The 140,220-nt window shown below is 48.2% G+C and overlaps 5 protein-coding genes and 2 long non-coding RNA genes across 23 annotated transcripts; 3 read left to right on the top strand and 4 right to left on the bottom strand.

Moving 5' to 3' along the window:
• Positions 1-4,002: 4,002 nt before the first annotated feature.
• SMUG1 (single-strand-selective monofunctional uracil-DNA glycosylase 1) lies at positions 4,003-10,366 on the bottom strand. 7 transcript variants are annotated; one of them, XM_073788558.1, is made up of 4 exons: positions 10,335-10,366; positions 9,599-9,674; positions 6,478-9,020; positions 4,003-5,444 (listed from the first exon to the last, which is right to left on the bottom strand). In XM_073788558.1, the coding sequence occupies exons 3-4, from the start codon at positions 6,763-6,765 to the stop codon at positions 4,917-4,919; spliced, it is 816 nt and encodes a 271-aa protein (XP_073644659.1). In that variant the 5' UTR covers positions 6,766-9,020; positions 9,599-9,674; positions 10,335-10,366; the 3' UTR covers positions 4,003-4,916. The 7 variants fall into 7 exon arrangements, with proteins under 7 accessions (XP_073644659.1, XP_033722445.1, XP_073644660.1 ...); XM_033866554.2 differs by lacking the exon at positions 10,335-10,366 and adding an exon at positions 9,878-10,328 and having other exon boundaries at positions 6,478-6,776; XM_073788559.1 differs by lacking the exon at positions 9,599-9,674 and having other exon boundaries at positions 10,335-10,352.
• A 34,979-nt stretch (positions 10,367-45,345) lies between these two features.
• Positions 45,346-80,573, bottom strand: CBX5 (chromobox 5). Of its 5 annotated transcripts, XM_019947217.3 has the most exons (7): positions 80,420-80,570; positions 76,820-76,929; positions 76,418-76,519; positions 63,671-63,849; positions 58,838-59,024; positions 55,708-55,808; positions 45,346-54,050 (listed from the first exon to the last, which is right to left on the bottom strand). In XM_019947217.3, the coding sequence occupies exons 4-7, from the start codon at positions 63,805-63,807 to the stop codon at positions 53,900-53,902; spliced, it is 576 nt and encodes a 191-aa protein (XP_019802776.1). In that variant the 5' UTR covers positions 63,808-63,849; positions 76,418-76,519; positions 76,820-76,929; positions 80,420-80,570; the 3' UTR covers positions 45,346-53,899. The 5 variants fall into 5 exon arrangements, with proteins under 5 accessions (XP_019802776.1, XP_019802778.1, XP_004310841.1 ...); XM_019947219.3 differs by lacking the exon at positions 76,820-76,929 and having other exon boundaries at positions 80,420-80,549; XM_004310793.4 differs by lacking the exons at positions 76,418-76,519; positions 76,820-76,929 and having other exon boundaries at positions 80,420-80,573.
• Positions 80,574-81,111: 538 nt separating this feature from the next.
• On the top strand, positions 81,112-87,596 carry HNRNPA1 (heterogeneous nuclear ribonucleoprotein A1). 6 transcript variants are annotated; one of them, XR_002178827.3, is made up of 12 exons: positions 81,112-81,249; positions 81,807-81,923; positions 82,191-82,337; positions 82,484-82,694; positions 82,792-82,884; positions 82,971-83,063; positions 83,318-83,392; positions 83,594-83,743; positions 84,284-84,439; positions 84,710-84,775; positions 87,174-87,241; positions 87,454-87,596. XR_002178827.3 is itself a non-coding variant. In XM_019947226.3 (11 exons), exons 1-10 carry the CDS (start codon positions 81,235-81,237, stop codon positions 84,763-84,765), a joined length of 1,113 nt encoding a protein of 370 aa, XP_019802785.1. In that variant the 5' UTR covers positions 81,112-81,234; the 3' UTR covers positions 84,766-84,775; positions 87,454-87,596. The 6 variants fall into 6 exon arrangements, 5 of the variants coding, with proteins under 5 accessions (XP_019802785.1, XP_033722439.1, XP_019802784.1 ...); XM_019947226.3 differs by lacking the exon at positions 87,174-87,241; XM_033866548.2 differs by lacking the exon at positions 87,454-87,596 and having other exon boundaries at positions 87,174-87,343.
• LOC141275869 (uncharacterized) lies at positions 86,730-88,543 on the bottom strand. The gene is made up of 2 exons (XR_012324369.1): positions 88,302-88,543; positions 86,730-88,015 (listed from the first exon to the last, which is right to left on the bottom strand). It is a non-coding gene; the product is annotated as an uncharacterized lncRNA (long non-coding RNA).
• Positions 88,544-89,689: 1,146 nt separating this feature from the next.
• Positions 89,690-97,082, bottom strand: NFE2 (nuclear factor, erythroid 2). Of its 2 annotated transcripts, none has more exons than XM_033866547.2 (3): positions 96,888-97,082; positions 92,151-92,319; positions 89,690-90,968 (listed from the first exon to the last, which is right to left on the bottom strand). In XM_033866547.2, exons 2-3 carry the CDS (start codon positions 92,262-92,264, stop codon positions 89,967-89,969), a joined length of 1,116 nt encoding a protein of 371 aa, XP_033722438.1. In that variant the 5' UTR covers positions 92,265-92,319; positions 96,888-97,082; the 3' UTR covers positions 89,690-89,966. The 2 variants fall into 2 exon arrangements, with proteins under 2 accessions (XP_033722438.1, XP_004310846.3); XM_004310798.4 differs by lacking the exon at positions 96,888-97,082 and adding an exon at positions 92,529-96,239.
• Positions 97,083-97,191: 109 nt separating this feature from the next.
• Positions 97,192-102,109, top strand: LOC117314229 (uncharacterized). The gene is made up of 3 exons (XR_004528939.2): positions 97,192-97,513; positions 97,797-97,904; positions 101,747-102,109. It is a non-coding gene; the product is annotated as an uncharacterized lncRNA (long non-coding RNA).
• Positions 102,110-111,189: 9,080 nt separating this feature from the next.
• Positions 111,190-131,311, top strand: COPZ1 (COPI coat complex subunit zeta 1). The gene is made up of 9 exons (XM_033866546.2): positions 111,190-111,274; positions 122,379-122,447; positions 123,738-123,819; positions 124,447-124,538; positions 125,732-125,787; positions 127,284-127,361; positions 127,518-127,569; positions 129,032-129,070; positions 129,884-131,311. Exons 1-9 carry the CDS (start codon positions 111,257-111,259, stop codon positions 129,929-129,931), a joined length of 534 nt encoding a protein of 177 aa, XP_033722437.1. The 5' UTR covers positions 111,190-111,256; the 3' UTR covers positions 129,932-131,311.
• Positions 131,312-140,220: the final 8,909 nt, after the last annotated feature.

Raw genomic sequence — 140,220 nt, 5'->3', positions numbered from 1 at the left:
AAACTCAAGACTCAATCTTGGGTCTTCCCTGGTGGCTCAGTGGTTGAGAATCCGCCTGCCAGTGCAGGGGACATGGGTTCAATCCCTGGTCTGGGAAGATCCCACATGCCGCCGAGCAACTAAACCCGTGTGCCACAACTACTGAGCCTGCGCTCTAGAGCCCACGAGCCACAACTACTGAAGCCCACACGCCTAGAGCCCGGCTCCGCGACAAGAGAAGCCACCGCAATGAGAAGCCCGTGCACCACAACGAAGAGTAGCCCCCGCTCGCCGCAACTAGAGAAAGCCCGCGTGCAGCAACGAAGACCCAACACAGCCAAAAATAAATAAATAAATAAATTTATTTTTAAAAAGAGACTCAATCTTGCTTTAGGCCATCCTGTTTCAGTAAGAAAAAAAAACAGGAAGAGCCCCTTTCCTCCCCAACACACTCCATCCTGCAGGTCTCAGAAGCACTCCCACCCCAAGCACAGCTTGGTTTCTATCAAGTTGAGTGTGTGTAATTGTGTGTGCGTGTGCGCGCATACATACATGTTGGAGTGGGACCTTGAAGACCCCATCACTTCTCTGAACCGGAATTCGCGTCACCATCACTGGGCAAACACAACAAACTCTGGAGATACTCATGTTACTGGATGGGCACCCTGGGGTAGATCTCCAAACCCAGATGCGGGCACCCAGATGTGCATTCGTCCTGGACACCAACTTTGTGCCAGGTGTGGGGTTACATACGGGGAAGGGAATATGAGGCCCTCTCCTTGCCTTCAGGGCATCCAGGGCAATCCTGTCTTCACCTTGGCTGCATATCCACAGCACAAAGAGAAAAATAGATGCGAGGCTATACTTCAGACCTCCCTAATTAACATCTCTTAAAGTGGAGCTGGGATGCTTGCCTTTTTTAAAACCTCTACAGGTGAACTGATTCACAGTTCTATCCAACAGAACCTTCCAAGAGGATGGAATGTTCTGCATCTGCATCGTCCAGTCAGTAGCCACTAGCCACGTGTGGTTACTGAGCACTTGAAATACGGCAAGTGACTAGAGTTGAATTTTTTATTTTGCTTAATTTTAATTAAACAGCCACACATGGCTAGTGGCCAACATATCAGACTGCAAAACTCCTGATGATCCCAAATCACTTCAATTTGGCTTTAAAATACTTCTCACAACATTGTGTGTGTGTGTGGCGGGGGTGGGGGGTGTTGCCACGCCGTGCGGCTTGCAGGATCTTAGTTCCCTGACAAGGGATTGAACCCCGGCCCGGGCAGTGAAAGCACCTGAGTCCTAACCACTGGTCAGCCAGGGAATTCCCTTACAATATTGTTTGGTAGCAGCTGACATCACCATGCCCTTTGGCCCAGGAGAAAACAATGAGCTTCCCCTCCCTAAGGACACTCTCACATGTACTGAAGAAACTGTTCTAAAATGGATTGGGGGGTAGGGGCCAGTCTGGTATTTTAAGGCCTATTAGCCAGCTAAGCCACCACACCAGCCTCCATGCCCAGACTGGAGGAAAGGCATGGAGTACCCATTCGTTAGAGGTTGACATTGGTCAGGGAAGAAAAAGCGGTGACATGATTTTAGGTGCCTGTTATGGACTGATTTGTGACTCCCCCAAACTCCTACTGAAGCCAAGTTAAACGAGGTCATAAGGGTGGGTGGCACCTTAATGCAATATGACTGGTGTCCTTCTAAGAAGAGAGATATCAGGCAGGTGCACACAGAGAAAAGGCCATGAAGGGCACAGCGAGAAGGCAGCCACCTGCACACCCAGGAGAGAGGCCTCAGGGGAAATCAAACCTGCTGACATCTACATCTTGGACTTCTAGCCTCCAGCACTGTGAGAAAATAAATTGTTCAAGCCCCCCAGTCTGTGGCATTTTGTTATGGAAGCCCTAGCAGACTAACATGGTGCCCTTGGGAAAAAGCAGGCCCAGGACCCTATTCAGCCTCTCCCTGAAAAGATGCACCCCAAGAATTGAGGGCAACAACCCTCTAGAAGCCAGATCCAGCAGTGACTCTGACACACCTAAGCCTTCAAGTCATCATCTTGGTCACTACTATTCAAGAGCCTCTACGCACTGCCCAACCCTACCTCCACGACCTCGTGATTCTCACCCCAATGCTAGGCTTTCACCCCAACCAACTCTATCCCCCTGAGACATCTTCCCTACACACTAATCCCCTCCCTTCCCATTCCTGACCCCACTGCACCTACACTGCCTCCTGTATGGCTTGCCCCTTCATCCCCCATCTGTTGGGTGTTTTAAGTGCATGTTCTGTGCATCTCACTTCCTTCACTGGACTGCAAATTCTCAAAGATTAGTCTAGCATTCAAGACCTTTCACAAGCTGGCCCCAACTTAGCTCTCCACCTTGTTCTCCCAACTGGGCCAAGTCAACATTAATCTACTCGCCAGCCCTTGAACAATGCTCTTCACTAAGCTCTCCAAAACTTTCCCAGTCTCTAAAGCCATCTGAAATGCCACCTCCTCCAGAAAGCTCTCCCTGACTACCTTGGCTAAATACATAAGAGAACAATGGCTCTTATCTCTGTGCAATTATTCCAGTGCCCAGTTCTAGTGCTCTAACTGGGGCAATAACTACTTAGAAAGAGAGGAAAGGAGTCTAAGGAACATGGGGGTGCAAAGCTGTAATGTAATTCTGATGCCAACCACCCGGAGTTAGCACAGACCCCTCAGGTTTAAGGGCAGAGCCCCCAACAAGACTGCCCTCACTGTAGATGCCAACTTCAAGTTTGGAGGTCCCCAGGCCACCTGCACTGCTGCCTAACTGGCTACAAATTCAAGGGTTCCCACACCCTCCTCAGGCTCGATAACTTGCTAGAATGACACAGAACTTAGGAAAGCACTCCACTTACAATTACAGTTTTATTATAAAGGATACAAATCAGGACCAGCCAAATGAAGAGACACATAATGCAAGATCTGGCAGGCTCCCAGTTTCCACGTCCTTTCTCCCAGAGTCAGGACACATCACCCTCCCGACACATCCATGTGTTCACCAACCAGGAAGCTCACTGAAGCTTCCATGTCCAGAGTCTTTATTAGGGTTTCATTATGCAGGCATAAGTGATTGAAATCATTGACCATGCGGCTGAGCTCAGCCTCAGTCCTGCCTCCTCTCTCTGGAGGGCAGGCTGATATCACCTGGCTTGAAGCCCCAGCCCTCTAATCACACTGTTGGTCTTTCGGGAATGGTCAGCCCTCCTGAGTCAAATTTCAGCATAACCTCAAGTGTGGTCTGAGGGTCCCACCATGGATGACAAACTCCCAGCACTTGGGAAATTCTGAGGATCTAGAGGCTCCCTCCCAAGAACCAAGAATGGAGGCCACTCAAATTACTTATTATACAATGGGGGGGACACGTATTAAAAATCTGATTTATTGGGCTTCCCTGGTGGCACAGTGGTTGAGAGTCCGCCTGCCGATGCAGGGGACACGGGTTCGTGCCCCAGTCCGGGAAGATCCCACATGCCGCGGAGCGGCTGGGCCCGTGAGCCACGGCCGCTGAGCCCGCGCGTCCGGAGCCTGTGCTCCGCAACGGGAGAGGACACAACAGTGAGAGGCCCACGTACCGCAAAAATAAATAAATAAATAATCTTATTTGAGAGCTGGAGATGACCTGTCCTAGGAGCTAGAGTCCAACCATGTGTTCCTTATTAAGCTGGTCTCTGCCCCCAACTGAATTCACTCTCCCAGCCCTTACTAAAGGGGCAGCCATTCAGCAGACGTAAGAAATGAGTCAGCTGGAGATACCAGGCTCCCATCCACCCATCACAGTGCCCCAAGTAGCAGACAAACCACTGGACAGGGCCCTAACAGAGACCCTACAGCTTTGGCAAGGCAATTAGAGACTGTTCATACCACCCCCCGGTACCCAAGAGAACCCTTTGCAAACAGGAAGAGGTAAGAGATGGGAAAACATAAACCACCACCTTCTACACCTGACACGCAGGAGGGAAAAAGAGCCAACACAAAAGTGTTTAGGAGCTTTTAATGCTTAGACGGAAAAATCACAGGCTGGGTTTGTCATAACTCATTAGTCCATCTCTGGTGGGGCAAGAATCTGCCCATCACTCAGGCTACAGGTGGAGGCCCAGCCCCTACCTCCACCCGGGTCTTTGTGTCAGAGGGGCTTCCTGTGTAGTGCAGTGCAGTGCCTCCCCAACCTGGGGGCAAGAAAGCTAGAAAAGGTGTAAGGAGCACCCACGTGCCAGGCATTACACAAGGCACTTTTAAGGGTTACCTCAGTTAATCCCCACACCAGCCCCATGAGGCAGGGACCCCATTTTATAGATGAGGATCCCGAGGCTTGGAGAGGTCAAGCAACTTGTCCAAAGTCATAAAGTTCACAAGTCTCAAAGCTGGGATGGAAATCCAGGTCTTCTGGCCGTTCCCACGCTGCCACACTGAACTGTCTCTCTCTGACGCAGCCTCAGTCTCCCATCAGAAGCTCACTCTCAGCAGCCATGACCCACGCTTTGTCCTGGTCCCTGTGAGGCAAGGGGTGAGCTGAAGGAAGCCGTTCTAGGACGGGTGGGGATCCTGGCAGAAGCTTTTCTCTAAAACGGCAAATATGACCTCGGAAGTCACTGTTCAGGTCACTCTCCGCCGAAGAGAGGCTCCAGGGAAACACTGAGGTGGAGCAGTTTGCAGGTGCTGGCTCTCTGTGGAGCTGGGTACCACAGACCAAAGAAGCAACGCTCAAAGGAAGGTGAGGCGGGCAGGAATCGGGAGGGCAAGCAGGAGTAGTGTCCAAACTGCCGCGGCAGGTCCCAGCAACCAGGGAGCCGAGGGGGACCTTTTCGCTCCAGTCCAGGAGGCGCGCGGCCATCTGCTTGCCCCGAAGGACCCAGGGGACCTTGAACACATCCTGTGCAGGCCGCAGGGGCACTCACTTCGTTAACAGCGGCAGCAGCCCCAGCTCGTTCAGTCTCTCCTTGGCCACCACCTCCCAGCCCTTGTTGGCCTGCGGGTTGCGAGGGGACGGGTGCAGGAGCCCCTCCACCTGGACCTCGGGCATCAGGCTGGCCAGAGCTCGCCGCGCCCGCTGCTCGGCCAGGCGGCCCACGCCCACCACCAGCCTCACCCCCAGCAGCTGCACCTGCCGGCACAGGGCCGCATCACAGACCCCAAGGAGCTGTTCTCGCTGCTTGGCCGGCAGCTCGGCGGGGGTGAGGTTGCGGCCGCTGGGAGCCAGGAGGAGCAGAGGACACAGGTTGTGGACGAAACAGTGACGAAAGAAGACCTCGGGCTGTCCACAGAGGTTCCGGAAAAAGCCCCAGAACCGGGCACCACTCACCTCGGACTGAGGGCACTCCAGTCCCAGCACTGGTCGCTTGGGGTGCTCTTGGGGAGGGGTCTGCACAGGCCCCCCAATGCCCAACCAGTCCCGGACTACACTCACTTCCCCAAAGGGCACCTGTGGGGAAGGAGAGACACACCAGGGCTTCAGACTGGAGAACTGACGCCTGGGCTCTGAACCAACCAGCCCCTCTCCACCCTCCAAGAGGATCTAGCTGCACCCCACTCACCCCCCACTCCAACCACCTTCACCCAAGGGCCTGAGACAAGGATTCCTGGCCCTTGGTTTGAGCCTGTCCCTCTTTCTCCAATTGTTCGTGTGGCTTGCGGTCCAGGAGGATCTATTTGTTTGCCTCTACCCCACGAGCCTTTGGGACCAGGTACAGGAAGCACATGGGGGATATGTGGTCCCACACAGGGCGTGATGGGTAGCAGGGGGGACAGACAGATGGCCCGAGACAGAAAGGCGGCCAGAGCTAGAGGAGGCACAAGGACAGGGCTGACCACTGCTCTCTGGGTGCCCTCTCAGCCCAAGCCTCAAGCTGTCGTTTCCATCGATCATCATGGATCACCTTTCAGCCCCCAGTTGGGATCAATAAAAGCGATTGAGCCTCCTGCCCTGAAGCCTCTTCCCCTCCCCCACCTGCCGAGCACCCGCACGGAGGGGCAGTCACTCATCTGGAGGTCTGCAAGGGAAGCAGGCAGGCCCTGGAGTCTGCTCTGTTCCGAAGCTCTCCTCAAGATGAGAAGCAGAACCCGGGTTGCCGGAAAGTCCTGCATCTCTTTCCTACCCACCCCGGTCAACCCGTCTCCCCACGGACCCCATAAGTCCTGGTCCCTCTCCTGAACTCAAGCACGCTCTAGGGAGAGGGGAGATCCGGCAGGGTAAGGAAAGGATGGGGCTGGCGGAAGGAAGGGCTCTCAGAGGCAATTAGTGGACAGCTCACAGGGGAAGCGGAACTACCATTAATGTGCTTGGTTAACTAGGGGCAGCGAGGCCGGGAGAGTGTCTGAGACCACAGGAGCCAGTGTGTGGGGCGGGGGGGCCCACACACGTCCACAGCCGCGCACAGGCTCCCCACAGCCCGCGCAGCCAAGCATCCACCCTGAAGCCTCCCCCTCCACCCAACAGAGGAAGCCGACCTCTTTACCCCAGTCTGGGCCATGCCAAAGGGTCCTGGGTTCATGCCCAAGAAGAGCACTTGCTTGGGCCCCTGGCAGTAGCGGGTCACGTAGCTGCGATGCGGCTCCCACGCATACTCCACAGGATTGTAGATGACGCCCACGGGCTCAGAAAACTGCAGCTGCTTCAGCTCAGCATTAAGCCGGAGCTCCTCCTCCAAGAAGCCCTCAGCCGAGCTTCGAGGGGAGGGCTGGGGCTCCACCAGAGCACCTCCCTCACGGAGGGGCCCTGGCGGGAAAGCCTGGGGCACAGCCATGACACTGTCACCTGGAAAAGAGATGGACAGAGGCCCCAACAGCCCCAGTCATAGCGTGGGAGGGATCCAGGCTGGCCAGGACCCCTACTACCACTTCCTGGGCTCAGAAGAGACTGTCGGGCTTCCCTGGTGGCGCAGTGGTTGAGAGTCCGCCTGCCGATGCAGGGGACACGGGTTCGTGCCCCAGTATGGGAAGATCCCACGTGCCGCGGAGCGGCTGGGCCCGTGAGCCATGGCCGCTGAGCCTGCGCGTCTGGAGCCTGTGCTCCACAATGGGAGAGGCCACAGCAGTGAGAGGCCCGCGTACGGAAAAAAAAAAAAAAAAAAAAAGTAAAAAAAGAAGAGACTGTCAGTCACCCCCAGCCTCCAGGCAAGCTCTCGCTCATCTCAGCTCCTGGTAATGAAGGGCCCTTCCTCTTCTGGATTCAAGTATCCTCCTTATATATTACCTGGTGAGCACAACCCATAACCACCAACCATCCCCCACTCCAAACCTCCTTTCCATCAGGCACAGGTTTTGAGTCACTGGTTCCTAGGCCACGCCTAGGTTTTCAATAAATATTTACATGGCAAACTTGCAGCACCTAAAACAAGCCCAGCCAGGAGGGACTGTGTCCTGGAAACCAATGTGCTAAAGGGTGGGATGCAGGTGCACAGCCACAGCCCAGAGACTAATTACAGAGCGGATTACAGTAGCTTCCAGGTGGTGAGCAACTGCTCCGTGCCAGGTACCCCTCACTGATGTGCACGACAACCCCACGAGGTGGGTATTACTGTTCCCACGTTACAGGGGAGAGAACTGAGGCTTAGCAAGATCAAGCAACGTGCCCAGGGTCACGCACTTGGCAAATAACGAAGCTGGGATTTGAACCCAAACCATCTGACTCAAGGCTGTGCGCATCACCACCCACACCCATCTCGCTTTAGACGGTTCCATCGGCCACCCTAATTCTACAACCCCGCAACCACAGCCCAGCTTCTTGCCCACGTTCAAGAATCCTCAGTGGTGAGTGAGACGATTACCAGACTCACACTAGACTCCTACAAGCTAGGTAACCCTGGCCAGAGCCTCAGGTCTCCTCACCCAAATACTAAGAAAAACAATATCCACCTAACAATATTGATATAAGAAATGGAATGAGATATTGTGTGTAAAGGGCGGCCCGGGGGAGGTAAAGGGGGAAGGGAAGAGGATGAGGAAGAGGGAAGGGGGGAAGCAGGAAGAGGGAGCACCCCAGCGAGCTCTGTAACCCACAGAGGCCATTCCTTCCAATCTTCCTTCTAATCACTCCCATGCAAACCCAGTGGTCCAAACTGACCTTTCCATTCACACTTTCAAAACGCCCTTCCTACCTCAGCTCCCCAAACCTTGCACATGCTATTTCTACAAACCCAATTTTTCACAGACTCCTTGACTGAAGCAGGACTGTGAGTCCCTTACCCCTCCACACATCCAAATCATACGTCCCCTTCCAGATGCAGCTCCAACTATCCCTTTGGTAAAGCCGTCCCTCTTCAGGATGCTGCACCATTTGCTGTACCTTCCCAGCCTCGCCCAACCCAAGTACGGCTGGCGTGAGGCCTGGGAATCTGTATTTTAAACAGGCTTCTTCAAGTGATGCTGATTGTTGGTGACGGCTGAGAACCACTGCACGTCACCATGGTTAGCTGCTTCTTCATGAATTCACACCTGGCCTCTCAGACTAGACTTCAGGCAGATCAGAGAGGAGACCCTGTTTAATTTTCCTCCATAGCTCCAAGGTCCTAGCTTTTATTAGGCAGTCAACAAACACCTGCTCAGCTGTATCCATACCATCTTTTTTCAATCCTGTTTAAAACTACCTTCTGGGAGTTCCTGGTGGCCTAGTGGTTAGGATTCCGGGCTTTCATTGCCATGGACCAGGTTCAATCCCTGATTGGGGAACTGAGATCCTGCAAGCTGTGCAACACGGCCAAAATAAATTTAAAAATAAATAAAACTACCTTCTACCCAGGAGCCTTTCCTGATGGACTCCTCTCCACTTCTACATCCTGAGTCCACTCAAGGCTCAGCTGCCTGCTTTGCCCTCTGCTTGCTTCTGAGGGCTTGCCAGGCTCTGGCATGTTTCCATCACATCTGGGCCTCCCACAGGGCAGGGACCATGGTTCTTCTCCCTCTCAACCCCTTGCCCAGGTCAAGAGTAACCTCTTCCCCGAGATGGGACCTCAAGGTTGACACAACAGCTTGATCCATCAACCTGTTCTCTGACCCTAGCCTAGAGAAAGTGGGAGAGAGAGAGAGAAAAAATCTTAAATCAACTATACCCCAATATAAAATAAAAATTTAAAAAAAAATCAGGGCCAAACTTAGGAAATCCTTCCCTAGACTGATCTCAGAAGTCTTTAACTGATCTGTCTGGGTGGCTACCCACGGCCAACTGAACTCAAACAAAAGCTGAGAAGGGAGCTGCGGAGAACTCAATAGTCTCAGGGGCCCTTGATTTGCATCTCCCCACACAGTGCCAACATTAGTAGGTTGGCTGCTCCAAGTCTGGAACCTCTCTCAGGCCTTAAGTTGAGCCTACCTTTGATCTTTAGGGACCCATGCTGAAGACAGCAAGGCTGGGGGTACACAAAACAGTGACAAGGTCTTATTTTCAGTGTTCCAGAATTTCAAAGCCTGACCGGATGGCAAGAGCTGCAGGCTATGTGTCAACTGACTCAAATTCTAGTCCTGGTTTTATCTCTAGGGTTCTCTTAAGTCATTTACCTCTCTTCTCTATGAAATAATTCCATCCAACCTACCACCAGCTGTTAACTCATTTATACTTTTCAATATTTATGAGTCTCTTACATGAGAGGCACTGTGGTAGTCTCCTGGTGGGGAAGAAGTCCAAAATGAATAAAATGTAAGCCAGGTTCATAAATGACTGTGACAAGACAGATAAACAATTGTTATACACTGTGATTCCAGCTTTAATGTCCTGAACAAAACACCATGAAAGCCCACCAAAGGAGAAACTTGGATGTCCTATCGAAAGTCACCCAGGGCCACAGACTTAAGAAAGGCAGATACTTTCTAAATGACAGTGCCATATTACATTAAGTGCGAAGGAAATGGAGGGTGACCCACCGATAAGTCTGGCCACCCAGGCTCTCTGACACTAAACACAGCAAGTGCAGAAGGAATCCAAGACACTATCCACTCCCCTGTCCCTTGGGGGCACTCCAGGAATCCACAGGGACAATCAACAAATCCTTAAACCAATAATGATAACAATAATAATAATGGAGCATGGACCCCGAAACAACATTTCAGCTCTCCTCCTAGTTCCGAGGGGGCTGACGGCTAAGCTCCACAAGAAAGCTCGACCTCCGCCCGCGGGCTCCGCCCGACGGGAAAGCCTCGTCTCCGCAGGCCTTCCGGGCGGCTCCATGGGCTCGGCTCTCCCTGCGCCGGGCGAGCCCCTGACGGAGCGAGGGGCCCCGAAACACAGACACCCCGACTCCCCGCCTGCCACCCACGGGGAGCCCGTGGAGCTCCCAGCCCGCCCCCAAAGCCCCAAGTTCCCAGACTCCCACTTCCCTACCTGGTCCAGCGCCCCATCCGGTTTCCGGTTCCTTTCCCCCGCCCCTGGGCGCGGAGGGCTGTGGGAATTGTAGTCTACTTTGTTTAGGGAAGGCGATTGGCGTAGCTACGGCCACTTCCGCCGGAAATACTAAAATTCCCGGAAGGTGTGCTAAATTAGCCCTAAGTGACGCTGGGGATTGTAGTTTATTCTTTACAGCGGGGCTAAATTCTGCAGACTTGAGAAGTGAGAAGCCAAGCTCTGTAAGGATCTTGGAGATCCTTTCTAGCCGTAAAGGGCATCACCTTTCCAAAAGTTCATCCACAACACTTTTCCCAAAGGAATTGTCAATCAAGGAGCTTCAACTATCCGCAGTCTCTCAACTCACCTGAGGGTATTAACAACGGCTACAGACCATTTCTAGCCCTCCTTCTGCCCCAGGTATAAGAGACCTCTCCTTTGCAGCTCTCCAAGGACTGTATATAGAACATCCACGGAGGCACTTCTGGCATCTCTAACAACTCCTTAGTAATGACTTTGAGACTCTTGCATCCCCCATTACTGTCCAAACCCCTGTCTCCATGGCTTTACCATTTCAGTTCTCTCCCTACTCTGCTCTGCTGTCTACCCAGCTCTATGACCTCCCATCCTTCCCAATCCTCCCCCTCGAATACTCTGTCCAGCACACCTTCCTAGACCAATATCATGGCCTCATCTAACAGTTCATTCCCTCCCACCTCCCCAACCCAATACTAATATCCAAAGCTGTCCCACTCCTAGCTTTGTTCTTGTCCTGTCTCTGGATCTGTTTCTGTGTCTTGACTATAATATTTTCATTAGACTGTAAACACCATAAGGCCTGTTATCTTGTAGATTCCTCCCATCCCCCTGCCCTGAATACTCCAGCACAGCCATGACTGAGACCAGGGAAAGCAGTCTCCCTGCAGGTGGAGACCAATGAATCCCAGAACAGGAAGAGGTGAGAGAACAAGGATGCTACCCCCTTCCCTAGCCTCCCCTGCTCTCCTACCAGCAGACAAAAACTTAAAGGATGCAGGAGGAGCTTCAGGGAACTGTGAGCAGTGAGCCTCTGAACCACAGGTGAGAAACCACCCCTACCCTGGCAAGACTTCGGAAACTGAATTAATCATCCACCTCAACAAATTCCATTATTTCCTGAGCTCTCATTTGTGCTAGATTCTCTCCCTCTCTGTGTCTTTGACTCTCTCTGCCTATGTAAATGTATCTCTATCGCTAGTCTCTCGTATAGCTGTGTATCTGTGTGTCTCTCTCTCCCTCTGTGTACATCTACCTCCCTATCTCTGCTTTTTTCTCTGGAATGAGTGAAATAAGAATATCCTGGGGACTTCCCTCGTGGCGCAGAGGTTAAGAATCTGCCTGCCAATGCAGGGGACACAGGTTCGATCCCTGGTCTGGGAAGATCCCACATGCCACGGAGGAGCCAAGCCCATGCGCCACAACAACTGAAGCCTGCGCTCTGGAGCCTGCACGCCGCAACTCCTGAGCCCGTGTGCTGCAACTACTGAAGCCCGCGCGCCTAGAGCCCGTGCTCTGCAACAAGAGAAGTCACCGCAATGAGAAGCCCGTGCACTGCAACGAAGAGTAGCCCCCCGCTCGCTCGCGCAACTAGAGAAAGCACGCGCGCAGCAATGAAGACCCAACGCAGAAAAAAAATAAAAGAATATCCTGAACTAGCCAGGTCCCTGCTCAGGCTCCTCTATCTCCATAGATCTATGCATTTGTGTGTTTCTAAACAAAAATTAGGAGGGAAGGGGAACCACACCGGTGGTGTTATCTCATTGCTTAGGAATTCTAGGAGGGAATTCCCTAGTGGTCCAATGGTTAGGACTTGGCGCTTTCACTGCTGTGGTCCCAGGTTCAATCCCTGGTCAGGGAACTAAGTTCCCTCAAGCTGCGTGGTGCAGCCAAAAAAAAAAAAAAAAAATTCTAGGAGCCTCACCAACCCTTTGACAACCCTCCCGCCACCCCAGCCTTTGTCCCTTGCTGCCAAGCACTATCAGGTTATCATCATGGCAGCCCCTCCACACTCCAAGTCTGTTTACAGGACAGTAATGAGTGAAGTGAGTGACAGGCAAGCAGAGATCCCCAGGACCCCCACCCCCAATTCCCACTTCCTGGAAGTGTTGGATACATGTTTCTGTCCCTGTAAGACAGGGACCCCAGAGATAGGGAGTCCCAACATGGGAGAAACTGAATCTTGGGCAACCCCCAGTGAGTGGCTGTAGCTGATCCCGTAGGGGCCTGGAGGCCTTCTCTGCCTCTAGTCCATGCTACTCCTCCCCGCTTGGTGAGTCCCTCTCAGGGAAGATGGAGGTGACCTGGACAGAGCCTAGAGAGTTGGGTCACTCCCTAGGGGCCAGCCAGGTCTGCGGCAGCGCCCTCAGCTGCCCACCAGCCTGCTTCTGGGGCTGGAGCCCAGGCGGGAAGGGGTTAACCTGCTGGCTTGTTTTCCTTTGGTTTCCTTGGGCTGCCTGGGCTGTATTGGGCCACGAGTGCCATCTATCGGCCTCTGGAGGTCCTAGCCCAGACTCCCAGATCACTTGGGCTTCTAGGCTGATCTCTAGCCCTTCCCCTGCCTCCAGGCTCCTAGGGGAGGGAAGGGGAGCTGTCTAGCACAGGGCTCCAGTGCAGAAAATAGATATGTGGATTGGAGAAGGTGAAGGCCATGTTTCCCACTCCCCAAGTAACAGGTATCACCCTATTGGCTCCTGCCACCTTTGGGAACCCCAAAGGGCTTCAGGTGTTTGTCTGTCAGTGTAGCCGTGTCCCTCTGCTCCACCACAGTGGGCGCTGTCTCACTTGTCCTCTCTCAGTCAGCCCAATAAACATTCAAAGAGCATTGGAGAGGAGAGGCGATGTAGCAGAGGCCTTTAGAGTGTGATCTCTGGACTCTGACCACCTGCTTTGAATCCCAGCTCTGCCATTTACTAGTGGTGACCTGAGGCAAGTTATTCAACTTCTCTGTGCCTCAGTTAACTCAACTGTAAAATGGGATAATCATTGTAATCCAAGTCTTCTTTTGTGATAATTAAGTGACTTAATTACATAAGGTGCTTAGTACCGTGGGCGGCCCAGGATTGGTGCTCCATAAAGGTTAATTGTGTTGCTCTTATGGCCATGTGCCAGGGTCTCAGGCAGACGCTAGTCTGAGGACCCCAGATCCAGGCCATAGAGCCACATCAGACACACAAGCATGAGGACAAGACCGGGCAACTCGTCCCTGGAGATTTCCACAAAAACAGTGACCCATGTGAGCTAGGTTTGGGGGCTGGAAGCTCAGGATTGCGAGGAAAGTGGTTTCAGGCCTCCAAGGTCAGCAGGAGATGGGACGAGGGGAAGCTGTAGGAAGGAAGGGCATTAAGGAAGAGACATTAACAAGCTCTTAAAAGGACCTTGAATTAGGGAAGTGGCAGGGAGTCCCCAATGCACGGGGCAAGCAAGCATCCCAAAGACACGTCCTCCTTGGTAAAGTCTCAGAAGTCTCAGGATTTGATCAGGCTCCCCACGCCTCCAAAGATACATCATATCACAGCCGCAGCCCAGAGCTCCGCGGGGACTTCACCCTCGATGTCTCTCCCCTAGGCTGGTGGGGAGGGGATTCATAAATGGAGAAAGCTATCTGTAAGTCCTGCAGGTCCCGCTCCCACCTCCTTCCTACACCTGGAGAACCAGGGGAGGTAGGCTGTGAATTCATGCATTTGTTTCTTTCTTTTTTAAAAAAAATTAATTTATTTATTTATCTATTTTTGGCTGCATTGGGTCTTCGTTACTGCGCGCGGGCTTTTCTCTAGTTGTGGCGAACGGGGGCTACTCTTTGTTGCGGTGCGCGGGCTTCCCACTGCGGTGGCTTCTCTTGTTGTGGAGCACAGGCTCTAGGCGTGTGGGCTTCAGTAGTTGTGGCACGTGGGCTCCAGAGCACAGGCTCAGTAGTTGTGGTGCACGGGCTTAGTTGCTCCGCAGCATGTGGGATCTTCTCTGACCAGGGCTTGAACCCGTGTCCCCTGCGTTGGCAGGCGGATTCTCAACCACTGCGCCACCAGGGAAGCCCCATTCCATTTACTTCTTAACAGGTTCAGGCATCTCCCTGTCTCTGTCTTCTCTATCTCTGCCTTCATCTACCTTACCGGGAAATGGGTACGTAGGATTCTTCTCCAAGGGGCGAGAGTGAGGTGCAGAATGACGCCTTCTCAGGTAAGACAGAAATGCAGAGCCAGTGGGGCCCCCGTCCCAGCCTTCCCACCCCACTGCCCCCTCCTCAGCCCAGAGGCAGCACAGACCAGCTTTATGGATTGGTGTTCTTTACTTAGCTGGAGGCAGGCGACGGCTTCCAAAGTCTCTCCAACTCAGGTGTTCTCCCTCTCCTGGGGCCTGGACGCCTGGGTCCTCAGGAGAGGAGCGGGGACTGGCTGGATGGGCTTATTTGCATCGCTTGCTTGGGAAGCAATTATCGGAGAAGCTGTCAGCTCAGCGAAGCGCTCTCCTCGCTAATCGGATTTCACCAGAGCCTGGGGCTTGGGGGGGCTGAGTACTTTGGCTTGATGCAGTGGTGGGAGATGTCGGGGCCAGGAGGCCGGACAATCTGTCTGAGTGGTGTTAGAGTTGTCCAGAGCAATTATCCTGAAGGGACCACACAGATAGCAGACAGACAGACAGCCAAGTGGACTCGTCTGATAGCTAGATCCTGCAGCAGGAGGATGAAAGTTACACTTCGGGCAGAGTGGGAGGTGCATCTCCCACACATTGAGCCAAATTAAGCAACTGAGAAGTCAAGATGAGTCTGAAAGAGGGTCCAAGTAGCCAAGTGGGAAGAGGACCCAAGAACCCCAGCCTCCAGCCTACCCACCACCCAGGCCCTCCCCTGCCCTGCCCCGCTCTGCCAGCAAACTGGCCCCAGAGCAGGGACCTGACCAAGGCTGAGTCTTCCCAGCCCAGCTCCTCCCCCTACAGTGTTTCCAGACCACACTTTCCCTGCCCCTGCCTCTGGCTCTGTCACTTGTCTTCTCTGGCCCCTGCAGCCTTCTACCTGCCCCCTCCTTCCCACCCACACTGCCACACTCCATCTCTCCCCACATTTTGCAGTGGACAGCTGACCCCTCTCCCTGCCTCTGTCCTCCATCCCATACCTTTCAGAGTAGTGACAAGGCTGAAAACAAGAACGAACCTTTACTGAGCGTTCCTTCTAGGTGAGACAGCACCCTAAGAACCTTATGTGGAGTCTCCCATCTAATCTTCACACTAACACCGTGAGGGACATGCTCTCGTATCTGCATGTACTGATGAGGACACTGCCGCTGACCCAACTTCCTAAAGGAGGGACCTCACCTGAGCTTGGCATCCCAAGCTACCAGGGCAGCCCTGGCATATGGTTCATGTACAATAAATCTCTATTTACTGAATTCATGATTGAATGAATGATTTACCCTCTCCTCTACTTCCGGCTGACCTCCAGCTGGGTAACATCCACATCCCAGGAGTGGCCTCCCAGCTCTCTTGTGTCCTGACCCCCCCTTCCCTCACCATCACAGCTTAACCTCCCTCACACCTCTCCACACATTCCGTGCTCCCACACGTCAGAGAGCTTGACTCCCTCATCCTCTCCTGCCTTTGCGCCACGGCCCATCTTGGCCCCCTCACCTGGAACATTCTTCCCTCCCCATCTCTGTCACTGAATACATTCTACCCATTCCCCAAGGCTCACATCAGATGCCACCTCCCCCTTCAAGCATTCCCTGATCCTCCCTTTGCTTGTACCTCCCTGGTGACCCTTGTCACCAACTGTTCAGTTTCACTTATTGCTAAAATGCTTATGAACCTTGCTAGACTGTATATTTTGAGAGATCAATTTTTAGTCTTCTCTCTTCTGAGCACAGGCCCACTGCCTTGGACCAAGTAAGTACTCAATAAACACCTGCTGAAAAGATGACTATCTGTTCTCTAGTTTTATCTCATTCAGAGATGCTCTTATGGTGGACTGAAAGCATCACCAAGCTTTCAAGGAACCTCGGAGCTGAGGGTCAGGCACTTACCAGCAGTGTGACCTTAGGAAGTTCAGCACCTCTCTGAACCTTGGGCCGGCCATTTCGTTCTTCACCTAGAAGAGAGGATGCCAATGCCTTACCTCGCAGGACATGTGAGGCATCCTCATCTTATCCGCGTACCTGTCTCTGAGCTGTGGGGATCTGTCTCTTTCCATCTTTCTGCCTCACTGCTGAGCCTCTGCCTCTCAGACTCCCATCAATTCGGGTGCATAGCCCAGGAGTCCTACCACAAAGCTCCCTCACTGTCACTCAGGCGTGTCGATTTTCCTGATGCTACCATTCCCAACGGGGGAGAGGGAGTGGTCTCGCCCTTTCCCAGGGAGCCCAGAGGGACCAGCCTCACCTTGGCTTCCTCTCCCGCTTAGCAAGTGAGACCTTGTGTTCTCCCTCTGAAAATATTAATAATAAAGAAACAAGGCACTGGGCATGGAACTGGATGCAAATTGGCCCCAATTCTCAGTCCAAGGAAGAGAATGCCTGAGCTATGGACGCAGAGAAATCCTGTGCTCATTTGCATGTCATTTGCATTGTATTTACATGTGATCAATTTCATGTTCAAATGCGCAATCCTCCCTCCCCAGTTTTCCCCACCCAGGGTCCCCTCAGCCGCTGCCCGCATCATTCCCCCCAGCCCCTGGCCCCTACCACAAACTTCTCCATCCTTTTCCTCCTTCCTACCAGGGTCCCCGGCTCCCCCACCTTTACCCTCAAGGACCCACTTGCCCAACACCCAAAATAGATTCCTCGGGTCTTATCCCTCAGTTCAGGATGGGCATCCCTGCCTGTCCCCTCCCGCCCTGAGCCGGGCGGGCACAACAGACAGCAAGCGCGCCTCTCAGCAAATCCCAGCCCCATTCAGCCTCATGATTAATGGTGCTGCCCTCCCCATGAACCTGCCTTTAATACTGAGGAAGTTATGAAACCGCTATACATCAGCAGCTCCGGCCCCGCTGCCCCCGCCCGCCTCCTCCTCTCCTCCACCCCCCACCCTCCAGCTCCCTCTTCAAAATCTCATTTGGGCTCCTGCTGCCTGGGCCCACCCCTCCTCCGGCCTTTGCTGGGAGGAGGGGGTGTCTGCCCCTGCCGCCATCCTGGTGAAGACCCACATCTCATTTTCCCTTCCTCTCTCCCCCCTGCTCCGCCCTCTCTCCCTCCCCGCCCCCCAACCGCCCCCCACCCCCACCCCATGGCTGCATCTCCGGACCCATTTAGAATTGCTGACATTTTATCTGCATTACATACATCACTCCGTCCCCAGCAGCCATCTCTCATGGATTGTGGGGGGGGGGGGGGGGGCGGGGTGGTCCTGAGCTTGGGAAGATGGTGGGGAAACAGGGTAGAGGTGGGGAGATGGATAGATAGCACTTCCTCTTTGCCACTTTCCCCTCGGGCTCTCTCCCCCGGCCACCTGGGAAGTTGCGCAGGTGGGACCCTAGGGTAAGTTGGTACCCTAGCCTCCTCATGTGAGTGCCTGCTACGTCACAACAGCAGAAGACCTTTTCTTAGACTGCACAGACTAGGGAAGGCCATGTTGCCCAACACCCCCTCCCATGGGGCTCCTCCACAGGAGATTATGAAGGTGGTTGTTTAATCTCTTTTAGCTGACCTGTCATAATATTTCCCATACCTGTCTATTGGGAAGTCCCTCTGAATGTCTAACCACTGTGCCTCATGCTGCAATCGTTATTTTCTTCTTGCTTTGTCCTTAGAAGTTTGAAAAGCAGTATTACATCTCAAGTGAATTAAACCTTTTGTTCCAGTGCCTGAGCAATCATAAATACAGTCACTGGTCCACACCTCTGAGTCTTATAAGCAAAATAAGAGGCAGAGGGTGGGGCCACCCTAGAAAGGAGGAAATTGAAACCCAAATTCAAGAAGAGGAAAGGCGAGAACCTGTCTGAGACCAGAAGGCAAGGACCCAGGGGTCCCACAGTCCCAGTGAGCAGTTTTCTCTCCATAGAGAGATGGACGAGGCAGAGGGCAGCAACAGATAGAGAGACAGACAGACCGACAGACAGACAGCAGAGGGGAAAAAAGGGGGAGCTGGGAGAGAGACAGGTAAAAAAAGAGACAAACAAACAAAGAGCTAGACAGACAAAGGGACCATCCGCCTGGAACAGGCAGACAGGTGAGAGGAAGCCAACAGAGGCACTGGTGCAGCGTGTCCCAGGCTGGATACATGAGAAGGGCTCTCTCCGTCTGCCTCTGTCAGTCAGGGTCTCTGGGGCTTTTCGCCCACTGGGTCCGCATCTATCCATTTTCCTGGGAATGTGTGTTCTCCTCAGGCCTCTCCACGCCCTGTCCCTTACCCTTCAGTCTCCCCAGCCGTGCTCCATCCCTGTCGCTCCTTCTGTCCCAGGTCATCTCTCTGACCTGCCCTTCACTCGCCCTCTCAGAGAGATTCAGACACTTCCTGTGGGCTTTGGAAGGCTCCCAGGAACCAGGCCAATCCTCCAGGGATGGACAGGATGGGCAAGGGCTCCAGCTTGGCGGGGGACAGCTCCCAGGCCTGCAGAAGGGAAAGAACAGCATAGCATGTGTCCCCATGTCTGGCCAGGCTTAGCCAGTGAGGCAGGAGGAGCCCTGGCAGGGAAGGTGAAAAGACCCTCTGCCCCCACCTCCTCCCGTGACTCAACCTCAGACCAAACAGACCTAAGGCAGTGGGTCTAGGGGAGAGCGGCTGATTTACATGCTGTTTGCGTCGCATTTGCGTGTCCCTGATTCCCAGTCATCCCGCAGACCCTGTCTCTCCAATTCAAGGCTGCCTCCAGCTCAGTCTGGTCCCTAGGAGGGCCGGGGGCAGAGAGAGTGTGGGCAGGAGTGAGGGTAGGGCTCACACGCTGGTGCCCGTGAGTCTTTCTCCAACACCCCCTGCCAGCACAAGTCACATTCCTGCCCTGCCAACAGGCAACTTCCCTCCTACCTTAGAGCTAGCCTCTCAACCCCATTCGCCAGCCACACATTGTCTTCCAGACATGACTTTCACTGTCCTGCCTCTGACCTTTGTCCCCACGTTTCCCCCAGCCTTCCCACTCCTGTCTGTTTAGCTCAATATTAGCATCCTTTAAGAGCAGGCACTAAGCCCTCCTCTTCCATGAATCCCTCCCTGGTCACACAGCCCAGAGTGATCATAATACTACAGTTCTCAGTGCTGGAAGGCACCTCAAGAAACCCCACTGATTGTCTTACCCGTCTTCAGGTAGATGATGAATCACTATCCCCATTTTATAGATGAGGCAACTGAGGCCCAGAATCAGTTAAGTAATTTCCCCAGGGTCGTATAGGCAGCAAGTAGGGAGGAAGTTCAAGCCCAGGACACTCTTCTCAATGTCCCTTGTGCTACCCTCTCCTTGTCATTCATTTATCGGGGAGCAACACCCTGCTCTGGAAGAACCCTCCTGTCTGGCCGGTGAGCAAACCATTAGATCTTGTTGCTTAACTTCTCCTGGATTGGGATTTTAGTCTCCCAAAAGCTCCCTGAGAGCTACTACAGCAGTCTCCTGAATTCTCCTTTCCCCTTCCTAGCAACATGTCTTTGCCCATGGTGGATCCCTCTGAAAGGTCTTTCTTCCCACCCCCTTATGAATCAGGAAGACTCCAGCTCATCCCTCAAAACCCAGCTCAACTATCACCTCCTCGGTGAAGCCTTCCCTGATTTTCCTCCATGGCTCCCCAGCACCACATTTAAGCCTTTGAGGAAACACTTGTCACCTGCTGCTGACGCCCCAGCCTCACTCCTTAACTGAGAGTCCTTCAAGGGCAGGGATCACCACACCCGTTCAGCTCTTTCCTCAGAGCACACATTGTTTAACGGATTTCATTACCACCTTCCTTCCCCAGCCCAGCCCATGAACAGAAGCATCAACCTCTTGGGGAGGTCAAGAAAAAAACCCAAGAAGTCGGAACCATATGCAAGAGAAGTCCCAGGAGATGGTCCAGGGGCACAGGATGTGCACTTCTTGGTTTTCTAAATAATCCCTTTCACCTAATCTAATGCTGCATGGAGAGATGAAGTGGGAAGAACAGAGGAATAGAGCTGAGGGGAAAAGGGGGAACAGGAAGAAAAGAGGTGGGACAAGGGACAGAGGGAAGAAGGGTCAGAGAAGGGCAGTGAGGAAAGTGGGGAAGAGCCTCAGGCACATCCAGCAGAGACCCCGAGCTTTGGGCCCTAGTATCATTTTGGGTCCCTTTCCCCCATCCGGGCACTTCTCTCCTTCTCCAAGAACAAGTGAGCCTGGAGTGGGGGTGCGGGTGGGGGACAGAAGCACCTGCTGTGCTGTGAGCCCTGAGGCCCTTCACACACAGTCTCACACATCTCGCCTGAGAGGCAGGAGTGCTTATTCTCACCCTACAGATGGAGGCACTGAGGCAAAGAGGTATGCCATTTGCCTCCATGCTCTGGGGTCAGACTCCAAAACTCTGCTTTCCCCACAACCCCAGGGCCCTCTTGGCATTGAAGACACACAAGAAAGAGGGGCAGGGCTTCTCTGGTGGCACAGTGGTTGAGTGTCCGCCTGCCAATACAGGGGACACAGTTTCGATCCCTGGTCCGGGAAGATCCCACATGCTGCAGAGCAACTAAGCCCGTGCTCTAAAGCCCGTGAGCCACAACTACTGAGCCCGTGTGCCGCAACTGTTGAAGCCTGTGCACCTAGAGCCCATGCTCCACAGCAAGAGAAGCCCCCACAATGAGAAGCCCGCACACTGCAACAAAGAGTAGGCCCTGCTCGCCACAACTAGAGAAAGCCCACGCGCAGCAACAAAGACCCAACACAGCCAAAAATAAATAAATAAAATAAATAAATTTTTTAAAAAATAAGAAAGAAAGAGGGGCAGATGACATTTCATACCCCATTCGGAAAGTCGAGGTGCTGAGGACAGAAGGGTACCAGTCACCTCCACACCCCACGGAGGAGTGTGAAGTGCGGGCCGTCTCCCACTCCAGGAAGGGCCCCCCCATCCCACATCAATGGAGTCTTTGCCTAGTAGGCTGATGACGTTCAATCTGCTCTGTCATTTTATCCTTCCCTCTGCCAGTGATCACCAGCCAGTGGAAGGAGTGAGTCAGGTGTTTTCCTTTGAATGACCCCTCACAGGCCTCTTCCCATCCCCAAAGCCCAAGGATCCGGCAACATCCATGGTTCTCTGAGGCTCGGAGATGCCCAGGGGCAAGCCATTGTACCCAGCGATCCTCTCTAACCCACACTAGGGAAGTAGAGCTGGGAATGTTGGATCACAGAGGACTCTCCCCAACCCCACAGAACCAGAGCCTCACCCCAGATGAACAGGCAACTTCCCTGTGTTTAGCCTCCCTCAGATACCAAGCCCAGTGGCTCATGCCCCTCTTGGTTGGGAAGTCCCTCCTGATGTCTAGCTTACGTATTTCCTGCTGCTGCCTAGCCTGTCCTTGGCTGTGACAGAGCAGAATCTGCACTCTAATGGTCAGGCGTTGTGGAAGAAAATAACTTCTTTACTTTAAGCCTGGCAAAGGGAAGAGTAGTAATGCAAAAAAAAGGAGAAGGAGGGGGGAAGGGTAGCTCACTCAGCCCCATCTCTTCTCCCTAGTAGCAATAGAAATGGAGGGTAGACAGCTGAAGACTTCCTGACAGAATAGGATTATGAAGGCAAAGGCAGTGTCCCCCTCCGGTGGCCTCCCAGCCTGGCAGAGACCCTTTAGTGGCAGCTGCAGGAGGATGGCCCGCACTCCCAGAAAAGCTCGGGGTGCCTGCCCTGCTGGGAATCGCTGCAGCTCCAGAGGAAAGGAGGAAAACTTGGTCCCAGAGCCCCCTTGTGGCCACATGCAGGCAGGACAGGCAGCTCTGCCTCCCGCTGCCCCAAAGGAGGGCGGGGTTGGAGACCCCGGAGCCCTGATCCAGGGAAGCAGCCCCCAGTGCCCCACCTTTGGAGAGAGGCCCAATCTGCAGCCCTGAGCTCATCACACCCACCAGCTAACCCCAGGGACAAGGTGGGGACAGAGACCAAAGGGTCTCCACAGCTCTGGGGCAAGGGCTGATGCAAAACCACAGGGGGACAGCCAGGCATACACACACATCCACGCACGGCCATGCACACCCCTGGCTTCACAGATGTAACAACACACACATACACAGATCTCCTGAGAGGCAGCTCCTGCAGACTCTCCGTTGCTCCCATCCTGAGAAGGTGAGGGAGGCTGCAGTGGGTGGTGAGAGCACAGGTCCCAGAGCAGGGACGATGGCCAAGGCCAGGGTGGAAGTGTGCCCCAGCCCATCCTTCAGAATCAGTGGAGCCCTGAGGAGCACATGACCACTTACCCCCCGACACACACCAGTGTCCATTAAGAGGTCAGAGGATGGGTACACAGCCACCCCAACAGGGGCTTGGGGGGTGTGGAGAAGAGGGAGTGGGGAGAGGGAGAGGGTCATAAGCCCGGATAGAGACCAGGCTTCCCCCAGGGATCCACGGCCTCCTTTCAGGACTGTTCCCTTTAGCTAGTTGGAAGTCCTTCCAAGCATCTAACCTCGATCTTTCCTTCTGGGATCAGAGAGGATTCCTTCCTGAGGATTACTCTGGCTTTTTGGCCCTGTTATGAACCAAACAAACACTTCTGAAACCTGAAGAGGAAGCGGGGCGGGGGGCGGGGGGCACTGGCAATGGACGAGAGGGAGGGCGCAGGAGGCCAGGGGGAGTCAGGTGGGGCAGGTGACGGTCAGGACGGTGATGTTTAGGACTCTCTCTCCTCCCCATTCGTGAGGAAGGAATGGGGATTATGAACTCCCCTTGGAGGGGGGACTCGGGGCAGATGACAGGGAGGACTTCCGAGAAAAGGACTGATGAGTCTGAAGTTATTTTAGATTATTACAAACTGGAGATGACAGGGAGAGAGAGGAAAGATAGAGGAAAGGAAGAGGTGAGGAGATGGAAAAGGAAAGCATCTCTTCCATAAAAAAGAAGAGAAACCAACACGGAGTGGAGACGAGTGCCACAGCCCTGCAGTGATGAGGACCTATGATAGGACTGTTGCCCTTAACCACTCTAGGCTTCCGTCTACTCCCCTCTCACCAAGATGGGAGCAACAGTACCTGCCTGTGCTCTAAATGAACGCAGCCCAGTGCCTGGCACGGTGGCTTCCTCCCAAGTGCAGGCCGGCGACTGGATCAGAGCAGGAGACAGGAGGGGCCCTGGGAGGCCCCGCCACCTTCCAGCTCCACTCCCATCACCTGACCATCAAACCATGGCGAGCTCAGGGGAACAATGTAGGTCCTGACCCAGAGCTCCTGGGTCAGAGGGACTCAGGAGTGTGAATTCTAACCAGCCCACAGGTGATTCTGAGTTGGCACCTGAGAACCATTGACTTAGCCTCATGCTGTCATTTTTCAGGGGAGCGAAATGAAGCCCGGAGAGGCCGAGCAAACTGTCCAGGTCGCCATCTGTACACCGGTCCCCACACGTGCAGGCAGGGAGAGCTTCTCTCTTCTGTTCAGGCTGCAGACTCCAGGAAAGGTCTTCCTGGCCTTGCCTCTCAGTCCTGTTGCATGGGGGCCTCTGTCCCTCTCTCTGGTCCGTGTCCAGGGCCTCTTGCTTCACCAGGACCTGAGCTGGGCCCAAGTCTCTGATGTCCACCCCAGCACCTAACACATGGGAAGTGTTCAGTAGACATCTGTAGAATGAATGACTCCATCAGTTAGCCCCTCCCGGCCTCCACCCAGGGGTCAGGAACTTCCTTGGAGTCCCTGGGAAAAGGCCAAGAAGAAAGCTGCTGGCATCTCCTGCCTCCAGTCTAAGTCCTGGAGGGAGGTGGGACCAGCTCCCTTGACCCCCAGTCCTTTCTCAGCCAGCCCCACCTGGGGCAGGGAGCAGCTGGTCTACTCATCCTCTAGCTAAACACGTGAGGTCAGGAGACCGCTCGGGAGACCAGGCAGGGCTGGTGGCATGAAAAGACCAAGGGTTATGCGTGCTCCACCACCCCCCGAGCCAGAGGCCAAGAGAGAGACCAACCTGAACGCCACCGCTCGGGGCAGGGGTGAGGCGCTGGCGGCCCTGTCCAGCCAGCTTCTGCAGGAGGTCCACCCGTAGCCAGGAGGGTACCACCTTCTTGTTCTAGCCCCCGCCTCAGATAGGCAGGTCCCGCACTGTCAACCTCAGGGGGTCTGTCCACCCCAAAAGTCTCCTGCTGCAGAAGGCCAGGCGGGCAAAGACCGTGGGAAGATCCGACTGAGCAGGAGAAACAGAGAGTGGGGCGGTCCAGGCCAACTGGTCAGAGCCATTCACAGTCACCCCTGTAACCACGTGCTGGCAGGCTGGGAACAGGCGGGAGAGAGTCAACTAGAGATAGGGTGAGCTTAGGGACACCCAGGGCTTAGCAACAGCAAAAACAACAAGGGACAGAGATGGGGAGAGAGGAGAGAAAAAGCAAAACAGACATGACGGCACCAATGCAAGGAGGGCAATCTGCTTCCAGCTGCCTCAGTTTCCCCTTTGACGCCATTACCCGTAACAAGGACTCATCACGCAGCCTTGCAAGGGACCCCCCAGCCCTGCCAGTGTCCAGTGGCTGGGCCTCCCTGTGGATTCCTAGAGCACCCAAGACCCTTTGCAGGAAGAGTACAGGCCACCTGACAGAGGCAGGAATATGGGTTCTAGTTCAGGATCTGCCATGAATGTGCTTTGTGACTTTGAGAAAGAACCCACCCCCACAAGGGCCTTAGTTTTCCCAGCTGTTAAAAACCAGGGAGGGACTTCCCTGGTGGCGCAGTGGTTAAGAATCCGCTTGCCAATGCAGGGGACGTGGGTTCGAGGCCTGGTCCAGGAAGATCCCACATGCCGCGGAGCAACTAAGCCCGTGCGCCACAACTACCGAGCCTGCGCTCTAGAGCCCGCGAGCCACAGCTACTGAGCCCAGGTGCCACAACTACGGAAGCCCGCGTGCCTAGAGCCCGTGCTCCGCAACGAGAGAAGCCACTGCAGTGAGAAGCCCACGCACCACAACGAAGAGTAGGCCCCGCTCAACGCAACTAGAGAAAGCCTGTGTGCAGCAACGAAGACCCTATGCACCCAAAATTAATAATAAATTAATAAATAAATATTTTTAAAAAAAGACTGGGCTTCCCTGGTAGTGCAGTGGCTAAGAATCCACCTGCCAATGCAGGGGACACGGGTTTGAGCCCTGGTCCGGGAAGATCCCACATGCCGCGGAGCAACTGAGCCCGTGCGCCACAACTACTGAGCCCACGTGCCACAACTACTGAAGCCTGCGTGCCTAGAGCCCGTGCTCCGCAACAAGAGAAGCCACTGCAATTAGAAGCCCGCGCACAGCAACAAAGAGTGGCCCCCACTCGCCGCAACTAGAGAAAGCCCATGTGCATCAACAAAGACCCAACACAGCCCAAAATAACTAAATTAATTAATTAAATAATTTTTTTTAAAAAAAGACTGATTTAGGGCTTCCCTGGTGGCGCAGTGGTTGAGAGTCTGCCTGCCAATGCAGGGGACATGGGTTCGAGCCCTGGTCTGGGAAGATCCCACGTGCCACGGAGCAACTGGGCCCGTGAGCCACAAATACTGAGCTCTGTGCGTCTGGAGCCTGTGCTCCACAGCAAGAGAGACCGCGACAGTGAGAGACCCGCGCACCGCGATGAAGAGTGGCCCCCGCTTGCTACAATTAGAGAAAGCCCTCGCACAGAAACGAAGACCCAACACAGCCAAAAATAAATAAATGAATAAATAAATTTATAAAAAAAAATTAAAAAATATAAAAAGACTGATTTAAAAAAAAATAGCGGGCACACCAGGAGGTCTTTAAGATCACCTCCACCGCCACTCCAAGAGACGGTGATGCCAAGTGCTTAGAGATGGTATAATGCAGTGGTGAGGGAGAGAAAGAGCCTGAACTGAGAATCCAGATTCCTACAAGCCTCTTCTTCTTCTCAGATGGCGACACTGAGGTCCAGAGAAAGTCCATTATGCCAGGACCAGGCCTAGCCATAGACCCTTAGTGATCGACGTACGATCTGTGCACCACTGTAAAGAGCTTATAAACTTGCAGCATCTCAGGCCTGACCCCAGACCGACTGGACCAGAATCTGCTGTTTTTTTTTTTTTGGCCGTGCCAAGTGGCTTGTGGGATCTTTTGTTCCCCAACCAGGGATTGAACCTGGGCCCTCGGCAGTGAAAGTGTGGGGTCCTAACCACTGGACAGCCAGGGAATTCCCGAGAATCTGCATTTTAACAAGATCCCCAGGTGATATAAAGTTTGAGAGCACTGCACCACCAGTGGATGGCCAAGTGCATGGGTTTCATGGACCCACACAGGCCTGGCTCCTCTGCTTACTGACTGAGCTTCCATTCCCTCCTCTGCAAAGTGATGATAAAACCTACTTCGCAAGGTCATCATGAGGATTGGAGTCCACTTGGAATGAGAAGTGTTTGGTACAGTGCTTGGCCTGTGGTGAGCCCTCAGTAAGCAGTCAGGTTACTGGAACTTGGGCTCGCACCATCATATGATACATTATCCTGAGCGCTTGGAGCTTCCTTGGGACAGCCTGGTTACCCGCTGGCTGTGTCATCTCAGGCAAGGCACTCAACCTTTCTGTGCCTCCGTTGCCTCACGTGTAGATTGAAAGCAGTCAGAGTGCTTCCCTTGTAAAGTTATTGAAAGATTAAGTAATTGAATGATCTGATGCATGTGACAATAACTACTTGACAATTTTTTTTCATTTTTTTATTCGACAATTCTTTTTTTGGGCACTGTACGGCATGCAGGATCTTAGTTCCCCAACCAGGAATCGAACCCGTGGCCCCTGCACTGAGAGCACAATGTCTTAACCACTGGACCGCTAGGAAAGTCCCTTGACATATTTTTACTGTTATTATTGCGAGAGCTCTGATGTCCAGAAACCTAGCTTTCTTCACCCAGCTGAGTCATGAGGAAGAGGCTGGGGCAGAACCTCTTGGAAGGGGAGCCAGGAAGGGGAGGACAGGACCACTTCCAGCAGGCAGCCACCGTGCCTGGGGACCGAGCAGGCACTTGTTCTGAAGCCCCGTTTCTGAATGAGACTGTGTGTGCCCCTAGATCACGCTGGTACACCCACTAGTAATAGCAACGGGGTAAGAGTCTGAAAGCTCTGCAGCAAACTTGCTGCGCAAACCTTAACAAGCAGCTTGCTCTCTCTGTGCCTTAAGCCTCCTCATCTGAAGAAGAGGATTGGACCATTACACAATCTCTGAGTCCCTTTTGATTGTAACATTCTGATTCGGTGGTTCTGGTACATTGAGAAACATACACCTGCCCCCAGGGAATGTCACAACATGGGTAACCACAGAGCAGGACACTGCCCTCCCCACCTCACTCTCACACACACACAGAGGACCAGGGGCACGAAGGAGACACTCTGGAATCAGCCTGGCGGTGCCACAGACACACAACCTCTGGGCTCTCCTCATGGCCCTCCTTGGCCCCTGCCCTCAGCAGGGCCAGGTGAGCTGGGCACACCCCTTCCCAGGCAGCACAGTCAAGCGTCTGCTGCCCCCTGCTGGCTAGAGAAGGTATGGCTGCCTGGCCCGCAGAGCCGCCCTGGGGGCCTGCCGGAAGGGGAGATAGAACGTCCAGCAGGCACCCTTCCTTTAGAGTCAACTCCCCCTCAGTTGCTTCCATTCCAGGATCCAGATGAAGGCTGTGAGAAAAGATGAGGACAAGAAACCCACTGGCTAATTCAGATCCCTCGGCAGGGAACAGAAATAGGAAACAGAAATAAATGCCAGACACACTAATATTTATTATATTAACAGACAATTAGATAACACTTCATATGGGCCAGGCACTGTCCTAAGTGTTTACAGATATTACCTCATCTAGCTTCTGAGATAGGCACTAGCGTGATTCCCCATTTTACAGATGGGGATCAAGGCAAAGGAGTCACATGGTTACCCAGCCAACAGGCTCACACAGAGGTTGAACCACCCTCAGAGGAAGGAGCTGAGAAGGAGCAAGTCGAGGGAAAGACACATGGACACAGCTACAGAAACGTAGGAGAGGAGGCGGGGAGGAGAAAGGAAAGAGCAGCAGGATGGCCGAGAGAGGGAGGGGAGGGAGGCGGGCTCCCCTTTGACCCCAGGGCCCCAAAGATGCTATCAGGTCAGACCAGGCCGGAAAATCCTTCCTGGATCCCTCCACATTCCAGCCTCTGCGGGCTGGTTTTACAGCCTTGCGGTGCTGCCGGACACTGTTTATGGCAGCCCCATTCTCCAGCCCTTGTCTCCAGGCCCCAAAGGCATCTGGCCAGGCTGAGGGAGGCTCGTGGGGGCAAGGATCCCCCCCGCCCCCGCCCAGCCTCCCAACCCCTCCTTTGAACCCTGCTGGGCGCCGGAAGGAGGGAACTGGGTGGGCGCCACAAGGGCCCCTTCCAGGCCCCTTCCAAGCTCCTTACTGAGTGTCTGGGGGGAGGATGCAGACTCCCAGGCATGGGCCACCCCACAGGGACCGAATCCCAGGACCGAATCCCAGCTCTGCCAGTTCCTCCCTGTGTGACCTTGGGCACATGATTTAACCTTCCCCAGCCTCAGTTTACCATTATGTAAAATGAAAATAATAGTACCTCACGGTTATTTTGAGAATTTGACATATTATATACAAAGTGTCTGCCCCAAATTGTAGCTATTATTAGGTATTACAGAATTTGTAAATAAGGCAAAGAACTAGAGATTCCCACCCCATTTAGTGGTCCTAGAAATTTTCCACTAATTCCACCCTCAAGCCAGTCCCTATGCTACAAGCTGCCTCTGTCCCACCTCTCACCGCGGTGGGCCCCACCCCAGACCCTTCAGCCTCCACACCCTCTGCCTGGGCTTGGGTGTGTTGCCCTTGCCCTCTGCTGGCAGTGGGCAGAACTGCAGCCTCCTCTCCCCTCTGGGGCCTAGAAACCTGAGGCTTAGGAACGAAAGAGCCAGGGAGGTGCAGAGGTTCTCCCCAGCGCTCCAAGTATCAGGGAAAACCTCTGTGGAACCCAGAAAAGGACCAAGAGCAATAGGGCTCAGAGAGGTTTCGCAGTACGAGTCAAGGACTAGAACGTCTGTGTTCTAGGGAAAAGTTTGGGCAGATGAAACTGAATGGAAGAGGAGGGAGGAAGGAAAGTTTTCTAGAAGGGCTTCCCAGTGATGCAGGGAGAGAGGGTTTAGGGGAAGGGAATGAAAGAAAATGTAAGACAGCTCCTTTCCAGCGACGTGCCCACCTGACAAAGACAGGGCCGGTGGGGGGGGACATGGATTGGGAGGGATGGATGATGCCCCCAGAGACGCTGGGAAAGGCGGGCACTAGGGTTGGGAGGAGGACGCCCTCGCGCACTCTCCAAGGATGGGAAGAGGTTAATTGAGTCTGTCTGCAGACAAGATAAAGACACTGGCAGAGCTGGAGCTGGTTCCCTGGAGTGTCTTCCAGATAACGCTCAGAACCTGGCTGAAGATGAACAACTCCCGGGGAGGGTTGGGAGAGAAGAGCCAGGAACTTGGCCTCCTCCACTCTCCCTCCCCCCTCGCCACGCCCCCAGTCCCTTACCGAGGGAAACGAGGAAGTCGGACAAGAGGAAAAACTTGTAACCTCGGCTGATTGCGCTGCATTTCCCTTCCTGGCCCCCAGGCACTGCGAATCCACGGATCTCCCCATCCTCTGCTCACCCACCCATGCCCACCACTGGGCAATTTCATAAGAAGGGAGGTCAACCTTCGGGGACTCTAGGTGTTAGACCTTTCCTCAAAGTCATCAGCAACGAATCCTTGAGCAATGTCAAGGGCTGCAGGGCCGCAGTCCCTTTTGTCTGCATCCCCAGACCCTCCAGGAGGTCTGCTCTCCCCCCTCCAGTTCCTTTCCCGCCAACTAGCCCCTCCCCACCCCACCACCATCCCAGCTGTCAAGAATTCCAAACAAGAGGCTGGGTTCCAGGCCCTGTGTTTGTGTTTATCTCAGGACAGGCTCTGTCTTGTCAGAAGCTGCCCCTGCGCCTGACCTCCTGCCCTGCCCCCACGGCTCTGCTAAGAGGATACACTGAACAGGGATGCCCCGCAGGCAGGCCCTCCCCGGGCCGGGGCCTCAAGAGTGTGGGGTTCATATCCTCACAGCAGCCTGAGCCCCAAACAGGTGGAGCTGGGCCTGCGAGAGCCCCCGCCTCACCCCTTTCAGAGGAGGGTCTTGAGGAAGGGCCTACAAAGAGGGCGGGCGTCAAGAACAGGAATAAACACAGTGCATGGGAGAGAAACTGGAGATACAGAACCGAAACTGACCCTAAGCAGGTCATAAACAAAGCAGGACTATGGCAAATAAAGAGTGAAATTCACCATAAATAGAAGGTGAAATGGGCAATGACAGAGGGGCCTGGGGTAGCTAAAAACACGATCACTGACCCCTTCCCAAGTGAGCCATGACGGGAAGGGGACCCGAGAGCACCTGGCCCAGGGAGAAGGAGGCCCAGAGAAGGGACAGCACGAGGGACAAAAGCTTACTGCTACCTGACGGGGCACCACACAAGGATGTGAGATGATGGAGCAAGAAGGATGGAGGTGAGATTTACAGAATGATTTCCTGGTGTCAACGGCCAGAGTCATCTGCCACCACTTCACCTTTTCTGTTTGTCCTCACATCTCCCCTCCCTCCAACCCCACAGGGCAGTGGGCAGAGTCCCAGGAAGTAGCCAAGGGGAAAGATTCAGAAGCTGAGGCCTCCTCCAAACCTCAGGAGACACCAGGTCCTGAGTAGGGTGGGTGGTATGGAAAGGAAGGTACAAAGGGAATCATCAGACACCCCGGCAAGAGCAAAACACGGACTGCTGGAGCCAGCAGAGTTCCAAAGCCAAAGGTAAAGAACCAGCCATTCACCTTCCCCTCCTCCCTCCTCCCTTCTCCTGACTGTCTCACCTTCCCTTCCTCCCTCCTCTGGTCTCTACCTCCTCTACTTCTCCTCCTCTCCGGTGGCATCCACCCCGTTCCAAAGCATCAGGTTCAAAGGCAAAACTCTGAGTCCATCCCAGCATCGTTCTTCTATATCAACTGACCAGTCAGACTGAGATTGTGGGGACACCTGGCACATTTAGGACTTGCCTCTGTCTCTCTGTCTCTCCACACCAGGTCCCTCTCTCTTTTCTCCCTGTCCCCCCTCCACACACACACACACACACACACACACACACACACACTCATAAGTGCAAGTTGTCTTCATTTTCCTTTCACCTCTGTGTGCATATCCCCAGCAGCCAAGTCCTGCATCCATCTGAACTCTGGAAATCAGGAAGAGAAGGATGAAGTTGGTACCTGCCCTTGGAAAGGCATCCAGGTAGACCCCATTCGGTTCCTAATCTCTAAGCATGAGTCTGAGGGTGGGGGGAATGATGGGGCCTTATGAACCTTCCCAAATCTTCCTAGGACCAGTAGAAGGTCCAGACACTGGCAGACCTTAGAGCCATAACCTGCTCCACTGCTGCTCCCACCACCACCGCACAATTACTATTCATAGTGCACAGCTGGGTGATGAATGACCTGATTAATAATTACTCAGGCTAATAAAATAATTAATTAATTTGGCAAGCCATTATTTATCTGTTCATCCTCAACCTGAAACTCTGCAACTAGGAGTTTGGGAATCTCCCCTCCAGGCTCTTTCAGAAATGTGATCATTAATGTGAGTAAGGAAGGATGGGGGATGGGACATCTCCATCCTGAGACCCTCCCAAGGTAGAAGAGAAGAGAGCCTGAGGGCTTTCTGAGAATGCAGATGGGAAGGGCTGAAACAAACTGACCAGGCAACTTCAAGCCCTGGAAGGAGCTGATGGGGTAGGGGGGAGCACATTTTTTGCGGGGAGGAAAGGAAACCATAACCGGGAATTGGGGGTGGGTAGCTGAACACCCAGCTTTGGGGAAATCTTGGATGTGTTCTCTCCAGCACATGACTGATGACACCATTTTCAACAAATGATCTTTATCTCGCCTCTTGTCTCCCAAATTTATGATTTTGCCTCCAAGCCCCAGGCTAAACAAGCAAGGACCAGGTGAGTCCTGGGGTGCGGAGGGGGCTGACTTGGGGTGGGGTCCAAGAATCAGTGGGGTGGGCTTCCCTGGTGGCGCAGTGGTTGAGAGTCCGCCTGCCGATGCAGGGGACGCGGGTTCGTGCCCCGGTCCAGGAAGATCCCACATGCCGCGGAGCAGCTAGGCCCGTGAGCCATGGCCGCTGAGCCTGCGCGTCCGGAGCCTGTGCTCCGCAACGGGAGAAGCCACAACAGTGAGAGGCCTGCGTACAGCAAAAAAAAAAAAAAAGAATCAGTGGGGTGTCTCCAGGACTCTGCAGAGGGGAGAAGCCTCCCCCTATCATCTGTTTCTGGGCTCTTGAGAAATAAATCTCTGCACAGGACTTAGAATTGAGTTTCTAGAACCTACAGGGTCTGCACCACACCCCTCCCAATAGGGAGGGGAGCAAATAACAGAGAGAAAAGGGGGACAACTGATCTCCTAGGGGCTGGGAAGGGAGGCAGAATCCAGCCCCAGGGCTGAGGGAGGGAGACGATTGGCATATCCAGCCAGTCTTTAAACAGGCAGGGTACCTCTGCTACATTCAGGCAGCGGGGCAGACACAAGACAGGGATTCTCCATGTCTGGGGCTGAGCTACGGGTCAGCCGTTCACTGTAAGTTCAGACCTATATTAGACTGCCAGTATGTGCAAGGACAAATAACCAAACCTTGCCCTAGAGGAGCTCAAGTTCCTGTTGGGGGGAAAACAGGCTTGTAAATAGATAATTCCCCCCCATAAGTGCCATAAAAAAGAGGTGTCTATAAAATCCACAGGAGCACAGAAACTTCCCACCTGGGGGTATCAGAGAAAAACAATCCAAAGAGGGGACATTTGAGCTGGGCCTTGAGGAATGAGTAGGAGTTTGCCAAGTGTAGATGGAAAGTATGTGCAAAGACATGGAAGACCAATATGTGCTTGGAGAGTTATGAGCAGGGAGGCAAGGAGGCAACCTATGATAAGACTGGAGGCCAGATCATCAAGGATGGAGGTGGCTTGAGCAGGAGTCTGGACCTTTTCTTGCAGGCAGTGGGGAGCTACTAGAGTTTAGGAGAGTGACCTGCCCTGATTTGTGTTTTGGAAAGAGAAAATGGAAGGTGCAGAGGAGAGACGGTAGGCAGGGGGGTCCAGTTAGAAGGCTGAAGCATGTCCCGGCTGAGAGATCCCGAAGGTCTGGCCGGTTAGGACCAGGCAGTGGCCCGGGAGCTGGGAGCAGGCAGGTTAGATTTCAAGCCTCCATGAGTCTGGATATAGATACTCTTAAGCCTCGAGCTGCGGCGATTTTCCTCACCACCCACAGCCATCGGACCAGCATGGGAGCGGAGATGGGCAGGAAACCTGGGCTGAGGGGTGAGGATGAACCGGACCCTCCTCCACAGAGCTGGGGAACAGGGGGATTTAGAGCCAGGCCTGGCTGAAGGGTCGGACTTCTGAGTTCAGTCCGGCTTCAGCAGGGGGCGTGGCCATGAGAACAGAGATAAGCAGAAACCCGCCCAATGGGTGGGCACAGGGGAGGGGCCGCGTGGCGGTGCCCCCCGTCGCCAGCAGAGGGCGCACGGGAGGCAGGCCGGATCTGGAGAGGACAGTATTGAGGTGGCCGCGCGGGCCGGGGCGCCCTCTGCTGGGGGCCTGTCCCGGAGGCCCGGACTCGCGGCTCCCACGGTGGGGTCTCCCATCTCTGGTTTCCAGGGCCGCGCCCGCTGGGTTACACCCAGAATCCCTCAGGGAACTGGGGTCCTGCCCTAGAATATTGGATCCTAGATCTGAGACAGCCAGTTCTGGCTTGAACTCCCATAGCTCACAATTTACGTAAAATAATACTTTCTCATCCATTCTTCTTTCCAACCGCCTGGAAAGTGAACAAGACAGGGGGTACATCGCCATTTCACAGATGGGGAAATGGAGGCTTCAAACCAAGGTCACACAGTAAGAACAAAATTTTAAAACCAGGCCTCCACCCCAAGGCTATATTTGCTGTCCCTACTATGTGCTTATCAAGGTGTGGTCACTGTTCGCAGATGAAGGGTCACAAGGCAAACAAACGAGAGTGCCAAGCGGAATACCGGCCCGGCTGGCGCTAGCAGGGCAAGCTTCCCGAAGGAGCCCTTTCCCAAGGGTACAGAGAGAACATTTAAGGAAGTGCTCTGAACGCGCCAAAGGAGGGGGTGGGGGGGGCCGAGGTGCAGCGGGAGCCAGTGTGCAGACCTTCGTGGAGATCTGTGCGGCCAGCGTGCGGTCCGAGACTCGAAACCTGAGCTCATCCAGACACAGCTCGCCGCATCCGGCTGGGGATGGGCCCCCAGCAAGCCCCAGGTGGGGACGGGTCGCAGGACCACCCTGAGTCTGTCCCAGTGGGTAGTCAGAGTGAGAGCACCTGGTCGGACGCCGCCTACCCTTCGGATCCTGCAGCCTCTTCCGTCGGGGAAGGTTGGCCGCCTCCACCGAGGCTTCTGCCAACTGTGTCTCTTAAACTATATTACCTCTCGCATGCCAACAACCCCTGACGGGCTTCCATGATTTCGGGTAACTTGCCTCCAGCCCCTGGGTACGGGGTATCATCATCCCCTTACACCATACAGCGCAGGTCTGACTCCAACAGGGAAGTCCTTCCTGGTGTCTGACCACCATTCCTCCTGCTGCAGCTAAACCTAACAAGTTAAAGTGGGTGCTTTAACTTTCCTTCTTTTAGCTAAACAATCCAAGCCTCCAGCCCCTTTTCCACATCCTATTTCCCCATCCTGACAAGGCCTCCCTTTAGCGGTCGTCGCGATCTTCGTTTCTCCTGCCTTTCGTGGTCAAAGTAATCCAAGGTGTTTTCTGATTGGTTGCCCCTCCCTTCTAATATCCCCTCTCAGTACAGGACCTCCCCAGCTGTACTGATATCCAAGTCCCACCCGCCAGGGTCCATAGATGGCCTCAGTTTCCCCGGTAGGGAGTTGCGCTGCCTCTGTGGCGCCCTCGTGTTTTGTGAGGGTCCCTCCGCCAGCTTCTGAACAGGACACCGCCACGCTCTTTCGTTCATCTCGAAAGCATTTATTGAGCGCCTACTCTGTGTCCGGCCCGAGTTCCTCGCCTCGACTCGCTTGCAGCCCTCCGCTGCTCCTTAGGCTTAGAGGAAGGAGCGGGAGATCCAAGAGTGCCCATCTCCAGTCTGGAGCTCGAGGTGAGAGAGCTGAAGGGTATCTTCAGCCGAGTGAAGCCACCGGGGTAGGGCGGGTCTGGTCGGACGCCTGCGGGTCTGAGTGCTCCGGGACCGCAGAGAAGACACTGCGCCAGGCGCCCCAGCCTCCCAGCGCTCTGGCCTTGCGCTGGATTTCCCATTCTTAGCGCAAGGAAGACCCCATGTGGCTGCTGTGGGAAGAGCGGCTGTTCCCAGCAATCCTTCATCCCATTTCCACACCGTAAAAACTCAACAACTGGGACTTCGGGAATAGTTTTCTTACCAAATCACAGGAAAGATAAGACAGAAACTGTAGCACGTGTGACCGTGGTTAGACTTCTGGAAGGACTTCTCTAGAAGCGGTTGGGAGGACATCGCAATGAAAGGATGAAAGGAAACATGCCTTCCGACCTTCCCCTTCCCAGGCGGCGAGGACAAAAACATTTAGGAGGCGGGTGTGGGATTATCAGCCCCTGCCCCGCGGCTGCTTCCGCACTAAAGAAGCTCTCTCCAGCAAGGATGCTCTGGTGGCGTCGCCTCCGGGGACGGTCCCTCTGCCCACGCCCTAGGGGTGGGGGGGCACAAGGTCGTCGAGGACAGGGAGGGGACTCCACGTTCGTCACAATAGATTGTCACGGTCTTGAGGGGGGACCGTCAGGCAGGGAAGATGCACCCCGCACACACCCTCTCTGAATTCCTTTAGAGAGCGGAAGAGCACTCACAAGGCTGCGCCCCTCCCCCCCCCACGGACGCTGCTGGCGACCAAACCCGGGTCCGGGCAGTGTTAATTTGCATACATTTGCATACCCAGCTGCGCACAGCTGCATCCGGTTTTGGGCCATAAATTCGTGGCGGGTGGCTCCGGTTGAGCGGGCTCCACGCTGGGCGGGCGCTCCCTCCGTGCATCTCGGCCGTGCCTGTTCACGCCTCGGGCGCTAGCGGGTTCTCACGCCTCCCTGAGCCACCTCCCCCAGTTCGCGCCACCTTCCGGGCATCTGTCTGCCTCCCCCAGGCGCAGGCCAGGCCTAAAACCCCAAATCCCCGTTCTCCGTCTCTCTGTGACGCGACCCGGTCAAGCAACGAATTCACGTTGCTCTGATGCCTCGGGCCAGGGGCTTCTGGGCGGATTTTCCTGCCAGGACTAGTGCGTAGCCTCCTAGGTGGTAGTCCGGCCTCCCGAGGCACCTTGCCAAAAAACAGGTCTAATTATGGTCGGCAGCTTAAAACTCTGTGGACTCCCTAGGCTGCAAAATAAAGCTTATATTGTTTACTCTCACCAAGGAAAGCCCCTCACATCCTACCGGCATCTCTCTTCTTTACCTTTAGCCTTGTCTTCTGCATCGTAGCCAGACCCAGGCACACAACAGCGTGTGCTTCAGTTACACAAAACTGCAGGAGAGTCATTAAACTCCTCAGAAGCTCTCCTCCTCTGCCTGGCCTTTACCTGCTCCTCGTTTCCACCTAGACTGCCCCTCCCTCTTGTCTGCTTGACTAACACATCCTTAAATCGGTGCTAAAACGTCCCCTCCTCCGGGAGAAATTAGTTCCCTCCCTCATTTCTCTCACCTTTGGCAATTTGTGATGACATCTGTTAACACTTACAGTATAAACGTTTGGTCAGTTGCACCCACCAGATTGCTAAGACAGGGACTATGTTCGTTGCTGTGTCCCAGTTCCCAAGTTCCTGGCCCTCCTGCCCAGGAGATGTTCAGAAATACTGAATGAATGAATGAATGAAGCTGCCCCAGGCACTCGGAGTAGGACACAGCTGAGACACTGTGCTGGTCCCAAGCATCCTTTACATGACATCTGTGAGCCCACAGGAGAGTTCCTGCTCCCACCCCATTCCCTTTTGGTCCAAGCACCTCTCCAAGCAACAGAAAGATTGTGGGGAGTGAGAAACCAGGATTCTGAGAGGAGAGCCAGTGGAGTGAAAGAGCAGTGGACTCAGAGTCATGGGGCCTAGGGTCAAACTCTAGGGCTGCAAGGCCTCAGCAAGTAACTTCCTCCCACTGAGGCTGTTTCCTTAACTGGGAATAATAGGAATAATATTGACCACTTAATAGAGACTTCATAATGATTGAATGAAGTCGTTCATGAAATGCTTACTCTGTGTTAAAAAGTGTTGGATTCCTTGATATTCCAGGCAGATGACGCGAGGATCCATCTTGTCCCTTCCCTGGGGAAGAGAGCACATCCACTAACAATCTAAGCCAAGAAGCTTAAGGGATGGAGGTTTCCAGAGCCTCTGATTTCACCAGTGTGCGTTCTGCAGGAACGCTTGGGACAGCAAGACCTTCGGCGAAGTAGGGTGGAGGTCATACCAGCCTGTCTGATGAGGGCCGTCCTCACTGCTGTTCCCCTAATGGCTACCAGGGGGCAGCACAAACCCCCAAATCACATCAGGCTGCCTGACCGCTAGAAGCAAGTACCCTCCGGGGCTAACCTCAGAACTGAGTCCTGGTCCCTGACTCTCTTGTCTGTTCTTACCATCCCCTCTCCTGTCTCCCCCGCCCCTCTCCCGGTGCCTCCTGTCTTTTTTGGTGGTTTCATGCTCTCTTGGTCAACTTACAGCAGGCTCCCAGGCCCCCTAATTGCCCGGCCTCCCCTTGATCATGGCCAATCTTGCCCTAAGTAGGCATCCCAGGACTGAGGAGGGCACAACTAAAAGCTCTGGGAACAAAACACAGCATGAAGTTCTGGGGAAGACAGACCTGGGTTCCAGGCCTGACCCTATCACTAATCAACTGCGACACCTCAGGCAATTCACAAAGGGCTTGGTCTCCTCTCAGAGTTGTGAGGTGTCAATGCATTCATTGCATGGAAAGCTCTACTTTGCTCTGTGGGTATCTTGTTCAACAGCCCCTGGGCAGAGTCAGAAGGATCCCTCATACCAGCCCTATTTCCTGTCTGGTCTCAACTTCCTTGAACTGGTGACAAGACCCATCATCTTTCTGACATCGTCTTGCATACACATACCCCTCCCCCGCCCCATTCCACAGACAGGACATTTGGTGAAGTTGTCCCCATCAAGACTCTCATCAACTTTCTTTTATGGCGATGGTGTCCAGGAGGTGCTGGACACAACTCATGTGCCCCTCCCTCATGTGGTGCCTTTCCTTCGCTCTCCACCATACCTCATCCTTCTCACCTTTCTTTTTACTCTTTTCTTTTCCTCTCCTTTTATACACCCACTTTTCTATTTCCTCTCTCCTCTTTCCTCTGGGACTTAGTTTCGACTTAGTTTCTTCCCATCCTCTAGAAAGCCTATCCTCTCTCCATCCCAGTGTTTCCCCTGCTCTCCTAGGGGAGCTCTCCGTCGTCTCCCTCCAATACCCACCTCTGTCCTCTGTGCTTCCCTCCCAGGCCTGAGACACCACCAGGACACTAAGGATTTAGGAGCCATTTTTGGAGATCCCAAACTCAGAAACCAACATTTTCTGGTGCTTCAAGGGACATAATGTGCAACCTCACTGCTGGGATAGCCTCACTGATAAGGGTATTGAGACCGAGACAGTCCCATGCAGAAAGCAGCAGGGCAGGAAGGAGGACTGGAGCTGGGGCCAGACAGTCCAGGCAGTGAGGGTCTTGCAAACCACGCTGGTGTTCTTGGTGAGTTTCACACTTGCTGGTGACGATGGAGACAAATCCAACCCACCTCGATGTCATATCATGTCATTCGTTAAATTATGTTCACATCCTGTTCACTGTCCATCTTTCAGAAAGTCAGTGTGTGATGACCGTCCTCCAGCACCAGCCGTGTCCTGGACTGTGAAGTCAGAAGGCAGGGACGACATGTACTCCACCCGTTGAGCTCTTTGCTTTGAGAAGCCTCCGGGATACTCAGGAGGAGGCAGCAGGAGGCACGTGGACACAGAGGGGACAGAGAAACAGTTGAGGCCCAGACTTATAGGTCTGGGGCTCACGAGCCTTATCAAAAGTAATGGTTGAAGTAATGAGAGTGCTTGAGCTATCTCAGGAGGAGGAAACAGATGAGAACAAGTGTTGAGGGTGGAACACGGGAACCACCACTAGTTCGAAGGTACGAAGCTGAGTTGAAGCAGCCAGAGAGGTAGAAAGGGGCCTTCCAGACCCCAGGTCCTGATAGAATTCATATGTAATACATTCATAATCATTTTATTTTTATTTATTTATTTTTAATTAATTTATTTATTTTTGGCTGAGTTGGGTCTTCATTGCTGCATGTGGGCTTTCCCTAGTTGCGGCCAGTGGGGGCTACTCTTTGTTGCAGTGCGCGGGCTTCTCATTGTGCTGGTTTCTCTTGTTGCAGAGCACGGGCTCTAGGTGCACGGGATTCAGTAGTTGTGGCATGTGGGCTTCAGTAGTTGTGGCTCGCAGGCTCAGTAGTTGTGGCGCACGGGCTTAGTTTCTCTCATAATAATTTTAAACAATAATTGTTAAGAATACATAGTGCTATTTGCATCCCACCTGGGCTACCAAAAACAAAAAAGAAAAAGAAAGAATACATAGTGCTATGGAACTATTTTATGATAAGTGAAAACATACAAAATGGTACACAATGTAAAAATAGGAATTTGTCTCCTATGGACAAAGATCTGATCAAGCGCACAAACATAGAAATATGTATTGTATTAATGTGATAGGATTATGCTTTTTCCACTTTTTTCTTTTATCAACTTTCTGTTATGATTATAAGATAAACTATTTAGTGAAAAATGAAATAATTATTCAACATTTCAGCTGACTCTTCTCAGGAAACTGACACCTAGAAGGGAAAATTAACTTAACCAATATCACACAGCCTGTGAAAGACAAAGCCTGATAGAACTCTCACCTAATGATTTTTTTCCAGTGCCCGGGCTGTTCCTAGGCTGGTGCTTTGGCCCCAGAGCAAGGTCAGTTGTGAGCTTCTATTGCTTCCTAACCTCTCTCAATCCACACTTTATCCTGCCACTCTCTGTGCCCTTGACCTTCCCACATGCTTACTAGCCTTGCACTAGCATGCTGCCCCTGAGGCCCTTACTGGCCTCCTTGCCTTTCCACCTGAACAGACTCAGTGCCTGCCATTTTCTGCCTCTGATCTGTATGGCTGTCCTGGTGCAGAGCTAAGAGCAGCTTTCCTTTGCCGCGATTAATGACTTCCTCCTCTTGGCCCACAAGGCACCTTCCAAAGCCCGTCCCTAGCACAGTCCAAAGCACATCTCAATCATATTCATAAATGGTTTGGGGGTTATCTGCTGCCTGGAATTACCTAGGCCATTGCTTCCCCGCCGTTAGAGTGACTGAAGTTGGACGCCATGGAATCTAACACCTTCAGATGAGCGAAAACATATATTCAGAGAGTTATACTCAAATTAACACATCCCTCCAACTCTCATACACACACAAACCCGCCATTTCCTTGGGGGCAAAATTGGAGCTGTTTGCCCCATCCCTTCTTTGGAGGTGATAGCAATAGCTATTCAGTTCTGAATCTCTAATGAACATTAGTACACCCCTATCTGCAGCCAATGGGGCCCCTGTATGGCCAACCCCCGCCCCCCCACCAGCGCACTCTCCTCTCAGACCCTTCCTGGGACCGCCTGAAGCAGGATCGGGGATTGAAGGGAGGAATACCAGGATTGCAGGCCCTCCACCTCCCATGCCAGTGTGGAAACAGAAGTCATTCGGGGTGCAGAAGGGCCTTCCGAAGTAACTGAAAACATTTCCTAGATTTTCAGGGTGGTCATCCAGTCTAGAGCAAAGACTGTTCTAACTCAGAACACATGAGGGTAAACACTACATTGATTCACTGCCCAGAGCTCTTCAGAAGTGAAGTTCCAGCCAGCTGCGTCAGAGCGAAGAAGACGATACGCCTGGACACAGGAGATGCAGCTTCGGAGGGCCTTGCAGGCCCCTCTGTGAGCATCCACATTCCTCGCATCTGTTCTGGCACATGGCACATGCGCCCCCTGCACATCATGTTCTTCCAAGCCTCTCATCTCCCATCCTTCCTCATTTCATTCCAGTCTCCCAGTTTTTCACAAGGACAGCCTTGTACGCGCTTCTCTCCCTCCCTCCCTCTCTCTCTCTCTCTCTCCCACCTCCTCCATCCAAGCTTGCAATTTCACCCCCAACCATCCCTCCTAGCCCAGCTCCTTAATCCAAACCAGAAACCCTCTTCTCTGATCCAAACCCTCAAATTCTCAATGACTGAAAATAAGCGTGGGGTGAAGTAAAGGGAGGGGATGAGAGATCAGATCACTGTTCCTCACCGCCCTCTACAGGCAGACTGGGCTGCCTTTTAGGGTGAGGAAGGGAAACTGGGACCCGATCTGGGTTTGACCTGCCCCATGATCCCCTAGGGGGCAACGGGAGTCCCCCAGGAAGAAAGTTTTTACTCCCATGCTGAAAGGCTGCAACCAATTCACACAGAAATAAGGATCCAATTGGCTTAGCTGGACACTAAAAATCAGTGACTTCCTGCCTCGTTACAACACCCCAGACTCCAGTCATCTCAACAGGGTTATGAAATTCTCAAAAGTGATCATCTTAAACATTCTAACGGAAACATATCACACGGGGAACTGACTTTGTAAGGATGGCAAGGTTTTCGCTCATCTACAAAATCATAAAGAAACAAATAAAAATAGAGACTGTTTTTCAAGGTTAGGAATCCCTGTTTTAGACATCATTGCTGAGAAAATCAGAAGGGCTGAGGGTGGAGAGATGCTTCAATCCCCAGAAAGAGAAAAACGGGCGATATTCTTCATCCCCACACCTCCAAAGGGGAAGTGGAAAAAAAACCCCTGTGTCCTTTTCTTTCCCTCTCAACCCCTTTCCTCAAGCCCCCTTACTTACTTCTACTCTTAGTAACATGGAAGTAAAAAAGAGAAAAAAGGGAAAAGGAACTGATGATAAAAAAGGGAAAAACAGGAACAGAGAAAGGATGAACAGGAGAAAAAGTCAGAGAGAGGCAGGTAGTTGGGGAGAAGAGAGAAGGGTAGAGAACACATGGAAAGAGAGCATCCTGTGTCCTGGTCTAGGAGCCGATGTGCCTGCACCCTCCCCATCCCCTCTGAGGAACAGGTAGCCCCAGCCCTGCTCTCTCCCAGGGCTCAAAGCAGCAGCTCCATCCCCTCTACCACCCAGCTTCTCCTGCAGACGGGACTGGAGTGGTAAGGCAGGAACTAGAGAAAGGGTGTATGTGACAGAGGACAAAGGAGCACAGTCAGGCTCAGGTCTCTGAGAGCTGGCTCTCCAGGCTTTTGCCCGGAAGAGTGGAAACAGAAAGGAGCAGAGGGTTACAGCAGGGGTGAGAAGTTAGGGCGGAAACAGGCTGCATAGAGAGGTGCTGCATGGTATTGGAAGTAGCAGGAAGGAAGGGTCCATGCCGTTCCCACACAGCACAGGCAAGGGGCTTGGCGCCCCTGCCCTCCTCCCCTTCCCTACAGAGCTCACCTGCTCCCACTCCCACCCTTGCTGCAGATGTAGAAGCAGAATTTCATAAGCTGCAGCAGCTGTGGCCAATACCTCGGCTCCCCACCAGCTTCCTTCCCCAGAAGACAGCAGTGGCAGGAAGGGGGAGGGAGAGGAAAGGGTGCAATAATAACCCCAAAAACCTTTTCATCTCAGCAGCCCCCACATTTACCAGCAAGCTCAATTCTCGGCAGCTCTTTCTCTCTCCTTGGCTCATAACCAAATGATCGCACAAGGCTCTGCTGAGAAGGGGCATGAGGCCGCTGAGCCGGCCTCACCTCCCCCAGTCTGGGAGGGGGCATCACATTATACGGAGAGAGAGATGCACCTGTTTCCAGAGGCGGTGTGGGGTAGAAAGAGCTCGTAAAGAGTCCCAGGTTGTTGCAAGAAAGATAATAATTTGATGGGGTTGAAATTAAATGTCCAAATTGAGGCTGCTTATGGACTTTGAAAGGGGTGGAGAGAACATGGGGTGCGGAGACCAGAAATGAGAAGAAAAAAAAGACAAAGAGAAAAACACACACGATGGGGACAAAGGGGAGGAACCGTAAAAAGAATACAGACGCACAAATAAAGACAGAAGCTGAGAGAGGAGGGAGCTGGCACCTGGAAAGCAAGATGTTACAGCTGCAGAGGCGGTGGGGGAAGCAGGAGAGCAAGGGGGAGGATAAAACAAAGGCTGAGGAGCCACGGAGCTGAAAGCCAGACCCTTCCATTCACGTGTCTTCACCGTATCCACGACTTTAAGCAGGGGAGTCCGTGAGGGTTCTCACTCATCCTTTACCCCCCGCTCTGCTGGAGTAGCAGAGGGCACCGTACCGTGTGGCACGCTCGAACACCAGTTGGCCCAGCTTTGCTTTGTTTATCCCCCATCCACCCCGCAGGTCACACCCCAGGCTCGGGGATCAGCTCGGGCGTATCCACAGGCTGTAATGGGCTCCCCTCTGTGTAGCCGCTCTCAACAGTGGGGCTCTCAGCCCCCAGCTCACACTTCCTTCCAAAGGGCGGAGGCTGCCTGGGGGGCTGCTTCCTCCTAGCAGGGCGATTTCAAGCCGTGCGCTAAGCGCAGACTCCCACACTGCAGCCCTCCATTTAGGCTGTCTGGGCCTGCCTGGACTTCCATGAGCTCTGCGGCCCTTTAGCGGAGACAAAAGGGAAGGCACAACTGGCCGGCGGGGGCCCGGCCCAGCACACAGAGGCAGGGTTCCCGGGAGAAGAGGAGCGGTGCGGAGCTCATCTGAGTGACGGCCAGGCAGGCATACCCCCTGACACGTCAGAGGGAAACAAAAACCGAGACACAGTTGCTTAGGAGTGGGAGTGGGTGTCAAAACCCGAGTCGTGCTTCCTGATGAGCCCAACGCAAAGTGGCACAATGGTGAGAGGACTAGAAAAAGATGGAAAGGGAAGCGGGTGAGCAGTCCCAGGCTTCAGAGTTAGGAAATAAATAACGTTCAGAAAGGTCTGGCTCTGAAGTGGACCAAATGGCTCTCCTGTCCCATGTTTATGGGGTCATGGACCATTAAACTAGCCAACCTACAGATGTCTTCATAAGACTTTACGAGATTAGACTGGGGAGACCCTATAACTCAGCAGCAAGAAGGGAAAACAAGAGGGAGAATTGCAGATAAGAGATGGTGGAAAACGAGCAGAGGTGCCTCCCGGGAGGATGTCTGGGTTCTGGGATCCCTCCGTCTTCACTTCTCACTCCTCTGTGAGTTTTTGCCCACGTATCCATTAGATTCAGAACGGCATCAGGCTTGTATCACCCAATAAATGCTTGACTATCCACACACTCTTTTTCCTTCCTAATCCAACCTCCAACTGCCCCCACCATGACCCACAGTCACTAGATCCTCCGTTTCTTTGGTATTTGTGAAATCAAAATCAAATCAAAAGCGTAACAGCTCATAAACATAATTCACATGTATTGGGATTTTCAAACCTGATTCAGATTGTTTGTCCATGTGGTTTTCCACAAATTCTAATAACCAGGGGCTGACTTTTCTAGGGGTCCCCTGGGTTCCTAAGGGTTAATGTTTATTCTCTGAGCCATTTCGAGGACACACCAGCTCCAAGACCAGGAAGGCATACAGTCTGAAGGGGTTACCGGAAGGAGCAGGGAACAGGATACACGTTCTCTTATTCCCTCAGGCTTGCGCCACCCTGTGGCTATCTGCGCAAAGTCAGAGACCGACAATCCTTAGAAAAAAGCCCTTGCTCTCCAAGCCTCCCAGCTCCGTCACAAACGCATGCGCAGCCACTGGATGACATTTGGGGCCCAGATTAACGAAAGAGTGTAAGATCCAGACTTTGGAAACCACCACTCAGTATCCGTATTTGAAAAGCAACCATTTATTAGAACCAATACAAGAGTATGAAAAGAGGGAAAAGAGGAGAGTGGAAGAGGGGGAGAGAATGAGGTCTGCATCAGATGTCAGTTGTGGAAACACATAAATTGCCTACTTTTAAACATTTACATTTAAAAGGCGAACATATATATATATATATATATATCACTTATCCTAAAAAAAAAAATCAAAAGAAGACATGTTTGGCTGAAATAAAACCCAGAAACACAACCAAAACTCCCCCACAAACCAAAAAGGTCCATAGAGAATTCAATTTCCCATTTTTCCATTCAGAAATCTGGCTACAAAGTGTGATCTGTTTTGCTACTCAGGATGGCACCGAGTGCTGAAAGAAACCCAGCCTCTGGAATCTCTCAGATCCCATCCTGTGGGAAGGGGTGAGAAGGCCTGTGGCCGTGGGCAAATCAACTCCTGGCTACTTGGCAGGATGGCAGACCGTGCTCTCTCCATCCTCCAGGACTCCACAGAACCGCCTGGTGCCGCCAGTGCAGTCAACAGAGGAGCAGAGTCCACTAAACACTGAGAACCAGAATGTGACCGCAGCAAGGGGCCAGGACCTTGTGCTTTTTCAGGGGTTACACATCTAGGGCCAAGGAGAGGGAAAGGAGAAAGAGCCCTGTTGGGGAGAGGAGCCAGCCGAGCCCCTGAACTGAGACGGAGAGCAAGGCTCTTGGGCCCACACCTGGGCAAATACAAAGTGTCCAAAGCTTTCCCAAACCAGAGGGAAGAAAGGTCAAAGTCAGGTTCAGACAGTGGACACCGAGAAAGAGATGACAGATGCTGAATACAGTGAACTGGATGAAGCTTTCAGGAGCATCACTGCCCAATTCTGAGTGTTAAGCTTATCTCTAGAAAAAAAGTCTTCCAAGATGTGGCTCTTTTTTGGTGGGGGATGGAAGAAGTGGTTATGCTTATTGAACCAGCTGGTTCCTACGGGGAGGCAAAGGCTCGGGTACAGATACCACGAAGGGGTGAAGTGACCCAGCCGTCCTGGGATCGGTTCAGGGAGCAGCAAGCCAAGATATAAATAAAACCCACTGTGTGTGCTCTGCTCCCGAGACAACCCAAGTCTGTCCCAAGCCCATGGGGTATGGGACCTTAATTCCCAACCAGCAGAGAAAGCAGCAGCAGCATCCCTGATTCCCTAATCCAATGCTCTTGGGTCTCAAACAGCCTCTCTTTGTGGATGCAAGACATAAAATAGACTAAGTGCTTTCCCCCGTAACATCCTAAGTCTGCACTATTAGGACTTCAACATTCATGGAAACACTGTCAACATCTGAACTAGCAGCTTTGATGAGGGGTGGGGGGCAGAGAATTTGCCAAGGTCACTAAGTAGTTCCAACCTTGGGACAGCTCAGTGAGGACAAAAGCCTATGGCAGGCCTAGACCTCGGCTCAGGGCATCCTCCATTGAGGACCCTAAAGTATTCTAGCAACTTTGATTTACAATGCCTCACAACACCCCTGTGAGGTAGGTCAGTATTATTATCCCCATTTGACAGATGGGGAACTGAGGCATTGAAAGGAGTGACTTGCCCAAGGTCAGCCATTATGAATCAGTTGAGGAGGTTGGCACCATAGTCAGCATCCACTCAATTCTTGTCCATCCCCGGAGCATTTTACATCTTAAGAGTGCACTTGGGAGCAAAAGGAAGCCAGTAGCACACCTCACCCTGCAAACCAGATGAACTCAATCAACCCACAAGTATTAACTGATGGCCCATTATTTATCTAGCACAACGCAAGGAACCTTGAAGAAAGAAGTTGCTTCTGAAAGCCATGTGTTAATGGGTGTCTTGAAAATAAAATTACAGTTTAAACATTAAGGGCATGAATTCTTTTTTTTTTTTTTTTTTTTTGTGGTACGCGGGCCTCTCACTGCTGCGGCCCCTCCCGTCGCAGAGCACAGGCTCCAGACGCGCAGGCTCAGCAGCCATGGCTCACGGGCCCAGCCGCTCCGCGGCATGTGGGATCCTCCCGGGCCGGGGCACGAACCCGCGTCCCCTGCATCGGCAGGCAGACTCCCAACCACTGCGCCACCACGGAAGCCCAGGGCATGAATTCTTTTGTAAAGAAATACTCACTTTACCTTAAGAGGTGAAGGACTAAGTCACACCAATTTCTCAAAGTTCTATACCGAGTAACCCAAATTCCTAAAATTCAGAGTGAAGCAAGACCACACTCAAGCAGAAAGCTAAGAACAGCTTCCTCAGAGGTGGTCTGGGTAGTGCTCTGAGCTCCAAGGTTGGCGGGGAAAGGCCAGCCACTGCGGTGGCAGCAGCAACATTCTCTACAGGCTAAGCTAGGAACCCTAGCACCACCAAACACCCCCTGCTGCTACTCATCCCTCCCCACAATACCCAGGGCCAGCATCTTTCCAATCTTTCTGCCTCAGCTCAACCTCAGGAATTGCAGTATCTTCAAAAACAGTTAAGAATATAGATGGTGACACTTATTCTTCCATTCAGGGAGAGGGTATAAAGTGATCTCTATAACTAGTCAGAAGACACTTGTCATATTCTTACCTCCTGCCAGAGGCATAAATCTTTAACAAAAGAAAGGCAAAAGAAAAAACATGTTCCCCCCTCCTTTGGATTTACACTGGATTCTGGGAGAAATCACTATGACCCTTACCCTAAAACGAAGGGGAAAAAAACTTAAAACCACAGACAGTCCTGGTTTAGAATCAAATCCTAAAGCTCCTGGAAACTGCAAAACAGTGACTCGAGCCTTAAAAGGGCCGTGACATGATGAAACTCTATCTTCTAAGGTCTTCTGGAAGGATCTCCAGGCAGGAAGCCCCTCCTTTCCTCCATACCTACTTGCAGTAGCCAGAGCAACAGGACCCTACGTACCTCAGGAGCTCGAAGAATGATTAATCAACACACACAGTATAATGTTCACCAGGGATGCTCTAGTTCCAGGAAGGACCAACCGTTCCAAGACCTAAATATAAACCTTTTTTCATTGATGGCTGATCACATTGGGTGAGACCAGGTGATGAGAAAGTTCAAGACTGATTAAAGCAGCAGTGACAGTTCAGGTTCAGTCTGTGTTGGAATTTCTCAGAAATCATGACAAACTGGCCACTGGGGCCTGAGTCAACTGTGAGGGTCACACCTGCCAATGCCAGGGGACATCGCCAAATTAAAAAAAAAAGAAAAAAGAAAAAAAGGAGAGGAGAGAGAATGGCAAGAACTTCATTGCATTCAATTTGGCCTAATTTCTTGATAATAGTTTCCTATTAGATTTTCTGATTAATACTGATGGCTCTTACCTAGGCAGTGATAATTAGGTTTTGATCTATTGTGACATTAATGATCACAATCAGTTGACTTTGAAATTGTTTTAATTAATGGTTCTTCCCCTGTCGGCTGCCTCCAGTGCAGGTTCTGTCCCTTCCCCCACCACCTTGTTTTAACTCCTTCTCTCACTGACCTCAGAGACAAATATAGCATTGGAGGGTCTCTTTCTTCCCATGAACCAAGATTTTAAACTATCTTAAAATATTTCTCTGACAGAGGAGCAACATGTGATGATGTTAGGTGAAATGAGGACCAGGATAAAAAGCAAGAAAACACGCTCTCAACGAATAGGAAACATTCCATCTTAGAAAACCACCACAGTCAAGCATGATGTTAAAGTGGCAACGACAAGCCTGAAGTAACTCTAAAAAGACGAGATGAGGTAGTTTAAAATCCAAGAAATCCAGCGCAAGCAAAAAGAAACTAGAATTTTTATGAAGCTGTCCAAGGAACCTTCACACTTGAGTCAACTTTCAATTATCCAACTCTCAATTATGCAGGCAAAGTAGCATTTTTCCTGTGATCACATGTTCAGAACTAGGACATTTCTTAAGGCCAGACTGTTTCTTCACAGGCCTCACCCTGGACCTCCCTAGGCTGATTAAATCTGAAACTCTGGGTCATGTGTATTTCTGGGAGAGGTTTCCACATAAGTGCCACAAGTCTCTGCTTAGAAATCCCCATCTTGAGGTGTTAAATAAAACTACACTGCCCAGAATAGATGCCCAGGTGTTACCAGATGTGCCCCAAGCCTTTTTTTTTTTTCTTCTTGGCAAATCTTCTGTCATTGGAAAGCATGTCCCTGTTTTAGGCTTCAAGCCAGCCTCATGTTAATTCCTTCAAAAGGGATGAGAAACTGAAAAAGGTGTGAGCAACACTGATGAAGTATCCATAAGGAATACATTTTACAGAACCCACAATACAGCAACAACACGTAACTGGATCTGCAACATAGTTAATACCTTCCACAAGCAAGGATTAACTACCTTTAAATACTTTGGCAAAGAGCCTCAAATAGGGACTGAAGCCAGGGGTTCTCAACCTCCACTCACCTTTCTCTTGTAGTAGCATTTCTAACCAAACCTGTTATCTTTATTTTCTGGAATAAAACCACCCTTTGTTGTGATCCATCTATGGCCAGTTAGTTCAATTCACCCAAGATCACGTCTTTTCTACACACGAACCAGTTGTCACCCTCCTACTTTAGGGCCACAAACTATACCAACCAGTCAGTTGTCTCTGCCCTCAAATATAAAATGTGTGCCCATTTGTAGCATTTACTACAATGAACTGGTAGTAATTCATCCCACACCTGTATGAAGATTCTTTGCGGTCAGGGACGCATCTGTTTGAACTTGTTATCCCCAGGGCCAAAAAACGTCCGTTGAATGAAATGCATGTTGATGTACACTAAGGTGGCCGGAATGTGGATGGCTCAACAGAAATCCACCATGATTAATTGGGGGGCAGGCAATTCCGAGCATGTGCTCTTGGGGGCAAGGCTGGTAACATCTCTATTTTTGAAAACTTTTACGATTAGTGGTAAAGCCAAAATGAAACAAATACACTGGGTCCAGACCTTTCCTCTCTCTGACCTGACACAGGTATGCTTGCTTGGTGGTCTAATTACAAAGGTACAGATCTCAACACTCTAAAAACCTAAACCAAAAGGATGGAGCCATGGGTGCAAAATGAGCTTTTCCTTTGACCTAATTTGTGAGAAACCATTTCCACATTTCAAATCTAATGATATAACCCTTCCTGAAGTTCTCAGGTCACTGCGAACTTATTTTAGGCCCTCAAATTTGAACCCTAAAGGCAAAAACAATCACTCCCCAGCCCAAACACGGATCCCTCACTGTACCTTAGGTAAGCTGGGCTACACACAGATCAGACAAAACCACAAGATGAAAATCACAGGCACCTTCCCTGAGGCCAAAGGATTTGGCCTGAAGATAAGGAAATTGGATTGCAGGGAGGCTACAGCACAAGTACGAAGAGTTAAGAAGAATCTAAAACTGCAGGAACTACAGGAAAAAGACCAACTTTTCTTCAACAAAAAAAAGTAGTACGGATATACGGCTGGGGGCCAGCCGAGGACCATAGACTTTCGAGCATTAAGGAACACCACAGGTCCAAATGCTCCCTTGAGCAGATGAAAACCGGACTGCAGGAGGAAAAATGATACGGCTCTCTCCAGGTTAAAAATGGGTGCTTCCATCAGGGCTGACGTTCTCTAACAGCTGATCTTAATGTGAGGGGATCCGCCCAGCCCAGGGCTCAGAAAAGCAGCTATGCTGACCTTGGTAGACTCTGCTGGTCAAAGCTCTGCTACATTCTCTGGAAAGAGAAATCCTTGAATGCTGATTTCAAGAAAAAATTCAGCATTAGAAAGATGTTTTGAAAGAGGACTTAACATAAGAAAAATATACTTTGAGCACCTGAGACCTAGATGTTTAAGAGCGCTTAGCCCAGGGCCACTGACTCTTCTGAGAGGAGAAAGCCCCATGAAAGCAGGTTTCTCTTTGAGGCTGCAATCCTCCAAGGGCCTGGACAGCTACTCAGCACTAACAAATGCCAGAAGAACAGGCAAGCATCCGTCTCCTTTCTGCTGAGGGCTGAGATCAGTATTGGCCTTTGGCTCCCTCTGTTCCTACAGAAGTAGCAGTGGGTAGGCAGGGAGAGAACAAGTTGTTTGGGCAGCACTCAGTACAAGACCATGATTCAGTAAACTGTGGACAGAAAAAGATGAATGGAGCAAAGACTGAAGTATTAAAGGGGTGATGAGTAGTAGACGATACTGGGGGTTTTTGTTAAAAGAAATCTGATTTTGATGAATGCCTTACGTATTACCTACAACCCTGGCAACTATGTGTCCCACGTTTCTCAAGACCAGTCTTAGTACCAAATAATTCGGTTGTGTTCTTTGTCCACAGGCTAGATTTGGGCTCTAAAAATATGGTCACTGTACTTTGCTTACATACCCACTGCTCCTGGGAGACACACTCTGGCTACATGGATAAGCTGTCATTTTCTCCACCTGCCAACTTAAGAGACCCGGATTACCTCCTCAGTGGCTCTGGCCTACTTCTGTCCTATTCTGGTATACCCTAATTGATATCCTTAGTTACTTGTATGAAAAATCTCCTTTCTGACTATCCTTTCTTTCAGATGCCCATCAGATTAAGTACTAACAACTGTCAACTATCCAGCACTTGACCGAGGCCTTTAATTCCTTCAGAGTTAAGGAAGATGGAGATGAAACCCCTACCCACCTGAGGTGTGGGTTATGCGTTCTCACCCAATCACATTACCATTCAGAAGGATTTTCCTGGATGGCTGAAACCAAAAGCTTCATTGTTCCAGTCTGTCATGTCACTGCAGCAACAGCTGTCTTCTCAACCGTGCAGTATAATTTTTGACATAATTTATACAACCACACAGAATTCAATCAGCAGCTGAGCAGGGAAGCAATGTTAACAAATGCTATGAATGGGTATATGATTTGCATATTATTCGGCTCATCTGTGGACTGGAGCAATCTCTCCATTCCCCTCGTTACTCTGAATAATCTAGAAATGGTTGAATGCTCCTGGCCAGACAGCTATGTATGTTTTAAAAATCAAAAGCAACCACAAAAACCTCAATGGCTGGTGAACTCCAGAGTTAAGGCTATTTCAAGCATTTATTCTTATCTCCTCAGCTTTGGGCTGGGACAAGGATGCTCAAAACCCTGCTATTTCTTTACTTTTAGTCTTGATTCTCTAGCCCCCTTCAACTACAAGAAAAAAAGGGTAACGAGAAGCAGGGTGTTTCTTGGGGAACAAAGGCAGAGGATATAATCAGAAAAATAATCTCTCAATATAATGGTAAAGCAGGAAGAAGCCAAAAGGGAAGTATTTTGCTGAGTAGGAAGAGGTCGTGTCAACATGCTACTGCCGGGGCCTGTCACTCTCTGAGGTTGATAGTCTTCCATGGAAATGCATTTAAAAAAAAAAAAAGATACAACTAAGAGTTTGAGGGTGGAGAAAGGGAAGAGCGTTAATACTTTGGGGACTCTTGGTGGCAAATCCAGGAGTCATCAAAGCAGGACATTTATGATTATAAACACTATGAATACTTAAAATTGATACTGTGGCCAATGGCTCCCCTCTAAGAATTCCCCACTGAAAATAATGGCATGGAGGGAAACTTGGGTCCACTGAGAAGTGAGGGTCAGGTTTGAAGCCTCTTTGGTAACAGGAATGCTTTGGGAGGCCACAAAAGTTGGCAGGGCTGGAGGGTGCCTAGCACCTTGGCACAAGCAAGCACCAGGCAGTCACTCACACCTACATAAATAGATAATCCAAATGGGAGGGATGGAAGGAAATAATACATATATACCATATGTGATCATAAAGACAATTGTACCCTACCCTGTCATCCTCATGTACTAATAGCTACAAGTCTCCACAGTCAATAATCTTGTCATTTTATGACAGCCTACACCAACTTGCAGAAGCAGAAACAGGGATCGCTGAGAGACAAGGCCAAAAGTCCTGGGGCTAAAAGGAGTGCCTTGACAAATCTGAATGTAAAATTTCAAGCCCTCCAAAGGATGGAGCTATTCTGGGAGGATGGGTGAGGATGAACAACAGAGGGTGGCCCAGAAGACCACACGAGGAACCCTGTATTCTCCTGGGTACAGCTGAATGAGGCTGGGGAAGCCCCAACACGTAGGCAGTTGCTACTGGCTTTTTAAAAAGATGGGCAACATCTTTTCCAACCCAACATCTCAAAACAAAGCCTAGCTGGTCATCAACATGTTCCAACAGCCAAAGAAAGAAACCAAAATTCATCATCATTATAGCAAAATCCCCCACTAAAAAGCGACCAACCCTGAAAAGATCAAGACTCTAAGGTGATTAAAAAGTTATAACTCATCTTGAGGTCACAGGGGAGCAGAAGGAAGAGAGCAGGGCAAAGGAAAAACTGGTGAGAATTACACACAGTATGTAAATGCCTGGTCTTCACAGAGAGACACCTATCATGAATCAGACCGTCAGTTATGTTACAAGAGAACCAATACCGACATTTCTCCTGTGGAGCACAGTGATAAGCACATTTTTTATGGATGTGTTTAGGATAGAAGGGGGTGGGTAGAGGGAGAGGAGGCAGGGAGGTGAATGTATTATGTACAAAGAGAAATGGCAGAGACCACCCCCTCCTTTAGCTCTTTGCTGTTTCTTTCTCTTTGTTTTCCGCATCCTCAGGATATGCATGCCACGTCAGTCTCTCTTCATAAAATGCTATCACAATTTGTGGACATTTAACATTAGCTTCTTTTGCAAGAACCAGGTCTGCTTCATCTGTGTCTTTCCTGGAGAGAAAGAATATGAGACTTCAGAACGAGAGGAAGAGCGAGAGTCTGTCCAAACATAGATTTATGTTATTAAATTATGATTTAGCTGACTTGATTTCCTCTCCATCTTGATTTCAAAGGGAAAAGGATCCTAACAGTTCCACACTTTCAAGGAGAAATTTAAGTAAATGAATCAAACTGTCAGTAAATATCATTTAACCACTACATCAGAAAGAAACAGAAGTCTGCAGCTAGAATAGATCGAAAACAGCAGGCTTCAACAAAAGGCTGAAGACTAAACTACTATATAAATTCTGCTCCCATAATTTTTATTTGTGTGTACGAGCATGTGAATGCACACACGATCAAGCCTACATTCAGCCCTATTGATTATGCACAAATTGCTCAATCCAGTTTCTGCATCATCTGGATCGTGAAACGGTCCTAACCCCCATCTTGTGGCCTTTTTAAACACTCATCCTTTTGGTCAGAACTGTGGATTGGAACAATAAGAAAACAGAAATTTAAGTCATCAAAGAATGTAAAATCTAGTCACTAAAATGAAATGTAGGAATTAGCTGCAAATTTCAAGTACCCAAGTTACACATGCTCTACTCTCCGGTATAACAAAAAAATCTAGCAAGTTCCTTAACTAACCAGGATTCCAAAACAAGAAAAAAAATATTTTAAATTAAAATTCCACTGAGATGTGAGCAAAGACAACTAACTCCTTCTCTAGAAGACAGAGATGTTGAATTCATAGAGGTGAGCATTATGGATGAGAAGAGATGGGGGAAAACACACAGCTCAGAGCAGCTACCCAAATTTGGACAGTGGTCGAAAAAGCTACTTAATATGTGAATGTAAGTCATAAGTCCCATATATGGCTGAGTGGGAAAAGCAGTCAATACAGCTCCTTACTTCAGAGAGAGTATAGTGATTCTTTAAATATAGACTTCTGGGTAATTTACCAGCAAAATTTCGATCAGATAAAATATTAAACCTCTTGACTATACAACTTTTAATGTAATTAGCTTCCTTTGTGGCACTGTAGCACGAACCCTCTATTTAGAGACCAAACTTAAATCACAAGCCCAGAACACTTGGAAACAGAGAGGTAGTGAGGGCCACACCATAAATCACTTAGTCTTTAAGAAACCAAACTGAAGGGAAGTAACCACACTTTCCTTTAAGAGCCATTCCCTCTACCGGATGAAATAACTTGTGCTTTGGCTAGTGTTATTTTTAATGCTTTTCTTTAAGATTATTTTTCTCTTTTAGACATTATTCAGTGGTCTTGGTCTTCAACGATGGCAGAAAGCCTCACTCAACTCCTATCCCATGGCCACAGGCTCATGGTGTGACGGTAAATGATTCAGAACTGTGTAAATAAACGGTTAGGTCACATTTATATTGCTTCCTACCTCAATTCTACCATTCTCTGGTATGTGGGCTAATATAATTAGGCTTCATACCAAAGCTTTACAATGTCTTAAATCCATTCTGAACCATAATTCCCATTTAATACTGACAGTTGGTATCAGTTAACAATTTAGATCACTGACGATCAAAATTCTTAGTTGGGGAATACTCAGTCTTCCCTCCCTATCTTCCATACGAACTCAAGCCACTGGTAAGGAAACACAATCGCAGAGTGAGGCCCAATGTCTCTCACCATTTCATTAGGAACATTAAATCGCCACAGGAATCTGTCGCCCCAATGATCTTTTCTGGTTCCAATCCTCTCTCAAAGCCCCGAGCGATATCATTGCTCTGCTATAAACAGAAGATGAAGAAAGGTTACAGCTTGGAGATAAGAGTAAAAAACCTCCCCATTTCTCAGCTCAACAAAGCACAACCTAAGTTAATATCACCGGACACCATTTTTGTCACCCAATTCATAAAGTTCTTAGAACTTAAATACAATACTGGGTCAGCCAGTGACAATGATGCTAAAAGATATTTTTGCAGGAAGATGCAGTTGTCCTTCAAGTATTCCTTCAAAGGGTTAGGAGTGGTCCCTAAAACTGCGTAATATCCCTTAAAATATTCTGGAGTCATCATCTAGTAACTTCTCTAATCCCCTAATCTAATCTTGATATGATAAACAGACTACTCCTAAACTGTTGCTTCTCAGATGATAAACAAGCCCACCTGAACTAAGTCCTTTTTCATTTTATAAACTTCAAATATAGCACCTCTCAATCTTTATTTTCTAGACATTTAGTTCACCTAACACTGACCAATATTTTTAATACTTCTTTTCACATAGTCATCTATATTTATGAAAGAACAGAGATAAGAATGATTCAAGGCACTACCATAAAATAGAAAACTTCTTTCAGAGCTCACATACTGTAATACCCACACACTTGGGGAAGAGGCCCTGATCTGTGCCTGTCCCCTCCTGATGGAGATAGGTCATCAGCTTTAGAGAGCAGAACTGGACAGTGATTTAAAACAAACTGATAATTCCGTAGGGGATTATCCAAACTTGGTCAAACTGCAATCTAGATAAGGAGCATAGGGTCTGATTCAGGTGTGATGGCACTGGTGAGAGCAAAATGGTGAAATTTTATACAAACCAGGTAATTTTAAAAACCTCATTATGGAGGATAATGCCACTTATCTAGTGGCAACACAAAAAAAGATTCAGAAAGACTGCCTAAGTGAACGAAATCTCTGTCTGATTTTCATGATAAAATCTCTTTGATCTGACATTCACCTTGCTTTCTTCTGAGAGATACATTCAGCATCCAGGTGGTCCCCAAAGATACCAGAACCCACACTGGGAAGGAAATTCCATGCATGAATCAGGGGACATACAGACTCAAAAGCATAGCCTCTTTTGGGGGGTGCTGAAAGGGAGGAGGTTCCCAGATGTGCACACAGCTGCTCACAGCTGGAATGCTGGTGCACAAACCAAGTCGTAAATCGTAGCTGGCGGCTGAAAACAGTTTGCCACATAGGGAGGGAAGGGAAGAAAACTGTTCAAGCTGCTGAAAAGGAGCGAGGTGAGGAAAATGCTAAAATCATTACACAGGCAGTAATCTTACATCAGGCATAACGCCGGCTAACAAAGTTCTTCTGCAGTGGTCTAAAGAAAGAAACGAAATCCCCTCCTGCACCTTTAAGATACACAATCACCTATCTTCCCAGCTGCCTACCTGACAGCCGCCAGCACTGCTGAGAATGCTATGGGCCCCCAGATGAACATTACAATGTAAGGGACACGTGGGGTGGTTCTCAAGGTCAGCAGCAACAGAACCTGGCCTAGAAAAAAAACTCTCTGCACTGGCCAGCGTCTCAAAGCCAGGTCGCTTCTTTTGAAAAGGGCAGAAGCCTTAGGTTGAGCCAATACACACTATATGTCACAAATAGCTACAGAAGTCTTATGCTGCGTTATTTTTTGGTCTTTTTACTTAGCTAGAAAATGAATCAAATGACAAGAGCCAGAAAACAAAGGGCTAAAAAAAAAGGAAGGAAAGAAACAAGTCCTAGCTCCTTAGAGAAGGGAAGGCATTCTCAAATTATTTACCAGTACACTGTATCACAATGATATACACACCTCACCAGAATAGGGCAGTTTTGAAAATAAGACTGTAAAACATAAAATTAACTAGGGAAACAAATAAGGAGACAAACAAAAACCTAGAGTCCACTTCCACTGGCAGCCTCCAATCTTTCACTCTTATTTCAATTCTTTTTGGAAAGCTGGTCTCCCATTTTCTTTCCTCGGGAGACCAGGAATCACTTGTGTTAAGTCTCTAGAAAATACTGATGCCTAGGTCTGACCCACAGAAATCTGAATTTAATTGGTCTGGGGTGCATCTTGGGCACTGGAGATTTTTGAAGCAACCCCCCAGTCCCCTGCCATGATCCTAATGTGCAGCCAGGGCTGAGAACTGATGCTCTAGAAAGATGGGTATCCAAGGAGAATGAAGATAAATAAGGATGCTTATGGCAGTGATGCTAGAAGATTCAGAAGCAGACTTACGCTTTTATTTTATTAAACTTTAAGGGTACAGTACATCCTTCACCACAAAAGGCTTCACAACCTTGAAATAAATGAAAGGAGTGGAAGCTGAGGGGTGGGGTATGTGTATATGTGTGCCCAGAGGGAAAAGATATAGACGAAAAGAGGAGAGAGGCAATAACTGCTTATGGCTAGTTACTTGAGAGCTAAAATTCAGAAGAATTAAGGCAACTGAATCAAACCAAAATTTCATAAACACACTTTTCCAAACTGAACAATAAAAGGATTCAAAAGGAAGATGAAAATTTATTTGGAGTATGTAAAAATATAATAGGATAAAAAGAGAATATACATGCCACTGAACTGTTCACTTTAAAATGGTTAATTGTATTTTATGTGGATTTCACCTTAATTAAAAAAAGAAAGAATATAAAGGGTTGAAAGTAAGTGCTACCTTTGGAACAAAAGAAAAGTGAAGCTTTTTAAAAGCTTCTTTATATCCTTAAAAAAATTCACCAAAGACTCTCCCTCTCTAAGATAATTAGCCACTTATTCTTGGATAAGGCACAGAGTAGCTGAACGTTTTATGGGATTTATTTTTGCCACCCTAACGCAATTCAGCGAACACATATTACGTTTCTCACTCATCCAGGAGGGGGCGCTGTGGTCGATCAACATGTCTCCCTGGAAGCTCTTTTGTTCAACGATTTACCTTGCAGGCCATCCTTAGAACAGAAATAACCAAAATAATGCCCTTGTTTTGGAAGGAGGGGGATTGGGGGAGGCAGAATAATAGTTTGCGGGGGGGAAAAGGAGAAATAAAGCTTACCTCTCTCTTTTTTTTGGATTTGATATCATCAGCACTGTTTGAGAAATTGGATTTCCTCTTGTTACCTTCTGACTTCTCCCTGGGTTTGTTATTTTCACCCTCCTTCATCTTCTTATACTTTTTCATAAACTCAGAAATTAGCTCAGGGCAATCCAAGTTTTTCTCGGGTTCCCAAGTATTGTGCTCCCTGGGCAAAAAGAATGGAGAAAAAAGGAAAGAAATGAGGGGGGCGGGGAGGGGAGGGAATCCAATGCCTTTATTTTAAAGACGACAAGTAGGCAAAAAGGAAAGAACCTTGGCTTAAAGGAGATAACAAATTTGATCCTAGGAATCTAACCAAGAGAAAAAATATATCCACAAAAAAAACTTGCACACAATTACTTATAGCAGCATTTTAACAGCCAAAGACAGAAAACAATTCAAATGTCTATCAATTGGTGAATAGATAAACAAAATGTGGTATATCCAGACAATGGAATACTATTTAGCAACAAAAAGAAACACAATATTAATATATGCTACAACATGGAAGAACCTCAAGAACATGCTAAGTGGGCTTCCCTGGTGGCGCAGTGGTTAGGAATATGCCTGCCAATGCAGGGGACACAGGCTAGAGCCCTGGTCTGGGAAGATCCCACAGGCTGTGGAGCAACTAAGCTCGTGCGCCACAACTACTGAGCCCGCACTCTACAGCCCGTGAGCCACAACTACTGAGCCTGCGTGCTACAACTACTGAAGCCTGCACGCCTATGCTCCGCAACAAGAGAAGCCACCGCAATGAAAGGCCTGCGCACCACAAGGAAGAGTAGCCCCCCCTCACCGCAACTAGAGAAAGCCTGCGCATAGCAACGAAGATCCAACGCAGCCAAAAATAAATAAATTTATATATATATATGTATATATATAAAGAACATGCTAAGTGAAAGGAAACAGATGCAAAAGACTATACATTGTCTGATTCCATTTACATGAAACCTCTAGGAAAAAGACAAATTTAAAAACAGAAAGCAGAACAGTGGTTCCCTGTGGCTAGGGCTTGGGATTACATACAAATATTTAGGTTCAAGGGAATTCTGGGAGGTTACAGAAATGTTCTAAAACTGGAGCATGCTGATGGTTGCATACTCTGTAAATTTACTAAAAATCACTGAATTTTATACTTTCAATAAATAAATCCTATGGTATGTAACTTATACCTCAATAAAGCTGTTAAACACTCAAATATAAGTTCTGCTTTGTAAGTGGCAAAATAATGTGATTTCATACATATAATCATCTATGCAAATGCTGAAGAGAAGACAACCTAATTCTAAATGCACTCCAGTTTATACTGTCTTAAATATGTTACTTATATTTTGAAGAAATTCCAACAAGTTATTAGAAGATTAAAATAATTAGAAAAGAGGTAGTAAGGGCTTAAATCATTAGAATACAGACGAATCATAAAAAGGAAAAGACTCAAAACTGGAATTTGGAGTGCATTAATTCAATGCTCTGGATTCAACCTATCGTTACTAGGTATACATTTTTCAAAATACATTTTTATATTAATAAGCAAAAACAATCCAAATTAAAAAAATTGTGTCTAATTAAACTTGGATCAAGGGAGTCCTACTATGAGGAAAACAAATAGTTGGTATTCACAAAGTTGTTCTCTGTATCCCCAGCATAGGTTTTAGAAAAGCAAACCAACTACCATCTGCAGTTTATGGAATCAAAGCAAGAAATGTCTCTACACAGGAAAAACTAGACCAGGCATCCTCTTCACTCCTAGCCAGTGGCAGAGGTTCTTTTGGTTATATAGTAAGAATTAGCTACATTAAGATATATCTGTAAATATATCATAGCAGTTTCTATAATCCCTTCATTGACTGAGGAAAATTTTTTTACGTTTATGCACCATTCATTTTAGATCCTTCATTGTTTTTGTTTTTTGAATAAGGTAGCTTTAAATTGGAATGGTTTGAACACATGCCATAATAACTAAGTAGCAGAATGATGGGAAAATCTGAGATATTTACTCTAGACTTCAACTTTCTGCAAAAACAGCTTAAGAATGAAACAAAATTTATTTCTAAAACATTTGAGCCAAAACCGGAAAAGCCTCTTCCTCATAGCTCTTCTTTCAGCAAAAAAAAAAAAAAAAAAAAAAAAACCAAAACAATTTCCTCATACAATAACTTTCTCCTAAATCCACAGTATATGTAAGTTTACTATCCCAGGAGAAATTAAGGCACGAAAATCAAGAGACATGCCAACACTGTAGCATAATAAGTAAGCAGATGCAGAGGTAGGAGAGAATCTCTGTTGCTAGCAAGGAAAGCCAGTCTTCTAATGAGATTATCCCTTTTCCTACCATATTGGTATTGTTGTTTCTACATCAATCAATTTTCACCCAAAAGATAGCACGGTATAATTTATAAAGAATCTGGGTTTTAGCGCCAAAGAAATCTGATGCTGGGTCCTTGTTTCAGCACGTACCAGTTCTGTTATCTTTGGCAAACAACTAATTTCCTCCTATGTAAACTGAAAATACCTCTAAAGGCTGTTATGAGAATTAAAGAGAACACATGAGGTAGAATATGACCACTGCCTAGTAAACAGTAGGTACTTAGTTGTAGACAGTGCTGAAGGGGCACAATCTGTTCCGGTCTTTAATGATAAACTCTGGATATTTCTGACAAAGTAAGGACAAATGTTTAATCTGGGACTTCCTTGGTGGTCCAGTGGTAAAGAATCCGCCTTCTAATGCAGGGACGCGTGTTCGACCCGTGGTGGTCGGGGAACTAAGATCCCACATGCTGCGGGGCAACTAAGCCCGTGCGCCACAACTACTGAGCTCGCACGCCTCAACAAGAGAGCCCGCGTGCCACAAACTACAGAGCCCACATGCTCTGGAGCCCACGCGCCACAGCTACAGAGAAGCGCACGCACCCCAATGAAAGACCCGCATGCCCCAACTAAGACCCGACACAGCCAAAAAAAATAAATACTAAAAAAAAAGGTTTAATCCATCTACCCTAAACCTTTTCTTTTCCTCTTTTATGTATGTAAGGTACCAGTAGCTGAATTATATAGTCTTGAAATTCTTCAAAATGCCCAACAATTTCCAGTGGTGACGCACTGGGCCAAATAAACACCCTCAAAGTCTTTAGGTGTATTTTAATTCCTTTCTCATGGTGCTCTAGGCCTCTCAAATTTATAGTTCACGTCTCTAGAAGATGTTGTGATACCACTCCTCTTTAGAAATATGGAGGGAACATTCTGATTGCTGTGCTACCCACATTTAGTGCTGTGTATGTGTGCTACAGATGCTAAGCATCGTGCAGTGCGTAAACTGCCCCACCTAAAACACCAGCAGTGCTCCAGATGAGAAACTTGATTCACACAATAAAATAACCTTAAATATATTCTGAAGGCTCCTGTTCATAACTTTCTCCAAAGGTACTGGCAAAACATTCAATCTTTTATCATATTTAAGTCCCACACTTCAAAGTTGTGATGTTCAGTATGGTAACTACTAGCCACATGTGGCTAATGAGCATTTGAAATGTGGCTGCTATGAACTGAGACGTGCTACAAAATGTAAGATATACATCAGATTTTGAATTCTTAAGCATGAAAAATAATGTAAAATTTTATCAATAACTTTTGTATTCATTAATTTTGAAATAGCATTTTGATGTAGTGTGCTTAATAAAATATATTATTAAAATTAATTCCACTTTTCCTTAATGTAGCCACCATAAAATATGAAATTACATATGTGGCTTGCATTACATTTTTATTGGACAGCACCACTCTGAGGAGCCTAAACCAGTTCCTAAAAGCTCACTGGGATCACAGAAACCCATTCTTTGTTATCAGGCATCCTGAGAACAGAATTAGTGAGAAATTGAGGCAAAATGCCTAATGATTACACAGCTTCATGTATTTCACTTTTCAAGCTACCTCTCCTATGCTTGTGTGTCTAGTTCTACTTATTCCAAAGGAAAGAATAACCTACTTTAGCACTTCAACATAAAGTCAGTTACTGCCTAATTCTGAATAGTCAACACTTCAGTACCATTCTTAAAGCTCACTGACCTAAAAAGAGGGTTTTATAATAATAAAAGATAAATTGAGAGATAAAGGGATAGATTATATTAAAATGTTAACTGTAGAAACTAGGTGGTGTGTATCTGAGTGTTCACTCAATTTCTTTTGCCTTAGCTGTATGTATATTTGAAATTTTTAAAAATAAATATTGGGGGAAAACTGAGGTCTCAGATTTAAGTCTCTCATTAAGATGAGTGTTTCATCCTAGGACAATCTTGAGGTCCAAGGATCATTATCGAAAGCTATGGGCTATGGGATCAACTACGACTTCTTCTGCTTAAATGTATGTGCTTTAGCTTAGTTACATCCAAAGGAATAGTAACAGCAGCAGTTTATACTTACATTGAGCTTATGTGTCAGGCTCTACACATCTCCCCAATGTCTCTATGATATAGACTATTTCTAATCCCTATTTTATTGAGGAAGAAAAAAGATTAAGGAACTTCACCAATGTCACCCAGCTCGTATCATAAGTGGTAGAGCAAGAATCTAGACCCAGGCAATCTGGTCCCCAGTCTATGCTCCTAACCAGTTCATTATACTGCCTCTCAAAAGCATTCTCATTAGAACATCAGCTCCAAGAAGCAGGAGATTTTGCTTAGTTTATTGCTGTGTCTTCTGACTCTTAGAAAGGAGTGCAGGTGGTGAAAGAAAAAGATGGTGATGGTTCACAGGGAAATGCCTGTGTCTGTGTCCACCTGCGCAGAGTCCCAAAGCCTGAGAGAAGGCACTTACTCGGAAAAGCCTTTCCACTTCAGTAGATACTCCACTTGCCCCTTAACCACACGCCTGTCTAGCACCTTCTCCACGACATACTCCTCCTCATCCTCTGAAGAAGAACTGTCAGCTGTCCGCTTGGTTTTCTTTCCCATGTCTCACGCTGTTCCACCTGAAGGACTAAGGCCACCGGGTTCCTGCAAATGGGAAGGACAGAAATGGTCAGAATCCATGTGAGCAGTTAAAACTGTCTGTTCTGGATGGGATGCAGGGGGTATAACACAAAGTTGCCATGTACCTTTTTCTTGCATCTTAAAGCATCCTACAGATGAGGCCTAAGAGTTTAATCAAAAATGGGCAGATCCCCACTTTCTCTTCAGCTGACAAGATCAAAATTATTAGATGGCACAATTATCTAACTCCTCTAATTTCAGATTCCATAAGACAAGTAATGTGTGGGATTTTACTCCTAGCTAATTCTATAACTGTTTACAAGTCATAAACTCAAAGACAAGTATGGAAAACCTTCAGTTAAAAGAACCGTGATAGAATTAACACATTTCCCTCCAAGGTTAATAAGGTTTTTTATAAAAATGGAAAAAAAAAAAAAGTAATAAGAAAAGCCACCAAAATCTAACTTTCCTCTGCTCTGAGCATCCTGAACAGTCTCTTAGCAGCACAAAAAAAGTCCTGCTCAGGCATCTTTCGCCACATTTTCAGTGACTCAGTACATTTCCCTTAAACAAACTGAGCTTGTCCCTTCTGAGCATCCATCAGCTCACAAAAGCAAGGCTGACATCTCAAACACATTAAGCCTCCCCTTTCATTTGGGGATGGGAGGGAGGCAGGAAGGAGAAAAAGATTTTTGAGTCCTAAAAATCAAAATTAGTCATTGAGTTGTTCAATAATTCTTAAGGCTCAACTAATCCAATTATTAAGGAGGTACACCTCTCCTCTTAACTGGAGTTGACTTTGGGCCAAAGGAAGAAGAGGAGGAAAAAGAAGTCTGGTCCCAGACTCACATCAACATGAAGCCTCAAAACACAGAGGAACCATTCATAGGCCCAAGGAAAGCTGAAGCAAGGCAACACAAATGGAAATTGAGTTAAGCTCAGAAATATGCACAACCAGGGGTACTCAACAGAGAGTCTAGTTTTTTAAATTCCCACAATCATTTTTAAGAATTCTTCCTTAACCATGTTAAATGGTGCCTAGAGTCTGGATTACAGAGTAGCAGGAATTGTTTTCTTAGCTGAACTCTATTTTTATTTTGCTGTAACCTTTAAAGCTTTTTTTCAGCACTAAAAATATTTCCATCCTGATCAGAAGACCACCCCAGGAATAGGGAAGGTCGCTACTGATCTCGGAATTTTGTTCGAGTAGCATAAAAAGTTGCATTTATCAATTTACTTCAAATTAGCAAATTTTAGGGAATTATTCCCAGAATATATAGTTGGAAACCATATCTCCAAAACTTACTAGCAATAGGTCTGCCCACCCAAAAAACTGTTTGTACCCATTACTGCCTCGTAATAAAACTATGTCTTCATTAACATACTTTATTTGGAAGAGGGGGTGGGAGGATGGGGTAATGTAGGTGAGGGGTTTCAAAATAATTTTTCCATGAATTCAGGGGAAAGTCCTAAGCTTCAAGAAAAAAAATCTGATTTATTTAAAATAAAAGCAGCCTCCAACCTCACTAGAGACAGGAAATGTCATATTCCAAGGAGAGTAACCCACCCCCGCCCCCACTCACCTTGGAATTTCCGGGAGCTGAGCAGCTTAGGTCAGAGCGCCAGGGTTAAAACCAGCCCCGGGTTAGATGCATGCAGTGAAGCATTGTGGCTATGGCCTCCCCTGCCTCACAAGGAAAAACAAGGATTTACATATGTGCTCTTCAGTTTGAGGGAGAAAAGAGGAAAATCTACCTTTACACCTTCATGCAAAAGAGGAGCCCCAGAGGCAGCAGATGAATGGGGGTTCCCTCCTTTACCTACCGGATCGCCCCAGTTCTTTCTTTCCCTCTGGGCTAACAGAAGGGGCCTCCCCTCCCAGGTCTGGGGCTTGGCGGGCTGGCAGCTCCCCCGCCCCCACCCAGCTGCCTAGGCGCCACTGCGCAGCTGTCCCAGTCCGTTGCCATGGCAACTGGCAGCCTTACTAGACTAAGGGAGGGGCGGGGGGGAGAGGCAAACGGAAAAGTTAAAAGGCTTAACTTTTCTTTTCAGTGAAGACTGGGTGGAGAAGTTGGAAGGTACCTCCCTTGGCCTCAAGGCTAAGGCATTCAGAGCTCTAGGGAATTGGCGCTTGGATTTTAAACCCAAAACTTGTGCTTATTCCTCTAAGAGCACTGGGAATTAATCAATAGCATTTTAAGATCTAACAGGATTATAGCTCAACTGGGGGGGGGGGGCGGGAGGCGGGGAAAGGCTAGCTCCTTCTTCAAGATCAGTACAAACTACCCACCCCCTAATCCAGCCCACCAGAAGCACTTTAGACAAGGCCTTTTCTACCATCTGTCACTGAACAGTTAATTAAGATTGCTGGGGTGGGGGTGGGGTGCAGGGACTAACCGGAGAGGGGGAAGGGAAGGATTTCAAAGATGCTATACAACTTCCCCTTTGGGGGGAATTACTGGATACAGAAACAGAATGTAGCGACTTGAAGCACTACCAAAGAACCTTTCAGCTGAAATTATAGGTAGAAAAAAATTTAATTCTTAAGTAGTTTTAAAAAAGAGAAGGGAGGAAGCAGTCCAGTCACAACCATTACTATTAAAACCACTTCTCATTAGTTGTTCTTGTAATGTTATAAAACAAATTTTCAAATAATTACCCACCTGGAACATTAATTATACAGTATAATAATCTAAAACTTTGTATATTAAGAATCCCTAATACTTGAAAAAAGGAAGACTGAAATAAAGAAAAGAGAATTAAGACTTGCAGTCCCATGAATTCCTTTCTCCTGGCCCTAAGAACATTTCAGAGAGCTCCAAAACTCTGCTCTCTGCTTTACAGATACGGGTCTTTTAGAGATAGAGGCTGCTGCCATAGGAGATTAAGAAAAAGGGACAATCAAAAGCAAAGAACCCGACTGAGGAAAAAAAAGAATGGTGGTTCTTTTACAGTTTAAGGGCTAGAGCCTGGGCCAGATAAAGCATCAAGACTGGTTATTATTTTGGTTATCAAACAGAAGAAACTGTAGGGTGTGAGGGCAAAGTGGACAGTTTTCAACTACGAGGATTTCTTCAACCTTGAATAGACCCATCAGGAAATCTGAGTAAAAACTGCCTTTCTCGATTCTTCCTAACTTTTTAAAACTTTTTGTAGTTAAGGGATATGAAAACAATGCCAAAGGAATTAGATCAGGGTTGTGATTCTGTGATTAACTTGCCATGTGTGATCTTGAGTAAATAAATTTTAGCTCTAACCCCAGAATCACTAAAGTGGGCCAAATAAATCCCCACTGCCTACCACCTAGGGGAAGAGTGAGTTTATGTTGAAACCAAAGGGCTGTTAAGTCCCCCAACGAGAAGCTTTTGTAAAAATATTACAGGGCCTAATACAACAGCAGCAGGAAATATGTGACCTTCCAAATTCCTAAGCCATTAAACCATATCACATGCAGTAACTCCTGCAGTTCAACATGTTAGAGAGCAAGAAAGGAGGAACTGTGTCTTTGTTAACCAGGTGCTGGTAAACTAATAAACCTTCAGAGAAAATGCAGGTAACCCTTTCTCTCAAGGGCAAAATTCTTACTCCTTAAAATTCAGGAAAGCATTGGAGATGGCAGAATGAAAAGACTTAACAGCAATTCTGTAAAGGGATAAAGGACATTTTAGCGAAACCTTTCAGGCGAAACAAGGGAATTCAAGGAGGAAAGGGACAAAAACATTCAGGTGTCCATCCTTCTCCTTAAAACATCAGGAAATAAAGAGCCAGATCAATTCCCTCCTTCCCACTCTTTTAAGAACTGCCTAAAAGGCACATGGCTAAGATCCCTTTCTCTTTGGGAAATGGGTTTTGTAACAGCTGACAAATCAAATTGGGCCTTATGCCAGGAGTCAGAGTCCAACCATAATATTCTGTAAAGAATGGCATGCAATTGTCTTGTAAATCTCCTGGACAGTCACAGACCAGAAGCTGGCAAGGATGACGACATAGTTCTGATGGAATGTGTCTTATCTTAACCTTGAAGTTACAGATCTGCTCAGGAGCAGCAGTAAATGAGAAATGCACTCAGACACCGGAGGGGACGTAATTCTCTTTTAGACAGTGCGACCCAGTGTATTAGGGTCAAATGAAACACAGAGTCAGACGGACAATTTAAGGGCTAGAGCCTGGACCAGATAAAGCATCAAGACTGGTGGTTCACACTGAGCTTGGACGGGAGCATTCCAGTGTGAGAAATGAGACATGGCTGGCAGGATGATGGCTTGATTAAGGTAGAATCCCGATACCATGACAGAGAAAGAGAGGCTGAGCCTCTGAGCACAACCTTATTATCCTTATGGAAATCTCCATGGGAAGGGGTGAGCTTCTCAAGTTTCTAGAGTCTTTCAGACATAACAGCTCTCAGCCTTTTCTTGAACATACACAGGAACTCTCTGGTAAAGGCATCAACAACCACAGAATCCAGCAATTTAATGGCCCATCAGATCACGAGAAAGAGCAGGCCCACCAACTCTTCATATCAACGATACAAGGCAAATTCACCTTACAGGCCTCTGAGTGCTGGGGGAAAAACACCTAAACCAGGGATCTGGTGAAAATTCAGCCTTGGACAAACATCAAAGAGCTTTGCGGTCAGGCACAGTCAGAACCCACATTCCAAGTCGATGACAGGAAACTTCTTTAACACATGAATCTTCCAGAAAAAAAAAGGGGGGGGGGAAGAGGTGAGGAGGTGAAGCAGAAAGAGAGGGACAAAAAAAGCCCCACACATTATACGGGTAAAAGAAAAAAAAAAAGGTAAAAACTGCCAGTGCCCAGAAATTACAGAGAAGGCATTACTGAGAGCCGGAGCAATCCAGAAGAACAAGAGACATAAAGATTAGCTGTTTGCATCAACCAGTCAATTCTGGAAACAGAGAACCACCCACATGAGATCCCTGGTATCTGTCTACTCTGTCTAGTTCAGGCTCTGCTCTAGTTCCTCCAGTCACTACTTTTCAATGTCAACTGTCCTGGTGGCTTTTCTTAGATCTCGGTGTAGCACACTGTATTTTCATCACGACTTACGAGCAAAAGCATATATATATATATTATATATATTCTAAGTTTTTCTCTAAGTTTTCTTTGTATTGTTTAAAAAGTAATGAAACCGACGGCTAAGCTGCCTCACTGAACTACCTACTAAACTGTCAAAATGCATAATCAATGAGCTCTTTATTTTAGAGTTTCAATATAAATTTTATAAGCCCACTAAAAAGGCAAAATCTTCTATAAAGAAAGTCATTCTAAAGAGTAGGAAAGGGCGAGGGCATATGCAAAGGTCCCTATCACATATATTAATATGCCACTGATGGGTGACTTCAGTTGGTCTAGGCTTGAGAAACTCCCATTTCTCCCCTAAGGCCCTTGGGGAAAGCTGGTGGCTTATGCGAAGATTAAACTGTCAGCTACAACATTGTCTTCAAGGCATCCTCTTTATAGCTTTATTGCAGCAAATAAAACAGATGAAAAGCAACCAAATTTACAGAACCATTTTAATCTGGTTTGTGTTCTTTGCTCTTTATAGATCTAGAAGTACCAATGGTTTTAGGTTTGTAATACATACAGCATAAAACTAAAATACCCTCTATAAAGATGTTTTCTTCCACTAGATTTATGATTTCCAAAGTATAAGCCATGTGACATTTTAACAAAAACACAGCATAGGGACGGCACATTACAGCTGTCCCGGCTGTCTCAGGTTTTGTTAAATGGGCTGCTAACTATCACTCCACCTCCACCAAAAGCCTATGGGCACCCAACTCAAGAGGAGTTAAAAGCTTTCTAAATGTCTATTTAAGAGACTGGATTAGGAAAGAGTTGAGGAGGAAGATTAACTGTGGTCGTTAACACCCCTGTCATTAACAAGCCACATACTGAGAACACAAACTTTATTAATAGAGAGGAGTGTGGAAAGAGGAAATGGTTCTCCCTTGGCTAGCAGAAGCTCCAGTTCATGATCCTTCAAAAATCAGGCCAAGGCACTGCTTCAACCAGTCACAGAATTATTCTGGGGGCAAAGTATCCTATTTGTTGATTATCTAAGCCTCCCACTCCAGCGAGCAAGGGAGTAAAGAGCCTTTTGTTCTTTTAGATTAAAACATCTACATTATAAATGGAGATAAAGGGTGCCTTATAAATTTCATTTGACTGTACTGTCCTCCAAGCTCTGAATGCCATTAAAAAATATAAATGAATGTGTGCTATAGCAATTCTCAGAACTGCTCAAAGCGTTAAGTCTGGTTCATTGGTATATTTACCACTAACACACAAATTCTTGATAACTCATTACCAGATCACAATTCCACAAAATAATAATTTTACATGAGATTTTTCTTTTTCCTTTATTCAAATCTACTGAATTTCTTCTCCCAAGTGTCCATCTTCTCTAAATTTAGTTAGGGCACACCTAAACCCATCGCTGGGCAAGAGGTTAGATAGTCAATTGTTCCAAGATTCATGAGAAAGTAGAATTTGTATCACTATGGGCAAATGTCTTCCAGATGGTGCTTCCAACAACTCTATCCTTGGAATGTACTGAATTCATCTCAAAGCACCACAGTCTCTAGTGAGTGTTAATCTCACACCCATTCCTCTCTATTAATTAAATGTGATGAAGCATGAACTAGTAGATCTTGTCACCTTTCATGAAGAACCTAGCAATTTCATCATAAATCTTAAGAAAAATGACTAAGAGCAACGTTTGAGTAGATTACCACGAATCTTAGATTTTTACATACCACTTTGGCAATTCATGTTCACAAAATATGGAAGGGTTAAAAGAGAACTGAAGTATCCACACCAAATAAAATTATGGCCATAGAGCAGTTTCTAAACAGCCATAAAATTAAGACTCACACTTATCTAGCTTGTACAGATTTTGGCCATCAGCAGTTTAAGGGTTACAAGGGCCCCTTCAGGTCATTTCAACAAAACCTCTATTTGAAGGAAGAGCTTCTACTATGGCAAACAATTTACATTCTAACGTAGTCTTAGTTTTGCAAAGACATTCAAGAGTCATAAAAATTAATTTGCATAACCAAACTAAAATCTCTTAACTGTTGAGATGGTATTAGACTTTAAATCAATATGCTAAAACCTGATTAATACATCCTGACAAAAAAAGGAGTTTTTATATAATTGGAATAAGAAAGATATCTCAGATTGTAAAACTTCAGGAGTAAAAGAGAGCATTCCTTCAACATATGGCATAGTTTTGTGCTCTGCCATTACCTTGGTGTATTAGCAACATGAATTATATTGAAGTCATAGCCTACAATTTAGATAAATAAAATCAAGCCAGTATTGAACTTTTTCCCATCCCATACAACGGTATCCTTGGCAGCTCCTTGGCCATCTATTATGATCCTGACCAATTTCTCTCTGTGGCAATTTAAAAGCTGTAAAAAAAATACATAATGGGTGGTGACAGGAGAAACAAACCTACACCAGAAATTATTGAACCTTGTACGTCTCTGCAAGCGTCTCTATTGACATTTAAGTGTGAGTTACTATGCCACAATATCATAAAAGTGTGCTCTACACTTCAGATATCTTGATAGTTAAATGCAAAGAAAGGCCATCAGATAAACAGCTAAAGGGATGGCCAATCTCAGACCACCCAGCTCTTCCACTGAGCACTCTGACACATTGCTTATGCCAAATAAGATGTTTCTCTCTTTTTGTCTAGCTTCCAACCATCATCCCAATTTAGATCCGATGCCAAAAGGATGATACAGTAATACTGATCCTTGCTCTAAAATTGGTTATGGGACATTTATTGAGGGCCAAATAGGTGTCAAGCATTGCATAAGCAGTGAGCCTAGCCCAGTCTTCAACTTAAGGACTAAGGATTTTAAGATTCTCCTTAGTTAAGTCAGCACTGGTTAGCACCATCCCCAAAGGTTATTACAAAAAAGCTACTAAAGGGGTAACTAGTTAACAGTGGCAATATCAGGACTAGGAATAAGGAGATGTGGGTCCTATCCCAACTAGATCACTGAAAGGTTGAACTGGACAGTTCACTTAACTTTAAGGGTGCTAGCTATTTGCCCTACTTATCTCATAGGTCTGCTGTGGGGGTAAAAAAACTACATACTTTTAAAAATATAAAGCAGGGGCTTCCCTGGTGGTGCAGTGGTTAAGAATCCGCCTGCCAATGCAGGGGACACAGGTTCGAGCCCTGCTCCGGGAAGATCCCACATGCCGCGGAGCAACTAAGCCCATGCACCACAACTACTGAGCCTGCGCTCTAGAGCCTGTGAGCCACAACTACTGAATCCCGTGCACCCTAGAACCCATGCTCTGCAGCAAGAGAAGCCACCGCAATGAGAAGCCCGTGCACCGCAACGAAGAGTAGTCCCCGCTCGCCGCAACTAGAGAGAAAAGCCCGCGCGCAGCAACGAAGACCCAACACAGCCATAAATAAATAAATAAATTTATTTAAAAAATATATATAAAAAGCAGGGAAGTTAATAGTAGATGAAGTTAAAAATAATGAACACGTTGGTGTTTCCTCCTCTTCTATTTTCTGGAACAGTTTGTGTAGAATTTGATATTATTTCTTCCGTAGAAGTTGGGAAATTCAACTGTGAAGCCATCTAGACCTGGAGTTTTCTTTGTGGGGAGGGTGTTAACTACAAATTCCATTATCCTTGATACACATAGGGCTAGTGAGGTTCTGAATTTTCTCTGAAGTGAGCTTTGGTAGTTTGTCTTTCAAGGAAGCCATTCATTTTACCTTAGACATTGAATGTATTGGCATAGTTGTTCATAATACTCCCTTATTACCCTTCCACTGTCTGCAGGATCAGTAGTGATAGCCCTTCTCTTATTCCTGATATTAGTAATTTGTGACGTTTTCCCCTGATCAGACTTGCTCGTTAATTTTATTTATCATCTCAAAAAACCAACTTTCAGTTTCATTGATTTTTCTCTACTGGTTTTTCTTATACTTCATCAACTACTTACTGCTTTTACCTTCACTACTTCCTTTCTTCTGCTTACTTTGGGCTTAATTTGCTTCTTCTTTTTTTAATTCAATAAATTTGACATGTAACACTGTAAGTTTAAGGTATAGAGTATGTTACTTTGATACATTTGTGTATTGTAATATGGTGGAAAATGTAGTGATATTTATGTTACATAACTGCAGTACAACATTATTGTCCATATTCACTATACCATGCATTAGGTCTTTAGGGTTATTTACTACTTGTTACAAGTTTGTACCCTTAAACACCATCACTCTTATCCCTTCTTTTTCTAGGTTCTTAAGATAGAAACAGACTCTAGATCTTTCTGCCTTTTTAATTAAAGCATTTAATACTATAAATTTTCATCTAAGCACTGCCTTGGCTATATCCACAAATTTTGATGTTATCATTTTTTTTTGACGTTATCATTTTTATTCAGTTCAAAGTATTTTCTAATTTTCTGTGTGTGATCTCTTCTTTGATCCATGGTTTACTTAGAAGTGTGTTTAGTTCAAATATCTGGGGATCTTCCAGATGTCTTTCAGTTACTGATTTCTAATTTAATTCCATTATGGCCAGAAAACATACTTGTATGATCAAATCCTTTTAATTTTGAGATTTGTTTTATGACAGAAGATGGTCTGTCTTGGTAAATGTTCCCGTGCACTTGAAAAAAAATGTGTATTCTGCTACTGTTGGATGGAATATCCTATGAATGTCAATTACATCAGCCTGGTTGATAGTGTTGTTCAAGTCTATTCCGTACTGACTTTCTGTCTACTTGTTCTATTAATTACTGAAAAGGAGTGTTGAAATCTTCAATATAATTGCAGATATCTACTATTTCCGTTCTATTGTTTTTTTAATTAAAAGAGGGTGTTGAAGTCTCCAGCATAATTGCAGATGTCTATTATTTAGTTCTATTGTTTTTTTCTTTCTTGTACTTTGACACTTATTATTAGTTGTGTAGAATTATTGTGTCCTCTTTTTTTTTTTTTATTGTGTCCTCTTGATGAGTTGATCCTTTTATCATCTAACCTAGTGTTAGCTATTTGCCCTACCTACCTCATGTCTATTACGGAAAAAGAACAAGAAAACACTCGAGAATATACAGGAAACAGAAGGTAAAATGTTGGATGTTAAAAATAACTTTAATGAATTTGCTTACTATCTGTAAGTTTCACCTATGCTTGTCTCTAACTACACATATGAGGTTTGCCTATGTTTCATCAGATTCCTAGACATAATTTATTGTGAAATACTGAACAAATTAGCAGTATATTACCCTCCACAACTCCCTGTGAGGTAGTAAGTGAGTTTTACTAATTTAGGGATGAGAAACACGGCACAAGGATTTGCCTCAGAAACCAAACTTAAGATAGATTTCCCAGCCTATTGGCTGATCTCTTTAGCAGAGGGCATTTTATTCCAACATAATTATGCCTGCTGGCTCAGATATGAACTTGCTTTATTCTAAGAATTGTAGATTACAATCAGAGAAATACTTGAATTCAATTTGATTCCTCCTCTCCATGGAAGAAATAAATAATGAGTGTGTTATGAAACTTGATCTTAAAGTAGTCCTTTCAGTGACACCATCTCAATCCTATGCTTTCTGGTGTCCTTCCTAGCAATGAAACACAATGGAACAGGCACTTAGTAAGTCTGAAGAATAAGACTGCATGTTGGGACTTCCCTGGTGGTCCAGTGGTTAAGAATCCGCACTTCCACTGCAGGGGGCACGGGTTCGATCCCTGGTCAGGAAACTAAGATCCGGCATGCCAATTGGTTTAAAAAAAAAAAAAGGACTGCATGTGAAAAATTTTAAAACTAGGTCCATGACCTATTTTCAGTTAGAAAAATCTGTCAGTGCTATTTTCTTTTCTTAAAATTCTGCTTACTCCCCTCTCTTTAAAAATAATTTTAAATTGAGGTATAATTGATTGTAAGTGTTTAAATTTGATGAACTATTCTTACTGGATAGGAAATCCAGACTACACAGTCCACAGCCTCATTAGAAAGAGTGAAAAGTGGCCCAGCTAGTCCATTACATTCTTTTTAGAAAATCACACACAATTAACAAGTACAGTTTGTCATCCTGTGTTAACATCCTGAGAAGTTGACAAGCAGCCAACGAAGTCTTCTGTCCCTCAAGTCCTAGGCAAAACCACCAGTGGACTACATTGGCCCAAAATATAAGAATGAGTTCTTGATTTGCATTTAAAATTAACTTCAAAAATAAACTCCAAGACAATTTAGGAGTCACTTCATAAAAGTCCTAGGTCCAGAAGGCTATTAGTTCTCACCTATCCAATTTCTTCCATATAAGAAACTAAGGACTGGGACTTCCCTGGTGGCACAGTGGTTAAGAATCCACCTGCCAATGCAGGGGACTCGGGTTTGAGCCCTGGTCCGGGAAGATCCCACATGCCACAGAGCGTCTAAGCCCATGCGCCACAACTACTGAGCCTGCGCTCTAGAGCCTGCGAGCCACAAGTACTGAAGCCTGCACACCGGAACGAGAAGCCACCGCAATGAGAAGCCCACGCACCGCAACAGAGTAGCCCCCGCTCACAACTAGAGAAAGCCCATGTGCAGCAACAAAGACCCAACACAGCCAAAAAAAGGAAAAAAAAGAAAAAAAAAGAAACTAAGGACTGAAGAGGGCAATTGGCTCACTTGGGTCTCCTGAGCCTTCCCCCGCCCCCCAGCTGCCCCTCATTTTTAAAAATAACCTTTCCTTTTTGAATTAGGTAAAATTTATTTGGATAGGAGTTAGAGAACCAGGGTATAACAGTCTGAATGATGGCCCTCCAAAAGTTATCCATGACCTAATCCCTCAAACCTGTGACTATTACTTTACATGGCAAAAGATGTGATTTAAAGATGTGAAAGGAGAAATTTATCCTGGATTATCAGTGGGCCTTAAGTGCAATCACACGTATCTTTTTAAGAGAGGCAGGAGTTCTGAGACAGACACGCAGAGAAGGCAACATGAAGACAGAGCAGGGAGAGATGAGGCCATAAGCCAAAGAAAACTGACAACCACCAGAGGCTGGAAAGGCAAGAAAGGGACTCTCCCCTAGGGCCTCCGGAATGGGCTCAACACCTTGATTGCAGACTTCTGGCCTCCAGAATTGTGAGAGAATAAATTCCTGTTGTTTGAAGCCACCAGGTTTGTGGTAATTGCAGCCACAGGAAACCAGGACACAGGGGAAATAAAATTTTAAAAATCATAAACCAGACATATATAAAACCAATTACTGATACAAAAAGAATTGTGCTTTAAATGACCCAAAGAATGCCTAAACCCTTTAATCTTTCATTTCAAAGGGTAAGTTGAGGCAATCTCAGGATGCAATTTATCTAAAATTATGGCAGATCTGAGAAGATAAATTCAGAAAGATCTAATATTTACACAGCTTCCAACAAGAACAGTGTAGGTCTTCCCCCAAACATGCTATCTGGTAGAGCTCCCGAACAGACTAAACATGGGCAACAGTTGTCACTGTGGGTGTTCTGCCAACACAAGTGTAAAGTTGTCATCAGAAAAGAACACGTGGCTTCGAGTGGCTTACAGAAATCCAACAAATCTGCGTCCTGGACTCTGCACAAGCCAACTCTTCTCAGGATGACCTGGACTCCTTCCCATTAGTACGATGATCAGCTAAAGCCATCCTCTACAAGGAGGGAAGGAAAATCAAAGTTTATGTCAGGGAAAAAAAGACAACTGCCCAGAGTCCAAGTTCATAGATAACAATGTGTAAATATCAGCCATACTAAGTCAGTTGTGATATCTCACACTGTAATTTATTGCTTTTTAAATCAACATCCAGAGCATTTAGGCCCAGTTTCACATAAGGTAAACGGAAATCAAAATAGACCAAGTAAAAGGACAAGAAAAAATGCTTTACCAGGGGATGTTAAATGGGCTATTTCAATAAGATATATAAATCATGCTATATGGTAAAATAAAATACCTTGATAAAAGCAAAAAATAGTAGTCTTCCTTGGAAACCTTTGTACCCTGGATACCTTTCTCTCTTTTCCAGAGGTACTGTCAAGGGCAGTGAAAATCACCAGAACTTCCCTAGATAATATAAAAATCCAGTCACTTCAGAGGTATGTTCTTTCTTTCTCTTTCCCCAGTTATCATCTTGCTCACCTCCTGCCCAGACAGAAGCTTTCTACTTACTGTATTTCAGACAGACCAGCGAAGATGTGTTATTTTCCCTTTTAGTGAATAATATTTCATGTTTGGATGCAATAAGATGCTTCTAAATTCTAAGTGCAAGTGCCTGAAATTTAATTTTTGTAACAAAGGCTCAGCATTTTATATTGTTAACAGAGAGGAACAAATTAACAACCAAACCAAGTTCTCCAAAGGCAAGAAATAAGTCTAAACTTAGGATTTTCAATGTGATAGTCTCAGAATTTCAATGAAAAATTACCCACCAGAAAGAAATGTTTATCAGACCTATTAACTGTGACACTGTAAGGGAAGTTACAATAAAACAAACAACTTTTATTTGCACACCACAGTAAACCAAAAAGTCTAGCTTCAAGTCCTGAAATTTTTCAGATTAAAATATACCATTAAAAACATCAAATAAGGGGTCACTGATTACAGCCAAGTAGGTGGGGCTGGAAATGAGATGAATCTACTCGGAGTAATCTAGGGTGGCATGATTTGGTTACCTATTTTTCAGTCAGTATTTCTTTTCCCCCAGTGTACAAGTCTCTACACAGCTGAAAAATCAGATCAGCAGAAATCGACCTGTGTTTTTAAGAAAATGAAATAGAGTACTATAGATGAGAAAATGTCAGAGAGGGGCTTCCCTGGTGGCGCAGTGGTTGAGAATCCGCCTGCCTATGCAGGGGACATGCGTTCAATCCCTGGTCCGGGAAGATCCCACATGCCCAGAGCAACTAAGCCCGTGCGCCACAACTACTGAGCCTGTGCTCTAAAGCCCATGAGCCACAACTACTGAAGCCTGCGTGCCTAGAGCTCATGCTCCGCGACAAGAAAAGCCCCCACAATGAGAAGCCCACGCACTGCAACGGAAGAGTAGCCTCCGCTCACCGCAACTACAGAAAGCCCACGTGCAGCAACAAAGACCCAACACAGCCAAAAATAAATAAATAAAATAAATTTTATTAAAAAAAAGAAAATGTCAGAGTGCTTTGCACATTTATTTGCATAATGAAACTTTAAAGGAAACAGGATTAAGTCAAATGAGAATGTAATAAGCACCTGAAGCAAAGTCTACCTTCTTCAAAAACATATTTGCCATTATTTTAGGAAGCCAAACAAACACAAGATGTAATCAACGTTCAAACTGCAAGAAATGGTAAAAACCTTAATGAAATTTTCCTTTTATCCAATCAAACAATGATCATGCTATATCTGAAGACATAATCATGAGGATTTAGTGATCCATTTACCAAAGGACACTTCCTGAACACTTCACCCATCTTCTCCCTCTAAATTCCAATTGGCAAAATAAAAGATTTTGTCAAGATAATCAACTCTACCATCTGTCATTTCAGTCAATGGTTTTCAAGTGGAGATTTTGCACCCCTCCCTCCCAGGACATTTGGTGACATTTTGATTGTCACAAGTGGCGGTGTGGGGGGAGGTGAGATGCATTTATCAGGCTCAAAATATCAATAGTGCTGAGCTTGAGAAACCCTGTAGTAGATCAAGATTGTATTCCTTTCAGACCTAAATAAATTAGGGACAGATACCCTTAATCTATTTCACTTTAGTTCTTATAAACTAAGTAGCTGCATTATTAGCATACCTACGAATAGTTTAGAAGCAAATACAAAATAGGTTTTCCTTTTGCAAGTGCCAGAGAACACGAAAATCTCTCCTCTGGTTCACGATAAGCTCATCTAAAATCATCTTCCTTTTGTACAATGTCAGAAAGGTCTCTACTCATAAGAGAACTTCATATGTATTTGAACTTATTACAGTATTTAAACATTTTTCCCTTGACACTAAATAAATCAGTAAATATTAGTACAGTATAGACTCTGATATAGCCAATATGCAATGAAAATTTGTTTTACTAAAATACACTCGACTGATACGAATGGGCATTACTAACAAGATATGAACTGCATATAAAATACTTTGAAGGAAATATAATCAAAAGGCAAAAATATAACCCAGGTGATGAATGTGTCCTCCTGTCTCCAACACCCTAAGTATCATCCTCCTTAAGCAACTTCCTTTTTATCCAAATCCAGATATCCTCAATAGAACAGCAGAAAGGGCTTAGGAGATCTGTAATGGTGTAAAGAAAGAGATATATATGGAGAGAAAAGTTCCACAGAGAAGAGCCTAAGATAAAGGCACTGGGGACATGGACAATACTTGCAAAGCATTTAGCATAATGCCTAGCAGGTATCAATACTAAGTACTCAAAAAAAGCTACCTTTTTTAAATTTGTATTTTTAAACAGAGGATCACCTTAGTTCTTAACTGAAAAATAGAACTTTTTTGAGGTGTAAGGAGGTGTTGAGAAGTACTTGCTTATAACTGAAAACACAAAAACAATTGGCTTTTAAATTTAACTTGAATCACAAATTATTATCCCTGAAAAGATTTAAACATTGGAAATCGGACCTGTCTCCATCCCACTGTATCCCTAGAGGTAACACGCTTTGGTATGTAGCTTTCCAAAACTTTTTCTGTGGATTTACAAATCTCTTTGTCCGTGAAAATATGCATTATTACAATTATGTTGATTTTTCTTCGGTACCTTTCCACAACAATACAAAGAGATTTATCCTATTCGCTGTAACATTTCAAGTCCGTCTTCCTAAAGAAGCGAGTTCTCAAAGTCAAAAGACCTCCCTTGTTGCCCCCCCCGCAAAACCTAAACATTGCTGGATGGTGGGATGTACCTACATGGGGAAATAAAGCCAAACTCGAGAACTATAGGAGCAAACTTACAGGTTCCCTACCAGAGAAGTGTGTGGCCTAGAGACCCAAAGGCTTCGTTCAAGTCATTGTGAATAAAATACCCACCCCCTCGCGCCATCGCAGGCAGTGACTCCCCATCCTTGCATCCCCAAATCTAAGACCTCCCTCTTTTGGAGCGCTGATTGGACGGCCAGACCGAGCGCTTTCCGTAAGCTGTCCGCCTACTGGCTCCAGATTTGGTCCATCCATTTAACCGCCCGACTGCCGCATCCCCCATTGGAGTCAAACCGCTGCCTCTTGGAGGAGCCCAACCTACCGCGCGCTTCGTGCTCATTGGCTCAGTGAGCCGCTGCTCAGGAAGAGAAAGCCCGCCTCCCACATACCGATGGCCCAAGGACCGGTCAGTCGGCTGCTAAAGGAGGATCCAATTGGCCTATTCACTCGCCAGTCAAACTCTTCGGCTGCAAAGCTCCACAGAAACTACGGGAATAAAACATCCCGCCCCTGTTCTTCCATTGGTTGGGTGGACCCACCGCTCCCCCTTCACGAGCCCCCACCCCGCGGTCCATTCATTTCACACAATAACGGGGCCAACTGGAGTCGGTTCAAGACCTCGTATGCGTAGGCAAGACTGTCCGCCACTTACCCGGGATCGAGACCGATCACTCACGCTAACGTCTCCCCTGTTCCTCGGTGGTGAGGCCGGACCACAGGCCGCCGCTGCCGCCGCGTTCTGCGTAACGCCAACCGCCCGCCAAAACGGATCCTTCCCTGCGCCTGCGCGACCAATCCTGGGACTGGACCCTTTCCCCGCCCATTACGCCTGCGCAAAAAGGGGCCCAACTCCCGCCACTACGCAGGCGCCTTAGGTTCGCAGCTGTCTCCTGCCCGCCATTTCACGTGTTCCAAGCGCCAGGCGGAACTTCTTAACGCGCCTGCGTAAACTCGCCATTTTACTACACATGCGCTCAGCAGGCAGTCGCTGCCAAAAAAAAAAAATTGTTACATGCTAACTACTTTTCTGATTCATAGTATCAATCATGGTTTGACAGATGAGCTGAACGTAAAATTCGTAACGTAGAGAATTAAAAAGTTACCTAAATAACCTAAGTGCATTCAAACATGAATGATTGGTTGACTAGCCTATCAGACTAGTTAATAATATTACTCGGGCACCCATAGACCCCCCCCCCGAGGGGTGGAGACTGCGTAGAACGCCCAAACGGATGACGTTACACAGCACTGCAGTACCAGAGACCAATAGTAGGGGGGGAGCAATTTCAAATATCCAATCAGAGCTACTCAGGGGCGGAGTCTACCAATGCTGAAAGCGAGGAGGCGGGATAAAAGAGCGAGGCCGAAGGTAGGCTGGCAGATACGTTCGGTAGCTTACTTCTTTCTGCTCGTGGACGCCGCCGAGTAAGCATCGTTGACGTCTCCCCCCCACCCTCCACTGCCGTTATGTCTAAGTCAGAGGTGAGTAGGACGCTCTCTCCACCTAAATTTTCTTTTTCGCGCCTTCCTGAGTTCAGTAGGGTTCGGCCTGGTTTGGCTGCTTGCCCCAGCCGGTTCAGCAGTTCTTCGGTCTCTGCCAGGGCCTACCCCTCCCTAAGTTGAGGTCGCCATTTTGTCCTCTTCGCCATGAGGCTGCCGTCCTGCAACCCTTAGCTATCACGCAGGCTCGGTCCACCTTGCAAAACTCTTAAGTACATTCAATATGTTTTTTTACCTTGTCTCAGTGGGCGACTTTCTTAAAGAGCATTTATAGTCGATATTGGCGATGTACTCCTCCCTCCTAGTCCTTTTGTTGCGCGTGCGTCGAAGGGAGTGAGGGACGCATGCGCTCGGCGCCTCCCGGCCCACCCAGCACCCAACAAACCTACCCCAGTGCGGAGAAGCACGTGGCTTGCTGCGACCAGAAGGAACAATAAAGTGTTTCGTACGTTGCCATCTAGTTTTAGTTTTGGTTCTTGTAGCTGGAAGGTGTTTCGCGTTATAGCCCCACTTACCGCTTTTTTTCCCCCTACTCATAGTCACCCAAAGAGCCCGAACAGCTGCGGAAGCTCTTCATCGGAGGTTTGAGCTTTGAAACAACCGATGAGAGTCTGAGGAGCCATTTTGAGCAGTGGGGAACGCTCACAGATTGTGTGGTAAGACTTGAAAGAGACAAAGGACCGTAGAACTCGTTGATTTCTTTGGCTTAGCTTGCTGTATTACCGTCTGAATGTTAATGGGATTATAGTTTCAAGTAAGGTGTGGCTTTAACTGATTAAAAAGCTCCCAATTGATTAGCTTTAGATGGTTAGTGGGAAATTGAAGGGCTTCAGACAAAGGGTTGGTATAAAGTCTCCTACTGCCTTACTTAAGGTAGAAAAGGCAATAGCTTCTGGGGGCTTACCACGTATTAAACATTAAAGGTAATGAGGGATCCAAACACCAAACGCTCCAGAGGCTTCGGGTTTGTCACATATGCCACTGTGGAGGAGGTGGATGCGGCCATGAATGCAAGGCCACACAAGGTGGATGGAAGAGTTGTGGAACCAAAGAGGGCCGTCTCAAGAGAAGTAAGTGATCTTCCCCCCCCCTTCCTTTAGTCATTTGGAAGTGTGCCACTAGGGGGACTTAACATTTAGGGGTGTAACAAACTTAAAATTCTTAACTTGGGGATAGGTTTTGTTAATATAAGTTAACTTAATTTTTTTCGTGTTAGGATTCTCAAAGACCTGGTGCCCACTTAACTGTGAAAAAGATTTTTGTTGGTGGCATTAAAGAAGACACTGAAGAACATCATCTAAGAGATTATTTTGAACAGTATGGGAAAATTGAAGTGATTGAAATCATGACTGACCGAGGCAGTGGCAAAAAGAGAGGCTTTGCTTTTGTAACCTTTGATGATCATGACTCTGTAGACAAGATTGTCAGTAAGTATCGGGTGGCTGGCATTTGCTAAGGGTTTTGAAATCCATGCTGTATTCTAAATGCTGTGTTGGTGTTTTCTTTATCTCCAAATTTTTTCAGTTCAGAAATACCACACTGTGAATGGCCACAACTGTGAAGTAAGGAAAGCCCTATCTAAGCAAGAGATGGCTAGTGCTTCATCCAGCCAAAGAGGTCAGTTTGTTACTTAATTAAACCTTAAACATAATTTTGAGCAATTCCAATTTGTACAGCCTAACAATTAAAACTCGTCTCTTCAGGTCGAAGTGGTTCTGGAAACTTTGGTGGTGGTCGTGGAGGTGGTTTTGGTGGGAATGACAACTTTGGTCGTGGAGGAAACTTCAGCGGTCGAGGTTTGTGTGGTTATAGTTTACTAATGAGAGTTAATGGTAAAATTATAATTACCCCCAGATGTCTTATCCGAAGTTACATTTTAATCCAGATGTAGGTCTGGCTTCTCACTAACCGGTAGTTAGTCTTGCATACGGAAATAATTTACTGATTTAACGCTTCCTAAAATTTAGACTTAGAAGGGGGTGACTTGTATGCGATCCACATACTTCAAACCTGGTTTTTGTTTGTTTGTTTTAATTCTGCTTTTCTCCAGGTGGCTTTGGTGGCAGCCGCGGTGGTGGTGGATATGGTGGCAGTGGGGATGGCTATAATGGATTCGGTAATGATGGTAAGTTTTGTTTTATTTAAGGAACCACAGATTAAAAGTTTTGGCAACCTTTAGAATAGGCTAATAGAGATTAAAAGTCTAGTGCATGATAAGCTCAATTCTGACCTAATAGCATGTTGTGAGCAGGCCTTTAGCTGTCATGCTATCACAGAATGACTGTTGAATACTTTTGTCTTATTGAGAAGAATTGTATTCTTGTAGGTGGTTATGGAGGAGGCGGCCCTGGTTACTCTGGAGGAAGCAGAGGCTATGGAAGTGGTGGACAGGGTTATGGAAACCAGGGCAGTGGCTATGGCGGGAGTGACAGCTATAACAACGGAGGAGGCGGAGGCGGCTTTGGCGGTGGTAGTGGTAGGTATCCAGTGATCCAAGTACTGGCGCAATAGCTAGATTAGCCTTTTAGTATGGGGACTTGATGCTTTTGTGTGTTACGCTGCATGGTACTTTTTTAATTAACGGGCTTGCAATGCTACCTCCTCCTAGCTTTAAGCTGGGGCCGCCTCACTCCCAAATAGATAGATGGATAAGTGGATAGTGGACGTGTCTTCAGTTGGAATTAGATTAGATTCTAGCAGGATTTAGTGTCTTAACTCTTGGGGTCTTAGGCACTTTGTTGACGTATCCAGCATGTGTTTGCTGTGCCCCTGAATGGGTAAAGGTCTTCAAGGCAAGAGAATATATTATTTGCTATACCGTCGTGAGTTGGGTAAATTTTTTTTAATTATTGGATTATTCAACTGAATGCCTTGCCCAGGAGGGATAAAATACAAAGATAAACATTGGAGCCACCAGTTTTGGGAGCAAGGCAGATCAAGCAACTTTTTTACTTTGAACACCAGAATTTATCATTTTCCCCGAGTAACAGATAAAGGTCCTCTTTTCCATTCTTAGGAAGCAATTTTGGAGGTGGTGGAAGCTACAACGATTTTGGCAGTTACAACAATCAGTCTTCAAATTTTGGACCCATGAAAGGAGGAAACTTTGGAGGCAGAAGTTCTGGCCCCTATGGTGGTGGAGGCCAATACTTTGCCAAACCCCGAAACCAAGGTATGGTGTATATGTGGTATGGGAGGGCTAAACTAGTACCGTTGAGGAAAATATTAGACCTTTAGGCAGGGCAGGTGCAGGAAAACTGACAATTTAAAATCTTGAGGAAATTTTAAGTGACTGGTAACTTGTAGTTCAGTTAGGAAAATCATGTGAGCCCAAACTTGTGAATTTGAACTTATATAATACAAATATGAAAGCCCCAAATATAAAAAGTATTACCGTTATTATTCATACTCCTAAAGCTTAAGGGAACAAATTTGTTCTTAGGTGGCTATGGTGGTTCCAGCAGCAGCAGTAGCTATGGCAGTGGCAGAAGGTTTTGATTACTGCCAGGTAAGTGAACAGCTTTTTTTGTTTTCACTTAATTTTCTTGTAATTGATAATGAACACAGTAACCCTAATGTAGCTGAGCAGTGAAACATAGTTAACATTATAATTACAGTAAAATTGTGGATATTAAGTTAATATTCAGATCAGCAAAATTTGTGGGAAACAACTTGCTATTGGATTGTAGCCTTGAGTCTTAATATGTTTAGATTAACAACTTTATTCCATATTGTTCAACAGGAAACAAAGCTTAGCAGGAGAGGAGAGCCAGAGAAGTGACAGGGAAGCTACAGGTTACAACAGATTTGTGAACTCAGCCAAGCACAGTGGTGGCAGGGCCTAGCTGCTACAAAGAAGACATGTTTTAGACAATACTCATGTGTATGGGCAAAAAAACTCGAGGACTGTATTTGTGACTAATTGTATAACAGGTTATTTTAGTTTCTGTTCTGTGGAAAGTGTAAAGCATTCCAACAAAGGGTTTTAATGTAGATTTTTTTTTTTTTTTGCACCCATGCTGTTGATTGCTAAATGTAATAGTCTGATCGTGACGCTGAATAAATGTGTCTTTTTTTTAAATGTGCTGTGTAAAGTTAGTCTACTCTGAAGCCATTTTGGTAAACCACCCCAACAGTGTGAAGTTAGTATTCCTTCAGGGTGATGCCAGGTTCCATTCAAAATTTATTTACAACCTGCTTTGGTGGAGAAGCTACTGTCTTCTGAAACCTTGGTGTAGTTGAACTGACAGTTACTGCGTTGTGACCTTGGAGTTCACCGTGAAAAAGGGTCACCCAAGCCAAGTCATGGAGTTTTTTGATTATTAATATATGATTGTTGGCACATCCTATGCAATATATCTAAATTGGATTATGGTACCAGATATAGATGGGAATGAAGCTTGTGTATCATCCATTATCATGTGTAATAAATAAACAATTTAATACCCTCTTGAATGGAATGACAACTGTATGGATTTGGGACTGGCAGAGCTTTGGACCTTCCCTACCCACTACCCCTGATAATGTTGAATGCTTCTATCACAGTTCAAGTTCAAAACTCTGCCAGGGAATAGAAACCAGATGCTGGCTAATGCCACCCCATAAATCCACAAATTAGAAGTTTTGGGGAGACCTTTTTAAACTGACCAGTATCAGTAAGGAATTTACTCTTAACACAAAAACAGGTTTACATTAAAGGAAAACTGCAGTTTTTGTTCCGGTTGGGTGGGTATATATAGGTTTCTGGATTGACACACTAGTAATTATCTGTATGGAGATAAAAATTGGGTATGGTGAGGAGCCATGTTATTTACTTTAATTCATGCTAACTGCAGTTTTCCTTTAAATACGGCACAAGATGACACAAACATTCTAAATGTTGGTTGTATAGAAAATGACTTCTAAACCTTTATAACAGTTTACTTAATATCCAATCATTGTTATTTGTACATAGCTTCCTTTGAGCCCTCCCTTTGGTACCCTTAATTTCAGTGCCATTGTACTTAGTAGAATAGAGATTTGTTTATCACTAGGACTGTGTATTCCATCCCATGGGTGTGTTACTTGGAAGTTTGGGGAGGGGGTTGGGTGGGGTTGGGTGGGAGGTGGAGGTGGGTGGGAAAGTGTGGGTAATAGTTCCATGGGCTTGATACTGGCTGAGTTTGCAATGGCAGGTGGAACCTTAACTATTGAGGGAGTTTGCAGATACCTCAGGATTCGTGACAATGCCTTTAAAGATCCAGGAGAGATGTTCAGCTACTAGGAACTGCTAGCAAGTATAGCGCGAATGGCTCCGAGGTCAGACACTCTACAGCTGAGAGTAGACACTTGTGGTATGTGGAGTACAGATAAGCCAGGGGCAGGCCACGGCACGCTCCATGAAAGCTAGGAGGGAGTGAAGTTTCAGTGACCATCGCAAGGAAGGAGGCAGACAAGAGTAAGGCACACCTGACTCTTAGGACTAGCAGTCAGAACCAGGAGAAAAGGTTTTATTGCTATGCTGGTAGGTAAGAACAGATTTTACTTACATCCATATAGCTCTCTAAAATCCAGCTTTCTCTTATATTTTCTTTAATATATTGAGCCAAAACTAGTCCAGTTAAGCTGAACTTGGTTTTTCTGGAAATGAATTGCTTAAGTTGACACCCTACTCTTGGCGGCTCCCAACTGAAGGAAGTCAGCACTTTAATTACTTCTACAGTGATACATTTTTACCCTTTAATTTCTATATTTCCTATCTTTTGACCTATTAACTTAAAACAATGGCTCAAAGTAATATATTAGAATCTTCCCCAGAATGCTGGTGGGAGGGTGGGCGGACCATTAGTGGGGGGTGGGAGGGCTTAGCCTGAGATGGACCTTGTCTCTGAGAAAAGCTAGTTCTTAAAGGCTGTTTACTTTTTTAGGGAGGAGTGTGCTACCACAGGCTTAGCAACTCTTAAACAAAATTCCAGTTCAAGCTCATGGCTAAAAGGTAGGTTTTTATAAAGTAACAGTGCTTAGTATTCCTAAAGTAAAATGCCAGGCTGTGCCTCAGAACTAAAAAAAGTAAGATCTATTGTTCTATTATCTAACAGACTGTAGCTGGCAAAAAGCTATTAAAGCAATTGGATTCTCAGTAAAGAGAATGGATGTAGTTGTAGAATCTTTCACCTGCTTATGTATATGCTTTTTTCTTTTTTGCAGGACCATCCTTATGAGGACCTTTATCTGAGCCACTGTGCACTTCATTTTCACTGCCATGCAGTAGTCATTAGCTGCTGCGCAGCTTGAATTAATCATTCAGTTTTGTGAATGGACTTTTTAAAAATAAAATGCATTTAACTTGGTTTTAGTTCTTGTTTTCTATGTCGTCTTCATGATGTTTATGGTAAATAACTTGAGATAGTGCATGTTCTTTACTAGGTCAAGTTTGAGAATGGGAAATGCAGGAGTTAATGGTAAACCAGAAGAATTTTACCCTCATTCCTTAGCAGTGTTTCCATGTAGTCACTGTAAGCTGTTTAAAGAAAACTGCATTATACATGTTTCAAGCATAGCCACGTGTTAATTCAGATGGAGGAAGTACTGGGTTTGTTGGAAGTGATTTTAATGCTGTGTATTGCTATTTTTTAAAGTTTGTCCCATCAGCATCCATGGTTTAGTGAAATCAGAGAAACTGGTTTAATTTCACTGCAGGAGTAAATCTTGACCCAGAAGTGAGCTGTTCGCTACTGCTCCTCTTGAACAGGTCTTTTTTGTAGCTCTCCTGGCAAGGGAAAATGGAGTTGTAGTGAAGGCCAGCTGTTGAGTTTGAGTCTCTTCTGAAACTGTGCTTATCTGTTCAGTTCCTGAGGGGCATAGTGGATCTCATCTTGGGTGAATGAACATTTAATTGGTCTATTTCAGGCTTCAAAAATATTGAGCCAAGGGTAAGAAGGTAAAGGAAGTCCATACAACAATGGTTTGGAGGGATAGAACTGAGACTACCAGTTTGCTTAAAAGTAAATTCCCTATTTTTTAAATGAGCAAATAACCTGTAGGAAGATTAATACCTTGTTCAAATTCTTGTGACCACCCTTCCGTCTTTGGCCTTAGGTACTGTTAAATATGTGTACGAGGGTCTTGCCTGCTATGGTGTACTCCATGGGAAGTGTCTCCTGTTGACCATCCAGTGCCTAGAATGATACCTCAGCTTATTGGGTGCCCAGTAAATATTGGTTGAATGAATGAATGTTTAAATTTGCCTCTGAATTAACCATCTTTGTGAGTTTGGTTAGAATGAAAAACTTCATTCTGATATCCCTTAAGCAAACTAGTCAAATTGAACAACTAAAAAAAAAAAAAAAAAAAAAAAAAAAAAAAAAAGTTGAACAACTAATCTCATTACCACTTGATCCCACATGTTCAGGTTTTTGGAAAGTTGACAGGTTGGACTGTCTTCAGATCTATTAGGAAGTTTTCATTCCCTAGAGACCACTTTTTTCCTGAATCTGTAGGCATGAAGATTCCAGTTTGATCACTTCTGTCTGCTTTTTTGTCTCAACTAATGAATATCAGAACTTGGAAGTAAGGTTTCTCTATTGAAATGGAGCTAGTAAAATTGAATAGAAGTGTAAAGAAGCAAAATGTAATTTATATAATTCAGTGATTGGGAAGAGTGGGAACCACCGCAATTCCAAGCAAGGAGATGAAGGTGTGTGGAGGAGGTTTGACTGGACTTTGATCCATGTGGCTAAGAATTCTGAAACTTAGTCGTGTTCGAAGAAAAAATATACTAATAAAAGGCCCTAGATCTTCAAGGATCTAGAAAGGGGGGCGGAGGCACCGAAACAAGTATTGGGTAACTTCTATCTAATGTAACCAGGGAGATGGAAGATTTCACTGAAATGCATACTGTGCTCCACTGTGGAGCAGACTTGGTACCCAGACCTGGGTGTGAAATCCCTTGAAACTTGGGTGTCCAATCAAATTCTCTCATTGCAATCAAGAGCAGCTCACTCAGTCTTCTGAGAGAGCTCTGGCATATCAGGGCCCAGGCTGAGGGAGTCCTGTAGAAGTAGGCATGAGGAGGGGAAAACGGCCTGTGGGCGTTCTAGGATTCCAGTGCCCCAAAGTTTGTAAAAGGAGTGGCCTAACACTCAGGGACCTCTCACAGAGGGTCTACTCGGCTCTGGCAACAATCCCAGCTCTATAAATAGGGGGCCACCCGAGAAGGTGTGGTTCCACAAATCACCCATGGCCCCTGGCTCTGAGAAGGGGAGTGAAGGTGGTAGATATCACACTGCTCAGGCCCAAGCGTCATGTATCCACACGTCCTCATACAGAGCCGTAGGGGAAAGAAGCAAGCTCAGCAGAACCACCTCCCTGCCACCAGCAGGCAGTGAGCTCTGAGGGCACCCCCTTCATCACCCTCCCTCGAGAAGGAAGACACAGCGGAAAGCTGTTTCTGTAGAGTGCTTTATATACCAAAGCTCAGACAAGAGATTGGAGACCTGGGAAACGGAATCACGGAAGAGAGATTCCAGCCCTCCCCTCATGTCCTCGCCTCCGGGCAAGCCTCACTGAACACACCTTGGACCTTCCAAATGCCAGGTTTCCCACTGTGGTCCCTCCTGGTCTACAGAACTCAGCTCCTTCTGGGCCTCACGGTTGGGGAGCACCTTTATCAGAAGAGAATGAAGGAAACCTCCATCACCAGCCCCAACCCTCCGGCCAGCTCAGTCTGTGGCCTCCATCTTGGTCCCCCGGGGCACCAGGAAGATGGCGCCATCAGCAGCCTGGTGCAATGCATACTCTTCAGGGGAGTAGCTGTTGCCTGCCTCATCCCGCAGGTGCTGGAAAATGTCACGATACAGCTCCGTCAGCTGTTGGCGCATGACCTCCAGGGTCCGGTCGGCCTCGCCTCGGGCCCGGAGGAGGCGCTCCCGCTCGCTGCCCAGCCGCTCCAGTTCCCGCTCCAGCTGCACGATGGTCTCCAGCTTTCTTTTGCGACAGTTCTGGGCGGCCACCTTGTTCTTGCCCCGCCTTCGGATGTCCCGGACTAGTGCCAGCTGGCTCTCCGTCAGCGGGTACCGTGCCAACAGCTCGTTGAAGTCATCTACTGGCAAGTTGACGATCTTGTCCGTAGGGAAGGGGATCTTCATGGCCAGGGCTCGACGCTCATCCCGACTCCCCGCCTCCCCCCGTGCAGTGGGCTTGGCCCGCACGGGGCCCGAGGAGGGCTCTAAGGCTAAGGGGGTCTCGGCAGGTGGCAAGGCATAGTTGGGGTGGGCCAAGGAGTTGGGCATTAGTGAGTAGGGGTACTCCACTGGGTACATCTCTACGTACTCGCTGCGACGCCGACCAGCCTCCGTCCCCTCCAGCTCAAGAGATTCAGCGTCACTGTAGTTGAGGGATAATCCTGAGTCGGATTCTGGGTCTTCCTGGGGCTTGGATGGCCCCGCTGACAGCCCAATGTCCAGGAGGGCCAAGGGGTCTGGGAGGGGCTCACTGAGCAGGCCCGAGAGGGTCAGCGGCTTGGAGGCTGGTACGGTCATGTTGCCATAGGCGTATGGGGGGTCTGGGACATGAGATGTGGGTGCTGGGAGCTCATAAGGTGGTGAAGAAAGGGGAAAGCCAGCCTCCGGGTGGATTGAACAGGGGCAGTAACTTGGAGGCGGCGGGGGCCCAGGGTATGGGGCTGGCGGCTCGAAGGATGGCTCACTTGGAGCGTTTAGGCCCTGCAAGAAAAGACACCAAAAGGTTTGGAGACAGGCTGAGGAAGAGAAGAAACCAGCTGTCTCTCAGAACCAAGCCGGGTCCCCTGAAAGACCCAGTGAGATAAGCACAAGGGAAGAGAACGGTGCTGAGTATCGTTGAAAGCTTCTGGCAAAGTTGTGATACAGTTCGTTCACGAGGAAAGTGGCTTAAACAAGAAGGGAAGTCACGCAACAATTATGGAATCCCCTCCTCTTCAGGAGAAGTGCTTACTGTATTGAAATGGCTCATGTCCCTGTATTTCCTTCAGGAAGACAAGGAGTGTCTCCAGGATGACCCTCGGAACCCTTTTCCTGCTGCCACTATCTAGGGTCAAAGGGTCAAGTTCAGACCCTGGCCATGCCCTGGGTGCCCAGCAGAGGGAGCTGCTGTGTGGGAAGAGGGCTTAGGGCAGATCCTGAGGGCCCAGGCATGGTGGCAGGGAAGAGAACGGGGTGGGCACAGAGCCAGGTCTGGGGCTGAGAGTTACCTTGGGGAGCCGGCACAAGCTCTGCCCTCTCCCCTTCAGTCCCTCTGTCCCTGCCCAGGTGCAGAGAGGAGGAGAGAACGTGCTGGAAAAGGGCCCCCAACCCACATCGGGGAGCCACCCTGCTCCAGCCCAGCTGGGGACAAAGGCATCATTGTTAGGCCAACAGACACCCCTTTGTCCAACTAGCAGGAGGAGAGGACCCCGGCATAGTCTGACCCCCCTTCCCAAGGTCAGAACTACAGCTCTGCTACCTGAGGGAAAGGGGACCCCACCCCCACCCCGCCCCGGCTGCTGAGGGCAGGGGGAGGAAGTGAGGAAAGAAGATGGGCAGGATTGGAGGAGGTCAGAACAGAAGAAGGTGAGGAAGGGAAGGCGGGACAGGAGGTGGGGCAGAGAGACGTAAGCAGAGTGACTGCCAAGAGAGCTTACACCCCCAATCAGATCCTTCCTTCCCCACCACTCCTATCTCCTGCTCATCCACACTCCCTCCCCCTCAACGCTCTGGTCTTCCATCCAGATCGCCCTCTGACTCCAGCCCTTCCTTTCACAGTGCCTGGAACATTTCCATCTTGAGACCCTGGGCTCTGCTTGCTCCAGCCCCCGGCCTCAGTCCCAGCCAGACTCCCTGTTTCTCTGCTTTTCCCTCCCCCCACCCCTGCCCCCTAACCCCACTCACCTGCAGCTCAGTGATGGACATGATCTCTTGCCAAGTCAATTCCATCTCACCCAGCTCCAGAGTGGGCAACTGTGTCACCCTGTTCCTGCTCTGCTGGGGAGGACACGGGGGCATCCTACTGGGCCAGGGCCTGGTCCAAGGTCCCGAAAGCCCAAATGGTCCCAGCAGTCTGTGTCAAAGGAGAAACAGGAGTTAGGGCCTCTCTTGCCACAGGTCAGCAATTTTGTCCTCCTCCATGGAGAGGCTCCCTCCAGCTTCACCTGAGGGAAGGAGATGCCTCATTCCCCGCCCTACCCCACCCCCATTCATGCTGTACTCATCATCGGACAAACTCCTGAAGCTAGAAAGCCTTTTTCTGCCGTGTTGTCTGTATCTCACCCGCTATGGCTGTAGGCAGTTCCTTTGGGAGCACAGTAGGTTTTTATCTTCTTTTCGGACAAGATGCCTTCACTTTCCCCTACTTCTTACTCCTCAAAACTGTATCACTGGCCAGGACAAAAGTCACATCATCCAGTGTTTTTTATTTTTCCTGTTTCCTGCAGCAACATCAGGGATCACTCCTGCTCTCCTCCTCTGCCCTCACTTTTAGGATCTCAGTCTTTTCTTTCCAAGATGAGAGCGAGTGCTTGGGGATCCCCAAGGAGTGTGTTGTGGGAAGAGCCAAGCAGACAGCCCCTCCCCTTCTCTAAGATATGGCCCAGGCCTGGTGACTGATAGCAGCCCTGCCCTCTCCTCCTATCCTGGCCCTGGGCTCCCCTGCCTGGGCCAGATAAGAGGTTTATCAGCAGCAGGCAGCAGAGGAGGAATGGTCTCTGGAGACACTGGACCTCTGCCCTGTGTCCCACAGGGTCATCCTGGCTATACCCCACTCCACACAACCAGGGGTCTTTTCTCTCCTGAGGTCATATAATAACCACAGCAAAGACTTATTTGGCATTTGTCTAGAACCGAGCTGGTGGTTTATAAGCACTCGTTTATGAGATTGATTTCCACAAAGATCCTGTAAGTTCCATTCAGAAGTTGAGACTCAGGCTGATAAATATCAGAGTCAGGTCTGGTACCTAGAGTTGCCGACTCCACTAGCCCATCCCACCTTCCAGGCGCCTTCCCAATCCTGCTCCCATGTCTCCTCCATTCGCCGAGACTCTATTGGCGGTCGACATCAATCAACTCTTTCTGTGGAATCTCAGACTCTTTTTTTTTTTTTTTAAATTTATTTTTGGCTGCACTGGGTCTTCGTTGCTGCGCACGGGCTTTCTTTAGTTGCAGCGAGCGGGGCCTACTCTTCATTGGCAGTGCACGGGCTTCTCACTGCAGTGGCTTCTCTTGTTGCAGAGCATGGGCTCTAGGCGCACGGGCTTCAGTAGTTGTGGCTCACGGGCTTAGGTGCTCCGCAGCATGTGGGATCTTCCCCGATCAGGGCTCGAACCCACGTCCCCCGCATTGGCAGGTGGATTCTTAGCCACTGCGCCACCAGAGAAGTTCTGAATCTCAGTCTCTTTTCTCTTCTAAGGAATATTTCTTTAGAGGCTTGAATACACACTTCCCTCCAGCCCCCTTTCTTTGGATCTGGGCTCTAGCTGCAGCTCTGCTACAGGGCAGCAGCATGATGTTGGGCAAGCCATCACATTTCTCTGAGCCTCTGTTTCCTCATTTGTAAAACCAGGGAGTGAGACAAGTTGAACTTGGAGGTCCCTCTCTGCTTGGATAGCTCAACATTCTCAGTAACCCCTCACCCCACCTTCATCTTCTCCTCTCTGTCAACCTCTCTCCTCATCCCACCTCCCTATTCCCTGACACCCATCTCACCCTCATCTGTTCTCCCTGCCTTCGGCAAGAGACTTCAAGTAGATGTGACAGGGACCTCCTGATCTCTTAGGGCCAGACACCACACCCTACCTTTGCCATGTAAGTGAGGGCAGGCAGGCTGGGTGGGTGAGGGAGACTTATAGAAGGACAGAGCATAGGACTGGATGACCTTAGATCACCACAAGGTTGGCCTATCACAGCTATTTAATATGGGATCCACTCTTTGACTCACCACAAAATTGGTGAGAACTTTAAATTGTCCTTTCAAAGGAGGATCTCCCCTAGCCCCTGCCCCCTAACCCTAACCCTAACCCTAACCCTTGTTATATTGCCATCCCCAGAGCTGGGAGTTGGTATAGGCACAGGCCCTTGGCAAGTGGGCAGAGGGTGGGGTGTTTATGTCTGTCCAGGATGCCATTTCAACACCGGAACCCCACCTTCCCCCACCCAGGTTCTGGCGGAAATTGCCCAAAGGCAAAGTGAATGGAGAAGGGGTTTAGGGGGCAGGGACGATGACTCTTGCCTCACAGTCCTTCACACACACACACACACACACACACATCCCATTTTGTCCCTCAAGTTTCCCGGATCTGACTCTTAGGTGCAGTACAAAGATCCTGTCCTAGGAGGCAGGAGACCAGGTTCTCTAGCCTTCCAGATGCATGATCTAGGGCAAATCGCTTCTTACTCAGACTCTCCTATTAAATGGGGACAGACTTGGAGAACCTCCTTGCAGTAGATTGCATCTGGCTCAGGCAGTCACAAACTTTACTGTGGCCTGCCTTCACCTGGGGTGCTTGTGAAAATACAGAATTCTGAAAGCCACCCTGGACCTATCGAATTGAATTCATAGGCGCAGGTACCGCGCAATCAGCATTTTAACAAGTGGCCTGGTGTTTTTGATGCCAGAGGCCCACCCTACTTTGAAAACTACTAAACTGGTCCAACCATATGGACTTAAAAGAATGCAAAGGCAGAAGAGCACCTGGCAAGTAATCTCCAGACTTCTAGCTTCACACCCTTGACCCAGGCAAGGCTGGGTTCTAGGCTGCCCTAGTCTCTGAGACTAGATATCAGCCCCTCCTCATAAAGACCAGGAATTTAATCTTCCCCTCTCCCTGGGACAGGGAAATGAGAATCCAGAAGGGCTGCTGGGGGAGGTGGGAGGTTAGGAAAGAGGCAGTTAAGGAGAGCCTCAGGTTCAAATGCAACCAGCTCCCTGGTGCAGTGGCAAGTTTGCACCAGGCCAGAAAGGCGTAGTCTGTTTTTCCTAGACACTCAGAGATGGGTGGTGGTCTATACAACAGGCAAGGTCAGGAAGTCTACCTTCAACAGGTCTTAGGAGTCTCCCATCCTGAAGACGGGCCAGGGGGCTGGCAGCCAGAGGTATGAGGGTATAGTCAGAATTGGATCAAATAGAACATCACAGAGGGTACAGAAGCTGGAGAGATACTGGGAAAGTGGAACATGCCTCCCTGTGTCCCTTTTCTTTTACAACAGACGGTTCCCACTTTCCAGTTTAGCCCACACTTTGAGGTCACGCAGACATCTTGCTCCCCAACATTGCACATCAGGTAGGACGGACACCATCTCCAGAGACTCTAACCCACCCTCTTTACTCTCATCCTGATGGCATTACCCGGAAAGATCTTATCACAATCCCTGAGTACACACAGAATGACATGGAGCTTTACGTTTCAGGGTACAGAATGAGGGCCATTTGGGGAGGGAGGCTGGGGAAAGGAAGATATTTGGCCTCATCGGCAGCCCAGGGCTCTATAACACCTTGACAAGGGGGAGAGACAGAGAAAGGGCTCGCCTCTGGGACGCTGTTGTTGTTGTTTGTCTGGGACCGTGTACTGAGGCTTACTAGACAACCCCTCCTCTCCAGGTGTCAATAGAGGCAGGGAAAGGATGGGGAGGGATCAGTAAAACTTGGGGTGTGGTAAGGCAGATGAGCAGCCTATTCAGAAAGGTTAGGAAGAATCCCCAAGGAGGGAGAGGTACACAGAAGTGAGAGAAAGAAATAGCCTGGAGGGAAAAGGGGCTGGGGAGAGACGTGCGGAGGGAGAGTGAACGGGGTAGGTGGGGGGCCAGTTTTGATCACAGTAAGGTTCAGTCTCCTGGGGGCATACATGACTCAAACAGGTGCATGGAACAAGGGAGAGAGGGACAAGTTTCTGCCATCCTGTCACTTGGTCACTAGACCCCCCAACTCCAGTCCTTCGGGGGCCAGTGACTAGAGAATCTCAGCCCCAGCAGATGTGATACCTGACCTCTTCTCTTCCACTGTTTCCCAGCCCTCTACCTCCCAAGCTGCCAAGATTTCCAGTCAGAAGAAACTATGCTGGGGTGGGATGCCTTCCTCTCCCTTCCAGTTCCAGCTACTACCCTAGGCCCAGAGAAGAGAACGGGCAAAGGGAGGCGAGAACTCAGCACCCTCTACCCCTAGCAGCCCATCCTGCTGCAACGACACCTCCCAGCAATCCAGGCATCCACTGTCTCGGGTTCCTTAGCATTCCCCAAACCTCCCAGATGGCTGGACAGGGCAGTGGGATAGGACGGAGTAGGGGAAAGGAGGGTACCATATACCTGAGAGTCCATTGGCTGCCCCAGGGCAGCCAGCCTGCTGAAGGGTTACTCAGTGTCACTCCCCAGCCCCTCAGGCGTGCCTCAGGGGACCACTGTCTGGTCCCCATCCATAGCCTTTCACCCCCAGAATCCCAGAGGGCTCAAAAAGCCATCTAGGTCTTCTCCCAGAGAAATTCCCAAAGATGTCAAATTCCTGAACCAGAGGCAGCCTGGAAAGGTCTGAGATCTCCGAGGAATGCACGGCAAGTTGCTTATTTTCTCCCGCTGCCTCCTTCACCTCCCCAGCTTGCCCCTGGGTCCCCCTGGAATCCTCCTCCCACCCTGCCCCTCAGGCACCTGTGGCAGGGTCCAAGCAGGGTGAGGAGAGAGATGTGGCTCCGGGTGCTGTCTCTGGGGAGGCTGGGCCTGGGCTGACACCTTCTGGGTGAGGATCCCTGCTACCTCTGAGAACCGGGGAGGGCCGTGCCCTGCGCCCAGGCCATCGCTGAGCGCCCAGTGTGTAGGCTCGGGCCCGAGTGAGGGGACCTCAGGGGCCGGCACACCAGCCTCCTCTCTGAAGCCCTCAGCCTGAGTTCTCCGTCCTTCCTCCAACCCTCCCCTTTCCCCGTGGCCCTCCTCTCCTCCTGCCCCTTCTGGCCAAGAGAGGAAACTTGAGCCCGGTGTGGTTTCTGCCCGCACCCCACCCCCACCTTGCTCCCAGCCAGCGGGGGCACGCATGGCTCCAAGCCTCTCCCAGCCCTCCTTTTGAGCCCAGGAGTCCAGCCAGCTCTGCGCTTCTCCCATGCATCTGATGGATTCCAACCTGATGATCCGTGGCAGAGTGACCTCTAGACTTCATACAAGTTGTAACCTCCTTCTCTTTGCCCCCTTGACTCTCTGAGGGGCAGGGAAACTGAGTCCTGGCAAGGTGGAGGGCAGCTGAAGAAAAGGACCAGATGTCTAGCATCCCAGCTGTTAGGCAGGTGGGCATTCAGGGCACTGCTTTAATTTCAGGAAAGCCTGGGCTCTGGGCAAGGGGTAGGGGAGCTTTTGGGGGGAGGAGGGGCCGGCTGCTTTGATGTGTCCTTTCACCTGTAGCCTTCTCCCCTCCCCCTGCAGCCTCAGATGTCCTAGGACAAAGGCCTCTTTCTTGGACAGGTTTATTGTCAGTGTGTGAGGGGAGTTGGGGGTGGGGGAGGCTCCCGGCAGGGACATTATTCACCTCCCTTAAAGGGGACCCTAGATGCCCTCTGTCCTTTCTTCCAGGCAAGGCACCCCAGCCACATGGCAGCCATATACACTGGACAGACCAGGACACGTGTGTAGGATATCAGGTCCATCCCCCAGCACCCACGGCAGCTCTGGGGCAGACCAGTAAGTACACCCCAGAAGTCACTCATTCATCCATTTGCCTCAAACTCACAACCCAAGTCCCAGGCCAAACAGATCTCTCTGCAGAGACTAGGAGAAAAGCCTTGCTTCCTCCTAGCTTTTAGCGGTTTTCAGCTCTAAGGAAAGTCCTTCCTATGTCTAGCTTCACTCCTTATAGCTGCAGCTTACACTTTTTTTCTATTTTTTCTTCTTATGATGTTCAAGTTAAATTGGAAACAGTTAAAGACTGGGGAGGAAGGCAGGTGCCACCCTAAGGCAGAGCTGGCATTCAGCCAGCATTCTCTTAGAGGGTTGCGTTCACTATTAAAATAATGAAAATATTCTGTCCCTGTTGGTGAAGAATAGCTTCTGGGAGTCTTCCAAGTGTCCCCACCATTCCACCACTATGTCAGCCACCCCGATTCTCTCTCAGGACCACCCCCACAACCCAATAACCCAACCAAGCAACTCAAGAGGCAGTGTGATACCCACCTCTTTGCAGCCTCCTTGCAGCCTGTGTGTGGGGCTTTGATCAACACCCATGCCAAACCCATGGTTCAGTGTTTTGAATTCCATCCCCATCCCAGGAGATCATAATTCTACAGGCGTGATCTGTGTAGGGCAGGAGATGACCCCTGGCTTCATTGCATGTTACAGGTGGGTTCAGAATCTCTTGATGACCTGGGTATGAATCTGGGTCACATACATGAGCATTCAGATAGCTTTCTCATTTATATACTTATTTGGGCCCCTCAGAGGGGATGAGGGGTGGAGATAGTCACACTTGTGACTGATTCAGTAATGATATCGGGTTACAGCTAGTCGACAAACATTTACTGAATGAAAGCTACCAGTTCAGGACGTTATTTGTGGCATTGCAGATACAACTATGGATAACACAAGTTGTTCAATGAATGAATGGATATTTACTGAGTGTCTACTCGTTCATTCATTCATTCAACAAATATTTATTGTGTATCTACCATGTTTCCTACTCCAGGAACACAAAGATGAATAAGTCATAGTCTGTGTCCTCATTAACAGTCTAGGCAGGGAATTCCAGTAATAAAGGTCTATATAAAGTGCTAAGGAGCTGAACTGCTGCTGGTGAAATTCATAGCCGGCTTCACAGAGAAGATGACAATTGAGTTGGGCTGTGGAGAATGACTCAGGGTTCACCAGGAAAAGAAGGGGAGAAGGGTATTCCAAACAAAGGTGTGAAGACATAGAAGCATCAAACACAGAGGAGTATTTTGGGTTTCCTAGGATGGGGTGTGAGGTAGCAAGTAGTAAAAGGTAAGCCTGGGAAATTTGACTGGGGCTAGATAGTAAAGTCTTGAAAGTTAAACTAGGGAGGTTGTATTTCATCCCGTGCGAGGGTCATAGATGTGTTTGAAGCAGTTTTCTTGTTTGCGGGGACAGGCATGGTCGTGCAGGCTGAGCTAAGTGAACAGACAGCCCTCATTTAGGCGACGGGCCAGAGTGTCTCTCCCACCTCACTCCACTCCCCTCCCATAGGAAGGGGCTGTTACTGCGGTTCCCAGGCTCTGTCCTGCCTCCAGAACGCTCTTTATAGCCCTCAGGGGTGCGGATGATTCCTTTAGCTCCCTCCTCTCAGATCCCTGAGGTCCAGAGTCAACCTCCTTCTATCTTAAATCTCTTTCGCTTGATGTAAGATGAGCAGGGGATTAGGAGCCTGAATGGGTTGGATAGTGTCTGCGGCTGGGCAAGCCAGGATACCTAAGATTTTCCTATCCCTAAGATGGGATACCTAAGATTCTCCTGCTTCAGCAAAGGTGGCAGAGACAGAATATGGAGAAAAACATGACCACATATCTTTACTGTCATACCATTCTCCATCTATGCTGCTCAGGCACCCCCAAAAGGCTGACTTGTCATCACCCCCTGCCAATCCACCCCACCCTCACCCCAGCGCGTGTGCACACACCACCACCACCACCATCAGGGCAAGCCACAAGCAGTGTTGCCAAACACCCCGCTGGGTTATGCAACCAGCTTCCCGAGTAGGGCGGGGTGGCTAGAGGTGGAACCTGGGGAGGGCCACAGGTCCCGGAGGGAGGTGGCTGCCTAGCCTGCTTGCCTGCTGGGCTGACCGCAGTGGCCCCAGGGGGCGGGGGCAGGGCTGCCCTTTTATCAGTGCCCTGCAGGGTTGCACCCGCCGCCCCCTGGCTTCCTCTCTCAACAGACGGAAAGGGAGGCAGCCACAGGGTGCAAGGGAGGGCTGGGCGTTATCCTAGGCTGCAGAGCCCGGCGGTTACCCCGGATGGCTGGGGGAGGTGTTGGAGGGGGTCTGGGACCAGGGAATAGTGAGGCCCCTCTTACTAAAGTAAGAAAAGGGAGATAAAAACTGAGGCCCAGATGGTGGAGACAGATCTCCTAAGCCATCCACTGGTTTTTCCTTGTGTTCTGGTTTGGGTGAGGATAGAATAAAAAAGTCTTTGAAGAGGTTCCTTTCCACAGATAAGAATTCTTAGAGGATTGACTCAGGAGTTGAGGACATTGAGCCCCACTCTCAGGCCAAAAGGGTCCAGAGAGTGGGTAGGACTGAGATTCCCAGACCTGGGCGACTATGAGTTATGCCCTGCTAGCAGAGCCCCGCACGGAATCCAAAACAGATGAAGGCTGATAGATGAGTCCAGAAGAGTCCAGAAGAAATAACCCCTGGAGCTTAATTCTAAATCTAGAGAGAGGAGTAGGTTGCATGGTGTAGAGGAGAATGAGGGAGGGTCAGATCTTGAACCTTAAAACCTGGACTTGAGTCCCTGCATTCACGGGTTACGTGGCTTTGGGCAGCTCAACCTTTCTGAGCCTTGCTTCCTCACTGGGGAAAATGGAGATAATGGAGTTTGGGAGAAGATAAAGGGAGTTTTGGGGAAGCTAAAAAGAGATCAATAAGAAAGTGAGTCTGTTATTATTAGGAGATAGAAGCTTAGAAACCTGGAGGCCAGAGTGCCTCAGGGGCTTGGGAATTGAGAACAGTCTATCTGGAAGCCAGACTCTGGTGGAGAGATACCTGGGCCAGAACTGAAGCCGGTAGGCAGCCTGGTTCTGGGAGAGAACCAGGACCAGGATACAGCAGTGTTTGTGGGGGAGGGGTGGTACACTTCCAGGAACTAGCTCTGGGACCATGGCTCTCCCACCCCAGCACTATTGGGCGGGGCCAGTTGTAACCACACCATGGGCATGGTGCCAGCCTTACGGGCTTCAGTCACCTTCCAGGAACCCCAAAACCCCCACCCCCACCCCACCCTGTTGCAATCCTCTGCAGTGGGCGGAGCTGCCTAGGAAGTCCCACCCTCTGCTCCTTAGAGGATGGAAGGCTTGATGCCTGACTATTTATTTCCTCCTTTAAACAGGCATCCTGCTCATTCCAGCCTCCTGTCTTTGCTCTTCCTGCCCCCTTGCACCAGAGTGCTCTTGCACCAGTGGCCCTTTTTACCAACCAGGGGCAGTACAGAGTGGAAAAGAGATCTGGGTTTGAGTCTCAGCTCACACTTAGCAGTGTGGACTTGGGCAAATTATATAGCTTCCTTGAGCCTCGGTTTCCCCTTGGTAACTGGGGAGAACAGAGCTTGTTAGGGATCAGATGAGACAATGTACACATAGTGCTTATACACAAAGGACATTAATGTTGGATCCCTTCCTCTGATCTACTCTCCAAGACCCAGCTCAGTTCAAGTTCTGTCTCCACAACATTTTCTCTGGCTACCTCAACACTTACACATATTTCTCTTGTCTAACTCCTTTTGCAATTATTATATGTACCAGAGAATTAATAACCTCATTTAAATATTTTCTTTTCTGGGACTTCCCTGGTGGCACAGTGGTTAAGAATCCGCCTGCCAACGCAGGGGACATGGGTTTGAGCCCTGGTCCGGGAAGATCCCACATGCCCCAGAGCAATTAAGCCCGTGCACCACAACTACTGAGCCTGTGCTCTAGAGCCCATGAGCCACAACTACTGAGCCCACGTACCACAACTACTGAAGCCTGCGTGCCTAGAGCCCATGCTCCACAACAAGAGAAGACACCTCAATGAGAAGCCTGCACACCACAACGAAGAGTGGCCCCCACTCGCCGCAACTAGAGAAAACCTGCACGCAGCAATGAAGACCCAATGCAGCCAAATAAATAAAATAAAAAATATAAATAAATTTATTAAAAAAATTGTTTCTTTTCCAATTGAACCATATGATTTTGTGTTTTGTTACATCATCTTGTAATAGTGATGACATAAACAGTATTATACAAAACTTATCATGAGCATCATAGTTTAATGGTGAAGAGCACAAGTTTTAGAATCAGAAATGCCTGCATTCAAATCTTGGCTCTGACAGTCACTTTGAGATCTCAAGCAAATTCTTTAATCTCTCTGAGCCTAATTTTACCCATCTGTAATTTAGGGGTAGTAACAATTCTTACCTTACATGTTATTGTGAGAAGTTAACAAGTGGGTATGTATGTTTAATTTAGTGATTCAGTGTCTGGGATATAGTAAGCACTATTAAATGACACATATATGGTACATCTATTATTATCAAATAAATATATTAAATTAACTTATTGTTAACTAATAGGTAAATTTCTTGTGAGGGGTTGCATTTTATGTTTTGTCTTTTTTATATATACCTCAAGGTGTGTAGTTCTGAGTACAATATACTGTCACTCACTCAACAAATATTTATAGAGTATTTAACAGATTGCTAAATTTGGAGGATACCAAGATGATTAAAGAGTGAGCTTTGGGGGCTTCCCTGGTGGCACAGTGGTTGAGAGTCCGTCTGCCGATGCAGGGGACACGGGTTCGTGCCCCGGTCCGGGAAGATCCCACATGCCGCGGAGCGGCTGGGCTCGTGAGCCGTGGCCGCTCAGCCTGCGCGTCCGGAGCCTGTGCTCCGCAGCGGGAGAGGCCACAGCAGTGAGAGGCCTGCCTACCGCAAAAAAAAAAAAGAGTGAGCTTTGGGACTCCGTGCTGGTCCACTGGTTAAGAATCCGCCTTCCAATGCAAGGGACACGGGTTCGATCCCTGGTTGGGGAACTAAGATCCCACATGCCGGGGCGGGAGCAGCTAAGCCCGCGTGCCACAACTACAGAGCTTGCGGGCCTCAACGAGAGGGCCCACGCTGTTCAAAATACAGAGCCCGTGCACTCTGGAGCCCGCTCCACACCTAGGGAGAAACCCAGTGGACCGCTTGCTGTAAGGAAAAGACCCTGCATGCCTCAACAAAGATCCCGTATGCCGCAACTAACACCCTACGCAGCCAAATAATAATAATAATAGGGAAAATAAATAAGTAAAATTAATGCCACACCAACTAAAATTAATAAAGTGCCAAATTGGTTCAAATAAATAATATTAAAAAAAAAGAGTGAGCCTTGCCTTTGAGCAGACGCATGTATAAACATGTGATGTGATATGAGAATGGATAAGTTACATTCGGGGAAACAGAAAAAGGAGTGACTAACTTTCTCAATGAAGGCCTCAGGGAGGACGTAACCTTTCAACTAGTCTTGAAAATAGAAGAATCTGAATTTTCTAGGGAGAAAAATGGGGGACAGAATTCTGGGAAGAAGAAACAATATGTGTAAATACATAGCTGTGGGGGGAAAGTCTATAAAGGTTTGATCAGTTACAGAGTCTGGAAGTCCAGGGGTATAAAAGGAGGTTTGGGTGGAGGGGAAGTTTCCCACACTTTCCTGGGACAGTAGCGTAGGTCATGGTGACGAGGCTCAGGGTCCACTCCCTGCCAGGAGTCTAGTTGCCTATCAAAGTTCTCAGATAGTCCTTTCCTTCCAAGGACCCTGGGGCAGGTTGGTCTGGCCCTCCCTGGGAAGACTCAGAGGGCTTTCCTGAGGTGCTTCCAGTCTCTTGGAGTGATCGTCTGGGCCAAACCAACAAGAAGGGAGCATCCTGGGATTGTCTTCACTGTGTGAGCCCGGGTCCCTTTGATTCCCCAAGTCTCATGTATGGTGATGGAGAGCCAGGATGAGGGTTGTCTAATTTGCTCAGTGTCTCTGGGCCACTTCCCAGATTCTCTGGTGTTGAAAGTTCTTCCCCTGAAGGCTGTCTCCACACCAGGGCCTCCCACTCTCCCTGGTTCTTGTCTGTGCTCTTTCTGGTTGCAGCTGAAACCACGTTCCTAGCCTGGTTGCTGCTAACTCTGGCCTTGTTTTCCCCAAAGAGATCATTTGCCAGAGAATGAGATACCCATGGGGAGGAAGGTCAAGGGCTCCTGGGCCACATCATCCCCCAAATATCAGCTTCCCTTTTCCAGAATGGAGAGAGAGAAAAAGAGAGATCCATCTGAGGATTGGTGGAGAGCCAGCCTCTCAGTCGTCCAGACCGGAAATGAAAAGCAGACTTCATTGCCTCTCTCTCTCTGGTGGGAGGAGAGATGGAAAGAAGGAAGAAGGGAAAACCAAGGGTTGGAAAAGAAGAGTGAGCTGGAGCAATTCAATCCAGATAAAATCCTCTGAAACTGAAAGTACGTATTCCCTTGTGGTCCAGTGTTTAGGACTTGGCACTTTCACTGGCAGGGCCTGGGTTTGAACTAAGATCCTGCAAGCTGTGAGGCATGGCCAGAAAAACCCATTCTCTGTTTACCATCTGCCTTTCCTTCTCATACCCTAACACCCCTCCTCCCATCCTAATACCTTCCTGCCTCAAGGACCTCTAAACCATTTGTACTACTTATAATTTTATTTTTAAAATAATCCATCCACTCCCCTTCATAGCCAGAACTACAAACTTGTAGACACTGTAAATTTCCTTGCCCCTCTCCGTCTCCACTGAACTTTCCTGGAAAGCAAAACAAAACCAAACAAAACATTTCTGGTTAAGTCTAACAATTCAGCTTCTCCACATCTATACCTGGGCAGCTAAATATTGATGGAGGAAATCTCAGAATCTTGCTGACTAGTATACTTCAAATTTATGCCCCCCAAACCCAACATTGCCAACTAATTCTATAGTTCCCTAGTAAACTCTTTTTTCTACTCTACTCAATAACTATTTCACACTTTCTCTCTTCTAAAATCTCCAGCACCCCCTCCACTTCCCTCTCAGCAGATGACCTTGCCCATATTTCATTGATAAAATAGATGCAATTAGATGAGACTGCCCTATCTTTCCAATACCAAATCTACCAGCTTACTTGCATCTACATGCTTGACCTTCTACCTTATTAAGATGAAAGAAGTATCCCTGTTCCTAGCCATACCCTCTCAGCTCTGTGAAGAGCTGAGAAAATTAGATTCCTCTGAGTGCACAGCTAACGTTCAATTCTGCACCACACCAAAGTGATGCCGACTGCATGGATTCGGTCATGAGGAAGAATGATAAAATAATTCAGAGGTACGGCTGAATCACAAGGTGGCAGTCTTAAGAGTTCATCCAGGTAGAACTCCCCACCCATTCCCTTGGATGAAAACAGCAGCTATATAATCCCAGGAAGCTTCCTCTTTACGTCTTAAGTTCCATCATAGCTGTATGTTGGGGAGACACTTCCTACACCTCTGAGACAAAGCCAGACTGTTATTAGGTCAGAAAGAAGCTACCTTCTTCTGTTTCCTTAAGACCTGCTTCACTGTCAGGGAGTGCCCCTCTGAGCACCCAACACTTGAGGGAGGTGTCCTCACCAGTCATCCTGTAGAGGGCATGTGCCCACACCTCCAGGCCATAAGCTGTAGCTGCCAACACTGCTGTCTGTGATTACCGCTGTTTGTGCTGTTTCCCATTCTGCAGTGGCTGGAGTAGAAGCAATCTATGATTGCTTTAGCAAGAGGCAGAGCAAGCCCTGGGCTAGGAGTTAGAGTGCTCAGCTAATAGAAATGCATTCATCTCCTTTGGCTTTTTGTTTTTTTTTGTTTTTGGCTGCAGGAGGCTTGAGAGATCTTAGTTCCCCAACCAGGGATTGACCCCGGGCCATGGCAGTGAAAGCGCCGAGTCCTAACCACTGGCCCACCAGGGAATTCGCTTATTTATTTATTTAAAAAAATTTTAAATTTATTTATTTTTATTGAGTACAGTTCCCTGTGCTATACAGCAGGTCCTTGTTGGTTATCTATTTTATATAGAGTAGTGTGTATATGCTAATCCCAAGCTCCTAATTTATCCCTTCCCCCACTCCTTTCCGCTTTGGTAACCATAAGTTTGTTTTCTGTGTCTCTGAGTCCATTTCTGTTTTGTACATAAGTTCATTTGTATCATTTTCTTTTTTTAGATTCCACATATAAGTGATACCACATATTTGTCTTTCTTGGTCTGATTTACTCCACTTAGTATGATAATCTCTAGGTCCATCCATGTCGCTGCAATGGCATTATTTCATCCTTTTTTATGGCTGAGTAATATTGCATTGTATTTATATACCACATCTTTTATTATTATCATTATTGGCTGTGTTGGGTCGTTGTTGCTGCACGTGGGCTTTCTCTAGTTGCAGTGAGCGGGGTCTACTCTGTTGCGGTGCGTGGGCTTCTCATTGCAGTGGCTTCTCTTGTTGCGGAGCACGGGCTCTAGGCACGCGGGCTTCAGTAGTTGTGGTGCACGGGCTTAATTGCTCCGCAGCATGTGGGATCTTCCCGGATCAGGGAACAAAGCCGTGTCCCCTGCATTGGCAGGCGTAGTCTTATCCACTGCGCCACCAGGGAAGCCCTATACCACATCTTTTTTATCCATTTATCTGTCGATGGACATTTAGGTTGCTTCCATGTCTTGGCTTTTACAAATAGTGCTTCAATGAACATTGGGGTGCATGTATCTTTTTTATTATTATATATTTATTAATTTTTGGCTGCGTTGGGTCTTAGTTGCAGCACTCGGGCTCTTCGTTGTGGTGCGTGGACTCCTCTCTAGTTGTGGCGCGTGGGCTCCAGAGCGTGTGGGTTCTGTAGTTGCGGTGCGCGGGCTTAGTTAACCTGTGGCATGTGGGATCTTAGTTCCTTGACCAGGGATTGAACCAGCGTCCCCTGCATTGCAAGACGGATTCTTAACCACTGGACCACCAGGAAGTCCCTGTCTTTTTAATTAATTAATTTATTTTTTGCGGTACGCAGGCCTCTCACTGTTGTGGCCTCTCCTGTTGCGGAGCACAGGCTCCGGATGCGCTTGCTCAGCGGCCATGGCTCACGGGCCCAGCCGCTCCACGGCATGTGGGATATTCCCGGACCGGGGCACGAACCCGTGTCCCCTGCATCGGCAGGCGGACTCTCAACCACTGCACCACCAGGGAAGCCCCCCTATCTTTTCGAATTATAGTTTTCTTTGGATATTTGCCCAGGAATAGGATTACAGGATTATATGGTAACTCAAGTTTTTAATTTTTTAAGTAACCTCCATACTGTTCTCCATAGTGGATGTACCAATTTACATTCCCACCAACAATGTAGGAGGGTTCCCTTTTCTCCACACCCTCTGCAGCATTTATTATTTGTAGACTTTTTGATGATAGCCACTCTGACTGGTGTGAGGTGATACCTCATTATAGTTTTGATTTGCATTTCTCTAATAATTAGTGATTATTATTAGTTGAACATCTTTTCATGTGCCAAACAGAGAATCTTCTTTCCTAAACATCACTGGAGAAATATTGACAACTTTTTGTTGTTGTTGTTGAGGAGGGGAATTCTTTTTTTTTTTTAATTTATTTAATTTATTTATTTTTGGCTGCATTGGGGCTTCGTTGCTGCGCGCGGGCTTTCTCTAGTTGCAGCGAGTGGGAGCTACTCTTAGTTGGGGTGCGCAGGCTTCTCATTGCGGTGGCTTCTTTTGTTGTGGAGCACAGGCTCTAGGCGCACAGGCTTCAGTAGCTGTGACTCGCAGACTCAGTAGTTGTGGCTCGCGGGTTCTAGAGCGCAGGCACAGTAGTTGTGGCGCACGGGCTTAGTTGCTCCGCGGCATGTGGGATCTTCCCAGACCAGGGATCGAACCCGTGTCCCCTGCACTGGCAGGCGGATTCTTAATCACTGCACCACCAGGAAAGCCGAGGAGGGGAATTCTATGCAGACTATCTCCTTCTATGAAGACAAAGTACAATTCAAATGATTAGGTTTCAGCTTCAGTCAATCTTGTGAACTGTGTATGGCCCTAGGCAATTTGAGTCACTTTTCTGAGTCTCTGGTTCCATTCTAGAATGGAAAAACAGAACAACAAAAACTCCTCTCACTATCTCTCTCTGAGGACATGAAATGTGGTTCCTTCCACACTTAGGTTTATGTTAGAGTGGCAAGAGATAGAAACATAGTTGTTTTTTGTTTTTGTTTTTTTCTTTAAGAGGATCCGAACCTCAGCGTGAATTCCCAGAAGCTGATTTTGGTCAATTAATTCATCTTGGGAGAGCCCACTTATGATGACTAAACTTAAAAGAGCATGATATATAAGCCATACAGTTCATTTACATAGTTCGACATAAAACTTACAGTAGCCTAGGCAATTCTATTGACTGATCGAAATACTTGGCAATTTTGGAAGTCAAATATTATAATCAGAAGGTTGTTTAGTGAACAAGTGATTCAAATTAGCTGGATAATTTTAATGTCTAATAGAACTGCATCCCTCACCTTTGTAAATATATAAGATATTCACTTGGCCAAACGGAATGCTCTTCCCTAAACATCGCAGGAGACATAGTGACAAAAAAAAATTTTTTTTTTTTGGTTGGAGAGGGAGAATTCTATGCAGATTATCTCTCCCTTCCATGAAGACAAGGTACAATTCAATTGATTGAGTTTCAGCTCCAGCCAAGTTAATATAACTGATTCTGTTTATGTTCACTTCAGCCATTTTATTATAATTGATCAGGTTAGAGTCTGATTGTGTTAGGGCTTCAGTCATTTTACTTTAAGTGATTAGGCTGCTAGAGCTTTAGATATGTTGATAGAATTATGTTTTCCTGGGCTTCCCTAGTGGTGCAGTGGTTAAGAATCCGCCTGCCAATGCAGGCAACACGGGTTCGAGCCCCGGTCCGGGAAGATCCCACATGCCGCGGAGCAGCTGGGCCCATGTGCCACAATTACTGAGGCCCAGGCACCTAGAGCCCACGCTCCGCAACAAGAGAAGCCACCACAATGAGAAGCTTGCACACCACAACGAAGAGTAGCCCCTGCTCGCTGCAGCTAGAGAAAGCCTGATGCAGCAACGAAGACCCAAAGCAGCCAAAAATAAATAAATTAAATAAATTAAAAAAAAAAAAAAGGGGCTTCCCTGGTGGCGCAGTGGTTGAGAGTCCGCCTGCCGACGCAGGGGACACGGGTTCGTGCCCCGATCCGGGAAGATCCCACATTGCCGCGGAGCGGCTGGGCCCGTGAGCCATGGCCGCTGAGCACGCGCGTCCAGAGCCTGTGCTCTGCAATGGGAGAGGCCACAACAGTGAGAGGCCCGCGTACTGCAAAAAAAAAACCACACAAAAAACAACTCTGGTCTGAGCCTCCCCATTTTCCAAAAGTGGCAGCTGTAGTCCAGAGAGGGTACAAGGACTTTATTAAGGCAAAGTCACAACAAGAACTAATGTCTCCTATCCAGCCGATTGTCTTCCCTCCACAGCACATTTACTCAAGAGGCTCGAGAGCTAAGAATCAGCCATCTTCTGGAACAATGTCTGACTGTTAAAATTTGTCAGTTACTCCACAAAGAAAGAGGAGCCAACCCCCTCCCCCAAACCAACCACATCACATATTTTTCCTCCTCGTGGTCCCTATAGAACATCTGGCACTGGTATAGGGTACTTCAGGTAGGACTGGGATACAGGGAGCCTGTATCACAGGTCAGAGGAGTGGATTATGGGTTAGAGCATGGTTTTAGAACCAGACCTCTTATGCCCAAATGTATAGCTGTCAATTAATGGTTGTATGGCCTAAGTAAATTATTTAACTGCTCTGAGCTCCACTTTTCTCATTTGTAAAATGGGAGTAATAACCATCTACTTCATAAGTTTTTAAAAAAATATATTAAATAATGTATTCAAAGATTTAGCATGTGCCTGGTACATAGTAAGTGGTCAATAAATGTTAGTATTATCATTAAACTGCCAAGCCAAGGACTATCTTGTGATTCCAGGCACAATGCTAAATGTTTGAAGGACTCCTCGTGGGAATAGATAAAGGATATACCCTTGCTGGTTCCAGATTTGGGGCTTGTCACCTGGGACTTTACCAGAAAATCATATATCTTCCTTCATAGCATATGTTAGCTCTGTAGTTTGTTTTGTATTGTTCTATACTTTTCTCTTAGGCACTCTGACTCTGCTCTGAAATTATTAGTAAGACTCCTGGGTTTGGATGCTCTTCTTGGAGAGTTCCTAAAGACATAATTTTTAGAGATGGAAGAAAAAACCCCCCACAAAAACCTTTGGGGGACAATATAACGCAATAGAAGGTGTCACTGACCTAAGGGGGGGTCAGGGGCCAAGGAACTGAGGGGTGGGGGAAAGCTAAACTTCATCAAAATTCTTCCCTGTTGTGAAATCTCTGCATTCAGTAAACTTCTCTTTTCTCATTTTGCAACGGTTTGTCCCTACTGGAAAACCGCAGGCCTTGTTCCCTATACCCTTCCTTATCCTGGACTCTTTATCCCTTTGTCCTTCCTACTCTCCCCTCTCTAGTCTCCAAAGCTCTAACATCCCGTTTCACGTCCGGCCAAAGAAAATCTGCTTTTAGAAACTCCCTGGGTCAAGCAAAGTCTAGGACTCCACCTCAGGAAGATTGTTACTGTTAGCAATCAACCTCTAGAGGCCTTGGTTTATCTAAATAACACGCTGGGCATCTTGTGCCTTTACTCTATGGCTGTGCAGACTTTCTGCGAGTATGCTGAAGGGATCTGAGCGAGTCTGAAGGAAGAGCTAGCAGTGTTTCCCAAAGCAACCGTGGACATCAGGGACCTAATGGAGGCTCTGGAATGCGGATTAGGGTAGGAGTCCGTCGAGAGCTGCCTGTGTTAAGGGCTAAAGAGACACAGCGCTCCCTAAAGGGAGTGCGAATTAAAGTTGCTAAATCCGGCCGACGATATCATGTGCCCTCAGCCCGGCCAATTGAAAATTAATAATCGCTTCCTCTGTTCCCCATGGAAACAACCCCGCTCCACTGACCCTCCCGCCCCATTTATTAGTGAGGTTTTGTTGTTTTATTGAGTGTTTAAACTGACAATCAAATACCTGCGCCTTCTGGCTGGACACCTTGCTTCCGCTAAGTAAGCTAGTACACTGATTGGTTAATACAGTAATAGCTGACACCTGGGAGCCCAATAACCCTCATTGTGGGCGGGATCTAATGAGGACTTAGGGCCAATCAGCGGCGGCGTTGTCTCTGCGGCTCCACGTCGGCACCAGCTGCGGGGCAAGATGGAGGCGCTGATTTTGGTAGGAGCTGGAGGGGCGGCCGAGATGCTGCGATGTCCAGAGGGGCCGGGAGTCGGGGTTCAGCCTGAGTGGGAGGGGGTAGAAAGGGGAGTTCCGGGTAATCCTCGGGGTCCGGCCGTTCTGCCGGTCCCTGGAATAAGCGTGTGGCCTAGTGAAGGAGCTAAAGCCTCGGTTTAGAGTAGGAAGCTCTGCCGTGGAGAGGGCAGAGTCAGTGGAAAGTTGAAGGGAGCACATGGAGTCCTTAGGACACATAGTATCATGAACGTACTGGATTGGGGTCCTTCAGATTCCCTCTGATTATGATCATTGTGGATGATATCCTGATTTGAGTTTCCGCAAAACTCCAAACTCGCCTCAAATTGTCAGAATAGAGTGCAGGTGTTTGTCATCACAGGCTCCTCCTGGTAGTTGTCACAGTGTGACTCTCCGTTGATAATTCCCTGTCATATTCCTTCAAAAAACACGATTTTCTTCTTCGGCTTCCTACTATGTAAATTTGGCATCATGAGGAATCAGTATTCCATCAGAGTTCTGGAATACCTGATAGAGTCAGCATGGATTGTGGAATATTTTTCCTTATTCTCGACTCCTTATTCTGTTCTCCTTTCTCTCTTCATTTAAACTTTGCGAATTTTTATTGTAGGATCTGGGTTGCCCACTATTCCTCTAGTTATATAAGAATTTTGGTGGCTAAAGGGCGCCTTTTCGCTCCCCTGTCCGTGTGATCCTTTTCTCTTGTTCAAAAAAATAAAATACTATTACCCTTTCTTTAGAACTGAACCAGAGCGTTTCTCTCAAAAATGCGCGCCCCCCCCCTTTTTCAATTTGGGGATTTTAACATATATATATGTGGGAGTAGGAGTTTTGCTCCCAGCTCCTTCCTTTTTTTTTTTTTTTTTGCTCCCTCCTTAATTGAGTTGAACTCTAGGCCTTTTTTTTTTCCTTCAGCTCTTCACATGTACACACCCAGATCCTCATCAGGTAAAAGAGAATAACAGGTTTCAATTCCCCTCTTTCAAAATGGCAAAGATAGGGATAATTCCTTCCCATCATATGGGTTGGTTAAGTCTAGGTAGAAAGCTTTTAAAATCTTATTAAAGACATTTTCTGTACCAAGCGGTTAACCAGTATTCTTTTTTTTTTTGCACATGAATATTTATAGCAGCTTTATCGCAATAGCTAAACAGTGGAAACAACTCAAATGTCCATCTCCTTCTGAATGGATAAACAAAATGTGGCATATCCATACAATGGAATACAATTTGGCAATAAAAAGAAATAAAGCTCTGATACACGCTGCGACATGGATAACCTTGAAAACATATGCTAAGTGAAAGAAGCCATTTACAAAAGACCACATAGTATATGATTTCATTTATATCAAATGTCTAGAATAGGCAAATGTGTAGAGCCAGAAAACAGATTAGTAATTGCCTAGTGCTGATGGGAGGAGAAGAGTGATGGGGAGTGATTGCTAGTGGGTATGGGGTTTCCTTGGGGTGATAAAAATGTTCTAAACTTAGATTATGGTGAGAGTTGCATAACTTTATGAATATACTAAATACAGTTGAATTGTACATTTTAAATGAGTAAATGGTATGTGAATTATATCTTTTTTTAATTTTTGAATTTAATTTGATTAATTTTTTTATACAGCAGGTGCTTATTAGTTATCTATTTCATACATATTAGTGTATATATGTCAATCCCAGTCTCCCAATTCATCCCACCACCCCCCACACCCCCCTCCCCCGCCATTAACCAGTATTCTTAACCAGTTAACAGACTGGGATAAATTCTAGGGAATTAGTTTCTTTGGAAGTTTAAGAAATTTTTAGACTGCCCCCTAGATCTGTTTAGAAGGGAGCCTGCCTAGAGGTAAAGGAGTGAGGGCGATATTACTTGAGGAGCCCTTTTAACAAGGGATTTGTGTGTAGTGCTGAACTGAGGGAGTTACATGTGAAAGTCTCTCACATTTTCTCTTACCTCAATTTTTGTCTCTGCTTCCTCAGCGAAGTCTGTTTCAACCTGCTTCTTCCTTATATCCATTTTAATCTATACCTAAGATGCTGCATTTACAGATCCTTGCTGACCTGATCAGGTACCTCTGAAGTTTGCTCTAGAAACCTTACTGATTCTTTGTCATGAGGAACCTGTTCGATGGGGTAAGGGGAAACGAAGGTTTAGGGCAAAGGGCTTCCTCAAGGAAGCACAATCAAGACTAGGATTAGTTTTCGACTCCTAAGCCTCCCAGACCAAGTGTCTCTCTGATGTTATCTCATCATGGGCTTTCCACGTCTTCAGTATGCCAAATTGTACTTTCAGCTATCAGTTATATAAAGCTTTTGTTGGGGACAAAGTACCAATAGGTATCATTTCTTGTGCTGGTCACCAGAGTTCTTAGGATATTAAATTAGTATTTTCCTTCCTCTGTGTCAGCCCTTCCCAACGTGTGTGTGTGTGTGTGTGTGTATATGTATGTGTGTGTGTGCTGTTTACTATTTTCAATATATTTTGGGCCCCCAATAAGAATTTATGTACCTTTCTCACCATTCCAGCCCTTCTCAACTGGAGTTCCTGGGGAGAATTAAGCCCTAATGCCCTAAGGCATCATTGTATGTAATGGATCAGCTTCTCTGTTTACACAGTGACACTAGTTTTGTACTATCCTTGGGAGAAGTGACAAAATAGTATTTAAATAATTTTCAGTATTCAGTGGTTCAGATGAGGAACCGTGGTTGAGAATCAGGTGGTATTTCCTAAATTTTTATTTCTCTTCTCACTACCCTCACCTACTGGCCCACGAAATTTCGCTCCATCTGGCTCACAATCACCCTTCCTTACTGTTCCTTTTTATCTCATCTGCTCTGTGTACTCAGCGGCATCCCCTAATTCCTAGGTCACCATCTTTGTTATGAAAAGTATAACGAATTCCCTGGATTTTACCTTAGCTCTCCGCTGAGCTAAAGAGTTTACTGTGCCTGGATAGTATTTAACAAAACACTCCTTAGAGTGGGCAGATACCTTCTAAAGTTCCTTTAGGCTTCCTCCTCTCACATTTCTGTTTCCTGGTTTGGCTGACCCTCTGGGGAAACCTGATCAAAGCATATTCTTGTCTCCTCACCTCTACAAGACCCATAGCCACAGGATGTTTAGAAGAAGGGAAGAGTAAGCTAGAGGGGGGCAAGAAGAACCATCATTTGAAATTTGATCTGATTATGGGAATTTCTAAATGCCAATAGGTTCCCTTCATTTAGGTACTTTACAGTGGGTGGCGTTTCTTTCTTGAATTAGGTAACCCAGCCCTACCTTTCAAGCAGATTTGTCTGATCTTTCTCGGGTCTCTTTTCATCTCCTTCCATTCCCAGTGCTTGATAATAATGCCCCCAGCCCGCATCTTTGGACTCAGCTTCCTCCTTTCCTGCTGTCTTCTGCTGGTACTCTCTTAGTTGTGAATAGAGAGGGATCTCTGCAGGTCACCATTCGCCATTAATAACCTATGGAATCTTAAAGATAATGACTTATCCCCTTCCTCCTTCCCCTCTTTACCCTTTTTTTCCTCAAAACTGAATTACTCTAGCAGTCTAGATCCTTACATCTTTCCTCATAGGTTTCATTTTTCCTAATCCTCTCTGGATTCACTTTCTGAGTGCTTTTCCAGTGCTTTTTGGACTAGACTTCTTAATTTTATTCTTACTCTCCCCTTAATAAATTTCTATCCTAAAACAATAACCAGATCCTGAATTCTAAGCCTCATTCAAAAATCAGGGCATCCAGAGTGCACGAGAGCATGTGTATGTGTGGAGGAAGAAACTGCAGAATACATCAGTGACTCTTAAAGGTTCATATGGCTCTGTGGCCTTTGCTTCCTGAATCATCTTAATGGGGCTTTTGTTAAATTCTTTTGGCACTAACAGTAAAGGTACTTGGCCTAAATGCCCCCTCCCCCTGCTCTGGGCAAAGGTATCAATTACATTAAGCCCCCAAAGCACTCCCATCTCGTTCCTGGCAGTCCCCTGTGCCCCTCTCCCAGCTGCGTCCTTGCCGGTGCCTGGCCCGTCCATTTCGTTAGGAGAAGCAGTCTCCTCGTTCCTGCACTGTGGAGATATATTTCTCAGCTAGGGCGCGAGCAGTGCCAGCACTGCCCCCGGTGAGGTCCCTGGCAACCATAAAAATTTTTATTGTGATTATGTTGGTGTCGGGGTGTCCATCTGGGTTATTGCACACCTAGTTTAATTGATTGAAGTTTAATTTATTGACACTTCAAATTAAATGATCAGAATAAACTGTGCTGTTACTCTGGCCGGCTTGTTTTAATGGTTGATTGCTGGAAGCAGACCTCGGCTTGAACTAAAACCCCTAAAGAGCAATTGACGCTGCTTCTAACTCTCCCCATGTCCGGCCCTCCAAGAAGACCTCGTTATAGATTTCCGACGTATTTATATGTATTTTTTCCCTCTCCTTCACAGTGGTGGGAAAGAGTTGGTCCCTGGCAAGGTATAAATTATATCAGAGGTCTGGGGGAGCTGTCACACAGTCAAAAGAGGAGGAGGGGGCCTCCATGTGAAGAAAGCCAGACCCTTGAGAAGCCAGGTCTTCCCTGGGAGGCAGAGGATGAATGCAATTATCCAGATATTTGAGGGAGCCTAGTGGCAGATTTAGGGTCTTTTTCAGCTAGATACTTGCTACTGTTTTGTTTTTTTTTTTTTGTATTACGCGGGCCTCTCACCGCTGTGGCCTCTCCCGTTGCGGAGCACAGGCTCTGGACACGCAGGCTCAGTGGCCATGGCTCACGGGCCCAGCCGCTCCGCGGCATGTGGGATCCTCCCGGACCGAGGCACGAACCCGTGTCCCCTGCATTGGCAGGCGGACTCTCAACCACTGCGCCACCAGGGAAGCCCTACTGTTTTTTACTTTAGTCCATCACTGTGACTTGGTTAGAGTCAGGTTACTGACAAGAAAACCGGTTATGGAAAGGGGAGCTAGAGAAGCAAATAAAGGATGGAATGGGTAAAGAATTAGTGCCTACCTACCCACTTCTGCTAGAGTAATTAGGAAGATGGAAGGCAGAGTGCCCATGGGCATCTGATGAAGCTGGATGAGGAGGTTGGGTCCATGCACATTATAAGAGATCCGTACTGGCAAGGGCCCTCTCACATTCTGCCTCAGCTGATTCTGCACAGAATAGGCTTTTCCTCAGATCAGATTATTAGAGGAGTTCTCCTGTCCTTAGATTCCCTGGCCTGTGTCACCTCTTCCGGTGTTTGACTACCCTCACCTCTTCAGGAAGTCTTTCCTGTTGTGTAACCTAAGTCTTACATGCTGCAGATGAAGCCTACATCTCCTGTTTTGGCTTTTTAATATTCCCACTATTAAGGCAGATATCCCGATCCACAGCCAGTTGGCCTGGACAGCCCTGTCCACCAATTTTCTCCAACTCCTTTTCTACTATTTGTGTAGTTTTTAGAGGGAGGCTGAAACTAGGGGAGAGGAAAGCAGTTCTGTCTCGGGGGTTGGTTTGGGGGAGCAAGTAGACTGAAAGATGAACACAGAGGCTGTCAATTCAGTCTTTCAGAGACTACCTTTTTGTTTTCAGAAGCAGATGGAGGGTGGGGTGGGGAGTAAATTATGATACCGATCATGAGCAAGGACTCATCAGAAATAGATCTAGCCCCATTTGATTTTTCCCTTTGCTGCATGATATTTAAATGAGAGCTCTTGGATTATCAAACTGGGCAGGCAGGAAGTTCTAATGTTGCTCTCAGGCCTCAGGTGTGGAGTACTGTGATTTCTGCTTGTTCAGTTCATGTCTTCCCAGCAGTGCTCCTCGCTTTGTCCCCTCATTTCTGTAATTCTCTCATTTCCAGAATAGTTGAAGAATTAGGGACTGTGTGACCCCCTGGGCAAAAAATTCTCTAGCAGACAAGCTTTTGGAATTTTAAGAAAGGACCTGAGACTTTGCATTCCTGCTTGGGGCCTGGTTATCTTTGTCCTGCCTGTCCCACGGCTGCGAAATTTAATACTGAAAGCTGGAGGGGTGTGGTGCTGACCTTAGCTCCCCCTGCTGGCTGTGTTAGTTTTCTCAATCATTTATTAATTTATGAAGGCCACACACATACTTCTTGAAGTCATTATTTGGTGCCTGGCAGAGGACAGGGGGTGATTTACAAAAGTATCACTCATTTCCCCCTTTTTTCCTCCCCTCCCTGCACTGTGTTTTTGTCTTCAGAGAGAATCTCATTTAATTCTAAACCTAGGTCTATGAACTCCTTGAAATCATAAAAATTTGTGAATGTGTATTTTTTCTGGTAACAAGGTCCATAGATTTCGTCAGCTTATCAAAGGGGGTCTGCTGTAACTCAGAAAAGTTATTAACTGATCTAGCTCAGGCCTCTCATTTCACTGATGAGAAAGCTGAGTCCCAGAGAAAGGTGGAACTTGAGTTAATGGCTGATGCAGACTATAACAAAGGAGTTTAGAGACATTTTTTCCTGTAGTGGCAGACTTCTGGTGACCATGCTTTCATGGTTTGTATCTGTGTCAGATAGGAAGATTCTTTCTAGGTGGCTCTTCCTGCCAACAGTTCTTCCTTCCTAAGACTTGTGTTCAGTTTCCTCTTAACCAATATTTGGTCTGAGGTCAGATGGGTAATGTTCTGTGGTACCTGTGGCTCCTATTCTTTCCTGAGCTGTGCTTCCTGAATCTCAGCAAACCCCTGGGTAGTATGTGAAAACTGTCCTCTGGCAAAACCTTTGCCTAATTCTTCTTTTCTTTTCATCTGAAGTCCCCAGGCTTGTGGCTGGCAAATTGGAGCCCTCAATCCCAGAGGAGCTTTTCATTTTAAAGAAATTGGCACGGAATCAGGGAGCAAAATACCTACTTAGCCATGTGGGGCTGGGAGTGGTGTCTAGAAATTTCTCTTGGTTTTGGTTTTGTCTTGGTTTTACTTTGTAAATCGGGTTGAGGGAAGAGCATCTTGTTTCTAGTTGATGGAGACCCATTGCCAAGCCAGGGTACTACTTTTTGGCATGGCCATAAAGATTTCTTTACAAGTGGGGAATGAACTTTCTAGGAATCTCAACCAGATTCTTACTTGTGTCCTTTCAGCTTTGTGGATAGCATCCTCTAAATCCACAAAGACTTCTTGGCTCCCTCCCTCCTCCTCCTCCATCCCCCACAAAGGATCAAATAAAATAATTAATCATAGGCCTCAAATATCCTGTCTACCTGCTCCAAACACTACCCTAGTCCTCTTCTGGTGGCGTATCATGATCTTACCCCAGAGTGTCCTCTTACTATATACATTGTGGATAGACTTAATTCAGTGCTTCTTCAGGGCCCATCTCTCCTAGATTGACTTACAAGACACACAAATAGAGAGCTTTTCTCCAGAGTTGCCTTTTTAATGTTTTTGCTAATGACTATAATCCTGAGGAAGCTGCAGGTCATCCGAAGGCCCACAGGGGGCAGCACGAGGAATGACTCTTCCCTTCTAGTCCTCTGTGTGCTGGGGTAGGGGATGCTGGGAGATGTTGATGTTTTTCACCAGGCTTCAGAAGCCCGTGATTGAGATAAGACTTGTTTGCAGCAGGCTCGTTGCTCATTCGGTGTTGTTTCAGCTCTCCTGAGGAGTCCAGTCTAGTTTTCTTGATAATAAAAATGGACATGAAAATCTATCCGAGCCACCCACCGTCCCAAACACCAGTCTGCCTGCACATCATTTCCAGGCACCATTAGCATTTGAGGTGAAGTTCTGTTATACACTCAGGCTGTGGCTCTCTGAAAGTCAGTGCATCACAGAACTTTGTCTCGAAAGCTTTCTAGCAGCTACCCATTTGGGAATGGGAGGGAAGAATAGACCTTTTAAATCCTTTGAACATGGTCCTAAGCTTGTAGTGTCTTTCTCAATAATCAGCGTTTAATGTGTTACAAGGTCAAGCCTAGTCCATTGTCCAGGAAGCCCATTTCTCAAGAGCTGGGAGTTATTTATAAACGTGCCCTTTGTGAAAAACTTAAAATGAAATTACATTATCAGTAATGGCTTCTGGGCCCTTTAAACTGGCTGGTTATGATATGAGAGGAACTCCAGGCCCTCCCCACTCCTGAGAGGTAAAGGTCCCAGGCTGAAGTGGAACCAGCTGCAGTCAGGAGGTGGCAGGAGAAGTAAAGGAGAAGCTGCCAGTTCTGGCTGTAGCAGAGTGGAGAATTAAAGCAGCATTTAAGCTCTTGCCTAAGTTCTCAGCTGTATTTAGTGTGGTCATTTCTTTGGAAGTTTGAAATGACCAGCCTTTTCTCTAGTGCCATCTTACCCTTTTCATACTTACGGTCCCTTCTGGTCTTCTCGTTGCCTGCCTTTGCCTGTATTTTATCCTTCCCAGGAAGATCCAGGTTTCTATTTTGGGGGTTTCCTTGATTGCGTCTTCTAGGAAGCCAGTGAAAAGAGCCAGGAGCAGGACCTAGGAATCTGTCTCTCTCTTTGCTGGCTGTTTTAGGCACTCTCTCACCCTGTTGGCCACAGAGGACTGTCTGACTGTCCTAGTTGGCTGGTGGCCATAAGGTTTTTTTTTTTTTTTTTTTTAAATTTTTTGGCTGTGTTGGGTCTTCATTGCTGTGCGCGGGCTTTCTCTAGTTGCAGTGAGCAGGGGCTACTCTTCGTTGCAGTACGCGTGCTTCTCATTGCGGTGGCTTCTCTTGTTGCAGAGCATGGGCTCTGGGCGCATGGGCTTCAGCAGTTGTGGCACACGGGCTCAGTAGTTGTGGCTCGCGGGCTCTGGAGCACAGGCTCAGTAGTTGTGGCGCACAGGCTTAGTTGCTCCGTGGCATGTGGGATCTTCCTGGACCAGGGCTCGAACCCATGTCCCCTGCATTGGCAGGTGGATTCTTAACCACTGCACCACCAGGGAAGTCCTGCCGTAAGGGTTTTTCTTTGCTTTGGGATCCCATCCTTTCTAGAGATGCCAGACTTTGTGGCTGCAGGCACGAGTTACCTGCGCCAGATCAATGCCCGGCTTCAACCATTGGGAAGCTCTCTAAGGTTGCTGTGAATGCGGATAGCGAAACAGAGCCAAAGATTTCCAGGGAAAATGTTGTGGGAAAAATGATTTCTTCTAAATTTCCTTCCTTATGGACTGCTTTTCCTCTGTTAAGAAAATTCATTCCCATGACTGTCTCCCTGTTGGTGAATCGAGGATCCAAGTTGCTATAGAACTGAGCTTGCTTTATGGGAAGATCTTTCTGTGGGGAATTAGGAGTTAGGAAAGCTGCTTTATCTGTGACTTTTTAGATGAGACTCTAGAGGACGTCCTTCTGCTAGACAGAGTCCCTTAGTTTGAGAGAGTGTTCCATAGAGTAATATGTGTAGCATGGGCAGCTTTAAGGAATGTCTGTCAGAGGAGGATGACTTGGTAGTAATATCACCCAAAATGGCCACACCAAAAAATCTACCTGTACGTGGATGTCTAATTATAAGAGAATCCCCTAGATGCTTACTGCATCAATAAATTTCTACTTTACTCTCAAACTTCATTTATTCTCATAATCATTCAATAAATATTGAGAGTTTAGTATATGTCAGGCATTGTTCTGGACACTTGTAATAAATCAGTGAAAGAAACAAAAATTTCTGTCCTCAAGAATCCAAGTGGGGAAAGCTTACCTTCTTTATCACCCTGTTCTCAAAAGACTGGGTTCCCTTTACTCTCATTCTTAACTCCTTGAGCTAAGGTTGGTTCTTTGCACGGAACCATAAACCTCCTGGAGCCTTATGGGATAGTTTACCTTTGTAGAGGCTGCAGATCCTTGGCAGTGAATCTTTCCTGATCACCTTTGGGTCTTCGTTAAACATACGCTCGGAGAATATGTTTGGCCCTGTGAAGGCTGTGGGTTTCCTAAGTAGGGCCAGGAAACGGAGGTAGCAAAGCAACACTCTTGTCTCAAAGCACGGGAGAAGGATATCCACGGTAAGTAACGCTGATGAGAAAGTCAAGGAATGTGAGCCTGCAGACACCTTCCGTACACATCCCACGGGCTCCCTTCCCTTCCTCTTCTTCCTTTCCTGTTAGCTGGTTCCCTGGAAGTTGCCGGAGTGAAGGAGCTTTTGCAAAGTGATATGCTTTGAGTTTTAGTGTAACTGTTAAGGCTGAGACTCTGATTTCTTTTTCTTTTCTTTTTCTTTTTTTTGTGGCTATGCCACACAGCATGCAGAGTCTTAGTTCCCCGACCAAGGATCAAACCCGTGCCCCCTGCAGTGGAGGCACGGAGTCTTAACCACTGGACCGCCAGGGAAGCCCCTGATTTCTTTATGGAGCCAGTTTCCTCAAAGGTTGCTTTTTGGTTGTGAAAGAACACTCCACCCCTGCTCCTTGTCTCCAGGCTCCAGAGTGTTTCTTAGACGGAGCCTCTTCTTACTGCTTCTTAACTACCACAAATTCAGATTGCTTTTTGTCTTGGCAAGTTACGTGGTGGTCGTCAGGGTATAGTAGAGGAGTTGAGCTCCTAGGGGAAGTCTTGGAAGATGGATGTCTCTCTGGGCTGCATTCAGAACTGGTGTGTCTGTGTGTGAGTGTGTGCGTGCACGCGTGCTTGTTTCCATCTGCTCAGTGTGTGGGTGGTTTAGGTAGGGAAGGCTTTCTTTATACCTCTGCATTGCTACTGCATCGGGACTGCAGGAACTTCCAAGTACACTAGGGCAGTCAATGCTATTTTCAAAAAGCCTCGTGCAGTGCCTATTAATTAATCTGGTTACATTCCACATTCCATACCCACCTGTGCCTGGGAGACCAGGGAGGGAGAGTAATTTGGAAAATAACTGTAGCATAATATTTGGAAATAACAAATATTAAGCCCTCTGTGAGTCTGGCTCATAGAAATTGTTTCTCTGGTGCTGCTTTGGGTCCTTTGTTGAAATGTCTCCTCCCTCAATTCAGTTCATTTACCACTTGGTCATTCTCAGTGGGAAATGTCAAACTCTAACCAGGTTGGGATAGGGGACCTACAGAGGCACCTCTGTATCCCCTTGCAGCCCCAGTGGGGCCAGGGGAAGGTATCTGGTTTGCTAATGGTGGCAAGAGCCTTCAGGACTGAAGGTATGTTCATATCTCTTCAGGAACCCTCCCTGTATACTGTCAAAGCCATCCTGATTCTGGACAATGACGGAGATCGACTTTTTGCCAAGGTGAGATTCCCTTTCAGATTAGTTTAGGAGCAAAGACAGACTTCTTCTGAGCTTTGGATCTTGGGACTGGCCCTATTAACTCATATTCACCCACACATAATTTTGAGAATTCTTCCATCTACCTCTGACTACTCCAGATAAAACCTAAACTGCTCCTGTCTCTTAGTTGCCCTGCTTCCCTACTTGCCATCCTTAGACTTTGTCATCAACATCAGAACAGAAAAAAACTTTGGAACCTTGGTTTCTGAACAAAGCAGTGTCTAGATGTGAGAAGCAGCCTGCCCATGCCCATCACTCCTGTCCCTTTCTCTTCTACCTCATCATCCTGCCTGGGTTTTTCCAGGGAATTCTCTTGCAGCTCCAGGGTTCCAGTCCTAGGTCTCCAGTCACCACCAAGCTTGTTACCTGCTGAGTTCCCCAGTGGGATGTTCCTAACTTTGGATCTATTGAAAGAGAGGAGAAAGGACACCCGTCTCCTCTCCCTCCGTATTCTCCCCCTCCTGGAGAAATTTTTTCTGTCCCTGGTGGATTAACTCCGGGCGAGCATAGCATAAATCAATCAGCAGGTAGAGATTAGTTCAGAATTCACCAGCTGTTCCTCCCTGTAATTGGATGTAACTATGCAGGACACCTTTTGAAACAGTTATCCAGTTACTAAATGCCAGGCCTGTTATAGGTCTTCAGCTGACTGCAGCGGATTAGCCCCTAAAGAGCAGAGCGATTTAGCAGCCTGCATCTCCACCCCCTTGCCAGGGAGAGCTTGCGAGTGGGCTCCACAGTGTGTTAGCTTGCCTCCCACTTCTTCCAGTTTACTGGAAAGGAAGCTAAGATACAGGAGATCAGAGAGCACAGGCAGGGCTTGCCCTTCTTTAGAGGAGGTTTTTGCAGCCCTTCCCCATTCCTCAGCTCCGCACAGTGAGGGCCTGGTGCCTTTTGTGTTCTCTAGCAGTGCTCCCTGACCTGGGGTGGCGCCTGGGAATGGCCTCAGGGTTGCTGCCCTAGAATGTAGATGGGGCAGAGCCTCATCACAGGGCTTCCAGGCCTCTTGCCCTTACGGTCTGAGAACCGTGAGGCGGGGTGGCTTGTAGCATGGTCCTTAAAAACCTTGTTTTGTATCCGATTACTTGCGGCCCATTCCCTGCCTCTGTAGTTCTCCCTTCTTCGTGTCAGTATTTCTCCCTCACCCCACGCCTTGAAGGAGAGAAATCCAAGATCCAGGGCAAAACAGTCGCTAGTCATTCTGGGCTCCCAGCTCTAATGACCCAACCCATCTCCTTTCCCTCTGACCAGTACTATGACGACACCTACCCCAGTGTCAAGGAGCAAAAGGCCTTTGAGAAGAACATTTTCAACAAGACCCACCGGACTGACAGTAGGTCATCTTCCTTTCACTACTCCCTGCAGTGGGAGAGCCACAGCGGGAAGGGGGCGGCGGCGGGCGGCGGAGGAAGGGCGAAATGACTCTGCCTCTTCCTTCTCTTTCTTCCTCCTCCCCTCATGTAATAAACTCTTCAGCAATGTAATGGGGAGGTGAGCGTACCCCACGCGGGAATACCGCGCTAGAAGGCTGGCTGTTAGCTGCCTGTCTAGCCCCCGGATTTATGGGCCTCACTTGACAAGTTTAACTGCAGCTCTGCTTGTTGTACCGCGTCCATTAGGGCAGGGAAATGGAAGTCTGTAAAGGTGACCGCTCTGCGTTTCCACCTCCGAAGGATTGACTAGTATCCTGTCTCGTACACAACGAGGGAAATAAGGCTACTGGTGGCTGGGGGGCAGGAGCAGTTAGAGGAGAAGATACTTAGACTCCCCCAAGTGTACACTTGCCGCCCTCTGCTACCACCCAAAAAGAAAAAGCAGGTCCGCTTCAGTCTTTGGGGGTCATTAAGACCTGCCTCACCTCAGCCCCACACAGCTGGATACCTGGAATTCATGGTAACTCCCTCTTTCCTACTTCTTTGCCTCAGGCCACCCACCGTTTCCACCTTTGTCCCCCCCACAGGTGAAATTGCCCTCTTGGAAGGCCTGACAGTGGTATACAAAAGCAGCATCGATCTCTATTTCTATGTGATCGGCAGCTCCTATGAAAATGAGGTGAGAATCCCCACCCCTCTTTGCTGTCTCTGCTCTCCCTTCCTGAACCTCCGGCAGGACCTCCTGACTGGTTCTGGGCCCTAGGACTGCCGCGTCCCTGTGTCCCTCTGGCGTCGACTGGCTAACGCAGTTGTCGGAGATCCCTGTCAGCCTCACAGACACGGCTGAGCACCTGAATCAACCTAGAGTGGAAGCTTTCCCAGATTCCTGTGTCCATGTAGGACACACCGTCTGTGTTTTGATCCGTACTAACGTATAATGTCAATGGCCTTCCCCGGATGGTGTTTTTGAGATGGATTTCTGAGGTGTGGTCAGGGTTCAGGGGATGCTTGCTCCCGCTGTGAAGGGTCCACACCTGACTGAGTTTGGGTCAGTTAGGCAACATTTGGGTCACGTCAAAGCCATACGTTCTGAGTGGCTCTCTGAAGACTGTGGGTGTAGTCCTAACCTGCTTCCTAAACTCAGGAAAAGCTATTTACCTCAGGTCACAACTTCTAGGAGAGCAGATAGGTAAAAATAAGCCCCTACTTAATTTGAGGCAAAAGTCAAAGTTGGAGAGAACCAACTTTTCCTGAGTTCTTATTGCTGTAAGTGCTTTGTAGAATACATTGTTATTTAACCTTACAGCACTTCTATGAGTTTTGGGCATTAGTGCCCCTGTTTTATAGGTGAGGAAACTAAACCTTGAGGAACCATATGAAATTACTTACATTTGACCACTGTTGGACTACAAAAGTGGCAGTTTCATGTGGTTCAAACTGACAACTTTCCCAGGGTCACACATCTAGATATGGCTCGGCTGGGATTTAAGCCCAGATCTGCCTGACTCCAAAGTCCATTCTCTTTTGACAGCAGTCTGACCTCAGCTATTGCTTGGTTAATGATTTTTCTACCGAAGACATAGGGTAACACACATACGGTTGGTAAAGACATGAAGAAGACTGCGACAGGAAAGTTCTGTTTGAACAGTCTGGTCAAAGAGAGACCTAAAATTATGGAGTCATGAAGCAGAATTTATTTCTGTGGGAAGCCACGGGTCGTCTTCCTGTTTTACTCTCACTTCCACCTTATGCTGTTGGTCGTTTGTGAAGGCCTGTGTCTTTTGATGCTTAATGAGTTAGAGGGCTTTGTTTTCAGGTAGCAGCTTTCAGGGCCTTAAACCTTATCCTCCTGCTTCTTCTGTCTCCAAACAGCTGATGCTCATGGCTGTTCTGAATTGCCTCTTCGACTCACTGAGCCAGATGCTGAGGTGAGCAGGCCATTCTTGACATCTGTTTGCGAGAGACAGTCACTGTTCTTCAGGTCCAGGGATTTGTGGGGGATGAGCAGAGGCTCTGGGGAGTTGATTTACCTTGAGAAGTCGGGCTTATTATTTCAGAGTAATTTGCACTGATGGGGAGGACTGGATGGGAGAGTGTGTTACTCCTGTGGAATAGTTCTCCTGAGAAAAGGGACTGGGAGGGAGCAGAATCTTTGCCTCTGTGTCTACTCTCGCATCCCCCAGTGGCTCTGTCAGAGTTCCAAGCACGCTCAAGGTGCCTTCCCGGGCTTCATTCTTTACATTCGAGGTAGAGAAAGGGCAAGCATTGGGAAATGTCCCAGATGCAACACCAGCACCCTGGGAACGGAGGCAGCACTCACAGTTTTTCACGTCTGGCCCTTAGTTTTTCCTTCTAGAGAGCAGGAAGAATGTGCCTTTTACCGTCTCCTCCCCATCCACCTCCCCTCCAGCCCTCTGTTCCCCATGCAGGTGGGCAATAGAAGAGAGACGAGATACTTTTCCTGAAAACATCCAGGGCTCCCAAGTGAACCCAGTACAGACAGCCATCCGGACAGAGCAGAACAGCAGGCACTCTCAGCCCCACAGAATCAGCAGGGTGAATGGCTCAGATTTCCTCAGGAAGGGGATGATTTATTTCTTAGCCAGGTGATGGAATAGACTTCATTTCAGTGATCTAGTGAAAGAGTCAAACTGACGGATGTGACTGGCCATATGCACCAACCACCAGATCTGAGGCTGGTGGAGGCCGGGCCCTGGCAGTTCCCAGCCCCCTAGCTGGGCTTCTTTTCAAGGCCTGAGCAGAGCTGGGGGAGCTGGTGGTAGGAGCAGAGAGAAGCTTGGAAGGCTTATCAGAGCTTGAGTGCAAACAGAGTTTGCACTCAGCCCCTCCTCACCTCCCGCCACCTCTAGATTGAGTTTTAGCTCTGTGTGTTCCCTCTTTTCCACCCACTGATGTCAGTGTTCATGAGCAATGTTGTGAGCAGCATCCTGGCAGGTAGGAAAGAAACAATAGCTCTGGAAATCAGCCCTTGAATAGTCAGAAGTTGACTGTATGTATATTTTGAATCTCTTTCCTGGCATCCCTGATCGTTACTCAGCAAATAAGAGTAGGAAGGGGGGCCTTCCCTGGGGGCGCAGTGGTTGAGAGTCCGCCTGCCGTTGCAGGGGACACGGGTTCATGCCCCGGTCCGGGAAGATCCCACATGCCGCGGAGCGGCTGGGCCCGTGAGCCGTGGCCGTTGAGCCTGCGTGTCCGGAGCCTGTGCTCCGCAACGGGAGAGGCCACAACAGTGAGAGGCCCGCATACCGCAAAAAAAAAAAAAAAAAGAGTAGGAAGGGAGTTAGAATGGGTTAGTCAGAAGGTGCTTATTTACTTCTTTGTGTGGTTCGTGGAGACACATCTTGGTCTAGTTTAGGATCCCTTTCACACTCAGGCTGGGTTTTCTCTTCTCTCGGGGACTCAGGAAAAACGTAGAAAAGCGAGCTCTGCTGGAGAACATGGAGGGGCTCTTCCTGGCTGTGGATGAAATCGTAGACGGAGGGTGAGTGCTCTGACCTCCCTGGACCTCCCTGGATCTGGGATGAGGGGTGGGGCCACTGCCCCTGTCCGAAGGCAAGTGGGCCGAGTGACCAGTTTCCCCACACTAAGTTGGTTCTTCAGGACAGAGTGAACAATGGTCTCTTCTTTGTCTTTTCAGGGTGATCCTGGAGAGCGATCCCCAGCAAGTGGTACACCGGGTGGCGTTAAGGGTAAGCAGGACTGTCTCCCCCCTACATCCCCCATCTACTCACCCTCCAGGGCCAGACCTGCTAAATGATCTAAGGGTTGGGGCTTGTAGAATACATACTTGTGGAATACTGTCTCCTTCCCTTTCAAATTCTCATTGTCTCAAAGAAGGGAAGCAGGAGGAATATATTTCTGCCCCTCACCTGGTACCTAGCATCTCATACAGTCTGCACAGAGTGGACATTTAATACATACTTATTAAATCAAAGATGAAATAAAGGGAACTTCAATATTGATGGTTCTGAAACGATAAAGGAATTTGAGGTTGGCTTCTTCTTCCTGTGGGGATGAATCCCAATTACCTGAGGCAGAGGAATGTCTTCCTTGTCTTTTAAAGTCTTTTAGGACTGAGAACAGTACCTCTCCGTCAGGAAGTATTTATTTGCCAGAACCTCTGTCCTCTTTGGTGCTAGTGGTAGCAGAAAGAGGCCACTGAGTTAACCAGAGAAAGCTCCGAGTCAGCTGGGTGCAGAGAGAGCCTGCCAGCAAATTGTAGGGGTGCAGAGATGCCTGAGCAAAGCCAGTCTCTCCATTCACAGAATGTCTCGGCTCTGACCTCCACAGAGTGAAGGCTGACAGTGCCGGGTAATGGGAAATCTTCTCCCTTAACTGCCGTGGGCTCCATTTGCATAGTTTAATCTTCTCCTCTAACATATGTCTCTATGTGGCAAGAGAGAAGGTCCCCCCCCCCCCACCCCCCACCGCCTTCACCAACTCCCTCCTTCCCCTTCTCAGGCTGCTGTTGCAGCAGTTTATTTCTTCAAATTAACATGCTGTCGTTACCATCAGGCCTTGCGGGATCCATTAAACTACCCTGGGCTCCCCCTTATCCTCTCCCTAGTGATATTGATATTCGGGGAAGGTCTTCTCTGACTAGGGAATCTGGTCTCCCATCCCCAAGTTGAGGATCAGACAACCTGCTGATTACCTGGAATGGAATAAATCTTTTAAGAAGTCCTCCTGCCTTAAAACAGAAGATGGATGAAATGACCCTTTTTTGCTCAACAGTCCCTCTGGCCAAGTAAAACTGTGGCTGTACTAACTAGTCCCTAGGAGGGACTGAGAAGGTTAGGGCATGTGCCCTTTGCTTCAGTTTAAAGGACCACCTCTGGGCTTCCCTGGTGGTACAGTGGTTGAGAGTCCGCCTGCCGATGCAGGGGACACGGGTTCGTGCCCCGGTCCGGGAAGATCCCGCATGCCGCGGAGCGGCTGGGCCCGTGAGCCATGGCCGCTGAGCCTGCGCGTCTGGAGCCTGTGCTCTGCAATGGGAGAGGCCACAACAGTGAGAGGCCTGCGTACCGCAAAAAATACATAAATAAATAAAATGACATTAAAGGACCACCTCTTCCTTCTCCATTGTCCCACCTCAGTCAGGTCTTACTCCAGCTTTCTTCCACGCTGAATGCTTGTCTCTCTGTGCCATAGGGAGAAGATGTCCCCCTTACGGAGCAGACCGTGTCTCAGGTATGACTTTCTTCCTTTGTCCTCTCCAGATGGACTGGGTCACTAAAGAGGCTAGCGTGGTATTCCACGCCAACCCACCAAGCCTGAATTCAGGAGACTAGAGACTGAAGACATACCTTCTTGGGCTCCCTCCTAGTCCGGAAAACTGGGGCTCATATAGCCACCGCTCCCTACCCCACTCGAACTCCTATCCGTTTCCTATGAGCAGTAGGCTGTCAGCCTTGCTCTGTACCCTTCAAACCCTCCCTGCCTGATGCCTCATTCAGTGATTTATTCCCCAGCAGAGGCTTGCCTTAAGCAGACGATCTGTGTGCGTGCACACACACACACTCTCTGTCTTTCTCTTATTATTCAAATGAGGGCTAAGCTGGAAGTGCACATTCTAGAATATGCAGGTTTTGCAGATCGATCTTGCTACTTTGCAGAGATTGTCTACCTGATGCGGAGTGGGGCCAGGGAGGGATTCTGTTTTCTACCCACTTGGAATTCTTACCAAGAGGTCCATCTGGATGTGGTAAAAGTCTCCCCCTACCACCCCACTTCAGCATATGTCCGGTAACCCCCAGTTTTTTTTCTTTCCTCCCAGGTATACCTCTTCTCTCTTCATCCCCCCAGTGGACTTGAATTTTTTTGGAATTTCCCAAACTGATAGTCCTCTAGGGCCTTAGAGAGCTTCTTCCCATCCCTCTACCCTTGGGGATTTTCTATTTGCCAGTCTTCTAAGGACAGGGAAGGCAAGTGAGGGGAAGGAGAGCCCCGTCCCCCCACCCCCACCCCCCAGCAAGCCCCTCAATGCCACCCTTGTCCCTGCAGGTGCTGCAGTCAGCCAAAGAACAGATCAAGTGGTCACTCCTTCGGTGAAGACCCCACTGTTCCTGGCTCCTCACCCCCTCAAAAAATCCACATGTCTGCTGTGACTTCTCATCCAGCCCCCCAACTGATGCTCTCAGGGTCATCTCGGGGATAACAGGGATCCTTAAATCTCCATCCTGTCTGTGGTTGCCCCCTCGCAAACCCGTATACGCTTCCCGTTCCTTCTCACTCCTTTTTGCAGTCCTGGGAGTAAAGCTCTCAGCAGATTTGGACACAGGGCAGGGGGAGCACCCTCTTCCTTGCTTGACTGGATTATACTCCCATGCTCTCCTATCCCCCATATTTTCTCCTCCGCTTCTGTGCCCTTTGCTGCAGCTACACTTCAGATCAAAGCAGGAGAAGGAATGTGCTGAGTGTTTTCCTCCCTTTGCTTTTACCCGGCCTTCATCCCAACAGTCCATATGTCCAGCAAGGGGGGAGAGAGAGAATTCTTTTCTATAGAAGGAGTGCGGGTGGGGAGAGGCAGATGAAGTCTCAGCCACAGCCCCGCTTGCTGGACTCGGTATTTTCTCCCATTCCTTCTTACTGCCCAGGCCCCCAGCCTTGGAAAAAAGATTGGGAACAGCTCATAGTCAGGGGACAGAGTGGAAGGAGCAGTGATTAAATTTTATTGGACAGGGCTTATAAAATTCTGTATTTCAGACACAGCTGCATTTTTTACCCTGATCCTGGCTTATAGCTTCAAAACTGCTATGGTCTGTGAGTGTTCGGTGTGGGAGTGTCTGTCTCTCAGTTTGATACCGTAACTTTCCACCTTCACTACCCGTGCGAGCTCTGCCTGGCTTGCCCTGTCTGTGCTCTGGAGCAAAGCCAGTCCGTGATCTAAAACTCCATTCCAGTCTTGGGAAGAAGAGTTTCTGCTCAGAACTGGGGACAGGGTGGAATTTATGACTTGGGCCTCTGGGCTCTCGCAGTCCCCTTCTCTCTCCCACATGCACCTCACTCCTCTGCCTTGGGTCTGCGTTCTCTGCTGCTTAACCCTGTCCACTCTCTGCCTCAGCCTTACATCCAGGCAGTAGGTCTGGGCGCCTCCCTTCCCTAGGTCGCTGAGAGAGGTGCCTTTCTTCAGAAGACCTTTGGGATTTGGATTTCCCCAGGAAGACAGAGGATGGGACACCCACTGTTGGGTCATTTCTCCCCTTGACCCAAAACTTCCCACAAAAATGTCTCAGGAAACCTTCCTGAGACTTAGCGTCCTGCCCGCACCCACCAACTGCCGGTTCTCCAAGGGGGCGGGTAACTGGGCGGGTAACTGGGCATCCTGGACCTGGAGGGGCATTTTTGTGGAAGAGATGTGCGGAGTCAGCATGATAGCCACCTTCATATACTGCTCTGCGCAGAGAGGAATAAAACATTTCTTTTTCCAAACTGCCTTTGTGTGATGTTTCCATTCCTCTTCCTCTCTTCTCGGCAGCTGCTCCTATTCCTCTAAACAGCCCCCCCCACGCCCGCTCCCCCTCTTGTAATATTCCTTCCCTCCCACCTCAGAGAATCCCCAGCATTCTGCCCCCCCGCCCCCCATCCCTAATTTACGGGGCTCTTTGCCTCCTTGGCATCTCCCCGGCCACTCGCCTGGAAATCGGCGCCAGGGGTGGGGTAGGGATGGTATTTTCTCAGTGGGAGTCCCAGGGAACTGAGTGCTACCCCACCACCCCCGAAGCCAGCTGCCTGCGCCCGCCTCAGCCATTAGTAACCTGGAGACGCGCACCTGCGTGGGGGCCGCCTGCAGCCCCGGCGCCCTCCCTGCACCTCCCTCTCCCGCTCCGAAATGGCGCTGAGCGGGTTATTTATCGGAGCCAGTGGTGCTCCAGAAGGTCAGGACAGTGGTGTAAATAACCTCTCCTCGCCATTTCCCCGTCCTTCCAGAGCCTGCTCCCCTCCCCCTCCTCCACCTTTCTTCGCACAAATGAATGTGGCTGGGCTGGCGCGGAGCCTGGCCCTGCATCTTAATGGGGCGGTGAGCTCACAAGATGGATTTAGCTGGGGGTTTTATGGTTGCCGCGGCGACAGGAGAATGCTTTGGTTTTCTTTACCCCTTCCCCTGCAGGATTTGAAGCAGAGGGGGAGCGTGGGGAGCCCTTCTCTGCACTGCAGTCTGAAGGGTCTCTGTCACCTCTACTGCTTGTGAGGTAGGCCTGTTAATTCTGGGGTTAGGCAAGAGGGACTGCATTAGGACCTTAGATAGGAAAGGATGAGGGAAGAAAGGCAACCAGAGGGGGAAGGCTCTCCAGCGTCAAGGCATGAAACCTACAGTTGTCCAGTCTCGCCTGCTGTTTGAGAACCTAGCAATTCAGTTCAGCAACTGTGGGGCAACTGGGCCCAGGGTCACCCTCAGCAGATAGAAAAAGAAAAATGCTTGGGTATAGCACCCTGCAGTGCTGCATTGAGAGTTAGGGTACAGGGGGCTGGATGAGGGCTAGGGATTTTTGTCTTTGCCTCCCTGAGGTGGGGGGAAAGCAGTGTTCAGTAATTAAGGTCGCTGTCCTAACCTTCCTACTCATCACCCAGCATTGGCCCTGCTGGGGGGTGGGCCGTGTCAGTTTGAGAGGTGAGGGCTGCTGATCAGTGACGGGTGTGGAGAATGGTGTTCTATCCAGTTCTCAGACTTGGAATTCTCTGAGCTTGTTTCCCCAGCCTGGCCTGGTTTGAACTTTTCCTGCCTTCTCCGTTTCCCACTAGGAATGGAACTCTAGTTCCCCGGCCTACCCAGTCCTCTGGCCAACAATTTCCTTTCAGGACTGTGAGCAAAACCATTCCCAGCCCTGACTGAAGCAGAGACTGGGGAGTAGGGTCGGACTGTCTCCCTCCTTTGGTCTCTTTCTGTCTGATTCTGGGCCTCTGTCTCTGTTTGTGAGCCTTTCCCTCTTCCCCAGGGGATCCTGGGAACCCCTCCTCCCCCATCCCCGTCCCTCCCCTTTGGCTGGGAAAGTGACTACAGCCTGAATAGTGCCAGACACCTGCCTGCCAGATGTGGCGATTTCCCATTCTTCTCTCCCTCCTCCCCAAACGTCTATCCTCTCCCCACCCCACTGAGCAGAGGGAGCCCCCTCAACAGAGTGATTTAGTGCTGCAGCCCCTCTTCCTCAGTACCCCTCTCCAGTTCCTCTCCGTCCCCCTGGTGCCCATGCCCCCCTCCTCCCACCCCGGGGTGCTGGCTTGTGTAAGCCCCAGCTCCTGGACTGGAGAATGAATGGGTGGGGCAGAGGTGACTGGCCTCTGTTTCACCCATGGGAGAGTATATCAGCAGGGCTGAGGACAGTGGCAGCCAGAGCTCATGTCATTCCCACTGGTGGGGCAGGGAGCGGGTAGGCGAGGAGGAGGTGAGTGGAGAGGGAACTGGCTCTCCAGGACTATCTGCAGAGGAGAAGGAGGTCTGTGAGACCTTCCCAGGTAGGTGGGAGAGCTCGAATTGTTCGGCTGCCTGGTGGACATGGCATCTGTGTTCCTCTGGCTGGGTCTCCAGATCTTGTCTCTGGATCTGTGTCTCAGTATGACTCAGTAGATGCCCCTCGGCTCCTACCCTTCAGACTGACCCAAAACACACACTTACAGGGAACCCTTAGTCCTTACCCGTCTCTCTTTAGTGTTTGCCCTTCTGTGTCTTCTCTGTATCGATCTCTCTTCCCTCCCATTTCACCCTCCTCAATTTGTCGAACTTGTCTCGCAGTCACCTGGCCTCCCCTACCTCCATCCATCACATGTCCTAACACAGTATGATCCCAGACCTCCCATCAAAGCAGAGACTCTGATTCAGAGTCACTCATTTCTCCTTGCCATCCCTCTTTGCAATCTGACTGTCCCCCCGGGCCAGACAGAGGGCTCTGGGGTGGCAGTGGGCTAGAGGACGGCTGGGCTGAAGAGCCGCAGAGGCTGGACAGGCCGATGGAGAGTTCAAGGAAGTAGGAGAGGTGGGAGGAGCGGGACAGGAAGATGGAAAGAAAAAGTGACTGAGAGACAAAGAGGGCAGGGGCTGAGGGTTAGCAGAAAGCCAGCATAGCAAACTGGAAGAGTGAGTGAAACCCACACAAAGAGAGCAAGGCTGGGAGCAGAGAGAAAGAATGGAGGTGGAGACAGGAAAGTCAAAGCAAGAGAAGGCAGGGAGGGGGGCCGGGCAAGGGGCAGGCTGGCCCTCCTGGGCCCCCTCACGCTGCTGGGCCAGAAATCTTGCGTGTATGCGCATGTATGTGTGTCAGTCTGTCCGTCTATGCACGTGCATGCAGGGCACAGGCGTGGAGGGGTGTCTGGTGGGGATAGAGATGATCCCCACAATATTCTCATTCTCCCATTTCTTTCAGCAGCCTCCTTCCTTGAGGCACCCCATACCAACCCCCCCACCCCAGTATTCCTGATGCTCCAGGGGCCACCCCCAAGGTATTTCCAGGATTCCAAGGAATCCTGGCTTTTTCACTTGGAATGCAGGCCTGCTGGAATGTGCAGTCAGGATCTGCAGCATCAGGAGGCCCCATCCCCTCACTGCCCACCCCCATGCCTGCTCACCAGCTGCTCTTGTCCGTCTTCTCCTCCCACTCTCCTTGTATCTCTCCCTCCTCCACACTGACCCCTCCCCCAGCCTCTGACCCCCAGCCGCCTGGGGCCTGGGTTGGAGGGAAGACAAAGACAGGATTTATCACCAGGATTGAGAAGCATCCCCAAGACTAGGGCTGAGGGCAATGGCTGACCTCCCTGGATGGGAGGGAGTGCTTGGCCAGATGCTGGGAGGCAGGAAGCCTGGGTTCCAATGGCTCCTGCTCACAACCCTCACCCCCCGCCCCTTCCCACTATAACCTTGCTCTCTCCTTTGTCCCTGAAGACTGAGGAAACAGAGACGATGGCCTCGACGTGGCTTTAGGCCTCTGAAGGAAAACCTGGGCGGAGGGAAGAGATGAGATTAGTGTTTTAGGGTCGTTCTCTTATGGATACTGGGGAGGATTTGGAAACCAGGTAGAATCAGGTGCCAGTTATTTCCAAGACTAGAAAGGAGTTCAGGTTTAGCCCTGCGACAGGTGAAACGAGATGAACTTCCCCTAATCTAGAAGGACTTCTCCAGAACAGGCCCTGATTGCCAATAAAGAGGGAGATAAAGGTGATTATGGGTCCTGAAAGATGGAAGATACCGTCTCACCAGGAAGCGGAGAAAGAAATGGAATCCCCCAAGGGTTGCTAGCTCCAGGCCCCGTGAGAAGGCCTTCCTCGGGCTTCCCTGGTGGCGAAGTGGTTAAGAATCCGCCTGCCAACGCGGGAGACCCGGGTTCGAGCCCTGGTCCAGGAAGATCCCACATGCTGCGAAGCAACTAAGCCCGTGTGCCACAACTAGTGAGCCTGCACTCTAGAGCCCACAAGCCACAACTACGGAGCCCAAGTGCCACAAATACTGAAGCCTGCGCGCCTATAGCCCGTGCTCCGCAACAAGAGAAGCCAGAACAATGAGAAGCCTGCGCACAGCGACGAAAAGTAGCCCCCGCTCATCACAACTAGAGAAAGCCTGCACACAGCAACGAAGACCTAACAGAGCCATAAATAAATAAATACATTTATTTATTTTTTTAAAAAAGGGCTTCCCTGGTGGCGCAGTTGTTGGGAGTCCGCCTGCCGATGCAGGAGACGCGGGTTCGTGCCCCGATCCGGGAAGATCCCACATCCCGCAGAGCGGCTGGGCCCGTGAGCCATGGCCGCTGAGCATGCGCATCCGGAGCCTGTGCTCCGCAACGGGAGAGGCCACAACAGTGAGAGGCCCGCATACCGCAAAAAACAAAAAACAAAACAAAAAAACCCTTCAGATTGGATTTAAAAAAAAAAAAGTAGGTCTTCCTCCCTGAGACCTCCAACTGCCTCCTGAGAAGATGAGGAGCAGCTGGACCCTGCCTTTACAGTAAATAGATTATTGGCCCGAAATTGTCTCTACTCAGCAGGCAGGGTGTGTGCTCAAGGAGAGGGAACGGTATGATCCACGAGTTTCCGAGAAACCAGACCATATATCTTTCAGTGGACAGCTCCTGCAGCTTCCCGAGCCACCCCTGGAGGCCCACTAGCCCCTCCAGAATCTCAGTGTGTCAGGGGCCTCCGCAAACCCAACTCTGAAGCTGCACCACTTCCAGCTCCTGGCACCCAACATCCTGCTTGCCGCCTTCACCCTACTGTCCCAGGAGAAGGCTGCTCAAGTTATCTCCAAGTGAAAAGAGGATGGAGGGAAGAGAAACCGAGGCACGTGGGAGCTTCCCGTCTATCAGCCTCTCACCACAATCCCACCAACCCATTCCCACCCAGGGGCTGATGAGGGAGACCTTCTCGTGGTTTCTTTTTAGGCTCTTCTGCAAGCTGAAACCATTCCCTCAATTCTTGATGGAAAGCCAAAAATTGGAAATTTCAGTGGGAAGCATTCACGGGTTGGGAGGAGAGACTGGGAGAGGACAAAAGAACTGGGGGTGGGGTGGGGATTTGCACAGGGTGAGGAAAAAAACAGGAAAAGGGAGAAGTGAGCATCTCGTTTTTCCTCGCTCCCTCTTCCCCCAATTGAGAAGGCAGATTTACAGCACTGGTTTGGGGAGGGGGGTGAGCATGAGGAAGACAGATCTGCAGTTCTGCCCTCTGCGTGTCTGGGTACTTAGCTTTAACTCCCCCATTAGCATCAATCCCCATCTTGCTGCCCATCCGTCTTCTGACATCAGCTCCTTCCTCTCTCTGTAGCCCAGGCTCTCTGACCCTAAGTGGCTCTTAGAGGGCCAGTCTAGACCTTTCTCTCCCTCCCTTCTCCCACTCCAGGCAGCACAGTCCGGCGTGTGTGCTGTGGCGTGTGTGCTGTGGCCATCGTTGCTGAGGCCACAGTGGATGGGAGGCACAGTGTGCGTGTGGACGGAGGGGGCAGCTCTTCCCCACCTCCCTCTGTTCTCTTTAGGTCCCCCTATATCATGGACCCCCTCTTTGTTCACTACCTCCCCAAGCCAGAGCAAGCCCTCTGGTTGGGCTGGGAGTCACAGACACGGCTCCTGGAGCTGAGGGGTGGAGAAGTCATGTGGACTCACAGGACAGATCCTCTCTCCCTCCCTCATTTCCTGGAGGCCCAGGGGTATCGTGAACTACTGGCTGTTTTTAATTCCCAGCCAGCAGTGGGGGTGGACAGGTTGGGGGCTTAGACTCCTAGGAGATGCCCTGAGCCCTGCATTCCCAGCCTCCTTTCCTAGGGACCCAGGCTGTGGTCTGTGGGGCGGTGGAGGATTTCAAATCTTCCTCTCCCAGTGAGCAAGGTGACAAGCCAGAGAAACCTGCCTCTGAATTTCCTGGCTCCTCTCCCTTATTCCTCAGCAACTGAGTTTAGGGGGGCAGAGGGGAAACTGGCTTCTCCTCATGTCTCTCCGTCTTCTGCAGAAATGCTGTAACTGCACTCAAGGAGGGGTGATAAGAATGCCAGGATGATTGGAAAGTTCCTCCCCCATCTGCCTTCAATCCTTTCTGCTGCAAAGCTCTGCAGTCCTCTGAGGGGCTCTCTGGATAGTCAAAGGCCCTTTCTGATATCTGAAAGCCGTTCGCCACCTCCCTCAGTGCTCCTTTCTCTGGCTCAGAATGAGAGGGAACTGGTGGGTGGGGGCCTTGGGAAAGCGTCCGTGCTAAAAATAGGAGCCCAGCGCTGCAGCCCCTCCATGGCCCCTTATTTATATCACCTTCCAAACCTCACTCTCAAAGCAGCATAAATATTCCTAATTCCTGAAGGCCAGCCCTGAACTCATAAATTTAAGCGGGAGGAGTGAGGTGTAGGAAGGGGAGCCTACTGCAGCCTTGAGGAAGTAGAACATCTCCTGGGGGTGGTGTCTGACTTGTCCCCCGGGCAGACGCCTATGGGTCTTCACTGAGAGGAGGAGTTGTGGCTCTCAATCGTTCCTCTAGGGATTAGCCTTTTCTCACGCCCCCAAATAAAAACCAAACTTAGTTCTGTCTTCTCCATTAGTTTCCATCCTTCTCCCTCTCTCTTTTCTTGCTATTACCTTCTAGTTCTTTCCTGCGCCCCTCTCCCCTCTCTGCTGCGCTTTTCTCTACGTGTTTGCTCCTCCAAGTCTCCCCCTTTTCAGAACCGTTGTCTGAAGAGGAAATTTCCATCTCGTTCGGTCTGGTTAGTGAGGTTTGAAAAGAAAAGTCTCTCTCCGTGCCCGGAGCTCCCCGCTTCTGCCCATTTGCCCCCCTCATACACGCCCTTTCTTTTCAGTCTCTCCCGTCTTCTCCTCAGAGCCCCCCACCCTTTCTCTCCCTCAGTCTTCCTTTTCTCCTCAGCCTTCCTATTCCTTGGTCACCCCCTTCGCCCCCTCAGTTTCCCCTTCGCTCTTCAGCTCAGGATTCTCTCTCCCTCTCCAATCTCCTCTTCTCTCCCTACTCTACCCCATCCTACACCTCAGATTCCTCAGCTCCTGTTTACCCCTTCAGACCTCCTCGTCTGCTTCAGTTCCTACCGCCACCACGCCCCATTTTCCCCTCCCAATGGATGAAAGAGGAGGAGAGGTCTTGAGGAACAGGTAGAGGGAGTGCGGTTCCTTGAGGGGAGGGAGAGCAAGGGGAGAAAAAGCAGGGGATAGGAAGACGGAAGCGGTGCAGAGGGGAGGGGCAACCTCATTCCCCAGCGGCGCCCCCCCTCTCCTCCGCCACGGAGCCATAAATCAGGGCCAAGGTGTTTTGGCCAATGACAGAGTGACTCGTAAATCGGCCTGTCAAGCTCAGCCAATGAGAGGCAGCGTTAAATCAAGTCCTGTCAGCGCTTGGCCAATGAAAGGCCCTGGGCTGACCATAAATCTGCCTGTAAGAGACAGCGAAAGAGAGAGAGTGTGCGGACGAGCGACAGCGGGGTGAGGGACCGGGGAGGGGGCGCGGGGAGAGCGGGCGGGGGGCAGGCGGGAGAGAACAAGCTCGGGAGAAAAAAGGCGATAACGGAGGCACAAACGATGAAGACAACCTACAGGAGAGACGGACAGATGGAGAGAGACAAAGAGAAGCCTCGAGAGATAGCGTCAGAAAGTCCGCGATAGAGCCCGAGACTGACAGAGATAAAGAGAAAAGAGAGACAGACACTGACACCCTCAGGAGGGCCCCCGTGACCCACTTCCCCAAGACAAATGCATACACTTCCCCGAGACACGCGTGAGCTCCGCACCACGAGGGACACGCGCGCAGTGCACACCCGCAAGAGACAAAAAGCCTGAGAGATCATCTTCCTCTTCTTTAACCTCACTCAGCGCCTATCGAGATTAGGGGTGGGGTATGGGTGTGTGGGCTGTGGAGGGTGAGAGAGGAGGGCGTATCTTTCTCGCTAGGATCTGTCCTCTCTGGTCTCAGACTCCAGGGTTTCCTTCCGTGTTCCCTGAGTCATTTTTTCCCAGCGACTGATGATTGGGAAGTCCCTCCTGAGGTCTAACCTCAATCCCTATTGCTGCTCCTTTCTACTTGCCAAAGCTTTTGAATCGCCTTCAAGGAATATGAAAAGTGAAGCTTTTTACGACCCTTCAGAGAACTCTCAACTTTCAGAATCTTAGGTCTGAGCAGGAAGGATTTTTAGGGATCATCTGGTCACTTGATTCTAGTTATAAAAAGGCTGCTGTGGGCTTCCCTGGTGGCGCAGTGGTTGAGAGTCCGCCTGCCGATGCAGGGGACACGGGTTCGTGCCCTGGTCCGTGAAGATCCCACATGCCGCGGAGCGGCTGGGCCCGTGAGCCCCGGCCGCTGAGCCTGCACATACGGAGCCGCAACGGGAGAGGCCACAACAGTGAGAGGCCCGCGTACCGCAAAAAAAAAGGCTGCTGTCCTATAGTGGTTAGACATGTGGGCTGGTACTAAAGTCAGACTTTCGGCCCTCAAACCATGATCATATCACTTACTAGCTCTTGGACTTCAGACAAATTGCTTACCCTATTTGTGCTTCATTTTTTTCATTTGTAAGCAAGAGATTATAATAGATACTTTTTGGTAAATTTTGTAAGGATTACACAGAATAATATATTTATAGGATTTAGGACAGCACAAGGCACATGATAAGGGTGCACCCCACCCCCATCTTTGTACAGCTTCTAAAACCTGAGGTCCAGAATGATCCAGGGTCCTGCTCAGGTTCACAGAACTAATTATCAGAGAGCCTTGTTTGGAGCCCTGGTCCCTACACTCCCAGGCTGATGTTCTTTATCGGTCTGCTGTTCACCCCACCTGTCTGGACCCCTGCCTTAGCCATCTGAATTTGACTCAGTATAGGCTGCTGGGATTTTTGCGGGAGGAGGACACTCCGAAGCACACGCTCCTCATTAGGAGGC

Source organism: Tursiops truncatus, chromosome 11, assembly GCF_011762595.2.
Source record: "Tursiops truncatus isolate mTurTru1 chromosome 11, mTurTru1.mat.Y, whole genome shotgun sequence".
Taxonomy (NCBI): domain Eukaryota; kingdom Metazoa; phylum Chordata; class Mammalia; order Artiodactyla; family Delphinidae; genus Tursiops; species Tursiops truncatus.
This window is presented reverse-complemented; position numbering and strand designations above follow the sequence as displayed.

What these genes read in the sequence shown, in the direction of transcription:
- SMUG1 (XM_033866553.2), bottom strand. Translation starts at nt 9,668, where the DNA reads ATGAACCTGGCTTACATTTTATTCATTTTGGACTTCTTCCCCACCAGG. An exon ending in ACTACCACAGTGCCTCTCAT is followed by an intron (nt 6,777 to 9,598) that starts GTAAGAGACTCA and finishes TCTCTTTTCCAG; the next exon opens with GTGACAGTGTCATGGCTGTG. An exon ending in TTGGCATGGCCCAGACTGGG is followed by an intron (nt 5,445 to 6,477) that starts GTAAAGAGGTCG and finishes CCTTCCCCACAG; the next exon opens with GTGCCCTTTGGGGAAGTGAG.
- CBX5 (XM_004310793.4), bottom strand. Translation starts at nt 63,807, where the DNA reads ATGGGAAAGAAAACCAAGCGGACAGCTGACAGTTCTTCTTCAGAGGAT. An exon ending in AAGTGGAAAGGCTTTTCCGA is followed by an intron (nt 59,025 to 63,670) that starts GTAAGTGCCTTC and finishes CTTTTTGCCCAG; the next exon opens with GGAGCACAATACTTGGGAAC. An exon ending in AATCCAAAAAAAAGAGAGAG is followed by an intron (nt 55,809 to 58,837) that starts GTAAGCTTTATT and finishes TTCTGTTTATAG; the next exon opens with CAGAGCAATGATATCGCTCG.
- HNRNPA1 (XM_019947226.3), top strand. An exon ending in AGGAAACTTCAGCGGTCGAG is followed by an intron (nt 83,064 to 83,317) that starts GTTTGTGTGGTT and finishes GCTTTTCTCCAG; the next exon opens with GTGGCTTTGGTGGCAGCCGC. An exon ending in CGGCTTTGGCGGTGGTAGTG is followed by an intron (nt 83,744 to 84,283) that starts GTAGGTATCCAG and finishes TTCCATTCTTAG; the next exon opens with GAAGCAATTTTGGAGGTGGT.
- NFE2 (XM_033866547.2), bottom strand. Translation starts at nt 92,264, where the DNA reads ATGCCCCCGTGTCCTCCCCAGCAGAGCAGGAACAGGGTGACACAGTTG. An exon ending in TGTCCATCACTGAGCTGCAG is followed by an intron (nt 90,969 to 92,150) that starts GTGAGTGGGGTT and finishes CTTTTCTTGCAG; the next exon opens with GGCCTAAACGCTCCAAGTGA.
- COPZ1 (XM_033866546.2), top strand. An exon ending in CAAGACCCACCGGACTGACA is followed by an intron (nt 123,820 to 124,446) that starts GTAGGTCATCTT and finishes TCCCCCCCACAG; the next exon opens with GTGAAATTGCCCTCTTGGAA. An exon ending in TACACCGGGTGGCGTTAAGG is followed by an intron (nt 127,570 to 129,031) that starts GTAAGCAGGACT and finishes TCTGTGCCATAG; the next exon opens with GGAGAAGATGTCCCCCTTAC.